At 40.5% G+C, this 114,097-nt stretch overlaps 3 protein-coding genes across 5 annotated transcripts; 2 read left to right on the top strand and 1 right to left on the bottom strand.

The window, feature by feature from the left end:
• Positions 1–4,090: 4,090 nt before the first annotated feature.
• LOC102003464 (collagen alpha-1(I) chain) lies at positions 4,091–19,345 on the top strand. The gene is made up of 2 exons (XM_005406288.2): positions 4,091–8,489; positions 14,803–19,345. The coding sequence occupies exon 1, from the start codon at positions 4,091–4,093 to the stop codon at positions 8,456–8,458; it is 4,368 nt and encodes a 1,455-aa protein (XP_005406345.1). The 3' UTR covers positions 8,459–8,489; positions 14,803–19,345.
• A 14,115-nt stretch (positions 19,346–33,460) lies between these two features.
• Positions 33,461–92,531, bottom strand: Mttp (microsomal triglyceride transfer protein). 2 transcript variants are annotated; one of them, XM_013505400.1, is made up of 19 exons: positions 92,423–92,531; positions 88,382–88,469; positions 73,884–74,071; positions 72,365–72,508; positions 67,509–67,616; positions 66,304–66,420; positions 65,846–65,985; positions 63,881–64,031; positions 61,534–61,691; positions 58,389–58,557; positions 56,904–57,011; positions 49,172–49,384; positions 47,167–47,378; positions 44,758–44,855; positions 44,547–44,668; positions 42,931–43,158; positions 38,066–38,190; positions 35,949–36,119; positions 33,461–34,667 (listed from the first exon to the last, which is right to left on the bottom strand). In XM_013505400.1, the coding sequence occupies exons 1-19, from the start codon at positions 92,516–92,518 to the stop codon at positions 34,496–34,498; spliced, it is 2,808 nt and encodes a 935-aa protein (XP_013360854.1). In that variant the 5' UTR covers positions 92,519–92,531; the 3' UTR covers positions 33,461–34,495. The 2 variants fall into 2 exon arrangements, with proteins under 2 accessions (XP_013360854.1, XP_013360855.1); XM_013505401.1 differs by lacking the exon at positions 92,423–92,531 and adding an exon at positions 79,636–79,807 and having other exon boundaries at positions 88,382–88,470.
• Trmt10a (tRNA methyltransferase 10 homolog A (S. cerevisiae)) lies at positions 91,885–107,700 on the top strand. 2 transcript variants are annotated; one of them, XM_005406269.2, is made up of 8 exons: positions 91,885–92,409; positions 96,707–96,914; positions 97,759–97,921; positions 98,486–98,557; positions 99,551–99,625; positions 101,952–102,101; positions 103,906–104,011; positions 105,484–107,700. In XM_005406269.2, exons 2-8 carry the CDS (start codon positions 96,727–96,729, stop codon positions 105,711–105,713), a joined length of 984 nt encoding a protein of 327 aa, XP_005406326.1. In that variant the 5' UTR covers positions 91,885–92,409; positions 96,707–96,726; the 3' UTR covers positions 105,714–107,700. The 2 variants fall into 2 exon arrangements, with proteins under 2 accessions (XP_005406326.1, XP_005406327.1); XM_005406270.2 differs by lacking the exon at positions 91,885–92,409 and adding an exon at positions 92,634–92,721.
• The last annotated feature ends 6,397 nt before the right edge of the window (positions 107,701–114,097 follow it).

Consider the following 114,097-nt stretch of genomic DNA (forward strand, 5'->3'; position numbering starts at 1 on the left):
GAGTGCTGGGATGACAGGTGTGTGCCACCATGACTGGCTTTCCCTTCCAAATTTTAAGGGCAGAACTAAGGGGTTGCACCTGTAGTGTGCATGTCCTGATTCTTCAGTGCTGTGCTCTTCTGTGCACAAGAAAACCGTACTGCTTGCTTGTCCTCAGGGCTCATGCCTGTTTTCTATTCATGAGATAGTTTTATACTAATCCCATCCCTGTTTACCCTGTTTCTTGGACTCTGTGGGCGTAGGCAGCTGGTTGAGCCTGTGAAGTGGCCTCAGTGGCATGCATGGACATGGCCCTATGACCTCCACGTCATAGACTGGCTGCTCAGTCTCTAACAGAGTGTAGGCTGGAGTCCCTCCAAGCTGGACTCCAGCCAGGGCTCCTGTGCTTATTGACCATGAAGAGTCAAAGGGGTACATATGATATCTTCACTCAGCCTCAAATATTCTATCCAAAAAATGGGGATAATAACTGCTCTTTCATAGTATGGTGAAAGGACTCATGACCACAAATATGCAGAGTGTTTACCCCAATAACCAAATAACTAAACCTTCTTTGGTAGCCTCAGCATGAGTGCCTTCCTGCAGTTGTAACTCCTATCCATGCCACCAGGCGAAGAGGCAAGCAGCTGGCCATACTCCAGGTTACAAAGTGGGCCATAGAAGCTTCCTGCACATCAAGTGGGCAAATAGCTGTACAAATGTTTATGGAAAGTTTTATACAGAACATAGGCAAGGCAAGAATACCTGTCTCCACTCACACACCAGAAACTTGCAGACACCTGTGCCTAGTGAGCTTCTGTCTGAATCCAAGTTTGAGTACAAGTTTAACTACCTCTTCATTGCTTACCTTCAATAAAATGATTTTTTTGAACAACATCTTTATTATATTATGCCACTTTCAGAGACCTTAAGTGTACCCATATGCTTTTACAACTAGTGATGGTCTGGCCTTCATTCTTTATGTCTTCAATCATGTTAAAGTTTTACATACTATGATGCATCCTATAAGGCTTCCAGGGAATGCTAAGAAACTTTCTCTACAGGCATAAAAATAAGGGTGCTGAGCCATTTCCTTTGTTGCTCTGTGAATTCCCATATGAAGTGGTTAACCAAATGTACCTTGCCTGGTCTAGCAAGGGTACCCGTTTACTACAGGTTAATGCTGGTGACATTAGTCACTGTCAGTTGCTCAAGAGCTGAGGTCAGGTAGGCAATCACTGAGTTCATCTGTGAAAAAAAAATAACTGGAGTCATAGGAAGGAATAAAAAGGCTCAATGGGGGGAAGTTACTTCAACAGATTTGACAGCATCAGTTTTGAGGACAACATAAATGGACCAGAATTCCGAGAATGCCAAGAGGCAAGCTGTTTGTAGTTCTTAATTGTTCTACTTCACCCTCCCTAAAGCTGGTCATTGTATTTCCAATTGTGAATTTTTTCCCCTTTTCACAGCTAGCCTGTCCTAATGCAAATTTTCAGCTTGTCTTATTTTTAAAAAGAATTTGTGTTTTCAATTAAAACCACTACTTTGGACATTTTTTTGGTTTTTTTGGTACCAGAAATTGAACTCAGGACCTTGCGCTTGCCAGGTAGGCACTTGTGCCACTAGGCTATATCCCTGGCCCCTTGGACAATTATTTGAAAAAATTCTTCCTTCAGACTTTTTCCTACAATGGCATTCCAATGGCATTCGTTTACTTAGAAAGCAGAAAAGGAGTCACATGGTGAATACCGGTTTTAGAATCACCCTCTCTGTTTGCTTCTCTGGCTAGTGCTGAGAGGCAAGACTCCAGAGGAAGATTTTCCTTCAAACTCTGGGTACTCAGTGATTAAGTTTTAACCTATTCCCTGGGCATCTGACCTTCTAGTTTTATGGTTTGCCAACTGCAGGGAGAACTCTGCTGAGATCTCTGTGTTTTCATGACAGACAGGAGCATATGGAAAGTGCTGGAACAACCCTTCCTTGGACTGTAATTGCCTGATGGGCAGAAACTCCGCCTCCCACTCAGCTATGGAGTGTGTGTGCCTCTCAGAGCTCAAGGCCCACATCAGGTTTACTGGTCAAGGCACCATCAGCCTCAAAGCAAAATTAACATGAGGAACTGAAAATACTCTGCTTTCCTGAAGGTGCCAACTATATTTTATTTCATTTCATTTATAGGATCATGTTCCTTAATCCGAGAGTGCATAATGTGTACACAGGCTGATTATATGAAAAATATCTCTAAGTTAGTTAATTTGTGGTCATGCAGTGGCTGAGCTGCTCCTTCTAACTGATGATCTGGGTGTCCTGTGAGTATGGGGATGCAGACATCAGCAAAACGGTGTAGCATCATGCTGGCTCTGGAGCCAGACTGCCTGGGTTTGAGTTCTGCTGCACAATTTCCTAGTGTTTCTGTGCCTCAGTGTCCCCATTTATAAAGTCAGTACAAGAGTCAAACCCAACTTATCAGGTTCTGGTGAAGATTAAATAAAATACACACATTAAAAGTGCTTCAGGTAGCTCCTGGCACACAGTGAGCACTACCTAAGTCATATATATGATTATTATCACCAGGAAACTAAGATTTGGTGCAGCTTCTTTTTCTTCTGATGCTGTCACCTCGAGCTCAGCTTTGCGCCCATCCCCTGACTCCTGCTGTCTCCATCTTTCCTTACACCATGTTTTCCAGGCACCATTGTGCGGAGACAGGCAGGTGTGCTCTCAGACTCCAGTGTGAGAAGGTGGATGCTTCGGTGCCAAGGGCCCCACGTCCTACCTGCCCACGCAGAGCACAGGAAGGAACATTTTTCTGTGTGGAGGAGGCATTCAAGTTGGAAAGGGATGGCTGATGGTGTTATTTTTGTTTCCCACAAATGTGGATGTTTAAAATAGTACTTTATTCAATCGGCATTAGTGACACATGGACTATGTATAGTGTCAGAAATGGGCCTGGCAGGTGACGAGGGCCACATCTCTCCAAAACCAGGCAGTGGATCTCCACCGACAGTGCCCAGGCACTGCTCAGAGGGTGGCCAATGTAGACCCCCTCCATGGGTGCCTGGCAGACCTGGGCACAACCATGGACTGCTCAGCACTGCTGTGGCCTGGGGCCCGTGAGCAGGGCTCCTGGCTCCGCTCCCACGGGCATGCTGGTGGCTCGTGTTTCCTCTCTGAACCTCCCTCCAAGCCGAACTGTACTCACGAAGGGTAAGCACAGTCCTTGTTCTTCCCTGTGGGCCTGGAATGCAGCCAGAGTAACCTAATCGTGGGCCTACAGCTCAGGCTATATTTAATTGGTAGTTTATTGTCTTGCCATGGTTTTAAAGTTTAAGGAACCGTTTTTGAGATGGATTAGACATTGCAGGAATTTGAAGTCATGTACGTGTGGCCCTAGGTGCTCTTTTAAAATTTATAATTATAATTTATGATTTAATATTTATTTAAAGGGTTAAGTTGTAGGTCTTTGAAAACTGTTTATACTGTGAGTGACTACACTAAGGGTTCTGGAGGAGATTCTTTCTATTTTGAAACAAATAGGTTCTGGCTCCCAGAGCATAACTTTTCTTGGGAAAAACAGATGAAATGTTTTTTTTCTATGAAAAGTTTTACTATTGGAACTCCTCTGATTTGGTCTCCAAAGAGAAACAAAATGCACAGATTTTGAGGCAAATATAAAGCTATCATATGTAAAATGGATATCTTTGAAATATTTCTGGAGTGTTCTTAATTAATTGGAACACAATACATTTGAATTTTGTTTCAGAACAAAGGAAAAAAATCAGAGGTTTTTAAGAGGCTTTGGAGAGCGAAGGCAAGGAGTAAGGAATGACTGCGTCCTTGCGGGACATCTCTGCCGTAGGTGACACAGACCGTTGGGTCGATTTGAGCTGAGACCCACAGACTTCGCCACCCCTAACCTTCTCTTCCCGTCTCTCAGAGCCTCCTTCCCTCTACCCTCAAGAGTGGTTTCGAAATGAGTAGGAAATGGACACTAAAAATATTTCAGGAATGACGTGACCCTCTCTCTCCTCATCCAGGAAAGGGATCAGGCTTTAGAAGCAGCTCATGCTTTCTTTTCATTTCTGGGAGTTCAGGGGTCGACCTACGGATGCTGCTGCTTCCGGGGCTGATGGCACTCGGGTCTCCGGCTGCGCACGGTGCCAGGTCAGCTGCTGGACTGGACAGCTCAGCTGCAGGGCGGTGGCCGCGGTCTCGGCCGGAGCCGCGGCCCTCAGGGCCTCAGTGCCCCTCTGCCACCTGGTCCCTCCAGCTGGCCTCGGCTAAGACATTGGGGTTGAAATCCTGGGAGGTGGCAGCAGAGACCGAGGTGCCCACAGCTCCCGCCCACGGGGCCCCACTGTCCCCCCTGGACAGCTCGGGCACTCCACACAGCCTCTCCTTGTCACTGGGAGCCAAGCAAGGACTCGGGATGGAAGACACTGGCCGGGCCGCCGCAGGAGACAGGGCCAGCGGCTCTGGGGACAGCGGGAGGCAGCCGCGGACAAATGCCCTGGAGACGGGCGGGCGACAGGGGAGCCCCCCGGCCACGGCCCTACAGGACAACCCTGCTCCCCCCGGGGCCAGCCCGGCTCCCCTGGACTCAGGGCACCGCTTCTCCTCCACCTCTCCCTCCACTTCCTCCTCCTCCTCCTCAACGGCAGACGCAGCAGAAGATCACGGCCTTCCCGGGGCTCGAGGCTCCCCAGCCTCGCCGGGAGTCCCGGCCACCTCCTCCTCGTCCCTCGGCTTTGAGAGTGACCGCGAGGCGGCCGGGGGAGGGGCGCGGGGGCGCGCGGGGGGGCCGGGCGGCGGGGGCGCGCGGGGCCCCCCCGGGGACGAGGACGCGCACTACATCACCACTCGCGGGATCCAGCCGAGCGAGGTGGAGCAGGACGCAGATTTCGACGTGGGGCTGGCCGCCCGCTGGGACTTCGAGGACAACAACGTGATCTACTCCTTCGTGGACTACGCCTCCTTCGGTGGCAGTGACGAGACCCCAGGGGAGGTCACCACGGCCACCGAGGAGGACGAGGACAACAGCTGCTACCTCAGCACCCCGCCCAGCCCCGCTGTCCCGCGCTCGCCCAGCCCGGCCAGCAGCGACCCCGGGCGCGCGCGGGCTATAAAGGAGCAAGTCCAGGGGCGCGCCCAGCAGAGCCCCGCGCGCGCCGCCGGGCGTGCGGGCGCCATGAGCCTCCGCGTCCCAGCGGCCGCCGCCCGCTTGCAGCCCCGCGCCGGGGCCTTGCGCTCCCGGGAACCTGCCGACCGCTCCAGCGGGGCCTCGAGCGCCGTGAGCGAGCTGGACGATGCGGACCAGGAGGTGCGTAGCCTCACAGCGCGCGCCTTCCGCAGCCTCGCCTACCCCTGCTTCGAGGCGCTGCGCATCAGCTCGCGCGAGTCCTCAGCTGCGCTCTCCGAGGCCGGCTTCGGGCGCTGGTCCACTTTCTTGGACCTGAAATGCGGCGGTGTCGGTGCGCGCGTGGAGCAGAGCCTGCTCCGGGGCAGTGCGGCGGGCGCGGCCGCGAGGCTGAGGCAGGATGGCGCCGAGCGGCCGCGGGCACAGGCCCGGAGGTCGCAGAGCAAGGCGCTGGAGTTCGTGGTCAGCAAGGTGGAGGGCGAGATCAAGCACGTGGAGACGCCGCTATGTTTCCAGGGCGGGCCACGCGTGGTTACCGTGCTGGAGCCTCTGGGCTTATGCAGTGAGAGCAAGACCACAGCCACCACCGGGGCCAGGGGCACCGCCACCCGGAACACCGCAGCGCCCCGCGCCGACGGCACGCACTCCAAGTCCACGTTCGCGTCCAGCCTGCTCAAGAATGTCATCTCCAAGAAGATGAGGCGCGAGCACGAGTTTCGCATGGAGCGCGGCGAGGTCGGTGACACGTCCTCGGAGCCCGAGGCCGGGCCGGGGCCCGATCGCCCGCGCGGCCTGCAGCGGCAGAGCTCACGCGTGTCCGAGGCGGGCTCCGAGGTCTCGGGCAGCGGGACGCGCTCCCCGGTGTTCCAGGCCCGCACTCCCCGAGAGGCCGGGAGGGTGCCGTCAGACAGCGGCTCCCAGGGTGCTCTTTTGCGCAGCCGGAACAGCGCGTTCCGCTCCTGGGGGGACCAGGACCCTGCCGCGCCGGAGGAGGATGTGAACGCTGGCGGGAGGCCCGGGCCACGCGCGGCAGGGGACTGGAGGGCGGACCTCGGGGAGATCTCTGCCGGCAAGGCCACCCTCATGTCTCGCCTCTTCGTGCCCGGCATCCAGCAGGCTCCCAGGGACAGGCCGCCGGGGAAGCAGGCTACCAAGCACGCAGCCGCCCAGGCGCCTCCCGCCGCGGCCCGGGCTCGGGCGCCGGAGATCAAGATCCGGCTGGGCAGTGTGCGGCAGCCCGGCGCCGACTTCAGCATCGCGCAGCTGCTCACACCGCGGCTGTCGGGCGGCGCCCCCAACCACTCCAGGGCAGGCGACGATGGAGGGAGAGCGCCGCCCAGGTCGTTCCGTGGGGACGGTCTGGACAAGGTGCCGCAGTTTCAGGTGCGTGACGTCAGGGACAAGTCCAAGGCGCAGGGCCCGCTCCATCAGGTGAGAGACGTGAGGAAGCTCATCAAAGGTTCTGGCGACAGCAGCGACAAAGGCAGCGTCACTCCAGAGCAGGGGCTGGCAGGGTCCCGGCCGCATAGGTCGCTGTCGCCCGTGGTTATCACATGCCAGGCCGTGGCCAACCTCAAGGACGATAGCACGGGCCGAGCGCCAGGGCAGGGTGCGGCGTGCGTCAGTGCGGCGGGAGCGACCTCCCCGGAAGGCACAGTCCTGGTGCACCGCGCGTCCGGCAGGCTGCCTGTGGCCACCATCGCGCCCAACAAGCCCGAGCAGGGTTCCTACCTGCCCGTGCTGAAGATCGTCACCAAGGCCTCAGCCCGGAGGACCCCCGAGCGGCTCCGCGACGAGGACGCGCGGGAGGAGCGCAGGGGCGCGGCTCCGGCGCGCGGTGCCTTGGAAAAGCTGACGGCCGCCGTGAGGTCTATGGAGGAACGCTACAGTCTTGGCGCGAGTACGTGGAAGCGCAGGAGTGACCCCTTGCCCGGGATGGCTGACAGCCATGTGCTACCTCTCGTCGCCAGTGAGGAGAGGGACGCGGCAGCGGCGCGGCGCGAAGGAGACTCTGGGAGACCAACGAGGCCCGGGGGAGAAGCGGAGGCTCGCGGCTCAGTAAATCGGACCCTGCGGCGCAGGAACTCCAATCCCGGCGCCGACAGCGTGTCCGCGCGCGCTGCCGCCTTCGAGAGCCTGGCGCGAGAGCGGCCGCGGTCCCTGTACGTCCCCGCGATAGGGGAGCGCGCGCAGCCTCTCGCGCCGCTGCCTAGCGGCCGACAGGTATCCACCGTGAGCGCCACTGGGGGCGTCGCTGGCAAGTTCCCGCAGGGGCCCTCCTCGGACAACATCAAGCCGCAGGGCACCCGGTCCCCCAAACCCTCTCCCGCCACCCAGGCGCCCCCCGACGAGGTGGCCACTCGGAAGGGCGGCCCCGGGCCTGAGAAGGGTACTGGAGACGGTGATAACTACCTGGCTGTGCCCCTGCGAACCGAGCCCCCCGGCTCCTCCGCGCCCTCTCTCTGCAGCCTGCCCCCGCTGAGCGCCCGCAGCCAGGCCCCCGGGAGCCCCAAGGGTGCCCTGGTCAGTGGGACCGGCCGCCCTGCCTGGCGCACCAAGCAGGAGCGCCCCCGGGAGGCCGCGGCAGCCCCCGCGGACCCGCGCAACCCCGAGCGCGCGCCGACGGCCGTGTATCCGCAGCCACCGCCCTTCCCACTGGGCGCGCAGCCGCAGGTGCTCTGCTTTTCCCCGCCCGGCCTGCCTGGCCCCGCAGGCCCTGCCAGTGTTCCCGCTGGGGTCCCTGCCGACCCTTTCCCGCAGCCGGCGGCCCCGCAGACACAGCGCAAGATGCTGTTGGACGTAAGCACTGGCCAATACTACCTGGTGGACACGCCGCTGCAGCCCGCCACGCGCCGGCTCTTCGACCCCGAGACCGGGCAGTATGTGGATGTGCCTATGACCTCACAGCACCAGGCCATGGCGCCCATGTCGCTGCCTGTGCCACCCCTGGCATTGAGTCCCGGGGCCTATGGGCCCACCTATATGATCTACCCCAGCTTCCTTCCCACTATGCTGCCCACGGGCGCTCTGCACCCCACCCCCATCGCGCACACGCCAGGGAGCAGCGAGCTCGCCGTAGCTGCTGAGCCCCCCAGCAAAGAGGCAGCAGCCGCGGTGGCCTTCTCTGAAGCCCCCTACTTCGTGGCCGCTGGCCAGTCCCCGGCTTCTCCATCCTCCTCGGCCCCTTCGGCCGCAGCGCAGCTCGTGGGGGCCAAGGGCTTCACCCAGCTGCACCCCAAGCCGGTCATTAGCATCACCTCGCAGCCCGTGGGGCCGCGGCTCGTCGCCCCACCCTCCTTTGACGGCACTACCATGAGCTTTGTGGTGGAGCACAGATGACCTGAGCACCGGAGCGGATGGGCAGCTGCTGGTGAGTGTTTTACCCTGAGGATCGGCCTTATGAGTAGGAGCAGTCCTGCTTCTGTGCTCGCAGCAAGACATTCACGGCTGGAAAGGCTGCCCCAAGAATCAGGCTGTTTATGGCATGTAACTCACCCACCTACAGTCTCAGGCCAGCCTTTCCCCTTGGACCTGTGCAGATTGTCTAAACTTTCTCCCAGAGAAGGTAGGAGGGAAGAGAACCTTCTGCCTGCCCTTGCAGCCTTAGGGAAAGGTTGGCAGAAGGAGAAGGAAGTCGGGTCTGTTTGTGGATGTAGCTTCAGGGCCTGGACCCCTCCGCTCACAGGGTACATCGCAGTCTGCTTGCTGCCCAAGGAGGAAAGGGAGGCACAGTGACGCGTCTTGTTTGGAAGTCTTTCCAAAAGCAGCAGAAATGCTTCTTCTTTCCCTCCCTTCTCCCACTGAAAATGCTTTATACAAAGGATTGTATCTTATTTTCTGATGATTTTCCTTAGGCAAGTCTGAGGTCTTAATGTATCTCACACGCATACACACACATGCACATGCACATATGTGCACACCCAAGCACACAGTTTGACCTCATTGAGGGATGATTGGGAGCACAGTTGCTCTAGGGTAGGGTGGCCCTTTGGTCTGGGGCTGCTGCAGGTGAATCCAAAGCGCTTCTGGCTCCTCCCACAAGGCCCTCATTTGTATATCTATGCTCTCTCTCTAGAAGAGAATTCCTGTAGTAATCCTTCTGCAAGAAAACCAGCAAAAAGAGCTTCCAGACGCTTAGGTTAACCTGCACTCTGACAGGAGTCCTTGCTGTAAACACAGTCCTGGAACCTGACCCCAGGGAGCTGGTCTAAGCCAGGACATCTCAGGTCAAATACAGAAGGGCAAAGACTTTCAGAAAGGAGCAAGAAGGTGTCAGAACTGTGAGAACAGATTTGCCCCTCACACTGCCATGCTCTTCAGAGTGGCAAGGGCTGAGACATAGATGCTTCCTGGACTCCTATTCCTCTGAAATCATGCTGAATGAAAAGGGAGGTACAGTCAAGAGAAATCTTATTTACATTTCTAAAATAGAGATAATTTTTTCTGCTCCCATATTCTGCTGAAAAGGAACAGAACATTATTGTTTCATACAATGAAATAGCCTTACATTAGGAATTAGGATTGCTGGAATTCCTGGCATGACAAGCTAGCATTCATGTGTCTCCAGATGTCTCTCCCTCACCTGTGTCTGTGTATTTCAAGTCAAGGGACACTTATTTTATTTATGCATCATTACATTTATTGAACTATAAGACAACTTTAGGAACTGTTCAGATATCCTTGGGACTTTTCTAAGAATTCAGGTGCAAATACAAATCTCATTTTAGTTTCGGTCTAGAAACTGATAATCGAATCGTTCCTCTCCCAGAGTCTACAGCAGGCACACACTGTATGATAATCATGAATAAAGGAGGGAGAGGTTAAGGATATGTCATGCATATTTGTCTGGTGTAGCAAATAAAAAATTCGGTGTGCATGGGGATGAGAACCAAAGACAAGGATTAGTTTTGCCAAAGGAAAAGAATAGACAGTATTTGAAAGGGTTCTAATCTCCTAGACAGGTGGTATGTGTACCTCGGGAATGGGAGGAGGGGACACTGGCCATGACACACTTGTGTGTTCAGCCTTCCTCCCGCCGCTGTACCTGGAGAGGATAGGGGTGCAAGTGTTTCATCAGAAGCAGGTATAAATCAGAGTTTTGTGGGACTGAGACTTCAGTAGTGATCTTTGAAGCTTCCCTTTTTGGAAGTGCAACTTTTTTTTAGTAAACAGCCCTAAGGATAAAAGGCACATACTGGCTTCTTGATTTACACAGTCTTGTCAGGAGCTAGAGGTTAGTTTTTCGTGTCCATGTAAAAAAACCTTGTTAGCCAAGCTCATATATAAATTAAAATTTGCCCTCCTGAAAGTTCACTTTCAAAAAAAGTCAGATAGTTTAGAAAAAAAACCATAAAATTCTTTTCTTTGTATGATAAATCTTTAAAGTATGGTTCAAGTATTTCAAAACACCAATAGGTGCTCCTGTGGATGGTCTTAGAAGTTTAAAAAGTGGCTTAAGTTCAGTGTTTCCTCTGAAATCAGCCTTGTTGCAGGGATTTTCCTAGCATACGGTTTTTGGTCTTGGTTTCACTGTAGAGTTACACAAATGTCTGGATTCAATCACAGTATTTCACAGAGAAATAAATTGGGACTTCGGAAGAAGCGGTTTTGCTGAGATCCCTGTGGAGCTGGCTTTCCCCCCAGCTACACCGCACTCCCTGCTGCCACCCTCGTCTCCTTGATGGGTATGAGGCAAAGGAGGCTGGCAGGGTGGATGCACTGTCAGGCTCCTGGATGTCTCTGTCTCCATTTGCCTTTCTGCATGTGGGTAAAATACATATTTGAGGGAAATGCACTCATTTCCTCACTTATTTGGGTAACATAATCCCATACCTGCCTTGGCTGTTGCAGGAGGAGGTTGAGCCCACATATTCACCAGGGTTTGAGGGCTGTTGTAACCTTTAAGGTTCCTTCCAGCCCAGAGAGCAACTATTTCCTTGCCTATTTTTAGCACCACATGGCAGCAGGGAGCTTTCCTTTTCTCTTCCCTTATATATTTGAGCGTAACTCCCTGCTGTTCCCTTTTTCGGATGGCTCTAGTATGAGTGCTCTTTTTTTCCTTCTATAAATGGGTTCTTCCTGCTTCTCTTCAGTCAGTATCCCAGTACTTACCCAGCCTTGCAGGCTGCAACCTGTCTGACTGATTTAATAAGTATTGTTCATCTTGTTAACTACAGCTGTTTATCCTCTTACTGCCCATTGTGGTAACTGCACACGGCTGGCCCCACCTGGCCAGATGGTCATAGAGGAGACCCTCTGTAGCACACCCCACACCAGCCACACCCCAACCCACTGCAAATGTCCCCACTTTATTTTGTTGAGACTTGGATGCCTTTTTGCTGAGACTCTTTATGTTTTTGTTTTCTGTCACTGCAGGCAGGCAGCTGTATTTTTCCTTCCCTGATGGATTGCCTCTCCTGCCCGCCTAATTTGATGCCATATTTTTGTTTTGAAATTTTGAGACTTGACGCTGAGGACCATTTGCAAGGCATAAAGATAATATGACCATGTGGTATTAACAAAATAAATAGTTGAGGCTCTACTTTTCAAAGATAAGGTACTGGGCTAGAGAACTGCAATTATTTAGCTCCTCTTGAATGCTCCTGCTTTGTCTTGTAGGGCTTCGTCTGTTCATTTCTGAGTATTCTTCAAGTGGCTCCTACATCTCTGTCTTTCCTCTTTTCTTCTCAGTTACTTCTGTTCCCTGAATTTGGATCCAGCTCATTCAGTGGGGAGAGAGAGCTGGATTCAGGGAGTCATTTGTTCTGGGGGTTTGCCCAGAGGACTTCTGAGGTCACGAGACCTTGCCCTTTTGCTTTACAATTGCCAGAGGGAGCGGGGGCTCAGAGAAGGCAGGGGACCCTTGTTTCTCTGTTTCGTGTAGCAGAGCTAAGAAGATCCCTGGATTTTCCACACCAGGACCTCTGTTGGCTGCTGTCTTTGCCTTTTTTTTTTTTTTTTTTCTCCTAAGAGTTGCTCTCCTGATGTCTGGTCTACCAGGCCCAGCTTCTCCCTTGTTATTTGCATTTCTTCCTCATTGTGGTTCCTCGTCTCCCAAGCACTTCAGCCTGACGGACTCTTTGCCCGGCCTCGAGTTCTCCTGTTTGCCCCTCATCGTTGTAGAGGGCCTTGTGCGCCTCCCTCTCTCCCTTCCTCCCACGCTGTCCGTTGTTTCTCTTCTCTTACTTGTCCTTTTTTTTGCCAGGCCTTTCTTGCTACCAAACTTTGAAAAATTTCAGCTTTGCACCTTGCCTGCTGATGAATCACCATGGCAAAGGATTATTTATGTGACACATTCTGTCCTTGGGGCTGCCCCACTGCTGATTTTCCTAACTGCTAGCTTCATTTGTAGGAAAATAGAAGTCCTACCCCAGAGGCAATAAAGCTGCTGGCCAGTTCACTGCTATGGAATGTGTGTGTGTGTGTGTGTGTGTGTGTGTGTGTGTGTGTGTGTGTGTTCGGGGTTTGAGAGAAAGGCCAAGAAAGACAGAGAAGGGATTCAGTTAAAACACTGACCCTGAATCTGACAATATCCAATATACACACAAAGCGTCTACCTGCATTTTTATGTTGGTTAAAGAATTAGCTGTCCTTATTCAGGACACTTTCTGTCCCAAGAGAAATCTGAGCCAGTCTGAGAATGCCAGGGCCTGTGGAGTGTTTCGGTGTGCAAAAAGTGGAGCAAGGGTGTGGGGTGAGCAGGAAGCAGGGACCCCCCTCGCGGCACAGGTGAAGCATTTAGCTGAGGGGCTGTACGACTCTGACTGAAGTGTGAGCACATTGCCCTGAGGCCAGGTATCCTGACACACACTCAAACACTTTGGGTCCTCATCTAGGCAAGTGTCTTGACCTCTTTGAGCCTTAGTATCCTGTTAGGCAGGGGGACGTTTTTCAGGAGAGCTGTACGAATGAAGTGTGACCTGGCACACAGCAAGTGTCCAGATCCCTCAGGACAGAGCTCCTCCCTGACCCTCTTCTTTCTTCATATGCCCAGTCATGATCCTCTGTGCTGGCATCTGTGGGCAGGCCCCCAGCTGTGTACTATGCTCCAGTGTCCTGTGTGTGGCCTTCAGAGGTTACACAACTCAGGGCCTCGCTTGCCAGCTGCCAGTAGGGATTTTCCTGTCCGTTTGGTGCAAGCCAGCCTGTCCCATCATCCTGCTGAGCTGTTACGTTGTCCTGGATCTTAAACCCTGCGATGTCATCCTGCCACCTCTCAGGGACAAGTGCAGCCACCCTTCGTCTCTACTCATGTCTTCCCGGTCAACTGTACCACAAGACATGCACATGACGTCTCTGACAGGTCTCTGGCAGTTCTTACTATGTAACCCTTACTAGGAATTGGAAAGACTAAAGATTTCCAACAAACTCCTCTTCAGTGGAAGCAGAGGTGATGGCCTGTGAATATCCTGAAGGGCAATATCATTATACACTGTCTATCTCTGAGTATAACCTTGGAGATCATAGGGACAGACTTTTCCTGCATTTCTCAGACTGCTATCACCATCTTATACTGCAGAGTCCCACCCTGCCGCCCCACTTCTCTTCCCTCTCTCTTCCTCCCCTGCCTCTTTGCCTTCTTGGTGTCTTTTCATTCTGTTCAGGTCTTTCAAACCTTGTGATGAGACGCAGCCGGTTATGGTAAAATATCTGACCCACTTTGAAATTCTTCTTAGACTCATAGTTTCTTCTCTTCTAATAGTTTCTTCTCCTTATCTTTTCTGTTGTTGTATGTGTCTTTGGGTAGAAAAGCAAGATTAGCAAATGAAAGGTCTTTAAACACACAATAGTTTTTTTTCATCCTGAAAGTCATTTCTCACCATAAAGTATGAAACAATAAAATAAATATAAAGTATATGTATGTGAGCTATAAAACCATAGTTGTTCCCATAGACATCTTTTTTCTTAAACACGCATTTAAACAGGTCTTTTTCTAGATGACAAGATTAAAATATCCCTTGCTTTGCTACTCGGATTGCATGCAATTGGTTGGATAGCTGTTATTTGATGCTCCTTGGAGGTTGTTTTTCACATGATAGAGTCTTCTTAATCCCTAACCTTGAGTCCACTCTGTATCTGTCTTCATAATATTATCTTCAAATATCAACTTCTTGCTGTTAAAAAATTCCTTTGGCAAAGTTCTAGTAGATATACGGAAACATACAGAGATAGATAGACTGTACCAGAGCTGACTTGGAATGGGTTTGACTAAGTTATAGCTTCTAATTAATTTATTTTATTTGAAACAAAATGCACTATGTGAGATAATTTAGTTAATGGTAATTTACTAAAGAAATCTTAGTATAGTTTGTTCACTTAGATTACTGACTCAAGACAAATTTCAAATGTTTCCATTTCATTTAAAAATCAGTTCTGCATGCTGATTTTAGAAATGTATGTATTTCTAAAGTATAAACTACTTTATCCTTGTTATGAGTAATTTCAATTGAGTTAAACATTTAACTCATACTATTTTGGAATAGCTGATTGACTTAGTTATGTCAGTGTAATGTGTAGTAGGCTAGAAATACATTTGCCAAGCACATTTTAAAACGTAAACTTCATTATTATTTATAATGATACTAAATCAGCAGTCAGAATATGTTTCAACATTTTTCTTGCTTCTTTAAAATTAAGATGTGCTTCTACACTAATAATATTTTCTTTGATTTTTCTTTTTGTAGGAGCAAGACAGAAATATGGACTATCCTCCTTTGATCTGAAAGTTGTGTCGTAATAAGAATTCATCTGAAAAAGTTCTTTCATGTGTATAATTCTTAATTTTTGCTTCTTATAAGCTGTGTGTAAGTTTATACATTTTCCTGAAGAAGTCTCCTAAGCCAGTTTTTGTTATTTCAGTTTTAGGAAGGTGATTGACTGTATCTTCCCTGTACAACCATTTCTTTTTATTCTTTAATGCAGGATCTAGCTTTCTGCTCCCTACCCTGTTCCTGCACTATTAGGCAGAGACTCCTTGAAGGTCTGCATGGTTCAGCCATGCAACCATACAACAGAATGAGATGAGTTCTGTTCAGACCAAGACAGCAAGTCGGGCATTTGGGTAACAAGTTGCCTTATAGGTTCTGGGACTTAGCCAAGCCTGGCTGGCAGAGTTGTCACAGACAGTAGGCTTTAAAGATGATAAGTCTGTACTTTGAGTCATGTACCAGCCAAATCTCCTTATTTTCTTGCTTGTGCTCTATCTGTCCTTTTCTCGGGTTTAGCATGATTTCAGGTGTAATTGTAAAAATTGATGGTTTTAACCTTTGTGCTCTGTTTCAATTTTTCCTATTTGTACAATGCCAGGACACTGTTTGTTACCCTGAAATAAGAGGACTTGAGATATTGGAGCAATAGTGGTTGCACTAAAAATTGCACTGTTAGTCTGAAACAGTTACAAGTATGTTTTTCTCTTCAGAATCCGGCCTTTGTTGTGAGTGTGTAGAGTTTTATCTTCTTCAGTGATTCCCTTTGATTGTGTGTTCCATCTCTCAGGTTCTCTGGGGTGCAAAGTGCGCCCCATCAGGACAGTAGCATGTGGGCTGATTCAGGGGCGGCCACCCTGGCCCACACCATCGCAGCAGCGACCTAGAGTGGCTCCCTGTGAGGCAGGCCTGCAAGATGTGAGGAGTCAGACCCTGAGTCTTTGTTGACACTGGGTAGTCCCTCAGTTGTAACCCTTCTGAGGGATGTCAGAGAGAGTGCTCCACACGCAACCTGGAGAATTGGTTGAACAAACACCTGTTAAGCGTGTCCTGATTAATAATTTTGTCACTACATACTCAGCCAACATTATCCAAATATTCTTCATTACTTTTTAAAGGAGTAGACCTTTAAAACTTAAACATTTTCCGAAGATTTGTTTGTGAAATCTCTTTCTTATTTGTTTAAGGCATCCAAATAATTTTTGAAAAGCATTGTTTTGATTTTAGTGATCATCCACACTTAGTTTCTATTTAAAATTTCTCCTTGAAACCACAGGATTTTATGTTACTCATACGACTGAATTTGGTATGGTTTATATACTTTTATTACTTTGAGGTGATGCTTTCCATCTAGGCTCTTTTAAAAAATGCTCAATTTCACTCTCAGGGCCTTCTCCACAGGGATTTCACTCTGTAAAACAAAGCAAGTCCTCCTGGGTAAAGAGAAAGATCTGAGTAGGAACAGTCAGCTCTGGCCATAGTCGCTCACTCACTGGGCTGTGACAGGAGTGAAGCTTTATCCTCTGTAAGATGTGAAACACAATGCTTTGTCTCTGTGGATGGAAAAGATGGCCTGGTGGTCGTGTTCAGAAATATGCTTTCCTTACCTAGAAGTCTTAGCTGGGCACATGGACTCCAGAATGTCCTTGATTTTTCACCACTAGTGAACAGATCTTCCAGCATTGGCCCATCCTCATTTCTGGGAGAGACTGGCTGGATATGAGGTTACTTCATATTGAAATAGGAAAGTAGAACTCATTTCAGAGATCCTAAGTCTATACCACTCAAACAGCACCATGAAATCTCAGGTATCTGAACATGACTCTTGAAACTTATTGGATGGGCAGCACTCAACTAGTACGCCTGATTTAAAACCCAGATCACTTTGGGAAACCCCAGTGGCGTTGCTGAGCCCCCTCCTTTCTTAGATAAATGTGGCTGAGGGTTTAGGGGCCCAGGAGCTGTTTATCAATATCTATCACCAGCAGATCCAAGCCTTAAACTCACACACTGAGAAAAACTGGGATAGAAACTGGGAAAGAAGGAACTTTTCATTTCTTGGTTTTATGTAAGAGGCTGAGCTATCTGGAAAGTTACCAAGTATATAGAAATTGTTCAAGTGGTACTTTAGAATAGTGTTCTATGTTCCGCGTCAGCTACTGATATTTTAGGGTTCTCTGTGCCATCACACCATGCAGAGCTGCTAGGCCCCTTACTACCTCAGTCCGCAGGAAAGAACACATTCATGGCCATGAGGTAAGTCTCAGTCTCACTTATCACCTCATTTCCTGAGGTTGCATGGAGATAACAAAGTAGTTATACAAAGTAAGCATAACAAAGTAGTTACACCCTTCCTTTTTCAGCCAGAGCAGAATCAAACAAGTTGATGAAACCCTCTGACACAAAACGATTACCTCAACAACATCCCTTTGACTACTGAACTACACTTTTATGATTTATGTACATAAAAGTCCTAAAGAAGCGTGTCCTCAGTGAGCCTGAGCTTGAATCTGATCAGATAGCAGAGTTTTTGTGATTTCCTCTCAGGGATACCCAGGCAGCTGAGTCTGCCTAAGAACCACAGGACACACTGTAGAAATCTTGACCTGTTTTCTCTTTTTCCCTAGTGGTAAAAGGTTTATGTTTAAATAGGCCCCTGTTGAATTTTTCTGGAAAACTGAACATATATGTAACCAGGGTGAGCATTAAATTCACTGGAATGTATTTTCTCAAAGACACTGAAATCGCCCTCAGGATTTAATGAAGCCCAGATATGCAGATAGTGACTGAGCATATAGGCTCTTTACATATTTGTCACTGAGTACATGAGCTGATGTAGATTACACTTGGACAACTTTATGATAAATCTCAAATACTAAACCTGCATTTCAAATCCATCATTATTTCATTAGGACATAGCTAGTGATACAGATTTCTTTTTCTTAATTTCAGATCTGACTTTGTCATACTTGCCTCTTAAAAAGGCCTACAGCATTTTTATTGTCTTCATCTATCACAGCAATGGATGTGTGTGTTTGCTCTAAGTAGAATGCTCATGCTACCTGAAATAATACTTTGGACTGCAGGACAGTACTGATGCCTAAGTAGGCTGACTACATTAATCTCATGATAAGTATGTATATGTGCATGGGGAAACACATTCAATAATAGTCTGTATTTAAAAGTACCATAGCATACATTTTCCTATGTGGTGCTTGAAGAGTTTCATTCTACAGTTTACAAGGTGTAGATTTGCACCCCAAATTCTCAGGGTATGTTATTTTACCCAAATACTTGAAAGAAAGAAAAAGGTGCCCTATATTTTATCAGTACTGTTGAGGGGAAACATTATGTGTAAGTTTGTTTGACAAAACTAGTTACAAAAATCAAAGCCATAAGCTATTAGGCTTTTACATAATTTCTGAAAAGATACATACATAGAGAAAATATATTTTCAAGAGAGTGCTCTTATTCTTTAACTTCTGGGTCCTAAGTAGACCTCACAGGTGCATAAACTCATTAATAAAGCATGTAGCATTTGCTAAATGGTGCCTTGAGCTTGAATCTAATCAGGACTGCAGACTCTGGTCCCTTAGAGAGAAACCATGTCTGTCTGTGACATGTGTGATGATGGGGTCCAGAGGAGGGTTCTGAAAATTGCTCTCCTTTGCATGTCCCATGTCTCAGAAGAGAACCAAATATTCACAGGCTCATTTGTAAGCTGTTGACATTCAGTGTTTCATGTCGTGACAAGAGTACATTATTAGACTTATTCCTGTTCAATTCATAATGGTGCAAAATAAACACACACACACACACACACACACACACACACACACACACACACACCTGGTTTGATTTTTTCTAAGTTTCTGAATTGTTTTTTTACAAGCTAGGGTTAATTGCAGAAAGCCCTCCTCAGGGCTCCTTGATATCCCTACTCTACCCATTTTCTAGGAAGTGGTCCTTTCTTTTTCTCATCCCTTTGGACATGTGGGTCCTTTCTTTCTCTCCTCCTTTTAAAGATTATATTATTGTATGGCAGAGTGGTGGCTGAGAAGAATGTGAAGACAGTGGAAGTTATGTATGAGTAGAAGAGAGTGTATTGTATGACAAATGAGGAAGGACAATGGATAATGTTGAATTCTATCTCTATGAACAAGGCTGGTGGAGTATGGAAAGAATGTGAAATTTTCAATAGCAATCAACATAAAACTTAGTGGAAAAGTCTTTACCTGGGTTTGACATGGTTCAGTGATAAACTGCAGTGAGCTTGACTAAGGGGACTTTGGATTCAGCTCACCAACTCTGGAATTGTGTTTTCAGGGTGTTGCATATGGAGAAACTACTTAGAAAAGGATTCTGTGAGACTAGCCTACTGAACTTTAATTGCCAACATTTGTAAATTGATTGTGCAATCTTGTGTACTGGTTTTTTATTTTGATTGTTTTGAATAAAAGTTTTGTTTTTTCCAATAAAAGTAACTGCAAAGAAAATATGCAGTTTGTGTTTATTTTAACTCAATAAATAAGCTTTTGACGTTTTCATTTTCTTCTGACGTCTACTTTGTCTTTTCTTTAACTAAAATATTCTGTTAATATTACATAACCAGGTACTATTCATTTTTCTATTGTCCACAAATTTAGTGGCTTAAGAAAACACAAATTTATCACCCTATAGCTCTGGAGATCAGAAGTCTGGTGTGAGTTCTGCATTGTACCAAGTGTCTTATCTGGCCCACATCTTCCTGGACCCAGGGTGCCTCATGAAATACACTGTGAAGAGCATAGTTATGGTTTGTATCTGGATGTTCTCTGCCTCATGTGCCCAGAAGTGGGGATTTCAGAAGTGATTGGATCATAGGGATGTCACACTCATAGTGGATTAGTCCATAGTGGATTTGTCCATGAGTTTATAGCCAAGTGTGATGTTGGGAGGTGAATCCTGGTTGGAGAAAGTGGGTCACTGGGGGTATGTGCTGGAAGGCGCTATCTCCTTCCTCATCCCTTGATCTGTCTCTGTTCCACACTGCTGTGCTATGAGCTATTCATGCCCCTCTGCCATACTGCCCTGTTTTGGAGCAGCCAACTCTGGACCAAAACTTCTACAAACTGTGAGCCAAAATAAATCTCTCCTCCCTTAAGTTGTGAAAGTCAGGTATTGTGTCTCAGCAATGAGAAAGTAACTAAGACAGTCACTTGAGAGCACATTTCAGTGACAGAATGGGTCATAGAACTTGCTTACTCCCATGACATATTCAACCTGCTCAGAGAACCCAGTCTCTCACTGCAAGGAAGAACAACTGTGTTCAAGGTGGCATATAACATGAATGCATTCAAAGCCATACTAAAATTATAGGGTGACCAATGAACATGAGATTTTTGATATGTTTCAAACAGCAGAGATTTTAGAAAAAGCCATGCCTTTCTCCCACCATGATCTTTTTTCTCAGATTTTGGAAGAGTTTGAACATTTTCCCCAACCCCAAAATACCTCAGAACTTGAAATAACGGATCCATGACCCATAAGCCAGATAAATCAAGGTCAACTTGAGGTCACAAGTTATAGTGGTCTTAAAAATATGTTTTAGACAATTTCAAATCTCCATATGTTCAGTATTAAAACTGAGGTAATGATATGAGGAGATTGTCACAAAAGCACTAAGAAGCCTGTCCCATTTCAGCATCCTGTCTGGGAAGCAGGGTTTTCTGCAATAACAATAACCAAAACAAATCATATAGTGGAGTGGAAAAATGATACAAATAAATGGACAGTAAACATAATGTGCTTGAAACATCCTGAAACTCCTAGACCAGTCCAAGATGTTGTCTTAGGATTTTCAGTCTCTTCCTACTCCCTGGGACTTAAGCAGGAGGGAGAGACCCCTAGCACCCTTGGGGAGTGGCTGAATAGGTACCAGACACTAACCACACACTGCACAGAGGACACTGAAGATGGGATGATGTGCATGGCTTTAGCTCTTGAAGCTTACTTCTTACTTAGGAAGATAAAATAAGAACATAAGAAAAATGAATACAAACTTAAGAAAGTACAACACACTGGCAAGGGACAGCAGAGAAGGGTGGTCCTGTGGTTGGCTACTTTCCAGGTGCCCACCTGGAAAGGTGATGTTAGTTCCCAGGTGCCTCACAGCATGAAAGTGCCTTCTCACACTGAACTCCTGCTCTGTGTTTACAGTTACTCTTCAGGTACACTGAGTGGGGAAGTATAAAATGTGTGGGGAGATATTTCAAAAGAGATGAGTTGACTCACTTTTACTAACAAAAGAAAGCAGGTAATTTAAACTTTACGCCTATTCTAGAGAGAGAATGCCTGCACTTTCACATATAATTCTAGAAGATTATGGCAAGCATCTTTCTAGTAAAAACAGAAGGGTGAAGACAGTGTAGTAGTAAACAGAAGCACCAAAATGTCACCCAGGATTTGGAAGTAGATTTATTTATGTTAATGGACTCTAATATAGATTTATTCCCAAAATATCAGGCCCCAAAGGTTCAGGGAAGGAGGTTTCATGGGATTGCAAAGGGAATGCAGAGGCAGTGGCTTGTCAATTGGGGATTGGTTAATACAGTGTGCATCATAGTGACCAGCCATACATCATAGTAACCAGTCATTTCTGGAAAACAGAAGTAACAGGAACTGGTACTAAATTAAACTGGTGGTTACCTGGGCAATTTTCTGCTATATTTCCCACCCCTTTTAGTTTCCTTGCAAATCTTTGCTGGGCATGTTACATATGCTCTTCTGAGACAAGGTCCAACTAGAAGAAGTGACATTAGGGCTGTCAGTGGTCCTAGGATAGGTCCTAGCCACGCTCCCCAAGACTGGAAGTTTTCCCACCAGGGCTTCGTGGGTTGTTTCCTTTATTATCCCCAATTTTTAGCATAGTAGCAGCATTCGTCTTTTAGGAAGAGAAGGGCAAGGGAGTGAGGGAGTGAATCTGATTTAGAAAAGTATCCAATATGCCCTGGGTGCTCATCAAATCTTGGTCAACTGTAGAATAAGGGGAAGGATCTTACTGATTGTTTTCTATTCTCTCAGGGCAATCATCCGTAGGGCTAAGGCAAAAGCCATAGACAGCAGGGGGACAGGATCAAAAGCCAAGTTGAACAATACAATATCAAATACTTACTCAAGCTGAAGTGAAAGCAAGGACTGGGGTAAGCAGCCTGAAAAGACACAAAACTCAAGGAGAGTAATGCATTTAGGTATGGAGCAATCCTGTGAATGGTGTCTCAAGCTTCAGTTGTGCATAGACTGGTCAGTATCCGGAGTAACTAGAGCAGGGCTTTGAGGGTATTGAGCTTCAGAGGAGCTGTCTGGTCCAGGTAAACTCTCCAGCAATCATCTGGATGGGCTCTTTTCCATCCGATATGGTGGTTCTAAGGCTGGATTTCTGAAACTTGTAGAGGTAGCTTTTGTAGGGTTATGTTTTAACTTTTTAACTTTTTTAGAGCTTTGTGACCTATATGTTATATGTCATTTTTTATTTACTCTTTAATAGCACTGCCCATTTTGAGCTATCTCAGCCACAAATGCAGGCCTGTTGTTGCTGCCAATGGTCCAGGGTAGGCCATATCTAGAGATGATTTCTCACAGTAAGAACCTACAAACTTTTGTTGCCTTCTCAGTTCAGGTAAGGAATGCCTTGAGTCAGCCTGAATAGGTGTTTATAAGCACCAATAGATACCTGTAGCCTTTGTAAGGTTTACTTCAATGTTCTTAAAGGGTGATGTTTCAGTCAGTCAGATCCATGGAAGGGGCTTAAGCCTCTGGACTGGCTTTTTTCTAGTACAGGTTTGGCATCATTGGCCGATAGTGGAGCAGATGCTGGTCAGGAATGGGATGTAATAGTAGGTCCAAGAGCTCTTTTATAGCTATTTCTCCTTCATCGGTTAGATTGTGGTATTTTAAGGCTTTGTGGGACAACAGTTTCTCCATCCAGGAGTGTCCACCAGGGGCTGGGTCCCTCAGTGGCTTGCTCTTGTTTTTGTTTATCTTTTTTTTTCTTAATTGCCAACATGGTGTGAAGAGGAATGTCCATTAGAAGTTCTAAGTTTACTCGTATGGTGTTTCTTTGTCCCAGGATGCTCTTTTAGCAACTGCTTTGTCACTTTGGTGGGTGTTCAGACAGCAGCAGGGAGCAGTAGAACTTTTTGCTTTCAGGTCAATTGAGGGCATGTATTAGGGCCCACAGTTCAGTTCATTGTGCAGATCATCCCTGCAGGAGAGCTTCAACCTAAATAACTTTGTTCAAGATGACCACACCATATCTGGCCTGTCAGATTCTATTCTTAACAGAACTACTTCCATCTGAAAACATGGTGTACTCAGCATCTGCTTCATTGCTGAGACAAAATACCTGACACCCAGAATTAAGGAAGGAAAGGTTTATTTAGTTTTCAGTTTATGGAGGTTTCAGTCCATACTCAGCTGGCTCCAAAGCAGGGTGGCATGGCACAGGGGTAACAGTTCAAGGCAGCAGAAGACAGCAAAAGCCACAAGAGGAAAAGTGGGGAGCAAACCTCTTTTCCTCCCTAATACTGTAGGATGTCTATTGGCCCACACCATCTCTCAATGTCTTCCTCTTGCACAGGCTTAGGGTGTTTACAAAGTGAGGAACCTGGCCCCCTGCTGAGTCATTCAGTTAACTTTCTAACCTTCTCAAGTTGACACAATGTATCAACCATTACAGCACCTGTCAGAGGATCTATCTTTAAGTCTGGTCAGCTCAAGAATAGTTTATCAGTCAGTGCCAGGCAGTCATGGTCTGGTGGGCCCAGCATGATGGGAAGGTATGTGTCAGGATTGAGTGGCTTTATTGTCATAAGTCAGGTGAAGATTTTTGCATACGAGTTCTTGGTACTGGGTGACCTGGCTGTTGAACGGTCAGGAGTGTCCTCAGTTATTCAGGAGGTCCAGTACAGCAAGTGGCACCTAGACAGTTAGGTCTCAGCCTAGGGTGAGCTTGTAAGTTTTCTTGATCAAAGGACAGTGGCTGTTAGAGTGTGGAGGGGGAGGTAACCCTTAGCAACTGGATCTAAGTTTTTGCACAGATAGACCACTGGGCACTCCCAGGGGTTGACAGTCTGAGTAAGCACCTTTGAGACCACATGTTGTCATTTACCAACAAACAAGTTGGATTCCAGTTACATCTGGAATTCCCAAGGTTGGGGCTGTGGAGAGGGCCTTTCTAATGTCATTAAAGGCTTTCCTTGATCTGGGTTCTAGTCAAAAAGTATCAGTCTTTTTTTCCAGGCAAGGCATCATATAGGGGCCTTGCTTTTTGTGAACTCAGAAATCCAGATTCTATAGAACCCAGCAACTCTAAGGAATTTGTAGTTTCTTTCTCATGTTTGGGACTGTAATGGAGCAGATGACCTCTTTTCTTTTTGGTTTAAGTACATGGTGTCTCTAATTGAAGTCAAATCCCAGATATCCGACTTTTTGTTTGTAGATTTGTGCCTTTTCCCAAGATACCTTGTAACCAGTTTCAGCCAAAATATTGCAGAACTTTTGTGCCTTCCCAGAAGGCAGCTTGGGTGTCATTAATCAGAAGGGCAGTGATATTGTGTTCCGGGAAACTAGTGAGGTCAGCTGTGAGGGCTTCCCAAGATAAACCTCTGGGAAGTTGAGTCCAAGTCAGTTGACTTTTAAATTCAGAGCTTGGGTCTTTCCATTTAAATGAAAAGAGGGGCTGGCTGACAGGAGCCAACTGAAGGCAGCAGAAGGCATTCTTTAGGTGCAGACAGGTGTACTAGCAGGCTGTGGGTGGCAGAAAACTGAGGAGAATATATGGGTTTGAACTACAAGATGGAAGGCAAACAAGGTGGTATTGACACCTTGGAGATGCTGATCTGGCTTTACAGGCAGGACAGGTATATTTAAGCAGTTTGGAGGTCTATAAACACATTATGGGTTTGAAGCTCTGGTCATATGGTTTATGTAGGGCAGGGTTGCCCTGGGATAGAGTCCCAAACTCAGGAAAAGAGAGTCATTATTTTTCTCATGGGACTGTGATAGCAAACAGGAAAATTATGAAGCTGGAAGTGACAGAGAAACAGGCTGTCCCAAAGAAAACATGCTGGTGGCTTGGCAAATCTGTTGCTAAAACTTCCTGGAAAATAGTGGGAGAATTCTTAAACCCTTGTGGCAATTGAGTCCAAATGAGCTGGCCCTTTCATTGTATCTTAGGACCTTCCTAGTAGAAGGCAAAAGGAGTTGGCTTGTGGAAGCAACCCACAAGTAGAGGAAGACATCTTTTAAATCTAGACATGTAAACCCCGTGACACCTTGAGGTAGCAAGAAGGGTATATGGGTTGGGACCCACTGAGTGCAAGGTGATGGCTGCATTGTTGATGGCATGAAGATCTTGCACTGGCTGGTAATCCCCATTGGGCCTTTCTTCTTTTATCAGGAAGAGGGAATTGTTCCAAGGTAAATGACAGCCTATCAGAATCCTGAACTGCTTTTGGCAGTTGATATGTGGCTGGATGCCTGTCTGTGTTTCTCGTCACATCTGACAGTAATAGGGGTTGCAGTGAGGCAGGATGGTTGATAGCCAGGTTCAGAGGTGAGATTTTGGCCCATATCTCTGGGAGGAGAGTTTTCAGGATTTCAGGATTGTGATTATCTGTCTCAGGCTGATGTAGGCATCATTCAAACAGTCAGTTAAGACCAACTCTGGAAGTGCAGGGTTAAATGAGAGGGAGGCTGACTTGATGTCTTCCTAGGCTGTAAATTTGTGCCTGGCAGAAGGGAGCAAGAGGCAAGAGTCCCAGCTGCCCTGTTGATAGTAACCTTTTTTTTTTTTTTGACAGAGGGGACTTTTGAAAAACTACAGAGCGTTCTGTTTCATTGTCTACCAGGAAAGTCATAAATTGGCCCCCAATATGGATGTGGACTGTGGCCTCCTGCTGATGTCACTAAAGAAAGGGACCAGTCTGGCCTAGTCTGAGCCTGTCAGATCAATGAAAGAAAGGGTTGTTAAGAGTCCTTATCTTTTAGTCTGAATGGGAATTTATTTTTCTAGTGTCCAGAGTCCGTATAATTTGCATATTGGTCTCTGGCCAGAGGGTATGGTCATCCACCAGACTGAATTTTCTTGAGGATATCAGGTGATTTTTGTGCAATGAAGGCTACATCTACCACTGTAGATTTTTGGGGGTTTCAGAGTCAAAAGGTATAGACCCTATAGGCTTTACAGAATCTTTCACAAAAGTCTAAAGGGCTTTTATCAGGCTGTGGGTAACAGTAGTAACTTTTGACATATTGTTGGGCTTTTTGACCCCCTCTTTGATGCTTTTGAGAAGCACTCCACTGGGTGCGTCTTTTTGCTGGGTTTTGTATTCCTAGGTGAGGCAACCTTTGGGAAAGGCCATGGCAACCCATGGCAACCCATTCATCAAGGCTGACAGTTCATGGTGGGACCTCGCTCGTAATCAGGTTTTTTTCCTTAGTCAAAATGTGGCAGCATTTCTGTGTTGAACGGAGTCAGAAGAAATTGACATCTCAGGTGGGTGTTAGATGATGCCATCTGACAAGGATAGGCATGTAAGTGTAGCTGTGAAACAGAAGGCTCAAAAAAGGGGGCCTCTGTGACTGAACACAGACAATGACTGATTGAACTAGAACTGGTTCAATTTTCTGGAAGTAGATGAGTTGGGAGCCGGAGTGAAACTAGGTATTGGAGGCAACTGCAGCAGCAATGAGGGGTGATTCATTTGCCAAGATGACATTCTCAAGAAGAATGGATCTTTTTTTTTCCAGATGCAGGGAACAGTAGTTTGGTTTTATTTTAACTCTATAATCACCAGAAAAACTCTTCTTAAAATTCTTGGGCCTATAGTCAGGAACCATGGCTTTGGACTAATTAGTTTCCATTTTTTACTTCCTATGTATGTGTGGCATACCCCTGAATGATGCTGCAACAGAGAAAGGATGATCAATGATGTCAGTATGGTTGATCTTCCTAGCCAACCCACCAAATGCGGCAGCAAACAGAAACACTGAAATGTCACCCAGGATTTGGAGGCAGATTAATTTATGTCAATAGGGTCTGATAGATATTTATTCCTAAAATATCAGGCCCAAAAGGGTCAAGGAGGGAGGTTTTTATGGGGTTGCAAAGGGAAGTACAGAGGCAGCATGGCTGTCCATTGGAGATTGGTTCTTATACTGTGCATCATTGTGACCAGCCATGCATCATAGTGACCAGCTGTTTCTGGGAAACAAAAGTAACAGGAACTGTAACAGGAGCTGGAAGAAGAAAACTGGAGGTTATCTGGGCAATGGGGGGGTCATTTTCTACTATAATAATTTATAGGTTTATATGGTATTCAAATCAGTTGTGAATAAATTAAACTTTTATTAATAGGGTGGTGCCAAAGGCTGCCATTCTAGACTAAGTATAATCACTAGAAGATAAATAATTAGCTAACATATTTCCAATGGTAAAACTTTTATGAATCTAAATATTTGTATTATTTTTTAATCTTATCAAATAGATTTTGCAGTTGCACCACAGGCTCTCTTAGAGTACAAATTGTTTATCTGTACATTCAGGCTAAAGATGGACAGCTGACCCTACCCTGAGGTTTTAGATGCCATTAGTATAAGGGAGTCTGACACCAGCAACTCCCAGAGGATGGTGTGGTACAGACAGTGTCTGGGTGAGGATGAAGAACTCATGGGGCCTCGTTCAGCATTCCCTTCACAATATGTGTTCTTGGTCTTTCCTGCCTGCATGCTCCCTTAGGATTTGGAACATACTCCTTTAAGGACATTGTGCCAAACTTCACTTCATTGTTGAGGTGAGGCAGCATTTCTTGATCTAACAAACCTTCCCTGTTGTGTGAGACAGATGCTTAAATATGTCAACACACTGCAGGGATGGCCCATCAGACCAGCTCAGACAGTGTCTCTTCTATCTTTCCCTCCAGACTACTCAACTCTCTCCCATTTGTGTTGCAGGGGAGGCAGATAGAGGGGCAAAGAAGTTGAAGCTGGGATATTCATCTCCTGGTGCTCTTGAATGGAGATAATGGTAGCAGCTGTGTCCCTAATGCAGGACCAGAGCTGCACACAGTCTGTGCTCTCTGGTTGCCAAAGGTCTATGGCTCTTGGGACCATCCAGGTTCCTTGATGACATGAACCTCAGGGAGCTATGATACCCCAAGAGCTTCCCTGTATCCTGCCTATTTCTTTATAAAGTTTATTGAGTTCTCCTCAAATTATCTGGCTTTGGTTCTAGGCAGTGACCTTATTTCCTATATGGACCTTGAAAAGAAAAAAAGAAGCTGACAATGAGGGAGATGGTGACCAGGAGGGGCAGAAACTTGTATACATCACAGCCATCTACTCGAGTTCCAAGAAAGGGCAGAAGAAGGGCTAGAGTGCAGCCTTCTCATATTTTCTTCTCTCTCAATAAGGCTACCATTTCCCTCTGTCCGAGAGTCCTCTGTCTGGGAATCATCTATTTTATGACTAGATTTTAGGATTGTTCATGTTTTCTCATGAAGATATTTCTTTCCTCTTGGTAATGTTGCTCATGAGTAAAAGTTTGGAAAATAGTTTCACCCTGCTTTATTCTCGAGTGCGATAGGGATGCATATTAAAAGTTGGTAGTTGTGGAGCTGAGGATTTAACTCAGTAGCAAAGCACCTGTCTGGCAAGTGCAAGGTCGTGAGTTCAATTCCTGGTACTGGAAGAAAAACAAACAAACAAAAACAAAAGTTGATAGTTGTGAGTACTTAGGAGGTGCTAGACACTTTGTTTTTACCTTATTTCATCTTCACAACAACCTATGCTTTTCAGCTTGTCATGGTTTACATTTAGAGTATCTCTCAAAAGCCTCATGTTTGGAGGTAGGGCTTTTAAAAGGTGATTGAATTATGAGGTGCTATATTCAAGTGTTCATTGACCCACTGAGCTAAATATGTGTTAGGAGGTGGGCCTGCTTGGAACAGATGTGGAGTCCCCTCCCCAACCCCTACTCCTCTCCTTTTCTCTGCTTCTTGGATGCCATGAGGTAGGCAGCTGTTCTACACCAGGCCAGTTTGCCGTGTCATTTCTACCCTGGAACCAGCCAACCACGGATTGAAGCCACTGAAACCATGAACCAAAATAATCCTCCCTCCTTTGAGTTCTGGGTGTCAGGAATTTTGTCCCAACAATGGGAAAGTGACAAATAAGCTGCACATTATACCAGTGCAGAAGCCAAGAGGTTTAACGGTTTACATAGCAGCAGTATGAGGAAGAGGTACAATTTCATTTTTTTTTTTTTTTTGTTTTTCTCCGGTACCAGGAACCGAACTCACGACCTTGCGCTTGCCAGGCAAGCGCTTTTGCCGCTGAGCTAAATCCCCAGCCCTAAGAGGTACAATTTCAGATAAGCAGGAGCAGTATGCTCCAAGCCCCCTTCATCTCTGTATGTTCCTCCTCTAATTGCTGGAAGCTGAAGTGAATTGTGTACATGCTGCACTGCACTAGCCCTGAGAATCAGAGAAGAGAACACCACTGTACCTATAGTTATTTGCAAGGAGGAAGGAGACATGAAGTGCAGACAAACCCCTTTGCCACCTGATAAGCGCACTGCTTACAATGTCTCCTCTGTAACAAACACCAGTGAAAGCTCCTGTGTGGGGATCTGCATCACACACCTCATCTCCACAAGTCCTGCAACAGTGGAGTGAAGATAATCATCACACAGGTCCAAGAGCATTTACTCCCTCAGCAGTGGACTGAAATTTGAGGTCAGATCTCTGTCTTCCTCCCCTCCCCTGCCACCATCTCCTAGGAGTCAGGGACACTGATAAGGAGCAGGAACGTGGGGCAGATTCTGAGTGCCAGGTCTATGCTCCCTCCTTGAGCCAGGAGCATTCATGTGTTCCTAAGTGAAGTTGGTAGCTGTGGAGCTGAGGATTTAGTTGGTAGTTGTGGAGCTGAGGAGCCCCCAACATACCGAGATGAAGGGGGCTTGGAGCATACTGCTCCAACTCATTCCTAAGTGAAAACTTAGGAGTTAACCTAACCAAGGAAGTGAAAGACCTCTATAAAGAAAACTATAGAACTCTGAAAAAGGACATTGAAGAGGACATCAGAAAATAGAATGTTATTGGTAGCTTGCTTCTAAACACGGCTCCTAAATGTGTTAAGCTTTCTAGTAGGTTCTCGCTTGTTTTTGAGTATGTTACTTAGTAAAAAGAGAGCTGCAAGGATGCCCATGTGATCTGGGCCTCCTTCCTGTTCTGTAGTCCCCAGGGCTCTGTTCACATTGCACTGGAGTCCATGCCGACATTTAGGCAATGGAATGAAACAAACACATCCAATTTCAGCGGTGTAGCATAACAGAAAATAAATACAAAATCAATAACATTCTTGTACACCAGTGATGAACTCGCTGAAAATGAAATTAAGAAAACAATGGCATTCACAACAGTTTTAAAAAAAATTACTTAGGAATTAACCTAACCAAGGAAGTGGAAGACCTCTATAAAGAAAACTATAGAACTCTGAAAAAGGACATTGAAGAGGACATCAGAAAATGGAATGTTATTGGTAGCTTGCTTCTAAACATGGCTCCTAATTAAATGTTACCAGGTTTGGAGTCGCTCTCTTATCCTTCCAGAGTTTGAGTCCAAGTTTTTCTTGTCTCAAACAAAGAATTGGATGAAACAAGGAAAAAGCAGTGCAAAGTTTATTTGAGAAAGTAAAAGTGAAAACTGAGAGAGCAAGGCAGCAGGGAAGAAAACTACAGGCCAACTCTGCAGAGTGAGCTTGGGCCAAGTAAAGAGAAAAAGAGGGTGTGAGTAAAGATAAAAGTACACACTGCTCTGGGAAACTCCAACAGCATTTGTTATGGGTCAATTTTTTTTTTTTATGATAGCCATGCTTTCTGGAGTGAGATGAAATCTCAGTGTTGTTTTAATTTGCATTTCTCAAAAGACCAGTGATGTTGAACACTTTTCAATATATTTATTTGCCATTTTTGTTTCTTCATCTGAGAAGTATGTATTCTTCTTAGATGCCTATTTTTGGATTGGGTCTTTGAGTTTGGGGGCTCTGTTTTTTTTAGTTCTTTGTATGTTCTAGCTACAAGTCCTTTGTCTGAGGGATAGTTAGATAAAACTTTTTTTTGCCAGTTTGTGTGTTTTCTTTTCACTCTGTTGGTGATTTCTTTTGCTGTGCCAAAGCTTTTTAATAAGATGAGATCCCAGTTGTTGATTCTTTCAAGTATTTCCTGTGCAGTTTGTTTTTTGTTCAAGAGCTCTCTGCCTGCCCCTATGTCTTCAAGATTTCTACCTACTTTATTTTCCACTAGATTTAGTGTTTCTGCTTTAATATTTAGATCTTCAATCCATTTTGACTGCAGTTTAGTGCATGGTGACAGACATAGGTCTAGTTTTAGTCTTCAACATGTGCAAAGCCAGTTTTTCCAGCACTATTTATTAAACAGGCTATCTTTCTTCCAGTGAACATGTTTGGTCCCTTTGTCAAAGATAAGGTGGCTGAGTGCATTTGTAGTTGTGTTTTTATCTTCTAATCTGTACCATTGACCCTCGGGTCTTTTTTTTTTTTTTCCAGTACAATGCTGATTTCATCACAGCTGCTTTGTAGCATAATTTCAAGTCAGGGATTGTGATGCCTCCTGCCTTGCATTTGTTGTCCAAGATTGCCTTTGCTATTCTAGGTCTCTTCTGATTCCAGATGAATTTTAGGAATGTTTTTTCTAGATAGGTGAGGTATGCTAATGGTATTTTGATTGGGATTGCATTAATTCTGTATAATAGTTTTGGGAGTATGGCCATTTTCACAATGATGGTTCTTCCTATCCATGAGCGAGGAATATCTTTCCATTTTCTGAAATCCTCTTTTATCTCTTTTTTCGGAGTATTGTAATTTTCATTGTATAGATTTTTTAACTTCCTTTGTTCGATTGATTCCTCAGTATTCCATTTTTGGGATGCTATTGTGAAAGGAGTACATACCCTATACAGTGCAGAAAATGTTGCCAGCTACTCAAGTGGGGCAGTCATGGTGGGAGGTGTGGTGGAGTAAAACTGCTTGGCTCCTGGCAGCCAGGAAGCAGAGCAAGGAACAATGCCTGAGAGACAGGGGCCAGGGACCAGATGTGACCCCAAGGCCAGGGTGCTGTGACCCCTAAACACACCTAGAGTATGCTCATCCTGTCCCTAGGGCAGATCTCAGAGCCAACCAAGTTGTCCCTCCACCCTAACTACCACACCCCCCACCCCGGGGCAACACTGGACTGAAAACTTGAGCCAAATTATACCTCTCCTCTCGTAAGCTGCAGGGTTTGGGCATTGTGCCCCATCCGTGAAAAGCTGACAGGTACATCTACCATCTGTATGTTTTAGCAGCAATCTTTGAAAACCAAAGAGATCTAGCAAACATACTGAGTTCAGAGTGCAGGTTCTGGGGGTGAGATCACTTATATCTGAATCCATACTCTACTATTTTCTATGTGAGAAAATGCCTTCTGTCAGGGAAGTTAAATGTTTTCTGTGCCTTAGTTTCTCCATCAGTGTGATATATTCTATATATTAGATGCTAGCTACATACCTGAAATTGGTTTGTCCAAATTGAGTTGTGCTGTGTACATTAAGGTATGTCACATTTGGAAGGCTTACTACTTCCCCCCAAAGTAAAATATTCCATTAATAACTTTATGTTAGTTACATGTTGATATGATAATACTTTGAATATACTGTTAAATATGACACATTATTAAAATTCATCTCTCTTGTTTACTTTTTAATGCAGCTATTGGAATTTAAAATTAGAAATCAAAATTTTTTTGAGACAAGGTCTTACTATGTAATCTAGGGTGTTCTCAAACTCATGGTAATCTTCCTGCCTCAGCCTCCAGAGTGCTAGCATTATAGGCGTGCCCCACCATGCCTGGCCTGCAGCTATTAGAAATTTAAAGTTATTTGGTTCACCTTATATATTTCTTTTGGAAATTGCTGATCTATAGTGTAGAAATAATACTGCCTATTAGATGTGATTGTTGTGAGGATTAAATTAGCCTGTGTAAAATGCTTAAAAATACCTGGCATATGATAACCTCTACATAAGTATGAGCTTAACAGTGGCTGGATTTGGAGAAGCAGGGAGCCACTTTTGCCCGGGCAGAACTGCAGCATGGGACAGGGAATGACAGCAAAGGTCAGGCTGGGTCTTTAGGGCCTGTAGCTGCTGTGCTTTTACCTTGTGCATTTGTCTTGTCCTAAACTCCTGATTTCCTGCTTTTCTGATGCCTGCTGGGGTGGCTAAATTCTGCAGTCTCGAGGATGGGCAGGCTTCTCTGCCCATGGGGGACATGGCAAAGTGCTGATGTGTAGGGCACCTGGTTGTCACTTTTATGGAACTTTTATCTCACACTTTACAAAGCCAGTGGTTTGCTCAGGACTGGGCTGAGGCCCTCAGTTTGTGTGGTGCCCTCCCCACACCCTCCAGGCAAACCCTGCTTCTGGCATGCCGCAGCCTCCCTGCGCTCCTCAGGGACACAGCAGTGACAGCCAGCCTGGGTCTACGGAGAGCCTGGGTGGCCTTGAATCTGCCATGACAGGAATGAAAGACGGACAGCATTCAGTAAAATTTTCACACATTTATTTTATCACCTGTCATTTCAGCGTGCAGGGATTCATGGTGGCTAAACTCCCACATCACGTGTGTGTCTAACGGGCAAAGGAGCACCTGTCATTTGTTTTGGGATTTATCACAGTGAACACATCCATTTCATTAATAAATATTTTAAAATATCCAAACACAACTTTTTAAATTCATACAAATAAAGAGACTCTTTGTTTGATTACATATTTTTAAAATCCAAATTCACCAGTTTGTAAAAGCACTGGCTATCATGCCATGAAGCACACATGGGTGTGCCCTATAAGGCCAGCGGCCACACTGGAGTCTAAAAGATTCAGCATAAGGAGGAGCAGACAGTGGTTCTGGAGCCAGCATTCTCACCCCATGTGCCAATACTAGTGTTCCTGGTGGGGCCCAAGGCTTCACTGCATGGCCTGTTCTGTGTGCCTCCTCCTTAGTGCTTGACAAAACCAATAACAGAAGCATAAATACTAATTCTTGAGGTTGGCTAATGAAATCCTTTTAAAAGGCTTATACCCACCCTCTCCCTGCACCCACTGCCCCCAAGAAAAAGAAGAAAAGAAAACATAGCCTTTTCTCCCCCTGATTAGGCAATGTTTTTTAGAAATTAAGCCATACTTAAGGTTCTGTCAAAGGCTTTCTATACACTGAAAGTTATTCAAACAAAATCAGACTCTTCTGCGTGGGCGGCTTTGTTTTTGGTTTGTTTGTCAGCGAGCACTGGTTTCTTCTTAGAGCAGCACTATTTTCACTGTGGTCAGGGGAGCTGAGAAAGCACGGGGAAACTAAGGCTGCCGTGTCACATGAAGGAAGTGTCATGAGATGACTCGAAGGGACACTGGCTGTGAGCCGAGCGGGCCCAGGTCTAATCAACTGAAGCTTTTCTTAGCTTTTTACAAAACTCTTAAATATGGGTAAACATGTAAACACCGTGCTCTCAGAGAGCAAGTACTTAGGCACATCACATCTCGTCCCTTTTGGGGGAAACTTCGAGTGAAATGTCACTGGTCAGCTTTTAAAACCATCCACTGGAGGTGCTCTCGGGCTGCGGGGCAAACACCATGTTGCACATGTCGGAGTTCTCCTGGTGCAGCGGCAACTCACAGCCAGCCAGGAGGCCTTCTCTTCGCTTCCGAGACACATAGCCTCTGCCCGTGGATAGTCTCTCGTACTTTGTCTCAAATTGCCTGCATGACCAAAACATCACACACGTTAAGTCACCCCACATGACAAGTGTTCTCAATGTGCTCCTGAAGCTCCGATTCCAAGAGGCTCTAGAAAGGGGTCCAGTGCCAAGGACCTTGGCACCAGGGAGGGTGGTCTTCCTCTTCCCCCTACTCCTATGCTAATACAGCACATGCCTAAAAGTGGATCTGACTTAGCATCCTGGGGATGAAGGCTGAATTTCTCTCATCTCTGTTTAACTCTGCAGGCCTGGCTGTGCCTTGCACCTCTCATTCCAGAAGCCTGGCTCAGACCTCTGCTGAGAATGTGGCCAGGAAAACAATCCTAGGGCTATGAATCAAGTAAGTGAGGCACAGTGTCCAGCCATTTTGACCGCTGAAAGGCTTTTTCTTTTCTTTTTTTCAAAAAATGCATTTATGGAACTTGGTTCTTGATGTGGTAATGTAAGTTAGTGACAACTGTAATCCACACATATTCTGTAAAAAAAAAATAACATATATGTACTTACATTATTGATGCCTTTCTTATACGCATCATAAAGTGTCAGCACATTTAAAGAGTACTCAGCTCTAGCCGGGCTATCACAGGAAATGACATAAGAAGTGGCTTCCTGTACCTTAGGATTAGAAAGTGTCAAGGAGACCTCAGCAGCCGCTATTGAAAAGGCAGTGCCACCTAGACTGAAAGCATCCTGTCTCCATGGGACAGCACTGCTACCCATGATGGTTACAAGAGCCAGAGGACACAGTGTAAACAGTAGAGATGAGGGCGAATTACATGGATAAAATAACAGATTTGGTTTTTAAGACCTTGAGTATTCTACTAACATGTGTCCACAATCCCAAACTCAACCTTGAGCCCAAACTTAAACCAGAAGTCAAGTCACTGTTGTACGTGATACATAAGGATGATAAATTCACTGGGTCCTTAGGCCATGGTAAATGGGTGGCCAGGTGCTTTGATTTGTGTGGAGATACCAGAGAGCAAATAGGCAATTTCTGTAGTCAATCAAGTCCCTTTGTTTCCTTGGAAAGTAATCTTGGGCTAAATATGATTTGATTTAGTATCGAATGAACTCGTTGGATTTGCTTGGTATCCTCGGAGATTTTGAGGATTTTACTTGATTTTTCTTAGTTTTATGGATTATTCTTCTATTCCTTTAAAGAAAAGTCATATTTTACTTGGTTTCTGTATTTTTTAATTTATTTTTTTATTCTAAAGCTGAATATAATTTCCTGCTGAGCTGGGTGCTGTCCTGGGCCATCCCCCGAATTCCATCTTACCTGAGCGGAGCGTCAGCCTTGTCCATTTGCATGCAGACCAAGAAGGGGTACTGGGAGAACTGCACTGTGGAGACGAACTCCAGGCCCGCCTCTGACTCTGCCCTGGCTTCCAGGCCAGCCTTCACGAAAGAGGAGTCCACCGTGACATCTCCAGTCACCACCACAGCCACCCTAAGATTGAGAAAAACACCTGTGGGTGTCACACTTCAGTGGGCTGGCCTAACTGATATAATTTCACAGAGCCTCGATCTATGACACTGACAGGTTAAAAGGAAACATTCAGAAATGTACAGCTGTGCTCAGGCCTGTTGCAATCAGACCTGTTTGGAGCCAGGGATGGGCCAGGCTAGGTATCCCTCCCCGGCTTCCAAGTCTACAGATGGGAACAAAGTGTCTACCAGGCACAACGCTGTCTGGCATGGCATCCAAAGGCCCGACAAGAAAGCATACTTGGAACTCATCTAAAAAACTGAGTCATCTTGAAAAGAAGTATAAACTCAGCAAGATGACAACTGTTGTTACTAACAAGTTTCATGTTAACTATTTCTTTAGCTTTGAGGTGGCTATTTCAATTCCACTTCATTACACTCCAGAGGTATAAGAGTGGTTACTGAGATATTGCCCATGGAGTCGGCGCATGCACAACTGGCTCCCCAGGAGGGACAGGAGGGAGTCGGCGCATGCACAACTGGCTCCCCAGGAGGGACAGGAAGGAGGTTCACCCCTGTCATGCAGAGAACTGGTTGGATGGGACTGGTGGGGAGTGAGAGGGGTTTGAATGACAACAAAGATGGAGAAGGCTCACCTTTAGGGCTGCTCTAAGTAATTCTTTATACCAAAGAAAAAACTTTTCATCAACAATGGGAAATTACTCCCGCAATTAGCGTTACATGTTCCTAATTTTTAAAAGAGGTACTGATTTTTGCTGTGCAAATTAAAAACACCTCTGCTGTTTTTGAAAGTATAAAAGTAGGTCAGAGTTTGTTTTAATCATTGAATCTCTTACAGTACATTCTAATGTCTTCTGGTCAGCAAAAGGTTGACATAGTTTTTTAAATGAATGAATGAATAATGAGATGGAAGATAGATTATTTGTAATATGGATACTGATAACTTCCTAAGGATATTGTGTTCTTTTAAAATGCCCAGATTTTTTTTTGTCACTGTTGTTGATATTGTCTCCAAACTGTACAGAGGAGTATATGATTTCATGATTATATTGAATCCTCAAAGTAATTTAGAAAACTTCCATCCAGAAAATATTTTGAAAAGAGAAAAGGATATAGTCACTGGAAAGCTTCAAATTTATTACTGACTCTGATGTCCAACGCCATTTCTCATTTTTTGGTTCCTTTTAGTCTTACTATGTGTAATCTTTCACATTAAATATGCCACCTTTTGAGTGTTGTGTAGGTTCACACATAGTTGAAAATGAATAAGATAAATTATATCACTGTTATCTCACTTCTGCCCATTAGGTTTTCAAATATCCAAGAGGTAAAAAAAAAAATACATTTTATTTCATTTTCTTCAATTTTATAACAAAAAAGAATAATTACATTGATTATCTCTAGTTCAGAGATGTTGTTTCTGTTCAAGCAAAACATTTTCATTGGGTTAGAAAAGAAAAAAAAAAAAAAAAAAAAAAAAAAAAAAACTTAACAGGCTCAGAAAAACGAATGCTAAGGAAAAAAACATAAGAACACTGAGAACTTAAGGCTTTGATTCTGTACAGATGATATTCTCAAGAGAACAAAAGAAGAAAGCTTTTAAACCAGAATAGGGGAAGTAGGCTAACAAACTGGCTTCAAAGTAAAATTTCCTGACAGCACTGTTGACCACTAACATGAGACACCAAGAGAAGATGAGCCCCTCACTCTTTGGCCTAAGGTCTATTTGTGTCTCTGAAAGCAGGAAGATTCTCAGTGGACTTGTACTAAATACCTGACCCACTCCTAAGAAGCTATGTCAGAATGGCTTCCCATGGTCACCTCCAAATCTATGATTTCATGATTACAAATAAAATCACATAGACTTTGAAAAATCCAAAGGTTAAGCAACTCCCAGAACATATCTCTGCAGTTCTACATATAGAGTATTGAATGTGATATGCTTACCGATTTTTTACTCGGGTTTTAGACTCACGATACCACAGACTAAACTCCATCGAGCCTGAAATGTCAATAGCTAGACCGCCCTGGACTTCTATGTTGGCCTTTAGTCCTGATTGCAACTGAAGGTCCTAAAGCCAAAAAAAAAAAAAAAGGGTAATAACAGTAAGTACAATGCAATTGGTATGGGTACTCCAATGACTTAGGTGGATGCAAGAGCCCTTCACTAGGTTTGGAAAATTGTCCTCATCTTAATCAGCAGATGCAGACTCTGCTAATTTGCTAAGTTAATGAAGACACTAGAGAAGTGAGTGCACAATTGTGAAGGGTCTTTTCCTTTAATTGCTGTGGGGCAAACAGTCCCGGATGTCTGGTCCTCTAAGGAGTAGCATCAGCATCCCCAGGAACCTTCAGAGGCTCCCACACCTACTAAGGGTTGGCCCAGCAATCTGTGCTATCATAAGTGCTCATGTGATCCAGATTCCTCTAAAATTGAGAACCATGGCACCAGAGAAAGTGAAGGCACCTCCACCAAAGATTCCTCTGAGATTTTATTTTGTGGATGTGGGTTGGACAAGGTGGTTCTTCAGCACCCCTCAAATACAGACCATTGCACCCTTCTGACAAGTACAAAGCAACAACACAATGACCTCTGGTGCCATGTACAAATTCCAGCAGCAGCCCAGAACAGAGCAGGAGAGGGAGGCAAGCATTTACTTTAGCCTTGCACCCTGCCCTCTTACATCTGAAATGATTGTGGCTTAATAACAGATCCAACACAAAGTCAACCACACTTTTCAGAAGCACAGGAATCATTAACAGACACAGTCCATCCTGAGCAATTTTAGAGTTGTTTGAAACTCATTGCTGTGTGCTGTTTGCCTCCACTTAGTCTTGATGTCTTACATTTTCTAGGTATGTTAGGTGGGATGATATTGGCCAAAACATTTTCAGCTGGATGGAAATCAGATTGCCTAGGGACTGTGTTAAGTGTGACAATAATTCTGGGGGAAAGCTCAGCATCTTTAGTTTGATATTCCCCCAAAGATCATAAGTTCCTGGTAACTTCCAGCATGACTAACTTTGTTACTCAACTGTCCTACTCAGAATGAGCCATACGCTTGCCACATAGAAATGACATGATTTCACTTTCCGGAAAGGATAGTGTTGGTCTCCTTGAATTCCAGACAGCATAGCAGGAAATCTCAGATGCACAGTTTGGACTAGGAGCAAGCGTACAAGCAGATGTGGCAGTGATGGCTCTACCTTCATTCTGAAGGACACTCAGGGTGAGGTGGAATCACAGAGACAGGGCCACACAGTGCAATGCTCAGGATCCATTAGGAGGCACTACGAAGGATCCTAAGAGTCACACGCAGTCTAGGAGAGAAATGTGGTTGCCACAGAGCACAGGGGCTGTGCTACGGATCACAGCTAATGTGAGGGAACACAACTCACAGCTAATGTGTTGGAAGTGACAAAACTATGGGAGGCATCCTCAGATGCTAACACATACCAATGAATTACAGGGCCAAGACAGTCAGATGCAGTACATGTGCACTGCAATGGGGACTGCATGCCCAGCCTCTCCTCACTTCCCAACCTGAAAATCATAATCTTGGCAGAATCACCAGGGACTTGCAATGTAGACCTTAACTTTCTCATTGATAAAACATTAAGTAGATGTCAAAATACTGTAAGTACCACAAAAAAGTGCACTTTACGGTGTCAGACAGTATATCTCTGTAAGAAGATATATTGCATCTCCACTGCAAGGTAATTTTGAGGAGCACTATGACTTTCTGGGAAGATTCCTTTTCTTTATACAAAGGGAGCATGGGAGAAGTCTTATACAAAGCTACAAAGGAATTTTCTTGTACCACCTTATGAAGATAGACCACTGACCCACTCTTTCTCTTAAAAAGAGAAGAAAGAGCAACTCTTTCTCTTATAAAAATAACTAAACCACATAGTACAGTGGTTTAATTTCTGAGATGCATAAATTAAATTTTTAAAGCATTTACTGTATGCCTAAAGCTCTGCATTGGGTAATTCACTTAATCCTTATACCAATCTTTCATGGTAGACAATATATTGGAAGACTGAAAAGAAAAATAAAGTTTAGAGAATACATATAAAATTGCAATAAGTAACCAGACAGTTTCCAAGTGATCTTTCTATAAGGTGTGATCAAAGTATATGGTGAAAATATACAATGAAAGTTTAATTTAAAAATATTTATTACAACAAAGATATGTTCCCATTAACCCCCCCTTAAAAATATTGCCTCTCCCTTTGAACATACTTATCTTATCACTTTTGCCACTTTCTGAAGGAATTCTAGAAATTCTCTTTTGTGAATCTTTATGAAGTGTGATAAAAAAATGCAGAGAGTGCTGAGTGCTGAGTGCCATCCAAAAGAAAGTCAGCTCATAAAAGCACAACAGTGTGTCCTCATCCACTTCATCCACTGGATCTGGGGCTGTGCAACCTCCAGCTCCTTGCCAAAGTCAAAATGCCCATGAAAGGGAAACATTTTGAATCGGTTTAGGACATCAAGGTAGATATGACAGTACAACTAAAGATACTCATGAAAATAGACTTCCAGAACTGCTTCAGGAAGTGGCAAGAATGATGGGATAAATGTGTTGGAAGTGAATGTCTTTTACTGTAACAAATACTACAATAAATTTTTAAAAATTTAAACATTCACTGTAGTTTTCTATACACCTCATACATGGCTAATACAAATTCCTAACTCTTCTGTCTCCCCATGTACAGGACTTAGCATCTGAGGCTCACATGACCCGTTTGATTTTTCCTTTTGGTCCCAAATGTGTTTCTCAAAGCTCAGACACTGACCTCTGACCACTCATCCCAGTGCATCCATTTAGGAAGGCAGGGTCTGCAGTAGCTAAAAGGGATCCCCTTATTAGGTTGACATCATCAGACATCCTTCTCTGAAGAGGAACCCCATGACAGGGACGGAGGGAGTGGGAGAGAGAAAGAGAGGGGAGTAATTCCATCTTCCTCAGGGCTGTGCCAGGGCAACCATGGCCAGCATTTCCTTCTACAGCAGCAGGAGACCTCGAGCTCATCTGCCTGAAGCCGGGGTAGCTACTGGAGCTTGTTTGTGTGGTGGCATCAGATCTGCCCAACACTCCACGTGACACACACAGACACTGGCCAATGTTTCTCCTAAACTATGCTTTGCCAGAGGTGCCCCACTTAATGAATAGAAAAACCATGTAAGAGCAACTGAATCTGGGGTTGGCAAGAGGCTGCCTGCACACGAGTCTGGCCCAAGCTGTTTTTGTGAGCAACATTTCCAAAGACTTGTAGGTTGCTCCCCCTACAGAAGCAGAGCTGAATGTTGCTCAGAAACCAGGTGGCCTGGAAGCCTAAGACATCTGCTTTCTACCCTTTAAAGAACCAATCTGGCAGCCCAGATTTAGGTTATGACTTATGTTTGCACCTAGTTTTGCACCAGATCCAACCACTGAGCACTGTTTCAGGGTAGCTGAGCACATACGGGTGGTGCTGTCCTGGTTTTAAAATGAGGACCGTTCATCAGTGCACTCAGTCTGTGTTTAGAGGTCTTTTCCATTATCAGCGGGATAGGATCGTGCAATGCAGATTTCTGATATAATTTGAGAACTGCTTGCCATGCATGACTTAAGGGTTAAAGGACTGAGAGCCACTGCTGCTTTGCATTGCTGTCTTGCTTTGCATGAACAGGAATGCACTGCATTTCCATTCACACTGTGTCTACACCTTTGGCAAAACTACATTCACCAGCTTCCTTTGCAGCTAGAAGCAGCAGTGTGACACAGTTTTTGTCAATAATGTTCCAGACAAGGCTTCTAAGAGTTCTTGAAAAGAGTTAGACTTTCCCTTCCCCTTCTTCCTCCCTGGGGTGAGGAGGCAATGTTGGAAGTGGAGTGGCCATCAGTGTCACAAGGTGACAATCTGGAGGTCTAAAGCCCTAGTAAGAGTCACTGAGTTGAAGGAAAAGAGCTTGGATTCTGATATTTTAGGATTTCCATATTGGCCCTGGGTTACCTACTTCTACATATTTATTACATGACACAAATCAAACTACTTGGTTAAGCCACTCCTAACGGTTTTTTGTTTTTGTTATCTATGTCTATCTGGAACTGATATGAAAAATAATAGGGAATTAATAATAATTATAGCTTGGATTTAGAAATCCAAAACCACTATCATTTTTGTATCTTGGTTGCTTGAAAAAGTGCACAAAAGATAGCATTGCCAGACTTTCGCGTGGTATAGTAAGGTTTGGAGTAAAGAAAACTGAAATCTATTCTGAAGTAGAGGTATAAGAGCAAGTACTGCTTTCTAAGAATGAACACACCTTTTAAGGTTCTACAAGGGTGAGAATTTGAGGCAGAGTTTCCATGAAACTCCTGGAGACTCACGGCTGATGTCACTACTTCCTTGTCCTTCACTAATCTGACAGGGTCAAAATAATGCACCCTATGGGTCTTTGTCATCACTGTCGAGTGTCACTAGGAACTTAAAGAAGTCATGTGATTTGGCTCCTGCCACCTGAGCCCTGTGTCCAGGGAAGCCAAGTAAGGCAGCTGTGTCACCTCTTTGCTTGGCACTCTCCCAACTCCTGTTCTATTCATTAGCATCTGCATTTACTTGCCTCCCAGTAAGGTGATCCTCTAATCAGCTAATAAATGCAGAAGGAAATGCTGCTTATCCATAGTGAAGAACTGGCAACAGTACCAAGAGTGTCAAACACTAGCAAGGTGAGCTCCATGACAGGCTAACTTTACCTTGTATCGTCCAGGCATGGAGCACATTTTAGGGACTAATAAATACATGCAGACAGAATGCAATACCTGAGAATGGTCTATTAGCAGAATAAGTCCTTTCACCACACTGACAGGATCACTAGATGCAGACAGCATTTTAGACATCAAATCACTGTATCCATTGAAGAACGTGACAGGTCTGAGCTGAATGTCAAAGAGGATGGCAGACAGGCCAGCATAGGAGTCCAGGTTCTCCTCACCCTCATCGGGAGTGGCTGCAATCAAGGCTTCCAGCCCTTGGGCTTCGATGACTACCTGAAGGGAAACAGATGAGAATTTGGGGATTATTCTGACAAATGGTCCTGCCTACCCTGAGTGATGCCAGGCTTCTGGGACTTTCCAAGGAGTCAAAACTTAAAATGTCTGCAGTAGCTAGGCAAAACAAACCAAATCCTTTATGCCTGAATAGAAGGCAAGTTGGTTTTCTCCAGGTCATCTTCACAACCATGCTTTAGGTACAGATGATTTCACCTATTTTGTAGATGAAAAATGCTCCAAGCTTGCTCAGCCAGTAAATGGCAGAGGAGGAGTCAAACTCCTGTATTATGTCTATGTAGAGTAGGAGGTTTCTGTCCCATGGTGCTGTCCTGAAGTCAGTCTCCCCAGGACACTCACACATAATGCATCTGCTATTTCAGGGTGTTCTGAGAGGAGGTGAAGAGGTCTGCACTGTTCTAAGACTGCTGCTATCAGTGGGTCCAGGATTCCCTGTACTTGTCCTGGTCAAACTCCTCTCTCTCAACAAAAGAGAAAGGATAACAAGCACCATGGTGGACACCATAAGAAGCTCACACCCTGACTTCTACCCCAAATAGGAATGTTGCACATTTCCTATCCACTGTACCCAGCCCTTAACCACAGGATGCTTGACATTTCAGAGCACGTATCAGAAAACAGATAGCAAGTTTTGGGGACAGAGGCACCCTGAGTGCAGCACTACCAAAGGGTGCAGTCACTTTACATTGATGAGAGCTCAAGTTTTTGTCGCACAGGGTGACTCTTTGAAGTTCAAAGACTTCAATTACACAGAAGGTTAGAATGTAATATTCACACACATCAAAAAAACATATATTTCATAATAAGGAGGCTTTTCAGATCATCACCTAACTTTGGGTAGAACTAATGGAACGAAAGTCAGCTTGCTATCAAGTGTCTCCCCTTTATTTTCTCTCCTTGCAGCACTGAAGCCATGTAGATCGGCTCTTTAGAGAGCTGTGTTCTTTTCCGCAGCTTCTCTTATGGGGAGCCAGTCTGTTTTGTGGAGACACTCCAAAAGGCAAATATATCACAGAATTAAATACCTGGGGGCCCTAAGAAATATCTCTGTGAATAAAATAAAATGTTATAAAGTGTTTAAGTGAGAAATACTGGTAATTCAATTTTGTGGATACGTGTACCTTTGAAAGGACAAATGTATACCCAGCAAGCTAGACAAATCAGATTATTTAGGCTTCCAATCTGAAGCCTTCCTGAAATCATAAACCACACAGCCTTTTGCAGTTGAAGGAATCATGGGCAACACATGACAGAAGCCACCATTAATTTACACCTACAGAGGTACCATCCATACACATGTGCATATATTACACCTTAGGCTTATTTCTTACAGCCTTTATTAAGCAAAATTCATAGGAAATGATTACCTGGCTACCATGGAGATCAGCCTTCCCCATGTACTGAAAGACGTTCAGGTTACTCCTCCTTAGAATGCCAGAACCAGAGTACAGGATGTCAAGGCTGTAAGTGGATGCCGAGTGGGGGCTACCTAATGACAAAACAGCCGTGTCACTCAACAGCGGTTCTACTGTGCCCACTGGGGAGAGGCAGAGGAGAACCCTTTCTCGGGTTACATACGGTCTATGTAGCCAGTAAAGGCAGAAGAGGATCCACTCTTGGAGAATCGGTCATAATTGTGAACGAGCATTTCCTTGAGAACTCGGCGAACCATTTTGCTGCAACAAGTAAAAAGAAAAAGCTGCACATTCATTGTAATGGTTGTTTTCCAAGTCAACTTTGGAAAGAAACCAAATTCTCAGTGAAAAACAGAGGGGGCCAAATTTTCCTCATAACACTGAGACAGGAGAAGGTCCAGCTGCACATCAGCATCATGGCAAGGGCTTTATTTTTCATTCCTTGGATATCTACTGGCAGCTTGGTATCAAAATGCCAAGGCAAGGATGCCAGCTATGACATACTTTAACTGAATGGGGGCTGCACCTCAGGAGCTGAAAGCACATGGGCTTTGAGGCATTGGAGTTCTGCTGAAGAGTCATCACCTTTGAGAAAAGCTGCACCAAACCAGGAGGTGGCATGGTGTCTCTTTAAACATTTTTCTATGCTGTCTAATGTCAACATTGGCTAAAGGCATATAACAGTCAAATCCCAGGATTTCTTCTATATTTGTGTAGTTTCAGTTATACAAACAGCTCAATAAAACCCAGAAAGCAGCCACTATGTCTTCTAAGTAGTCTTAAACTTTACCCTCTGTCTTGCCTTTGTATTTAATGTTGAGATCTTTCCATTTCTCATTATGTAATCCTAATTGTATCAGTAATCATAAAATGATAGTAACACAATAAAACAGAGATGTAATCCCCTAAAGTAAACTGAACCTAGATATAAGAAAGAAAAAATTTTAGAAGATTTCTTTCTTAGAAATTTTTTTTTTTTTTTTTTTTTCTCCGGTACCGGGAACCGAACTCATGACCTTGCACATGCCAGGCAGGCGCTTTTGCCGCTGAGCTAAATTCCCAGCCCCTTCTTTCTTAGAAAATTTTATAAGTCCCTCACCCACATCCTCTGCTATCATGAGGTGCTTGGACTGCAGCCTAGAAAACGGAAGATGAGGGGTTTTGGCAGCTGCCCCCAGCATCAACAGGACATTTATGTGAACAGGTAGTTAGATTTGTTTTGCTTGGTTCCAGAGATGGAGCCAACGCTAAGAGGAGAGTTCCATGACACAAAGATATAATTGCACAGGATTCCCGGAGGAGGTGAGCTTCCTGCCCCAGAGAGGGCAAGTAAAATTTGACACCTCCTGCCAGAGGCCAGACCTCCATACAGGGAAGGGACACTGACCAAGATAGCCTCCACATCTCTTCCAGCTCGGAGGGTTTAGTTCTGAGAATCTGCCTGTGACAGCTTCCTCTCATTTCCTAGGCTGCTCTCTGCTCCCTCACCCTCTCTCTGCTGTCCCTGAGTCGCCAAGTTCACAAGACAAAAGCAGCACAAACACCCAGGGCCCTGCTAGAGTCTAAGAACAGCAACAAAGACGAAGAAGAAAAATCAGATTTAGTCACCTAGAAATACGCTTTGACTGTGGACAGCGTTGACTTCTTGCCTCCCTCCCCAGTTTCCTGTTCTTTCTTTTTTCCTTTCTACCTGGGTCTTCTCTGGGTTCTACCGACTCCCCAGCTTTTGTTCCTTCAGGTTTCTTAGCTTTATTTCCCTCAGGTTCAAGCTTTCACTGTCCTGTTTCTACCCCTCCCCCAGTCTGTTCTCCTTTTCTATGGGGAACGCGCAAATTCGAACTAAGTGCACCTCAGAGGAAGTGTGGATTCCCTCTCTGGTCTCTGACTCTGGTGAGGAGGGGCTTTGGGGGCATCCCTGGATTTGGGGTCAAGGAATTGGGAACGGAGAGGGAGCTGTCAACAGTGACCTACCGTGTGACCTGCCCTCCCCTTGGGCCCCATTTGAGGCCTCACACTCAGAGGGCAGATGTATTGAAGCCATGATAAATGAGGTTTTGAAGATTCCTACAATTTGGAAAGTTAAAATGAAAGACACCTGATGTGCACTTACATCATTCCATGGTGCTATTTATAAACACAGTCCCATTGAAAATGCAATTCAATTTTAAATATTACTAACATTTAATAGTAGCTGTGCCTTGGTTCATGAACTTAATTCACTCCACGACTCTTAGAAAGATGGCTACGGTCATGCTCAGCACCAGATGCAGAGTTCACAAAGGGAAGCAAAATTTTGCCAAACATTTCTGTTCACAAACCAAATCATTTGCAAACAGAAGTGTTTATGAACCAAGGCTTACTTTATATAATTACCAGACTGAACAGGATCCCCAGAGTAAAGGTCATATCCAGAGTGCCAAGCTATAAGTAGCCAAAGTGAAACTGTTTTATCTGGCTTACTAAATGGCCCTTTTGTGGGAAATTTGTCCCTCTGGTTTTATGCAGCACAAACCAGCACAAGGACCATGCCATTGTTACATGACAAGCAGAGGGGACGCGTGATGTATCATACCTTGCAGGCATTTCAAAACGCAGGATGTCTTGAATCATGGCGAGCATGTATTTATTCATTTCTTTGGGAAGCTCCCCAATAGAAAGCAGGATGTTTTTTACCTCCATGTAGGATGGATTGTTCTTTAAAATGACAGCAGCTGCTGTAGTGCGCACAGTCTTTTCATGAACTTTATGGTTCTGATGATATATCCTGTTCAAGGTCTTCTTTACCTGTTTAGAAAATGTTCAAACTTAGTGCACATCTAGATTTTAAGAACTGATATTGTAGCAGGACTAGTGGAGTATTTATAATGACATGCATTTGTTACTATACTGTCCAGGGTCTGTGACCATTAGTTAGAGCCATGCGACTATACCATAAGCAGAATCTGCATGGATCGCTTCTAGGCGGAGACAGTTGAGAGCTGGAGTGCCTTCCCCATGTTCTTCCTGATGAGCTTGCAGCCACACACCTCTCACTTATATTAAACACAGCATGAAAAATAAATTGATGATCTGCTGAAATTTTGAGGTCCACTTGTCACTGCGGTAGAGCCTGGTCTAACCTACCTGAATGGGATTTTAAGGGCTCTACTGCCATGTGGAGATCTGGGGAGAGAAAGGTCTAACAGCAGAAGTACACTTGCAAGAAAGTACCTGAGAATTTTCCTACTCCTTTTTTAAATGAATACATCTTATTTTTAGAATGGCTTTAGGTTCACAGAGAAACTGAATGGACAACACAGCTTCCCCTGCTCCATGGTTGCTGGGGTGTGTATGTGGTGGATGTGCTCCTCAGAGGCTCCTGTGCCAGAAGACTCGTCTCTAGTGTTGGGAGAAACCTTGAGAGAGGAGACCTCATGGAAGGAAATGACATGCTGGGAGCATCACTCATGAAGGGTCAATTCCACAGGCTGGATTAGTGCTTCTAAAAGTGGGTTGCGGAGGGCAGCATAGCACCCCTGCATCTTTATTCCATAAGCACCACCAGCCACCCTTGCCTGCCTTTCCCACCATTTGATATCATTTTCACAACAGCACATCAGCATTGTGCTCTCTCTAACCTCTAGAACTCTAAGTAGACATCTTTAAAAAGTACTCAGCCCCAGTTGTTCTGTTGTTGCAAGAGAAAACAGACTGCAATAAACATCCGCAGTACCTCTGTCACATTTGATGTATCTAGTTAACACACCATTGTCATAGGGCCCATTAGAGTTTTGTTTTTTTTTTTCTAAATAAGACATGACACAAAAGAAAATAAACCTTAATAATTGTAATCTGTGGCCACAAGTAATTTTAGTGGTGACTAGCACTGCCTAACCATATTTAATGTGTGAAATTCTATAGTCAGCATTTATAAATATTTCTTTCAATTGTACTTCCCTCTGCCTTTTCCTGTCTCCTTCAAATCTCAGCCTTGTTCTCAGGCAGGTAGGAGTTAAGTATCTCACCCAAGAACAACAAAGAAAAGGCAGCCAGAATTTACTCCTAGGTCTGTGTTTTCAAAAACCTATGCCTCTGACCATCACCTATACCTCTAGCCAACTGTAACACAAAACTGTCACAGGGTGGGTGCTTAAAGTGAAAACGAAAAGAACAAAGCAAAACAAAAAACAAAACATTCTCAATGCTAAACACGCCTCACAGAAAGTTTATCTTGAGGTTTATAAACATTCTCTGCTCTATGAGAAATTTTAATTTAGTTTAAAAATTTAGTTTAAAAATGTTGTTAAATGAACAAACAAGATCATACTTAAATCAGTATACTTACTAAGTGTTGAAAAGTTTAGCAGCATCTTAAAACTTGCAATAGGAAATATATTTGCAAAAAGAATTTGTTTCTTAGAATAAGATAATATGCTTCAGGACATACGACACTATTCAAAGTCTGAGGCACTTTAGAATAGCCTTAGTATAATCTAAGAGCTTTCTCTAAGCAGGAGAGAGAAGTCACCAGGGAGAGTGCAGCATGGGAGGAGTTTGCTTTTGACTATTCCTGTTGCCAGTGTCCCTGGAGAGGCTACCTCATCGGTGATGAAGAGGACATCATATCTCTGGAGAGTGGTGGTGGCCAGGTGGCTGATGGGCCCTTCTCCAGCCTCTGCATACTTCAGCAGGAATGGGATGCCTTCTGGGAGTAGGGCGTTCTTCAAGGCCAGCAGATACATCTTAGTGTCTTCTTTCTTCACTGGCTTTTCAAGTCCTCCCAGGATTAATTTCTTGGCTTCAACTACTGCCTAAAATATCACATATTTAGACATATGTGACTATACACAAAATTAATACCAAAAAAATAACAAGAAAATAACAAAAGTTTCAAAAAACTTTTACAAAAGTTTTGCATTGGTCACCTGGCTGAAACAAATGCGTTTGAGCACGGCTTTATGTTCTTTTAAAAACTACATACAGTAACACCTTAAAAGCTCTGAATGTTATTCATAACAGGCATATTTCATTTTGAACACATTCTGAATGTATAAATCCATTTAAAAAATTTCTTTGTAACTATTTTAAAAACTTCCCACTCATTGAATTTCTGAACATCTCCACACAACTTTTAAGTAACTATTTCAGCAAAAGTCCTTAGATGCTGACACATAAAGCCCAGTTGTTTTAAAAGTCTTTTCATTTACCTATAAAAGCCTCAAGTTTATCTTTTTTATAGCTGAGTAATACTCCATTGTACAAAAATACCACATCTTTTTTTATCCATTCCTCGGTTGATGGGCATGTGGGTTGTTTCCAAGATTTAGCTCTGACAAATTGTGCTGCTATAAACATGGGTGCACATATATCGCCGTGGTATGATGTTTTCAGTTTTTCTGGGAAAGGGGAATAGCTGGGTTGAATGGGGTGTCTAATCCTAGGTTTTTGGGGGAATCTCCACACTGATTAATTTGAAGACAACAATATGAAATATGATAACAATTATTGAATTCCTATCATCTTTTAGTGAAATTCTATATTGTTTCTAATGTTTTTTTATTATTCTTATTATCTTCTACAAAAAGCGTTTTCATTTGACTGAAAATTTAATTGATACTACCACACAATTCAAAATAATTTTTTAATGCCTTCTATGTGGCAAGAGCTTTGCCGAGTACTTTCAAACATGTTCTGCAATTAGGAAAGGTCTTTTCCCTGACCCAAACAAAGAGAAAAAGAAAATAAAGACAAGTTAATAGTTTAATAGGAAAGCAAATTAGAAATAGAGACATCCGAGTTCTAGTCTTATTGTTGCCACTACATATGTCTTCTGAGTTTGTTTCATCTTTGAAATAAAAATTCTGGGCTGCAATTCAGCTACAAGATTTAAGAACTCTGAAATTGAGAGACAAGTACACACACACACACACACACACACACACACACACAGGGCTGATGTACTTCAGTGGAGCCATATAGTATAAATATACTCATGAAATAAAATTAAATTAGCTAGAATGTAAAATTACTAAAATTAATTTCAAACTTAAATTAATGGACACAAGTGTATATTAAATTGAGAATATAACTAAGCAGAAAAGAATAGAAAAGAATTAACTCCAGCAACTTTTGAGCATAGAACTCAGATTACAGGTGCTATCAATGGAAAGACAATAGAGAAAAGAGAGATGCAATGGAGTCTTGAACTTCACTTCATCTTTGGAATGATACTGGTGCCACCCTTCCAAAAAGTGCTCTGCATGTGTTTTAGATGGATCAAATGAATCAATATACTGACGTTCTTGAAAACAAGGGTTCTCACTGGGGAGAAAGAGGATACATGGATGAAGTGAAGGAAGGAGAGAAATAACCCAGTAGTGCTGGATTAGCACTAGAAGTAGTACCCTGCACACACACTTTCATGAACACGTGTACTTTGTCTGTTGTAAGTAAGCACCTTAGAAGCAATAGCACACAAGTAACAAGAAGTAGGAATATCTGGGAGTAACATGGTGCATGTCTGCAACTCACTCCCATGTGGTCCAACTGAAATAAAATAAAATAGAATGAAGCCATGCAGAAAGGTCAATAGCTATTGGTGAATCTAGATGCAGACTACACAAACGTCCTCAGCAGAAGTGCTCACTGCTCCCAGGCACATGGGGCTCACTTTTGATCTTCACAAATAACTTCTAGAATAACTTCACAAATAACTTCACAAAGTACTTCTAGAATATGCTTCATTCCATACTATAATCTCTTGACCTAAAAAGTTCTAAACTAAGGGCAAATATCACTATTTTGGCAAAACTTTTCCCAGCTCCCTCAAACAAAAAAGGCTGCTGGAGATTCTGCATTCTCATTTTGCTTATGTTTCAATGATGTAGTCACATTCACTGGAGATGCATTCTCTCCAAAATTCTCAACTCCACAGTTGATTAAATCTTGGATGGGGAAGCCATAGATACAGAGGGCCAACTGTGTATAGCTCTTGGTATTTGATAAACAGGCGAGGAATTCCTGGAGGGTGGTGGAATATTTTAAGCATCTTAATATTAAAAGATTAGTGCTAGCCTTTGGGTGTTTTTATATGTGAGTTCTGTCTTCAGCCAAGATATTTAACACACAAATTGCTGAAGTAAGTGCACTGTTCAATTAATTCTGAAAACTGAAAAATGTAAGAATTCATAAAAATTTGGAATCTGCCAGAACTAGAAATCAAATATCTTCAGTGCCCCCCTTTTTAGTATTTTTTTTCCTGCTCGGTGTGTATTATGCTTATGGGTTGCCATTCCCACAACTGCTTGGTTTCAAAAATGCTTTCAACACTGCGTTTAACAGGAGGCACTATGTAAGCAAAATAATGCAGTGATGTCTTTCAGTGGTGGAAGAAAACTAACAACTGGATGCTGGCTATAACTAAATATAGCCAGAAGAAAGATTATGTTTTTATATATTCACTGTGTTTAGTCTATTTGTATTATTGAAATATGGACTATTTGATTTTAATCAACTTGGATTTTGTACATTTAGTTATGTTTACCAAGTGGGCATTTTTGCTTAGTGAAAAAATGTGAACGTTAATAGTTCACTCAGGCAATGGCAAGCGCAAGGTCGTGAGTTCGGTTCCTGGTACCAGAGAAAAACCAAGAAAAAAGGAAAAAAAAAAAAACCAACAAAAAAAAAAATAGTTCACTCAGGCAAATAAAAAGCTTTCAGCAAATGAAATTAAAAATATAATACAAGTACTAGGGGATTAGAAACAACCAAAGTTTTACCATCAAAACTCAAAATTTCAAACCACATTTATTATAGACAAATTATACTCTAGGAAAATGTCATAGAGACTAATCTTTTCCTGCAAACAAGAATTATACCCACTCTTCCAACCCAAGGAAGAGGAGAAGTTACTGGATTGTGATAAAAGAAGCCAACTCATCAAAAGGTTCTAGCAAGAGGTTATATCAATTATATAATATCAATTATATCAATTCACCAAGAGGCTATATCAATTGTAAACATCAAGGAACCTAAATATATAAACCAAGCATTAAGTGAGATGAAGAGAAAATAGACTACAAAATTAAAAAATTTTAATACTCCATTTCAAAAATACACATATTCAGGCAGAAAATCAACAAGAAAACATTAGACATGAACTACACTTTAAACCAGACATATGCAGAACATTCTCTACAATACCCGTAGAATAATTATTCTCCTCAAGTATACACAAAACATTTTCCAGGCTGTATCACAGAACAAGTTTAAGTAAATTTAAGAAGATTAGAATCATATCAAATGTCTTTTCCAGGCATATTGGTATGAAACTAGAAGCAATAATAAGATGAATCAGGAAAATTAATAAATATTTATAAATTAAATAATATTATTTAATTTCTTAAAGCAGAAATTCAAAGAGAAAATTTTTAAATATATTGAGATAAATGAAAATGGAAACACAATATAACTTAATTTAAGGGTTGAAGCAAAAGCAGTTCTAAAAGGGACTTTTTTGTGGTATAGACCTATAATCCCAGCACTCAGGAGGCTGAGGCAAGACGAGGACTGCCATGAGTTGAAGGCCAGCCTGGGCTACTTAATGAGTTCAAGGCCAGCCTAAACTTTATAGTGAAACACTGTCTAAAAAAGAAGAAAAGAAGAAAAGAGATATTTTTAACACCAAATGACTATATCACAAAAGAAAAAAGATATCAAATAAATAGTCTAAGCTTATACCTCAGAGAACCAGAAAAGGAGAAAACAATGTCATTTATAATAGTATCAAAAATATAGTTGGGAGTAAATTTAACAGAGGAAGTGAAAGAAGATCTATAAATTGGAAACTAAGTCAAAATTTAGTAAAAGTAAGGAAGGATAAGGATTAGATAATAAATAAATGAAAGAGACTGAATTGTTTCAGTCTAAATTCAATGAGACTAGAATTGTTCAATGAGGTAGAACTGTTTCTAAGCAAAACTGGCAATCTTGTAGCTAGAATATTTGACCCTCTCATAGGTAAAATCTAAAATAAAACAAGAGACATTGCAACCAATAACACAAACATATACACAAATAAAGTGGACAACCTAAGAGAAATGGATAAATTCTTGAAACATGTAACTCACCATGATTGAATTATGAAGAAATCAGAAATCTGAACAAATCAATAATGAGCAAGGGAATTAATCAGTAACTAAAAGTCTCCCATCAAAGAAAAGTGCAGGAACAGATGGCTTTACAGCTGAATTTTTCCAGGCATTTAAGGAAGAACTAACATCAATCCTTTTCAAACTCTTCCAAAAAAATGAAGAGGAAGGAATATTTCCAAACTCATTTCACAAAGTCAGCATTACCTGATACTAGAGATAAAGATATTACCAGAAAAGAAAAGTAGAGATCCATATTCCCGATCAACATAGATTCAAAAATCCTCAACAAACCACTAGCAATAATACATTAAAAGAGCTATTCACTGTGATTAATTAGGGCTCATTCTTGGGTCTAAAGGTGGTTCAATACGTACAAACCAATAAATATGATTCACCACATTAACAGAATGGAGAAGAAAACAGAAAGATCATTTCAATAAAATAGAGAAGGCATTTGACAAAATTTAACATCTTTTATGATAAAAAGACAACAAATTACATATAGAAGGAATGTTCCTTAGCATAATAAAGGTCATATATGAAAAACTAATGGCTAACACACTCAACAGTGAAAGGGTGAGGCCCTCTCCTCTATGGCCAGAAGTAAGACAAGAATGTCCACTAGCACAACTTCTGTTCAATATCTTCCTGGAAATTCTATCCACAGCAACTAGTCAAGAAGACTAAAGAAATGGTGTCCATGTTGGAAAGGAAAGAAGTGAGATCATCTGTTTGCTGACCACATAATTTTATGTGTAGAACACCCAAAAAACCCTACCACAATACTATTAGAACAGTTAAAGGAATTCAGTAAAGTTACAGAATACAATGTCAACATAAAAAAGCATTAACATTTTTATATACTAATAAAGTACTATCTGAAAAAGAAATTTTTAAAATCTCCTCTACAATAGCATCAAAAGTAGTAGGAATAAATTTAGGGAAGGAAGTAATAAATGCTTATACTAAAAATTATAAAACATTGCTGAAAGAAACTGAAGATGATATAAATAAATGAAGTCATACCATGTCCATGGATTGGAAGAATATCATTAAATGTCCATACTGCCTAAAGTGATCTACAGATTCAATACAATCCCATTAGCATACCAGTGGCATTCTCTGCAGAACTTGAAAAACAATTCTAAACTTCATGTGGAATCACAAATGACATCGAATGGTGAAAGCAGTCTTGAGAATAATAAAGCTTTAGATATTACACTGCTGGATTTTAAAATATATTACAAAATCTTTGTCATAAAAACAGCACAGTACCTGCATAAAGACAGAAACATGGAATAGGATAGAGCTCATGATGACATGCACACACCTATATATGGTCACTGATTTTCCACAGAGGTCCTGAGACTATGTAATGCAGAAAGAACAGCCCTTAAGTAAATGGTGCTCGAAAACTGGAAATCCATATACAGAATGAAAATGGGCTCTTACCTCAAATTTTATATAATAATTAATTAAAATGGATTAAAATGACAATGTAAGGCCTTAAATCGTAAAACTATCAAAACAAAAAATAGGGGGAAACTCCATGACGTTGATGTGGGCAGAGACTGCAGTGAAAGCAAAAATGGACAAATGAGATTGCATCAAACTGCAAAGTTTCTGTGTTGCAAAGAAAGCAATAAAAGCAAAGAGACAACCAACAGAATGGGAGGAATACTCTCAAATCATACCTCGGACAAAACGGATAATATCTAAAATATACAAGAAACTCAGATGACTCAGTAAGAATAAACCTAGTAACAGTATTAAAAATGGGCAAAGGACCTGAATAGATGTTTCTCCAAAGAAAAATAAAATGCAAATGATCAACAGGTATATGAAAAATCTTCAACTCCCTGCCCCACCAGGTGCTGAGAACTGAACCCAGGGACTCGTTCCTATTAGGCAAGTGCGTACCCCAATCCATGCCCTGGTCCCAGCGTTCAAGATCTGTAATCAGAGACACAAATTAAAACCACAATGAGCTACCACTTCACACTTACTAAACTGGCTATTACTGAACAGTTGAAAGATGAGGAGTTTAACAAGGGTGTGCAGGAAGAGTAACACTTGCACACTACTGGTAGTGTTATGAATTAGTACAGTCACTTTAGGAAAAAGCATAGAAGTTCTTCAAAAATTAAAGGAATTATCATGTGACCCAGTAATTTCATTTCTAGGCATACACCAAAAGATACCAAAGACAGAATCAAATATGTTGAAGAGATACCTGCATTCCTGTTTTCATTATTCATAATACCCAAGAATTAACAGATTTTTTAAAAGTGGTATTTAAACACACTGCAGGATACTACTCAGCCTTTAAAAAGCAGGAAATTCTGTAATTCATCAAAATGTGGGTGGTCCTGGAGGACATTATGCTGAGTGAAATAAGCCAGATACAGATGGATAAATATTGCACAATTTCATGTATATGCGGAATCTATAAAAATCACTCAAGCATGAAGGAGCAGAATGGGAGTTACATGGGTCTGCGGTGAGGTAGAGGAGATTTGATCATTAAAGGGGAGATGGTGGATACAAAGGCTTAGTTAGACAGGGGAACAGGTTCTGGTGGTCACACAGCACTGTGACTATAGTTCACAAAGTCATACTGGGTATTTCAAACTACCTAGAGGAATGGATTATAAATGTTTCCACCACAAAGAAACAATACGGATTTGAGGGATGGATATGTTAACTAACCCAATTTGATCACCTTACAATGCATAAATATAAGACACTATCACATTTTGCCTCAAACTTTATCATTTATCAACTGAAAATAAAACAAAGACAAAAAACTCTGAGCATGTAGTGAGCACTCAGTGAATGTAAATTGGCAGGAAGATTAATGGACCATTCACTTTCTAGCAAGTGTTTATGGAGCTTACTTTATGTATTTATTTTTTATTTTAAAGAGAAAACAAAATAAAAAACAACCAAGACAAAAACAAAACAACATAATTGGTACTGGATGAAGCAAAGACCCGTTCCTGCATGAAGCATACAAACTAGTGCGAGACAGATGTAAACAATGAATCTAAAGAAACCTGGAACCAAAAGCTACATTAGATGGCAAAACTTGCCACATGAATGGGAAAATAGGGCAGGGTGGGAGGATCGGGGAGCTGGTTGGGAGCGCGGTGAGTACAGCAGGGTGGTCTGCACTTACTTTGAGTTTGCAGCCTTCATTCTGACACAACTTCCTGACAAGGGCGCCGATTATAATCATAACAGTCTCTCTGATGTCGTTGCTCCCGAAAGAACCTTTGAACTTCCCCTATAAGCCAAGCAGAGATAGCAAATGTTCATGAAGATATTTATCAGACCCGCATGTGTAAACATTATATTGTCTCCCTAGTATAAGAACTTCAAAGAGTAAATAAAACCTGAATGGTACAATAGATATTGTGAAAGGGAAAGAAATTGCTCAAAGGGAAGGAACAACTGGGATGAGGGAAAGGAGAAAAGAAAGAAAGAAGGAAGGGGAAAAATATATATTAATGTATAAGGATAGCTGGGATAATTGTTTTGCTGATGTCTATTGGTTTATTGAAAGAAGAATTAATGCTTAAAATTTTTTTGACCAATTTTGCATGCTTCTACCTAGTAAGCTGAACAACTAATTTGAAGACAACAATATGTAATATAACAACCATTGTTAAATTCCTACCATCTTGGGGGCTGGGGATTTAGCTCAGCGGCAAAAGCGCCTGCCTGGCAAGCGCAAGATCGTGAGTTCGGTTCCTGGTACCGGAGAAAAACCGAAAAAAAAAATAAGTAAATAAAAAAATTCCTACCATCTTGTTTAGTGAAGCTCTGTATCATTTCTAACGGGTTTTAAAAATTTTTTATTCTCTTTAATTGATAATTTTGCATTCTTACATCTGGTAATCTGAGCAACTTCACTGAAGATAACAAGATGTAATATAACAACCATTGCTAATTTCTTATCATCTTGTTTTGAAATTCTGCATCATTTTTATTGTTTCTGTGTTGTTTTTTGTCTTTTTGCTATTTTGTTATTGCTTTTTTCTCTTTAAAATTAAAAAAATGCTAGTCTAAAAAATACATTTAAATGCTTCTAAGGGGCACTTATAATGAAGGAATGAAGTAACCAATACTAGGGAAACGGTTTCCACGTTCATTACTGCTTATCAGATTCTCAGGTTTCTTTTCCAAAAGGAATATGAGCTATTCAATAGATCATAAATGAATGAGTATTTACAAAATCATGAACTCAAGAGAAATGTAGCTCTTGGTTCCAATATAACATTTAAATATTGGAACAACCATGTCCTTCAATGTATATATATAAATATCATGAAAATTTTAAAAATCAGAACAAATTTTTTAAAAACTGCTTACTGAAGCATAACCTATACTTTTCCTTCTGAAGTTTTGTTCCATGCCACATGATATGATGGGCGACAATTGTTAAGTTTCCACAAAGTCTGGTTTGCGCTTGTTGGTAGGACTGTAAAGACTCTAGGGAAGTAATTTACTGCATAGTAGTGGCAGATGGATAGACAGCAATCCAGTACACAGCATCAGTTCTGATCGAATGCCTTTTGTCTACTGCTTATATGCTTGAGAGGTGTTTCAATTCATCCTTAGCAGCTGAGGGTCTTTATTTTCCCGGGTCCCCTTGACTTACGGTGAGGGCTCTCAGGAGTTCCTCGTCAGGATGGGAGGCAAATCCGCAGGCATAGAGAAACCTCTCCTGAAGGATGATGCCGCTGTCACTTTTGAAGTCCAAAAAGTCCAAAATGGCTTCTAGTGAGGCTGGGGTCTGAGCAGAGGTGACGGCATCCACGAGCTGCGGGCTATAAGAACGGGACAGTCACCAACATCGAGCACAGCACCTGAGGGGAGGTTAAACACCTCACCACCCAGGCTCTCCCCTGGGTTCAGTTTCCTGGAGAAACAATTTTTAAAAAAAAATTGAACAACTACCACTGAAAAGAATGTCTGAAAAGAGTCCTGCCCTATTTTATGTAAACCTCTCTTTTAACTCTTCTTTCTCTGACTTAAACAATGTATAATCAGAATCTACAAATTAGTTTGACCGTATTAACCTAAGCCAAACACAACTGGATGTTTATAAATTAAAATTATTTAAATGAAATGATAGATTAGGCTTAAATTCTTTTCTATATGAGTAATACACAAAAAAGTATGGGCCCTAAAATTGATTTTTTTCTCTAATTAGCTTTGCAAATAGACATATTTCTCAAATGCATAACTTAACTAGAGCAGTATCACTTGATTAAAGAATTATTTTAACTTTATATGCAAAGGAGAAGATTTTGCTATTTTTTAAGTAAAAAACATCATGGTATAGTTCTATGTTTGATCACAATGAATATCGTGAGGAAAGGTAAAATTTTTGAAACTAGCTGTCATACTAATGAACATATGTATGTAAATTCTATATATTTCCTCCATGTAAACAGGTCAAACACATGCATAATACTTTATACTTTAAAAATTATATACTTGGGCTCTTCTACTTTGATCCCAACAAACCAAATGAATAAAGCAAAGATGGAGAGACAGTATTTAAGAAATGATCACCAGTTAAGTGCTGCAATAGAAGTTTTAGGTATGCAGCCTGTTTTGAATTTCTTCATCTTTTAAATGGAGTGAAAAATAGTATTTAGCTTAGGATTGTTAGGAGGATCAAATTACATAATCAAATGCAGAACTTAGAAGACTGTTTGATATAGCCCTAAGTGATTAATAAATATTAGCTGTTAACATTGTCACCCCATTAATTCATTGAATATCCTGGCAGTTTAATTCTAATTTTCCCTTACAAATGAGGACTCAGAATGAGGGATACCAGGTCACTTGTTCAAGGTCACACACACAAATGGTGTAGCTAGGGTCACAACCAGCCTTTTGTGACTTTGCAGCCCATGAATTCATCCTACAAATGCTTTAAAAAGGGGTAGGGGGGCTTCAAAGTCACATTAAGTCTAGAAAATATTAAAAGAGATTTATAAAGAACGTTATCAGATGAAAGATGCTGATGTATCTGCAATGAAAACTATGTACCTTGGCTTCAACCCATATTTTGCAGCCTAGTGACTTAGAATCTCTTGTTCTTGGTGTACCTGTCACTGTCTTGCCAATTATAGGACGGCCGACATAGGCAGCTCAGGAAAGGTCACCTTGCCCCTTCATATCTCTGAACGTCCTACTGTAAATAAAGGAATTATTATCCTGTTTTATACATGTTGAAAGTGAAGCTGAGAGAGATTAACAGGAAATGACTTGCTTAAAAAATACACAGTTACTGGAAGTCAGAAAATTTAAAATTTTGTTTTAAATTGTAGTTTTTTCTGGTCTACTTTCTATTACACCATGGTAGGTCATCCAATTGTAGTTTTTTCTGGTCTACTTTCTATTATACCATGCTACACATATGTTACATATGATACTGTACAGTACTGGGTAAATCTTCTATAGAAAATATGCCATGCAGCCATCCAAAGTATTGTCACCTGGCATTTTTAAGGTTAAGGGTTCATGCCATCCCTGATCTCAACTGATAGCTAAATCCTGCACTTCTTAGTATTTTTTCCTTGATAATAAGACAAGTCCCTCTACCAATTTACCTAACAATTCTATGATTACAACAGAATCTACTAATTCATGACTTTGCATTATCTTTCAACTTCTGCTTTAAATATTTATTTTTGAGGAAAGTAGCCAATTTGTGGATAATCATATGGAATTCTTACCAATCTTTTAGTATTCTAAAGGGAAGTGAATAACAAACACAGTCAAGGATAAACAAAATTTTCCGAAAAACAGTTAAATACTCTTGTTCTTCTGAAATAGAGTCTTTTGAATCTGGCACTGTAGCTGCTGGGTGTCTGTGCACATGTGTGTATATGCTGGCCAATTTCCACTTTCCCTTATGTTAGTGACTAATTTTCACTGTCTGTCAAATTAGGTGAGCCATAAATTATATGATTAATTAGAATAATTTCCATCTTGCAGCTAAGTTTGTACTCACAGATAAATCCTGTATTACATGCCAAAAATCTTCTCTATTTACAAAAAATAAATGAATTTTAAAATTGAGTCAACAATCTTTAGTACACATGAAAATGAATCACACTTTGACTAAATGTCAAATAACATAAGAATTTCTTTTCTCTAAATTTCTTTGACTGTTTAGATCAGTTTTCAGCTTTGTATATAACATGTGGCTTCAACTGAATCTCTAGTGAAATTGCTCTTTAGCGGAAAGTCATACCTTTTTTGTTTGTTTTAATCAATTCTGAAATAGTTTCCAGTGTGAATTAACAGTATAAGAACACAATTTTAAACACAGTGAGGCAGCCCTTCATCCAGGTGCCACAGGAAACCCTGGCCTAGCCTCTCTGTGTACTGATGGGGTATCATTTAAACTCACAAGCACAGAAATATGTATGTGAGTCACTGTTGAAAATGCTCAGCCGGGCGTGGTGGGCATGCCTGTAATCCCAGCACTTGGGAAGCTGAGGCAGGAGAATGGCTGGAAGTTCGAGGCCTGCTTGGGTTACAAAGTGAGTTCAAGGCCAGCCTGAACTGAATAACGAGACCCTGTCTCAAAAGACACAAGAACAACAACAAAAACGCTCCTGCATTTCCAGCCCAATGACCATTTGCAGCACAACTATGGATAAAAATTCAAGCAGCAGGACAACTGATTTGGAGACAGGGCAGTCATTATTAAAAGACTCCTGCTTTAATAAGAATAGCAACCCAAAGCGTTTCCTAACGCCAAGTACAACTGGGGGACTTACAGGACATCTTGACTCGCAGTTTTCAGGAGTTGCAGGATGTCTTCTCTCTTTGCAGTCCTCAGGTGCTGCACGAAGGCCAGGAAGCTCCTGACAGCCTCGGCCTTGGAGAGGTTGTCTGGCTGCAGGTGTTTCCTGATTGCCTGCCAGTGCTCCGAGAGCTGCAAAACAGGCCACAGATCCAGCTCTGCTCTGCTGAGCATCCTCACTTATTACATTTATTTCCCCACGAATAAAATTGTCCTCATATGTGACAAGAGGAGAAACTTCTGTGTTTTAGCTCAATGAGAGTCCTGTCTCCCCTGCCACCTGCCAGCCCTTCTGACTCCCAGGCACCATAGAAAGGTCTGCTGCCCCTGGGCCATCCTGGGAAGGAGGAGCACTTCTACTTGTTAGCTGGCAACCACTAAGGCACGCTTGGCCCCTGTAGATCAAGGGCCTTACACCTGAGGCCAGGCTTTCACTAACCTAGCGAAAGTTTGCAGAACATTAATTCACAGCAGGATATTTTGAAGGGGAAAAATCGAACTGCTGAAAAATTGCATCAAACTTCTAATTTACCTATATTTCCCTGAAAATCAATTTTATAACAGTTTGAGCTCCGTATGCTGTCTTTTTTTGCATTGTTAGTATAAAATTCAATGTTTTGCTATTACTGATACTTAAAATCATTTTCATATCTGCCTGGTAAAGTAGTAACTAGATAAAGATAATTCACACATACCAGCAATTATTCTACAATAGCAAGTAATTTAAAATTAGTAAGCAATTATAATTGATGACTTCTCTTGGCTTTGAAACAAACTAAAGATTTTACTTTTCGTACTTTACTACTTGTTGCCCATTGTACAGAGCATGTTAAATTCCACCAGGGACCTCCAACTGCCACATTGGAATAATCACCATGCCTGCAGGTTCTAAATTATTCATTCCTTCTAGTAAGGCATAGACACTTATATTTTGTCTTCTGTAAATCTCCCTTAGCTATCTAATCTTAAGAAGACATTCCAGTGCAAAATTCCAGCTGTATTTAGCTTGATACTTACTGAGTCATTTCTGAAAGCAAAAAGTTCATCAATGTGAATTCAGATCTTTTTATAGAGTTGCAAGAATGACACACTTAAATAGGAAAAGCAACCTCTCAGTGATATAGTTCTTCCTGCAATAGTCAAGAAATTATTTTCAAAAATCTTAGAGGGCTCATAATATTGAAAACTATGGGAAGAGGAATGAATAGTTCACAGCATGAGAAAAATATGTAGCTTCCTTAGTCACTTTCCTAAACTTCAGTCTCATTAGAAAAATTATGTTAGAATGTTAAGTGAGGGGCTGGGGATTTAGTTCAGCGGCACAGCAGCTGCCTGGCAAGTGCAAGGTCATGAGTTCGATTCCCGGTACCGGAAAAAAAAAAAAAAGAATGTTAAGTGACACTTAGAAGGAAAACCAAAAAAAGAAATAAAGTTTAAAAATGATCTTTTGCTTCCCTATAATGCAATTGGTAAAGTTTAGAAATTAATAAGCATTAACCAAAATGTGGTAACAGTTTCTGATGATTCCACCTTTCTAAACACCCATAATGCCTAAGGGAGGAGCACTTTCAAGTAAATTCCACAGAGCTTGAAGCCAAGGGTTTGCTCTCCTGACAAGCGGTAAGATGTTAGGAAATACTGGGCGCCAAAGTATTTTTGTGATCATATGTCACAACTGATTCATGCAATGCTTGTTGGATTGAAAATGTTACAAGATGATCTACACTTTGCCTGTGGGGTGGGATATCTCATTTCTAGCTGTCATGGTGGGGCACCCTGAAGTAGGGTAGGGAAGAGCACCCTCATTTAAGCAGAGAATTTGAAATACTCTTTTAGTCCTCAATAGCAAAACTCAAAACAGTAAGATCAGTAAAGCATTCTCCCTATGGACAAATCACTAGTACATTGTAAAGCTTTCAAGATTCAGCCCTTGTCCATGTTCTTGACATAAAAAACTTCCCCTTGTTTCATTAGGTCCTTTATCCTCCCTGAATTCTAGCTTTCAAAGGACTGCCCTTAAGTCAGCAAACTTTTTTTTTTGGTACCTGGAGTCAAACTCAGGACTTTGTACTTGCCAGGAAGGCACTTGTGCCACTGAGCTATATCCCTGGCCCTAGCATGCTTTTTACTAGAGATGAGTGAATGGTAATTTGTTTTATTATGCTTCATAAAGGGTACATGATTTTGGGCTATGATCATCCTAACTCTGGTGGCTGGCAATTCTTCAGAAACTCAGCACAGAATTAGTTGGTGTTTTCATTGGAGACCAAAAGAAAATAAAATTTTAAGCCACTGTTAGTCCCATATTCATTCACACTTACAGAAGGGCATTCTTTACATGTGCTCTGGAAGACCTGCCCCACAATGGGAATGGCTGTGTACTTCGGATCAACCGATTTAATTATGGTGGCAACCTGCTTGCCAGGGATCAGTCTGGGGCCTGCTTCAGTCGTCTTCAGCTCTAATTTCTGCCTGCATAACACCAAAAAGAAACAGCACTTCATAAGCTTTCCTTTGAGTGAACAAGGTACTAATTGCCATTTTGATGGCAATAATACTGCATAGTTATATATCCAAGTTGTGTAAGTTCAAGCTTCAGCATCTCCAGAGGTAACTAAAACCTAGACATAATTGTGAAGGCTTCCTGAACAACAATTTTATGCAAAGATTTGAAAATTTAAATCCTAGCTTTCAAAATATTATGACAAGAGATTATAAGAAAGAAAATTTGCCTGGGTTCTGAATAAGATAGAGGGTGTCAGCCCTTCTGAATTTAGCCTAGCTTTCTGGAAGTGATACTTCAAAACAAACACATGTCACTTATTAACCAAGATAATTAGGAGAGCTTAATTTCCAAAAATGGCTTCAATGTTATTATTTTCTGATATCTTCTTCCCAACTTTGTCTCTTTGCCTTTAAAAGGTAGTGTCTGCATCCCTCTCCTTGGAACTGGACAGGACTGTGTGATCGCCCCATGCAACAGGGGAGTGCAGGAGTTACTCTATGACATCGAAGCCATGTCATGCGAAGGAACTCAGTTTTCATGAGCACAAGTGTCTTTGAGTCTGGATTGCCAGATGAGAGGGCTGGCTGCCCACGGGGCCAAGGGGAGAGGCTGTGCAGGAGAAAAAAGATGCAGAGGAGCTACCTGCATTTGAGTTTCTTAGCTCAAGCACCACCTACATGAAGGGCAAACTTTGAATAATTCCACCCTGGGCAGTGACTGCAGCTGCTTAGCAGACATGGACCAAAGCCAAGTTGGGCCAAGCAAGAGCATAAATAAGAGAAGCAATAGTACAGTGATTGTATTTTACACCCCAGAATAGGGGTGGTTTGCAATATAGAGATGGAAACCTAATAACTTCATAAGTGATTACAAATTTATTTTGTATAAAAATATATGAAAACAATATGTATTATGAAGTACAGTGCAAAATTCTACTCCAGATGAGACTTCAATAAAATTTCAAGTTTTTATGGTTTGAGGAACTTCTCTCATAATTGTATACTCATTTGATTCTGACACTAGACCCACTGCACAGGAAATTTGGGGGAAGAAGTGGCATATGATATAGCACATCTAGGGATGAGAAGTGTTCTTCTAGAATTAAAATTTGAAAAGAAAAGAAACTTTTAAATTTAAAACTCCAGTTCTTAATCCTATAGAACTCTTCTGAACACAAAAATAGTCTCAAGTTGGCAGAACAAACTGGAATACTTAAATACTATAAATATCATCAAAAATTCTGTCACATCTCTACTATGGAACTTTTTACATTTCTCAACAATAATTTTAAAACCCTCCCAAGGAGAGGAAGTACATATGCCACCACATTTTCACCTTGATATTAAATACATTTGGCAGAGAAATTAGAAAATGAACTAGAATAAATGAAGCAGCTGTCTTCTTAAAATTTCAATTCAACAAATAATTGATTTTAATGAAATTTTGTTAAAATGGCATTTACCATGTGCATGTATTACCATAAGCAATTGAAGAATACAGATAAGCAGAATAGTACAGTGTACACCATAGTATTTCAAGGAACTCACACTTGAGAAAGCGCTGCACATGGACACACACACACACACACAGAATACAGATAAGCAGAATAGTACAGTGTACACCATAGTATTTCAAGGAACTCACACTTGAGAAAGCGCTGCACATGGACACACACACACACACACACACACACACATACACACACACACCTATTTACAAATCAAATATAATAACATATCAAGAAACAGCAAATAAGATAAATATTTCAGCAACATCTTACTTTGATACTATTCTTCCTTTTATGGAGTTTAGGAAATTCAGCCCAAAAAAGTGGATTTCTTCTGCAGCCACATCTAGCACGAAGCTGTCTTCTATCTTATAGGTAGTAACAGATGTAGCTTTCGAACTGACACCTAAAACCTAAATAAATAAATAAATAAATAAACAAAAAGCTGACTTTTAAACAAGTGGTCAACCAGATTTTTAGTCACTGGATGGAATCAAATCACAAACTATCCTTCAGTCTACAAGACAGTGTCCTGACACTTTTCCCCCACTGCCCAAACCTGTGACACATTTCAATGAGTGTATTCATTTGACATATGTGAAACTAGAACATAAGCTAAAAATTTAAAATCCTTCCCAATTATACCATTATTTTATTTTTCTACTATTTTAAATTAATCTCTATAAAATGTAATTATTCAAATGCCTCTAAGAGAATAATACCAATCATACCTGATTTTGGGTTGTAAATCCAGACCTCTCTATTTTGCATGAATCTAAGGACTTAACTTTGACCACTTTATCCTGCTGGGCCTGGTAGGTCACTTTACAATTACCAGAGACATCTACCTAAAAAGAAAAGCAAAAACATAATGGGATTGGGCATGGATTATTTTAATTCTATTAGGAAGTGGCTTTGAAATTGAAGTCCCTAATACACCCTTGGGGATTGCTTCTTTTTCTTCCCAGGGCCAAGCAGATAGGAAGAATGCTAAGGTTCTCAGTAGCATATGTTCTTTCTCATCTTCTTTGGTTTAGTCTTATGTAACTTTCACATTGTCTCATTTTTCTCTATGCACAATAAGAGCTGGAGGAACAGGCTGGCCATCACTGAAACCTCTGGCAAATGAGTAACCATGTGTCAAGGAGTGTTGATTCTTAAGGATGTATCTAGAGTATGTGTGCTATTTTAATGAGCTGAGTATGATTAGAAATTTTAGCAAAACCATGGGATTAATTAAACTCATTATTAGCCACATCAACAATTTGAGTTTAGGCTAATTATCCATGTAGACTCTGCTTAGCTTCCCTGAGATTTCCCCTGGGCTTCTGCCAGCATTGCCCCATCTTATTCCAGCAAGGTAACCAACATTAGCTTTCAGATCTTCTCATCCATTTATGGGCTGGCTGGAAAAGTTGGGGTCCAGCCTTGGCCCCAGGAGTGATAATGGGGGAACCACTCAACTTCTCTAACTTCAGTTCCTGCATTTGCAAAATGAGGGGCATTGATATAGATTAGTGGTTCTCCATATTGATAATGTATCCAAATTATCTAAGATAGTCAGAATACTTATCCTTGAATCCAGGAAACCTATATTTTTCATAAGCTCCCCCCAACTCCCCACCTAGTGGTGCTCAGTGATGTCCAGGAACCACTGGAATGATCCCTAAGGTTTTCTGCATATCTAACAATTATTCTAAGTCTCCTTAGTATATCTGATTCTAATTCCCTTTACCATGAATTCAAGTAACAAAACATTGGAGTAAATGGCAATTAACTCATATGTAAATGAGATTTGACCACCCAACTTAACTTTTCTGAGGAAACCATATGAGTAACTCATCTACTATAGTTTTACAAGTACAAGTTATTATAATAATTTTGCTAGTCCTACTGACCAGTACAATGCTGAAACCTTAGCAATGTTAACAAGTACCTCACTGGTGGTTCCAGAGCTTAACTGCATCTGAAACAGGCTGGCCAGGCCTCTCTTCAGATTTTCTATGGCCACTGGCTCATTTTGATATGAGTAGAACTCTTTGACCTAAGTGGGGGGAGAAAGAGAAACAAATGGAGTAAAAATGCTTCAGTCATTAGATTTGGTTAAACATGTGGCTGGAAGGGTCATATTCTTGCCCCATTAACTCTGGTTGAATTTGTTACTACAAAACTATGTCTTCTTTTTCAAGAAAAGAAACTAAATTTCTAAGAAGCTAGATCATCCGGACATGAAATTTAAGGGGGCTGATGATGAAGGTTTTGACCGTGATCAGCACTGATAGAAAAGGAAATAGCCCTGACAAAGGCTAGATTTCTATAAAAACGAGAATTATCCACAGAAGAAAAATTAGGCACATTCTCTTTGAACATGTCCCCTTGTTCTTCACCTGTTACCATATGTAAAAAAGACACCAACCGGGGTATAAAGTAAGAGAAAACAAGAGGGTTCTTAGTAGAAAATCACAACCCTGGAGACTCCTGAATGGCTCATACCCTGTAGACTCTGACAACAATCAGGCAGGCCATGTACCGAGGGGCAAAACCCCACAGGGGCAACGTTTTCCCCCAGCATCCACCTGGTTTTGGGTAAAAGGAGAGAGAGGCTGGAAGACTGGAGGTTGGGATTTCGACCTCAAGTATTGCTTTGAGATTCTGTTTAGAAGGTGTAAAAAGGTTGAAATGTTGAGGGGTGGCAATGGTTTGGCAGCTATAGTAAGCACCTTAGCTTTGCTTTACCCTTGACATTTCAAGCTCAGTGCCTTTTATCATTTTAATAGGCTAGCTCATGTATAGGAAATAGGATGAGGGCTGGGGATTTAGCTCAGTGGCACAGCACCTGCCTGGCAAGTGTGAGGTCCTGAGTGTGATTCCTGGTATCCAAAAAAAAAAAAAAAAAAAAAAAAAAATGGCATCCAAGAAATAGGATGAAAATACAGAGACTTTTCTGGAAAGCAGCCTGTTGGTTTTCACTCTGTATTAACTTTAAACACATCATACAGTTTGGAAATAGGAGATAGCTACATCTTCCCTGTAAAAGTTCCCAAGGTCTATGATAATTATAGCTGAGCATTTCTATCAAAATATCTTGAATATTTCTATTCCTATTTCTCTTCAAATACAACCTTGACTTTTCAAGTGAAATAGAAAGTTCAATAATTATGCAATGGATTCAATTAATATCAATATGAATAATCTGGCCTATATAAAAGTCTCTCATGCCTTGGAAGAAGAGAATATTTTGTCTGAATTATCCAAACAAGTGCCTCAAGTCTCTATTTTTACTTCCTTACAGATACTCTGCCTAGTGACAGATTTACCAGATACTTTATTTGGCAATCAATTTTAGCTATCACATTGGACAAACCTATAAATGTTGGAATAGTGCTGTTTGTCCTAGTTAAAAAGGAACTGGAATAATGATCTCAGTGTCTGAAAATCCTTGGGATCATATTCTCAAGCAGATCACTAGCAATTTCTCAGACCCAAGCTGAGTTCATGATGTTCTCTGCTTTAAACAGGGTCCACTTTCCTTTAGTAGTGTGTCACGTCGGGTGCAGACATCTGATGGTAGGCCCTGTCCAGATAGTATGCTTATCAGGGTTTATGACTGAGCTTCTTGAGTTAAGAAAGTCAGAACGGTTCTCCTTGGGATACGGAGGCAGTGCACATTTGCATTATGGCCGGTAATTTTTGGTCTGAGTTTTAGATACTTTAGAAAGCATTAGCTGTAATTTCCTTCCAGGCTACAGAATACGCCTACTTAAAGTTTTACCTAAAAGTCCAGGAAACCCAGTGCTTGGATTTAATCTGGACTGTGTAAGTACTCTCCTGTAAAGAGCTCATTTCTATGGTGAAGTTTTGATCCCTAGATCAAAACTTTGCTCTCTAGATCCCTAAGTGATGCTAGAACATTATTTTTTCCTGGCAGACTGAAAAATATAAACTATGAGACACAGAGGAAAAATTTTTAAAAATTCTTTATAATTTTTTTTGATTCCCTAGAACTAGGAAATGGACAAGACTTTTGTTGTTTTATATGACTGCTATCACTAGGGCCAGAATTCTGTTTCTTTAGAGCAGAACAGTGATATTCAAAGTGAAGACAGTTCTCGCGTGTATAGTAGCTGAGTCAAAGTTACATATTATAATAAATCTGAACTTTGCAGTTTAATCCACGTGGCCCTTGCAGCAGTAATCTTAAGTTCATCATTTCACAACAGGAACTGAGTAAGTTTTGTTATACTCAAGTCATAAAGCTGATTACTTCAGTGATGAATGAGTTCTGAACATTTGAGTGCACAGGGCTCTTATCTCAATTCACAGTCCCCAGCCACCACAGAGCAGCAGCCTGTAAGCTCTGAACACAAGGAAACCAAGTCTAGGGGTGTCAGCGGAGGCATGGTGCCTCTTCTGATCAATTTGGAACATGGAGGCCTCACTCATCTATGCCTCTGAGGAAGGAAATGTTTCTCTGTACACATTTCCTTCCTTGTGTATATTTTTTAATAAGAGGAGGCAAACTTACATGAAGTGACCAAACAGCAAAATAAATAAAAAAGATCCCAGCAAAGAATGGCAGTCATTTTATCTTTGATATGTACCCAAGACAGAGCATAGCTAGGAAATGTCATCTTTGGAACAAACAGTTAAAAAGATTCTAAAGCTTTCTAGGTGAGTTTGGAAGATGTAATTGTCCTCTTGAAAATTCAGTGTGTATAGAAGTCATGGTGGAGATTTAGAGAGCAAATCAATGCCTGGGCACAGCCCAAAACAAGAGGCCCATTCAGCAGCCACCTGATTAATTTAATCAGCACAGACAGCCAACCCAGAACTGGAAATCTGATAATTCTCTAGTTAATTGGATCTGCATTTCAGGCCTAAAGAGTTTATGCTATAATTGGAAGCACTTTTCGCTTGTTAGTCTTAATCAATTTAACCAAATAATTGTCACATTTCCAACTTAGTTTATGATTTGTAGACAAAACTAGAGTCCTGTGCAAACAAAAAGGAAAATGTGCAATCATAGGTACTTAAGTAATTTGATAGGTTTTCTTTCATAATATCAATGTGGGAGCTTTAAATTGGAGGGGAGGAAAAAAGACTTCTGGTGGTACAAACATACACATGGATGAGGATCCTTGAGATCACAGAAAGTTTAAGTGAAATTTAACTTCAGCTGAGGGTAAAATGCTCTCAAAGAAAATTGCCCATCAGCAGTTTACTCTGTCTTTGCATAATTTCTGTCACAGTGAGTGAAAATAACAGTTTAAGTGATATGTCTGACAAGGATGCAGCCAAAACTCTTACTTAGCTTCTCTGTCTCCAAGGTCAAGTTTTTCCAAGGACTTCTTCTACAGTTAAGAGATATGCTGATGTACTTTAGCCTGTGGCTACAGTAAGTCAGCCCACATCATAGTTCTTCCAGAACTGGCCCCTCCATGCCACTGACATAATGATCTGGCAGCTCTACCCCAGCCTTTGAACAGTGAGGGCACCAAGTCCTTTCATGTGTGTGTGTAACAAAAGACTTTGTACTCAGTTGCCAGTAGAGGAGCTATAAAATGATTTGCTGTCACTAAGATTATAAATACAATTAATATTTAATGGACTCAAATGTCTTGCCACATTACAAGCCCAGACCAAAAAAATGTTTCACATTGTTAGCAAAGTTGAGCCATATGCAAATCAAGTAAATGAATACAGATGATAAAGAATGAAATAAGGAACACACAAGTCAATCAAAGACAGCATTTTTCCAAGTACTTTCCATCCAGAACACAGCAGCATTTAGAAGGTTGAGCACAGACCCTATTTCAAATATCATTTTTTCTACTTGCCAGTTGTGTGACCCTAGACAAGTTTCTTAAAATCTCTTAACCTTGTTCCTCACCTAGTACAAGCACCTGCTTCCTAGGGTTATCCCTGGAATAAGAGAATAATACAGATAAAGTCTTCAGTCAGTGTCTGATACACAGTAAGTGCCCAACACATTTTAGCTATGATTAAGTAAACAGTAAGCAAACACTCTCTGGAATTCTGACTTAGTTTAGCCTCAGATAACCTTATCAGTTCATCCTTATTATCCCTTATTGGTTTTCAATTCCAAATATATTAAGATCATTTAAAATAAACCAGACTCAATCCAAAATAATGCACATTTACAAAATTTTCTGATAAGATTTCCAACGAAATTATAGTGTTCATTCATTATTTTGATATACTAAGTGCATTTTCAGGTCATAGTTCAAAGAATCTATAACTTTTTAAAAATGAACCTTCCCTTAGACATGCCATGCCTTTCTAAAGCTTGAACTATGCCAAACTTTAGGCAGATCTCAGTATCCTCATCAAAGTTTAAAATCACTTGTCTAAGTTATCATTGCATTGTAATTTGTCTGTATTCCTGGATTTATCTAATCATCCATTTGACTAGGATTTAATCCAATTTATCATCATACTGTGATGACTTGCTCTGTTATACTATCTTTGTAACCCTTCCTAATTTAATAAAGGATGCACTTTTTGACTTATGCCTCTCATCAATAAAGAAACACTTGATTTTACTCTACAGATTTTCACATAAATAGAAAACAAACTGGCTAGAAAATATAAAAGAATTTAGGGTATTGGTTTACTGTGGAAACATTTAAATTCCAACTTCTGCTTAATTCTTGAAATAATTACACTTACCATGAAATCAGTGAAAACACTATTACCTTAAAAATAATATGTGCATAGGAGGGAAGAAAAATAGGGAAGTGGAGAAAAGACAACCTCCCCCAGACCCTTTACCTTTCCACGGATTAGATGAAGGAGCATGGGTCTTTGCAGAGCCTCCAAGTTTTGCTTTCCAATGAGTTTAGGAGGAGTTTTTCCTTTGAAGATGCTCTTCTCTCCTCTCTGTTGATTCACATCTTCAACTTTTACATCCGTCATCTACAGTCATGGAGAGAAGCCTATTAGAAAAACGTCATGTGTCTGTCTCCATCAGAGTTTCTTAGAAAATAAAATGATAAAGAAATAGACCAACTGAGATTGTCACTTTTCTATCCATGATCATAGGACTTGGCCGTTCCCTTTAAAAGAATGGAGGCAGTATTTAAAAATTAGATTCTTTTCATTAGGCAAAAATACCATACCTAAATAACTCTGTGAGTTTGGGTTCATAATGACTGACTTGAAGGTGGCTCTTTTGCATCACTCTTGAACATGTGCTCTTTACCTGATTGCTTCCCCTTCTGTTCTACAGTATTTGCCTGAATGGACACCTATTCCATTCAACTGTCTATGTAACACTGAATCTAAACAGTCCAGTTACTGAGAAAAGCTGTATAAAGTGCTTTCTGCAGAGTAGTTTACTGTTCTGTTGAGAAAAGCCTCAGAGCAGTGGATGATGATGACTGGATCCAACTTGGGAAAAAATGTAGAGACGTCTAAGAAACAAAGATCACTTTTAAATGTTTTTCAATGAACTCAATATAAAGAACAGCAGCAAGCCTGGTGTGGTAGTGCATGCCTGTAATACCAGCACTTGGGGAAGCTGAGGCAGGAGGATTATCATGAGTTCTAGGCCAGCCTGGGATGTGTAGTGAGACCCTGTCTCAAAAAAAAAGAACAGCACAATTGTTCCAAGTTCTTGGTCTGGTGCAGCTATGTCATGCTAACATGAGGAAGAATAACTTACTTTGCTAAAGGAATCTACTGTTTCTAGGTTCTTGAGAAGCAAATATGGAATCACCATATATAAAAGTGGAAAATTCATGTAGATACTTTACTTTGGTCTCTATTCACATGAATCTAAACCATTATAGCTGACTGAACACTGCCATGAAGGGGAGCACTTGGTTCCTCCTCAGGAAAAACAAAGAATAGGTTCACTCCATCCTCGGTAACCCCTGTTCGATCAAGGAACTCCTGATTCAGCTCCCCTGCCAGTTACAGTAATATCATCTGTTTTCCACAGGACAGGAAGTGCAGATCCCTCTCTCTCAAAACATTCTGCGTGGATTTCAGTTTAATGTCCCTACCAACATTACACCTGGAATGGGACATCACACTGCAGCTACTTACCGCTGAATACCACCTACTTTCCTCCTTTAACAACTTGGAAAATTCAGATCACTTTTGATTAGCAAAAACTTCAAAACTGTGGATCCAATATTTAAAATCCTATGTCAAAATATAAACCAAATGATTCTATAAACAAGTGCACAGGAGTGCTGTCCAGTGTCACATTTCTCAGGGACTTAGCTGACATCCAACCCTGTGTGGGGGCTTTGCTGTCATTCTTGCTTTTGAAAGAAGACACCACCTTGATTTGAATCAGCTGGTCATCATCGCCATCAGGGTTCCTCCACAGCAAGACAGCATCCACGCTGGATGAAATCCGGTAGCCCACGCTTCCTTGGGGTTTTCCTTTGCCCTCATCAAGCAAAACTTCAGTGGAGTATGCGAGCTTATATATCCGGTCATTATTTAGTGAAAGGCCAGTTGTGTGACCTGCATAAGGACAGGGACACCATCACGATTTAACTGGAAAGCATCTGTCAGGCTAGAGAACACAGTTTTTTCACCTGTGCTTTCCTCTAACTTACCGGGCCTCAGCAGGAGCCGAGTGTATGCTGACCTCAAGATAGTGCTTCAGTAGTTTGAAAAACATAAACAAATGAACTAGCAAAAAAATAAGTTATCATTTCAGAGAAACTTTAGTGTGTCTGTCTAATGATTATTAGGTTATCCAATATTGCCCTGGATGAACAATAGGACATTTTGAAAAAGAAATGCCATTGCTTTACACTCCCCACCCTATCCCGCCTTGGTGGGGCAGGAAATTGAGCCCTAGGACATTCACACTGAGCTACAACACCAGTCCTTTCATAGACAGTTTTATTTTGAGGCAGGATCTCACTACACTGCCCAGGTTGGGCTTGAATTTGTAATCCTTCTGTCTCACCCTCCTGGAGTGCTGAGATTACAGGTGTGTGCTAACATGCCTGGCTGTATAGATTTTAATTATGTGAATAGGATGAGTTCAAGTAGAGGTCGTGCCAGGAATTATTTTATAAATTTAATAAGAAACATTTGTAATTCATCAGAATAATTTGTAACCAGCGTGCTTGTGATGCCAACAACTGGATGCCAATGTAGTTCTAGAGATTAGATGGACAGTTCTCTAATTTGATATTTAAGGAGTACACCCCAGTATAGTTTACTCTATTAATTTAAGCAAACTTTTAGTACAAAGGTACATTTCAGGGCTACTTGTTGGTAAGTTTAAATTAGCTGTGCCTGAATAAAATAATGTTTTACTACGTAAAATCTCAGCATAGGCTTAAATTTGTCCAGGCCAGTTTAGCACCACATAGGATACAAGTCAGTATTGTGAGCCAAGAAAATGGACATATTGCTATGTCCACCTAGCTCCAATTTCAGCTCAATTTATCCCAAGAAACTAAAGAGTAAGACTGAGGCTTTTCCCAGAACTGACTTGAAGTTTATGGTCATGTAAAATCTTTGCCTATACTGTCTACACTTGGCTCTCGGAGAGGATCAAGAAAGGCTCAGCACACACATTTTGCCTCTGGGTTAAGGAGGCTGCACGGCTGAGGTACCTGCACTGGTCAGCCGTCACGGACAGCCTAGCTCTTCTCCTTCAGGAACTGTGCATATGGAAAGAGGAGCAGGAAGGGGATTAGGGAGACTAACTCAAAGGTGAGGAAACTGAAAAAAAAGGGAGAAAAAGCACTTTGAAAACGAAACATCTGAAAAGTTGCTACTGTCTACACTGTGACAAACTCTTCCACAAGCTCTGCCAGCAGCTAAAGTATCCACTGTTCAGAGAGAAGTATGGTCAAACTATATCATGTCTAGGTTATTTGACTGACACTCAAAAATCCAGCGGGGCAGGAAGGATCTTTACTCATTTCATAAGGAAATGGAAGAGTGCAGCGATTATGCAATTTTCCAAGGTCTTGAGGTCATTAGTGGTGGAAACATGATTTGAGCCCAGGCCTAGAAATAACTTGCACTGTATACTTGCAAGGTTTTACATTGAATTATTTTCCATTCCTAGGGAATGAACTAGGAATTCATTCAGTCATCAACAAGATGTCCTGAGAAACTATTATACTTGGTGGTAGGCTGTTTTTTAGACTTAGGCTAAACCCAGTTGGCAAGAAGACAGAATTTATACCCTCATGAAGGTTACATTTAAATGAGGTAATGGTGGGCAATAAAAATATAAGCAAATTACACAGCATACTAGAATGCTAATGAAGAAAACAGAACCAGGAAGGACAGCAGGGCTCTGAGGGAACGACTCCCTAAGAAGGTGATAGTTTAGGCAGCTGCGTGGACCCCTGAGGGAAGAGCATCTCCTGCCCCTGCTCCAGACAGTGCAGAAGGAGAGAGTAAGAGCAAAGGTCTGAGAATCAGAAGGCGGAGCTAGGCCAAGCCTTGATGGACAGGAAGTCTGCGGTCTTCCTGCATCCTCTTCTGCACCCCTGTGTGTTCTGATTACAGCTCTACAGCAGGTTCAAACACTGGCTTTTTGTCTGGGAAAGATATTTCGGCTGGGGAGACCTTTATCATAACATCTCCCAAGTTCCCCATGGGGCATAAAGGGAAACGCATGTTGTATTAGCCAATCTTCATAGCAATTCTGAAAGAGGACCATGGAATCAGAGCAGATGTAAGCTGATTCCATGTCCAACACAACAGGGCAGATATAAAATTGAATTTGATATTTAAATTACTGAAATCCAAGTTGTGGACTACATGAAAGTGGTTTTTGATTACAATAACTATGAAAATTTTGCAGGAAGGTAGTCAAATTCCAAAGCTTTCAAAACTTTTTGTTAATTTTTTCTTAAAACAGTAAGAGTAACAACTTTATGGGTCAAAAGAATACGAAAAGAAACACACAAAAGATCAGTTCTTAACTAGAACTTAGAGGTGGTAAAACACGGGGTACACAGGGCCTTGTCCTCAGAAAGCTTTTTCCTTCCTTGTTCGAGGGACCTAACATGCACTCTTTTGCCTAATTCTCAAAAGCCTGAAGTGGTTCACAGAGGTAGTGTGTGAGTGTATTGTCCATGGTATCCATCCCCTTTGGTAAGTATTTCTCTGCTTGTGTTATTTAAGGAGCTCACAACACTGGGCACTGGGGACATGCTCCATTTCATTATAGACTTAGTTTCCTTTTAAGTGTACAGCTCTTCAGAGCACAGTATTTCCTTTTCTGCAGGGAGAGGGACTGGTGTTAGATGACACCAAAAAAAGAAATGAATTTTATTCAAAAAGGAGTTAGAGCCAGGTAATGGTGGCACACACCTGTAATCCCAGTACTTGGGAGGCTGAGGCAGGAGAATCGCTGAGAGTTTGAGGTCAGCCTGGGCAACACAATGAGCTCCAGGCCAGCCTGCACTACATAGTGAGATGCTCTCTCAAAAAGACATAAATAAAGAAATAAACAAATAAGTTATTACCTCTTCATTTTGTCCCTTCAAAGGTATTTAGAATTTTAAGTGACTGGAAAGCAATTAAGTCCTAGTTTTGAATGCTTTAAAGATGTGTAAAGATAGTGCACTGGTTTGTAAAACATAGTACAATAGCACTGCTGAGGGGCTTAAGCAAGAAGACACAGCAGAGGGCCCCTGGGGTGTGGTGTGGGGAAGCTCAAGGGTGATAAGGAGATCAATGGAGATTAAGAATCCAGGTTAGAAACACCTGCCTGGCAAGTGCAAGGTCCTGAGTTCAATTCTCAGTACAAAAAACAAAACGAAAGCTTGGAAGGCTGGTCATGTAAATGGGCTAAGAAGTAAGGAGATTCAGCGACTAAGACCGGAAGGGAAGGAACCATGGTCCCACTCAGGTTCAGAGGTGACAAAGCTGATAGAAACAAAGGCACTAGATCCAGAAAACCTGCCCACACCCCCAAGGAGTGATTCACTGTGACAACTAAGAAACAATAGGGTAGGGACCTGGGGATGTAGCTCAGCAGCACACCGCCTGCCTGACAAGTGCAAGGTCCTGAGTTCAATTCCCGGTACCAGAAAAAAAAACCAAAAAAAAAAAAAAAAAAAAATAGGAAAGAAACAATAGGGTAAACTTCTCTTCCTAACGTTCATACAAACCCTGCTCTATACTCATCTTGAGTCTAAGCCCTTCTCCGATGCCTTACCTTCTTACCTGCCCTCGACTCCCGCCCAAGTCTTAGGATTTCCTAGACAGCTGCATTGGTAATTTAGACACCTGGAAGATCAAAATTTAGAATGGCCCCATTTAAGGTAGACTTTCCACATGTAATTTTCTAGTTAAATGTCAAAATTATAAGGGCAGAGAATCTATTATCAAATCTTGCTGCTATGCTGATACCAAATGCTATTCCAGCCAGGTAGAGAGGATTGTCTTATACTTCTTATCCATAATATTTAGCACAAGGGACTTAAACTACGAAGCTTATGATGTTTACACTGTGGGGTCTTTCACTCTCCCAGAATATTTCTAAGACTTTGGAAGAGGACACTGCAGTGCATTCATACACCTCAACCTGCATCAGGAAACTTTGGAAATGGAAGATGTTTTTGTGGTCTTCTCTCAAAGACAGCCTCCAAATCATATGAGCTTCAGGTTCTAGAAATCTGGATTTGTCCAGAGCTTGTATATAAGTTTACCTGTCAGGGTCTGAACCACACTTTCCTTATGTCTTTGGGGTGTGTGTGTGTGTGTTTAAATGCTTTATAAGCATATTTGCAACTTTCTAGTCTACAGAATGAGGAAAAAGCCCATAGTAACTGCTACATCGCAGTTAATTTTCTAAAAATTATCATGGCATTATGTTATTGTGTTTATATCACTTATATTTCAAATACTCAACAGTTTGACAGATAATAAAGTAGTATGTTTTCTATATAACATCTTTAGATGTGATTTACAAATCTTTACTTTTTTCTTATTGTTTTTCTAACCATTTTATAAACTGATGAAACTATTATCTCTTTAAAGTATGATTTGCTTAGGTGAAACAATTTAAATTCAGCCCTCTATTGTTTCAATAATAAAATTTCCCTTTTCTCTTCATGTAGATATTTTCCACACAAAAAATCTTGAGACAAATTTCACTTTATGATCAAAAGCCACATTTATCCAAAACAGGGTTTTAAAGTTTAAAGTGCATTGTTTCATATCAGTTGCATAGAGTTTTAAAATCTGGACCCTATCATGTGAAATTGTTAGATCAATGGGTTTTAACAGTGTGTATTAAGAGACTAGAAAATGAAAATTTTATACAGGGCAATATTCAGAAATCTAATGACTTTATAATCTGGATGATTTAAGGTAAGATTCTATATCAGTATACTTCATACGGCCTTCTGAAATTACTCCTTGTAAAATATGAGGTTTTCTCCTGCCATTTTTCTGGTATCGATTCATATATTTTTAAAATCATTTCACCTTAAAATGTCAACTGTTACTAGCAATGCTATTTTTCAAAGATAATGTCTTATTCTTAAATCTATGCCATGTAGTTTTATTTTTTTTAATTCAACAGCTAGGGTTATTCTATTACTTTTGAGTGGTAATAGAATTCAACACATTTCATTCACAATTCTTTAGCAATTTAAATGCCTTTTCATTGGGTCTAATTCTTGATGTCACATTGCTAAGCAACGGAGAAAACATTTAAGAACTGGGATTTTTTTCAATCCTCTTTTACAATTCAAATGAAGGAGTTGCATTCAGCATGACCAACAGCAGCAGGTAACAACAGCTGGCATCTTTCTGCCCCCCTTTAAAAATAGACCATCAACTAGAAACTGAAGCAAGAAACACTGCCTTGAGGATCCGAAACGAAAAGAAACTTGTATTTTCATAAAATTGAGGTGGAAAGTTGAAATTAGTTTTCATTTCAACACAGCCATGCTTTCACAAACATTCCAAAGTTACATGAGGGTTTAGTGAGAAGTCACACACATACACACACACACACACACACACACACACACACACCACTTCCTCCCAAAGTTGACATTAAAGTTAAGCGAAAGGCAAGAAAAACTCACCTTTAACAGAAGCTGAGTATGAGGAGATGAAGCAGAGGAAGAGCACAGCCAGGAGGATCATGCTGAGCAGCTGCCCTCCCTGCGCCCAGAGCCTGGGGAGCCAGAGGGGCCTCTTCCACCACGCAGCCAGCAAGGAGTGAGCCTCTCCACCCTGTGACAATGATGTTTATCTCTGGGGAAAGGTCAGATTCCAAATTCCAAAATCAGGACCTGGGTTCACTGAAGGGCTCCTTATTAATGATTAAACACAGGTGGGCTTTAGCTTTCAGTCTCTCACTTTTTTTTTTTGCCGCTCAAGAAGGAAATCAAGAAAGTTTTCAGTTTTGAGAGCTAGGTAGTTTACCTACCTATACTTGCTGAAGTACTGGGGAATATTCCAAGTGAACCGGTAGTGACATTCTTTTGCTCACTGTCATCATCCTCATGCCTACACTACCTGCCACTCCTCGTGAGAGGGTGTCGAAGAGATTCTTACACTCAGCTAAACCTAATTGAATTTGTTTTTCTTTTGTCTTCTTGAAACAGGGTATCACTGTGCAGTTCAGGCTGGCCTTGAGCTCATTTTGTAGCCCAGGCTGGTCTCAAACTCTCAACAATCTTTCTGCCTCAGCCTCCCAAGTGCTGGGATTACAGGTATGCACCACCATGCCCAGCACCTAATTGAATTTTAATACGCCTTGTATGTTCCTTTTTGAATTTGGTGCACTATTTGTATGCATTACAAAAGAATCACTCTAAGTTTTAGACTTTAAATGGAAACTAAGTGGTGCCACCACCAATTACTTTAAAATAATGCTAAAGTGATTAGAACTTTTGTACATGACACTTCTCCGGTAGGAAACTGTGGGGGTGGGAGGAAATCAGCCCTGTCTGCCGGTCTGTGCTGCGGATCAACTGAGGAGCACCTCATCGATCTCCATGGGTCCTGGTGACGGCAGGCGCTTGTCTGAGTCCCACACCTGGCTGACTGGACTCCTAGGTTTTCTCAATTCCATTACCAGGAAGAGATTCAGAGAGCAAATTCTAGTTCTCTCCTATTTAGAAAGCTTCTCTAAAGCCACTACTCTAGCATGGCTAAGGCCATGAGCACTGAACCAACCCTTGTCCCTAGAGACCCTTGGAAAGAGACCTGATAGACACAGAACCTAGGTAATGCCCTGAGGAGGTGGGATGTGGGGCTGTTTCCAAAAGGAAGGGGAAAAGTTAATTGATTGTACTTGAAAATACTTACGGCCATGTTTCAGCATAAAATAGGCTTTAAATTTATCCTGGTTTCTCTCTAAACCTTTTTTAAGAGTCCTGACTTAGAAATTAAATTTTTTTTTACTTTAATGCTTGGGTAATAATCCAATACTGTTATTTATTTATTATTTCTTTTTATTGGCATAGGTTTATTATCCTGATACCTACATTCATCTTGGGGATTGGTACATACACATGTCCCATCTTGATCACTTTTTCTCTTCCTCCCCTCCCTGTCTTCCCATGTTTTTTCATTCCCGGGGCATACAATGAAATTTATAAGTAAAAGTGTCCAAAGGTAAACATATTTCCTCTTGAAATATATTTTCATAGAAAGAATTGAAGTAAAAATTATTTATCTTCTACTGAGACTATAATTTTGTTCGCTATCATCAGTTATATACAAATCATGAATAAAGTAACTAACAAAATTAGATTAGGAATGTCTCATTAAAGTGGTAATTGCTGCTGGGCATGGTGGTGCATGCCTGTAATCCTAGCACTCAAGAGGCTGAGGCAGGAGGATTGCTGCAAGTTTGAGACCAGCCTGGGCTACCTAAATGAGTTCAAATCCAGCCTGCACTACAAAGTGACATCTGTCTCAAGAAATCAGAACAAAAGAAGTCATAATTACTAAGCTTTTTTGAGGTTAAACAAAAAGGCCCTTCTTATAAAAACATAGCTTTGCTGAAAAAATAAAGATTTATGAATAAGGATTATAAATACAAGGCAATGTGAAAGTGCTCTTTGCTTTCCACTTAGACAAATTTCTAAATGTTCCCAGATTTAGGACTTACATTTAGTCCCCTATGTAATTGCATTCATAGGAATGAGAAACCATTACAACTAACTACTTAAACTTCACTTACCTATCCTTTCAAATTAAGCACTAGTTGTATCTTATTTAGTTCTATATTAACTGTCATCAGATGTTCATTGGAGACAGGTACTGAGACTCATTTTCTGTCACTGGGGGTTGACTGTAGGGCCTTTTCACAGTGAGCCACATCCCAAGCCCTTTGTCTTTATTTTTTTTTTTTCTGGCTTTTTTTTAAAAAAATTTTTGAGCAGGGTCTAAGTTGCTAAATTGCCCAGGATGGGCTACATTTGTGATTCTCTTGCCTCAGCCTCCCAGTGTCCTGGGATTACAGGTGTGCACCACCACATCCACATAGATACACAGGCTTGCACTTTGTGGTCAGACTGTGTGGTGCTTGATACGTGTCTCCTTGGGTAAAGTACTACTTGTTGTCAGGTATGTGCCATAGTTCAACTAATAAGGGCATATCCCTATTGCCTAGTACAATAGATGTTTTTTCATTGGAGCGTTCGATTTCCACTAGAAAGTCTCTGAGTCCCCATATAGTCATTTCAACATAATTATGTTTAAATCAGACTCTATCAGCTCTCATAGTGGCACTTTTTTATTTTGCTTATAAATTTTTCTTTTTTACGAAGACACCTGAGAAAAGACTTCTTAGATTGTTTCTCTGAGATGGAGTAAGAATGCCAAAGCCTTTCCCTATGCAGTGAGCTCTGTACCCAAGAAAAAGTGTTCTCTACCGCTCTGAGGACCAGTCTGCATGGGGACACCTCTGAAGACATGAGAGAGAGCTACTTCACGTGGCGTGGAAACACGGCAGAAGCACAATATAACACAGTGTAAAAATAATCTATGGAACAATTAGTATTAAAATATACTGTTTTAAATATTTTACATTTTCATAGTGTACTGTCCCAACAATCATCTTGCATAAAACTTAGGCTCAGATTAATTCATTAAAGTTATTTAAAGAACATAGAAAAACAAACCTAAAAACTTAGGTCTAAATGTTCTTCTTGGTTTAAAATCACTAAAGGTGGGAAGTGGGAGAATTAGCTTATACATGGCATAAAATTGTCATTAACTGGAACTGTCTTTTAGTAAATCCGTCACAATTTTATACGGAAACTCAGGGAACCCTTGATTGTTGTGGCTAGACGTCCTAGGCTGACAATACAGGGGGGAAATTGATTTGTGCTAGAGTGAAAATCAAATAATACATTTTAAAACAGTGCTATTGGCAAGAAATCTCTTTGGTGGCACATAACACTGAAATATTTACTGTTCTACCACTTTGCCTCGATAAATAGGGCACTATGAAACAAAGATAGATGCCAGTTCCAAAGTACAGTTGTGTTTCTGTTGAGTATCGTAAGTTGTTAACAGGTGTTAACTTATATTCCTAGGTTAAAAAGATAAATGAACTTTACCCCCACTCAAGATTGAAAGGAAATATATTACCTTACTAATACAGCCGTGACAAGTCAGGATGTACAACTAAATGAGGAGAAAAGGTCTATTTACATCATCAGAAAGCTTTGTTTCGTTCTTAGAAAGAGGCATGTCATGTTTAAAATAACATTTTGTTTTTGTTTTACGGACGACACTGTAAATGATTGCTAAAAGGTATAATAATTTGAAGTCTACTAGTATTTTCAGTTCAAAAAGGGACTAGCATTTCTAAGGAATCCTGTTAGTAAGTGAATATTTTTATAATGTGACAACCTCTTTCATACCAACATAAAACCGTAAAACACTACATGCACTATTTTAACAGGTATTCTAAAGGAATTCTCATTGAGAAAATAGACTCATTAAATCTTTCCTTAACAAAAGTAAATGGGAAAAACAAAAGGGAATGGTGGAGCACACTCGCAATCCCAGATACTTGGGAGGTTAAGGTAGGAGGCTCACAAGTTAAAGCTCAGGATCATAAGCTCACCTGGCCAACTTGGTGAGATCCTGCCTCAAAATTCAAATAAAATAGAAGGGGCTGGGAATGTAAATCAGTGGCAGAGCCCTGGATGCACAATCAGTCTCTCTCATTCTCCCTCCCTCCTTCCCTCTCTCTCTCTTTCTCTCTCTCTTTCTCTCTTTCTCTCTCTCTCTCTCTCTCTCTCTCTCTCTCTCACACATACACACACACACACACAGACACACACACACACAGACACACACACACATACACACACAGAGGAAACAGCTCTAAACAGTTACTTTTTTTTCAAAATAGATTTATTAAGCACACTTTATCCCCTCATACAAATATATGTATTTTTGATAACAATCAAAAAATCCTTTTGCGTCATGTTAGTCAACCTAGAAGGATTCTACTTTAATATTATCTTTGGCCACTCCAAACTGAGTTGCTAGTACTTAAAGGACAGAATTGATGGGAGCTTTTTCAGAACACTACTGTAAAAAGAATAAATTTTTAATTTTGATCAAAATAAGAGTTTTTTATAAAAGGAAACTTTAGAACCTAAAATAAAATATTAGCTACGAATACAGTTTTCTTTTAAAATTGTCTATATAACACAGATTAATGGCCTACTGATAAATATGTACCCTTGTTTCCCTGAAAATAAGACCTACTGGGAAAACAAGTTTTAACATGATTTTAGAGGCGACATCCCTCGAAAATAAGCACTGTTTGCATTTCCATGTTCTACTCTAAACTGTGCAATAGGGTTTATTTTCAGAGGATGTTTCTTCTAAAATCATGTTAGAGAAACTGTCAATGAGTCTTTGGTTGACCAGTATTGCATGTCTATATCTGTTTTCATGAGAAGCCACTTTGAAGATATCAATATGTAATACAACCACCATTGTTAATTCCCTACCACTTTGTTTGTAACTCTGTATTGTCTGTATTGTGCTTGTGATATGTTGTAAAATGTTGTATGTCTGTTAATGTTTCCCTCCTTTTATCCTTAAAATAAAAAAAAAAAAAATCAAAAAAATAAATAAAATCATGTTAGAACTTGTTTTCTGGGTAGGTCTTATTTTCGGGGAAATAGTATAGATACAAAAATGTGAGTTTATCTGAAGTAGAGACAGAAGCCAATTGCTTTTCAATAACCATGAAAATAGGAAGACAGTAAACATTAAGGAGAAGTTAAGAGATACAGAGCGTAGAGTACAGTGGGGTGACAGCAATATTTGAGGAAACAATGCTAAAAAATGCTGGTTTAGTTATCTGCAGCTGGTATAATAAATTACTACACAATTAGTGATCTACAACAATGAATTTATTCTCTTACTAGGCTGGAAGTCAGACTTCTAACAGTGGTCTCACTTGGCTGAAATGAAGGTGTTGGTAGGGTACATTCCTCTCTTCTCCTCTCTTCCCCTCCCCTCTCTTTTCCAGACACTTTAGGAGGAATCTTTCCTCCCATTTCTGGTTTCTGGCATTTAGCAGCTGCCTGCACTCCTTGGCCCATGGACCAATTCTCCTTCAAAACATGCAAGAGCGAGTTGAGTCCTTCTCACATCCTATTGCCCTGACCACCTCTTCTTTCATTTCCAGCTTATAAACATTTTAGGATATACAGGGTTCACCTGGATAACCCAGGATATTTTCTGTATCTTGAAGTGAGCTATTTAGCAACCTTAATTTCATCTACAGCCTTAACATAGATATTCACATGGTCTGGGGGTTAAGATATGGACTTTTTGGGGAACAATTTTTCTGGCCATTAAGGATACCAGTAGAGAGACTTATAGGCTCAGTAAACCTCAACTAGGATAATTAAAAGAAACGCACACATAACACATCATAATGAAAGTGCAGACATCAAAGAGAAAGAGAAAATACTTAAAGCCAGATAAGTAAAACAGATTCCCTTAAAGGAACAAGAGATATAGGTAACTGCTAGCTCATTAATAGCAACAACAGAAATTAAGGACTGTATAATGCAGTCTTCAGTGTGCCATGAGAAAGTGATTGTCAATTTGTAAGACATCTCCAAAAAACTTACTTCAAATCAGAAAAAAAAAAGTGGCCCTGGATAGATTCTAAGATTCAAGCGGAATGAAGACCACAGAAAAAAAATAAATATGTGAGGAAACACAGTGGGTCTATAACCTCAATAATAATAATGTCTGTGGAGTTAAGCCTAACCCTAAGTACACAAGAATAACCTGAAAGTGATGTCACCTCATTGTGTGGTATACTGAAAATTTAAATATTATAATATTTATCCAACATCAAAAATTAGTTCAATTATGGTATATCACTTCAGCTCAAAGCCACTTAAAATAATGGAAGTATGTGTACATACCTGTTTACCATATCTTGAGAGCAGACACAGGTATAGTGTGAGATAAATTTTTAACACAGATGTATATATATATGCATAGAATAGGCATCGAACACAGTAACTAGCTCTGAGAGATGGAAGTATGGTTTGTTTACACCTGCATTTTCCTTCTTTGACCTTATTTATACATCTTGCTTTAAAAATATTTTCCTTTTTTTTTTTTTTTTTTTTTTGAGACAAGGTCTCGCTATGCAGTTCAGGCTGGCCTTGTGCTCACTTTGTAGCCCAGGCTGGCCTCAAACTTACAGCAATGCTCCTGCCTCAGCCTCCTGAGTGCTGGGATTACAGGTGTGCACCACCCTGCCAGGCTTAAAATGCTCTTTTATGAGAATTTCTGGGATAGTTTTTCTGGTGCTTTGACTGGGATATGAATTATAAATCTGGAGGAGGGGAAACCACAGAGGTAAAACGTCACTCTCATTAGATCATCTCTGATGATGTGGGGCAGAATTATTAATATGACTTACCTGTTTACAGTGATCTAGTCACCTGTGAGCAGTGTTACTAGATTTCACCGTGTTAGGTTTTCTTGTTTCACCTTCCTTCCCATCCTGAACTCTGTGGAAGACCTGGGCTCCTCCTTGAGAGTGGAGTAGCTATAAAACTGGAATTCTGTGTGAAAAATATAACTTCTCTTCCTGATTTATTTGTTTATTTGTGCATTTTTATCAGTATGAACTCATGTATATTTATTTTATAGTTTGGGCTATAATCCACTACTACTTTATTTAATTTGTTGCTACAATTGCTGGTTTTTAGCATTGAGAGTTGTTTCAGTTTGGCGCCCGTGTACCTTTGGTGGTTACCATGTCAATAGGTCTGCTTTTGTTTTCTCTTTGATTTTGCTTTTATAGCATTCCTATGCTGCCAGTTCACTTTGTGTATGTTTACTGCAGTCAATTCTCCAGGCACTTCTGGCTCCTTTTATCGAAGAAGGGCACGAGACATCAAGGTCTGGACCCTAGGTGTGGTATAAGTGTAGCTCTGTGCTTTCTACAATAAATTTCTAATCTATGAATACATCAGATCCCTTCATTTATTTAGATCTCATTTTATTTCTTGCATCAGACTTTTTCAACTTTCTTTGTAGAGATCCTCTAGAAATACTTTTGGATTTATACCTATTTCTTTTTTTGGTGATTTTGTTTTCAATTTCAAGTTCTAATTATGCGTTAATGGTACATAGGAAAGCAACTGAGTTTTGTATATTAACTTTGAATCCTAAAACTTTGCTATAATTGCTCATTAGTTTAACAAAGATTTGGGGTGATTTTTAAAAACATAGCCACAGGTCATTTGGAAGCAGTTTTATTTCTTCTCTCCTTTCCTTTCACTTTGTTATTGCATTGGCTAGGACTTCCAGTATAATGTTGAATATGGATGGACCCTTTCATATTTTATACTGGTTTCTGGGTTCTGTTATGCCTTTTAAAATCTTTCCTTGAGTCATTTTATTTCAGTTTTTGTTTTATGCTATTCTTTCATGACATTTATCACTTAGAAATTTATTCAAATTTGTTTTGAAATGGTAGGTGCTGGTTTTCATCTGCTTTCCACTTCGGTTCATTGCCCCTTAAATGGAATTTAGCCATAATTCTTTTCCAAGATGTATTTTTAACTAAATCATTCTGTGCATTTAGGAAGAAGTGAGGATAGCTTCTCTAGCCTCACAGTTCTAGACCCCTTTTCTGGTACTTTCATAAAATGACAATTTTTTTTTCCTCTCTTTTTTCCCACTTTCACTTGGACCTGTTTTTTCTCCTCTGCCTCCCCATCCTATCCAATCTGAAGCCCACACCTAGCAGTTTCTTCTTAGTCCTGGGCTTTGTCTCGGAAAGGAGCTCCGGTTGGTTGGCTTTCAGAGTTTCTAAGTGATGCATCATTCCAGCAACTTTAGAACTTCCTACTCATCCCTTTATACTTACAGTTTCAGATCTTAGTCAGAGACTCCCTGAACATTTTGCTGACCTCATACTGATCTCCTTTGCCTTTCAGCACATATTTGATATATCTGGGGCTTCCCCTTCTTGGGGTCTTCCAATGTTCTGTTGCTTTCCCTTCATTTTCTCCCACACAAATGCTATTGTTAATTTCTCCCCACCTGCTAATATTGTAAAGTTTGTAGATACTGTTTTGTTTTGTTTTGAATCTAGTTACATTGTGACCATGAACTGGGACTGTTATTATTGTTTGGCCATCATAGAGGTTCAGTCTGTTTTTATCAGAGTGTTCTGGAGGTTCAGAGACTACATTGCCTCTCTGATCATTTTCTAGAGTCTTCAATACTTCCTAGAGTATTTATGTATTATTTGGAAGAATAATTTAAAATACATTTTAAGCCAGGCATGGTGGCAGATACCTGAAATCTCAGTCTTCCGGGATGCTGAGGCAGGAGGAGTGCAAAGTTGAGCCCAGTTTGGGGAGACTCCGAGTTTGAGTTTGAGACTCTGTTTCAAAATAAAATTAAAAAGGGTTGTGAATGTAGCTTAGTGCAAAGATCCTGGATTCAATCTTCAGTATCAAAAAAAATTAAAACACAGGTTAAACTTTACTTTTATTCAATGAAGCATGATCTTCATTGTTTTTAGGGTGGAATAATATTCCATTCCATGGGTTCAGGGCAGTTTCATTTGTTCTGTTGACAGACACTCAGGTTGCTTCTCCACCTTTCTACTATGAATAATGCTTTCATAAACACGGGAGTACAAACATCTGTGTGAGATGGTGGCCTCACTTTTTCTGTATGTATGTCCAGATGAGGGCTGCTGGGTCATGGTACTTTTATTCAATCAGAATGCATGTTGAAATGAATATAGATGAGAACCTGAATCTTCTTTTTAGAAACCTTTCAGGTCATGTTTAAAAACAGGCTCCTTTTTGGCTTTCTTAGTCTGAAATTAATATACCCACAAATGTCATGCTGTCCCCCACTTCCCTTCTCCCACTTGAAGAATATGCTCAGACTTAAAATCAGAATCCAATTTACAGTAATGGAATTTGTGATGATCGCCCAATATGACCAAACATAGGGAGAAGCACTGAGTTTAAATGGTATTTATACACCTGTTCATGTGTCCTGTAATTCTGATGTTATCTGTAGCCTCTTCTCACTCGACAGTCTGTGGCCAGCTTAACTGGCTGCCAATTGTCTGAACATGGTTACTACTAAGTTTTTTTGTCAGCTGCTTGGTATTTATTTTTTGTTGCTAACCCAGATACTTTATTTCTATTTTTTACCTAAATTTTATTTTGTTATATTTAAAGGCATACAACATGACGTTATGGGGCACATACAAACAAATTAACATATCCTCATCTCAGTTACCCATTTTTGATGGTTTTTGGTGGCAAGAGCAACTCAAATGTACTCATTCAGTATGAATGCCACCTACAGAACAACTTCATGACTGAAGTGTGCATCTGAGTTCTAGACTTGTTCACCCCACACATCTGCTACTCATATCCCCTGGCCTACCCCGGCCCCCAACTCCTGGTAACCATTGTTTTGCTATTTCTGTATATTTGGATTTTTTAAAACATTCCACTTATAAGTCAGGTCATACAATCTTTTTCGTTCTGTGTCTAACTTCCTTAGTACAATGTCCTCCATGCTCATCCATGTTGTGGCAGAGAACATGATCTTCACTGTTTAGGGTTAAATAATATTCCATTCCATGTGTTCAATGCAGTTCATCCATTCATGTGCTGACACTCAGTGTTGACACTCAGGTTGCTTCAGTATCTTTGCTACTGTGAATAATGCTCTCACAAACATGGGAGTACAGACATCTGTATGAGATGATGATCTTTTTTGTATGTCCAGATGAAGGTTGCTGGGTCATGGTAGTTTTATTTTTGATTTCTTTGGAAACTTCCATATGGTTAACTATAATGGCTATTTAAAAAAATAATTGCCAATACTTACAAACCAGATTTCACACACAAATTCAGAATTCTGGATGCTCTTAAAGAGAAATCTGATGTCATGAGGTTCACAGCCTCACTTAGCTTTCCCCTGGTTGAAGAGGAGGTACACTCTTGTGACACTTTCCTCCCAGAGCACTTCTCTCATGTACTTATCCTCCAGCCTCCAGAGACATCATAAGCTTGTTACCCATGGACACCCTCTTTCATTGGTTTAAACTGTAAATACATGCTGTTGATTTTTAAATATTGTTATTGAGATGTCCTGCATACTCCCCAGAATCCACACATTCAAAATCAAATTTAGCATTTTTTTTAAAACCTAATTTTCTTCTAGTATTCCCTAAACAACCCAGTTAACAGAATTACATCCCTACAGTTGTCCAAACTAGAAAAATTGTTAGGGTTATTCTTTCTTCCTTCTCATTTTACCTACAGCTTTTTGTCATTCATATGCAAAATTATGACACATTTAGGTCTTCGCTGTCATTGTGGCTAGGGTTTTAAACCTCTTTCCCTTCCTGACATCTGGAAAACTACTATTTACTTTCCAAGATGGATCAAAATTACTAAGTATCTGAACTATGTCCTCTGCCTCAACAAGCAGTTAGCTGTTGCTATTAGCAGGATTTCATGTACATTATATATTGGATAGCATTTATTTCTTTCTTTCTGGCTCCACTAGACTAAGGATTTCCTAAGGACAAGGATAATGATTTAGTCATCTCTGTATCACCAGAAGACAGACAAGCATGTAACTTATCAAATGTGTTAAATAAATGTGAATTTTACAGATAAAGGAGGATTTATGTATCATATGATTTCACCTTAAACATTTTATGTTTCATTCTTTGGTGAAACACATTTTTTGATACTATTTTGGTGCTGGCTTTGAATTGAGTCTAGAATCTTAAAATTTTGACCATATGACTATTAAATGGTTAAATCAAAAGTTAATTTATTGACTCATTAAAAAGTAAGGATTTTTTTGGTAAATTAACAATTGTCTTAAATACCTAAGGATATCAGGCATTACATCTGAAAAAATGTGTCAATATTTATAAAACAGATCCCACAGGAGCAACTGAACAGCTGTTGAAATCTGGCACATCACTGTGCCAAGCTGAATTTAATGACCTACATGTGAAGGGCTACAGATCCAATTACTAATCCTCTCTCAGCTACTCTCTGCCCTGATATGGAGGCAGCTGAAAAAAGATGCCCTACGAACAAATCAGAAAAGGATCCAGACCTCACCGCCAATGCACAGTTAACTGAGACCATTTAGATTTGAAATGAGTTAGAAACAGATGGGACCTACACGTTTTATAGCTCACAGTTTTTTAAATACAATTTGAGTTTAAAGCAAGTGACTTGTTTTTAGAGAAGTTTCAATTCTTTCAGAGACTCTCAAATTTTTAATTAAATTTTCTATTAACAGACTCCTCTAAACATGTTCAAATGTCAAGTATTAACAAAAATTGGGGGGAGGGGTGCATGCCTGTAAGCCCAGCACTCAGGAGGCTGAGGCAAGAGGATCGCTGAGTTCGGGGCCAGCCTGGGCTACATAGTGAGTTCAAGGCCAGCCTGAACTACATAGCAAGACCTTCTCAGAAAACAAACCAAAACCACAACAAAAACTGAAGTCTTTCCACACTGAATAGATTTCTATTCAAAGATTCAAACCTCATTTTTATCTTCAAATTCTACAACGACCTATTAAAAATATGTCCAAATAAGAAAACAGATAAAAAACAGTCTACAGGATTGTGTTTCATTTCTCTCACAGTTGACTCGGTCTATATATAGCAAAAGATTACATAAGGTCGGGGGTTGCAAACAATGAAACGTCGCTTGATCTTCCGCAAAACAGCACAGGAAACTGTTCAAGAGTGAATGGATATGACCTGTACAGCTTAAATATGTTATTTATTTTTAGTTTGACTCCTTTAATTTTCTGCTTATCTAAACTCATGGATACTAGTAATCTTCCTCTGTATAAGCGAGAAATAATGTAGGCAAGAAATACTTTTCTCATCTTCAACTGAAGAATTCAGAGCCTTTCGTGTCCGTCCTGTTTTTAACTTTTAAGAGCCAGAACATCTTAGCCCTCTCCTCCATTCCCACCAGAGTACACGAATGAATAAAGCCCCACAGGAGCACGTTCACCTCCCGAAAGGAAAAAAAACCGACGCCGCCACAGCCAAGACCCCAAAACCCAAGACACCGCCGCCATTCAGTCCCAAGCACCACCTTCAAGCCCCGCCCCCCACACCCCCAACAGAGTCCGGCGTCGGCGCAAGGCGATGACGTGAGTCGCACGCGCCCAAGCCTCGAAAGAGGAGCTTCCGCCTCTGCCTCTGGGAGTTGAAGTTTCCAAAGGAATACTCGCGAGCGAGATAAAGACCACTTCAGGAGGGCCTTCTGAGCCTGCTCCACATATCCCACCCACTCTTCGGACAGGTAAATCTAATACCTCTATCCGCTTTCCCCTTGGTATTCTTTGGGGCAAAAGGGGGAGCGTGCTTGCCGCCGTCCGCTGACAATAAGGGAAGTGGACCTGAGTGAACATCTGCAGCCATCTTTTTCCGGAGGGAAGGGACGTCATAGGGCGTACCCCTTTCCCCCTCTCCCCGCCTTCTTACCCACCTCTGATTGGCTTTCTGTGGTTTAACCCCGCCTCTGGGCCTCGCACGCATGCGAGCGGTGTGAAAGCGACGGCGTGCGCTACGGCGTGCGCGGCTCTGCCCCTGCGCAGTGGGCGACCATAAGAATGTAATTCCACAGAGTAGTTCGGGAGGGTGGCGGGAGAGTTCACTGTGGGGTCTCGCTGCGCGGAGTAGGAGTCGTTTAAGGAACATCGAAGAGATTCTTGCAGTTTACGAAATGCCTATGTTTAAAACTCAGGAATTCCTCCCAAACTTAGAATAGGGATCGCGTCTCCTGGCTTGCCCTGCCCGGCCCTCCTCGCCGCAGCTTCGGCGGCGCAGTAGCCGCGGTCCGACCCGGTCCCGCCTTGTAGCTGCCCTGCGGGAGTCTACGTCTTCCGGGAGGGAGGGAAGGCCGAGTACTAAGAGGCCGGGACGTGTATCGTAGGCCGCTTGGTAAAAGTTTTTGCAGGTTTTTTCCTGGCCTTTTCTGGTTTAGTATGTGTCTTCTCTCCTTGAGCTGTAATGAAAGGCACAAATACACCAGGGAATGTGAGAGGCTGTTCGTCTGTTCGTCTCGCTCAAAGTGACCTTAGTGTCTTCATTCGGTTCTTCGTTTCCTGAGTCCACCAGATAACCTGAATCTGAGAATGAGCCCACTAAGTGTTTAATTTTGTTAGAGCTAAATTTCACACGAACACTTATAGTAACTGTAAAATACGTTCTTTAATACTTGTTGAAGTTGACTTAAATGAAAATGTACTGTAACAAACGATATCAGAGAAAGACAAAACTGCATAGAGACTGAATTGCGATCAAAATTAAAACTTAGCATGCATACTTAGCAAAGTGCAATATTTTGCGTGACAGGTAATCCATATAAATTAGTGCGTCGTGAAGTGTTTGTAGCTTAGATGGTCCGAGTTGGTGCATAGTAATTTATATCAAGCTAGTATCATTTTTGCTACCTTCTACTTTGGTTTCAATGACTAGCTTATTTAAAGCTTAGAAAATTCACTTAGTGCAATTCATTTTCTTAAGAGAATAGCTTAAAAATTAACGTTGACTAGTTCCTGGTTTTTCCCTGTACTATTTCATAGGCCGCTAAAAACACTACCAACGCTGTAGTTGGTCAAGTTAAACTTAATTCGAGATTTCTTAGATTGGGAAGGCAAATGCTCCCCCTGGTGTACATGTGGTGTAAAATATTGCCTTATATTGCTTTTTAAATTCTAACATTATAGAGCTAATCAACACTTACAGTTTTTGAACAAAATAGAGAACTAGCCAAAAATGTTGCTACTAATAGTGTTGCTACTACTGCTTTCTTGAAATATTATTTTATAAAAAGAGCATTTTCCCCTAAGAATCTTAATTTTTTTTAATTTAATGGGATGTATGTTTTCTTCACCTGTATTGTTTTATATACATTGCTAAGTTTTATTTAATGTACCATATATGGAAGTAAAATAAAAGTGATTCTAGGCATCACAATATATATGTCTTAAAAATTTTTTCCTTCTGATCTTTTAAAGCTATTTCTCCTGTCTGCAATTTCTCAAATTGAATACTGATCTTATTTTCTAGTTTTAAAAAATTAACTCAGGGGCAGAGAGATAGAACTGGAGGTATTTTTTCTTAGGTTTCAGTGGCACGGATCTGAGCCCTTTTTCATCAAAATTGAAGCAGCACAGCTATTTGAGGCTTGTTTATGGTGTTGGGTTTTGTTTGTTTGTTTGAGACAAGGCCTCACTGTGCAGTTCAGGCTGGCCTTGAACTCACTTTGTAGCCCCAGGCTGGCCTGAAACTAACAACCATACCTCTTCTGTGAGTACAGTCATGTGCCACCCCGCCTGGCTAAGGCTCTTTTTTTTCTTATTCTTTCTTTTTTTTTTTTTTTGGTACTGGAATGGAACTCTCAAACTCGCGATCTCGCGCTTGCCAGACAGGTGCTATGCCGCTGAACTATCTGCTCAGCCCTTAAGGCTCTTTTTTTTAAGATAAGGGTTTCGTCCTGGGAGTTAGTACAGTTGGATCTGGGTTTGAATCCTAACTCTATTACTTCATTCATATGTTTTTTACCGAGTATTTTGAGTATGTGCTTTGTGCTAGGTTTGTTCCTTAGGTTTTATTCAGTAGTTTTGTAATGCTGGGGAGGTTATTTAGCCTCACTCCTTACTCTTTTTAGACTGAGCACAATGCTTTTCAACTTCACAGAGTTGTTTTAAAGAGAAGTAGATAGTGAATCCTTTACTAAGCCCAATAAGAATTAGCAAACATTTCATTACTTTAAAAAATATTTTGTACTGCCATGTTTACTCAATTGTTTGTTCTGCCAGTATATAATAAGGACCAAACAATACCAACCACCATGTTAGGGCTGACAAGCAACAACCATATAAGAAAACCACTGCTTAAGGGGCTGGGGATTTAGCTCAGCGGCAAAAGCGCCTGCCTGGCAAGCACAAGGTCGTGAGTTCGGTTCCCGCTACCTGAGAAAAAAAAACAAAAAAACAAAAAAAAAACACTGCTTAAATTGTAAATTGTATTTGGGAAATGTTTTGTTACTTAAATTTGGGTTTTTTTCTTTTATTAGTAGCATCTGTATATAGATTTATCAGCCAGTTCCACTCATTACTTAAATTTTGTTTTTTTATCTTTGTATAGATTCATCAGCCAATTCTTTAGGAAGGAAGAATCAAATAATTTTTCTTAAGGCCAGTAAACATTTAGTAGCATCATGCTTAGTCTTTTGTGAGAATAAATAACAAATTATATTTTTAAGCTTTGGTATAAATAATCTATTGAAGAGAAAAGAAATTTCAGTATTCTAACCTCTCCCTAATCTGAAGGCAAGTTTACTTCTAGGCAGGTTTGAAGATAAGTGTGGTTAGATTCCAGTGAAGATACATTTGAGATGACCCTAGGTATTTTACAAACCAGACAGATGACAGAGTCAATTTTCATGGTTCGTTTTTTCAGCCATGACTAAAGTGGAATATTCATGTATTTATAATCAAATGTACTGGAGGGAAAACTGAATTTGTTGTCTGTACTGTCCAAATCTATAAATCCCACAATATCTTTAGTTAAAGCCCATTGTTAGTGTACAACCAGATAATGAAATGTTCTTTCTTCCCTCATTCTGCAGCGTTAAAGATTACAGAAAAGTTGCTTTTCCGGCTCTCTCTTGTTTTGTCCCCCTGCCCCCCACTGGGTGTTGAGGCCATGGCCGCATGTATACTAGGCAAGTGCTCCAGCTGAGCTGCAGCATCAGTAGCCCTTTTCTTTTTTTTAGACAATCTTGTTAAATTGCCCAGACTAACCTTAAACTTGGCGACCCTTCTGGCTCAGTGTCCCGAGTAGCTGGGATACAAGTTTGTTCCAGCATGCCTAGCTTCCATCTCTTTTCTAAAATAATTGTTTTCTTTTATAAAAACAATATTTTTATTATATAAAACAAAATGTAGAAAACCATGAGTAAGAATTAAACATGTTTGTGTATACCTTTCAAATAATGTAGTAGATATATTATTTTTAAATAGTTGGAGTAATGAATATATTCAAAATATAACTATTTCTCTATCATTAGTTTTGGAAATATGATTTTTACAGACTGCTTAGTATTCTTCGTGCCTGTTATAGATGAACCATAACTTACTTATTCTTTTGTTGACATTTAAGTAGTTTCTAACTTTCCTCTGCTAAAAATAACATAACAGCATATATCCTCTGGTGCATTTTCCATGTGCATTTCTGATTCTTCATAGGAATTTATTCTACAAAAATAAATTATTTGGTCAGTGTTTTAAAGTTCTGTTTTAAAATGTTTGAAACAAAAAACTGTGCAGCCTTCTGAAAAAGTTGCATGATAACCACCACTAATATATGAAAACATTCTGTTTGCTCAGACCTTTACCATCGTTACCATTGAATGATATTTATTTGATATTAAATGGTATTAAAATGATCTTTGGCAACAAATGACATTTTAATTAACATTGATCTCTGTTCATGCTTTAGGTGACTATTAATCACATCTGTTGGTCATTTCAGTTTTTTTACATTATATGTTTGTAAATTACCTGTTTATGTCAAAAATTACTTTTCAGTTTTTCAGAGACACCATATAATGTCATCTGAAACCTCACCAGATTTTATTGAGACTTCTGTTGCTGAAAGAAAGCAAGACTTAAATGAAGATCAGCAAAAGGAGAGACAGAAACCAAGAGTGAATGAAGGGGTTGAGCCAGTATCTAAACGACGAATGAAGAAGCTCATGAAGCAGAAGCAATGGGAGGAACAACGAGAACTCCGCAAGTACGTGTTCCAGTGTGTGCAGGTGCCCTGTCCTGTTTGGGAATGTGGAATGTTGGACCTTGTGTAGCACTTTGACATATTAAAAGTATTGGATTCATGAAATTGAGGTTATCTGTATAATTAGCTAACACTGTCAGTTGGCTGGTAAAGCTGTCTATAGCTTAAATTACTACTTTTTTTAAAGCAGTGTTGAACTTACACTCAGTGTATGGTATTTACTCATCCAAGACATTGTGAGTGGCAGCACAATTTCTGAAGTAATTAACTTAGATAAGGGATATAGAGAGTATATCCTAGACATGGAATAAAAATAACCAATTCAGATCAGATTTTAGCCTAACATGGATTTTGCTAGAATGAGTTTTTATGGGAACATTTAGTCTTTAGCTTTGTATGATGCCAAAATTTATAAGAGAAACTAAACTCTAGGTGATATAGATAGGAAAAAATGAATTTAAAAATAACTATTTTTTATACCTAATGAGTGCTGCTTGAAAACCATGTGAAGAATGAGTGATGAAAGTAAAATCCATCATAGTCACATTTAGTATTATAAGGCTTTCATGGAGACACTGATGCCAGCAGTAAATGAAACTATTGAGGAGTATAGTTAGGATTCGGAAAGTTTTAAGATTATTTTGCAAAGTGTTTCCTGTATAAAGTTGCTAGATGAGCTAAAAAGAATTGCTAATACAGATACTTGACGATTTTTGACCCACAGAAGTAACAAATTTCAACTACTTTTAAAAAAGTTGTTCAACTTTTTAAAAAGTAATTTCTTTGTTTTACTTATGAATACCTAAATATAGAATTAACAAAAAGTTACTTCAATTACTAATTTTAGACAAAAGCGGAAGGAAAAACGCAAGAGAAAGAAGTTAGAACGACAGTGCCAAATGGAGTCAAACTCAGATGGAAATGACAGGAAACGTGCTCGAAGACAAGTTGTTCACAGCACGCTCCGCCTTATCATCGACTGTAGTTTCGATAATTTGATGGTCTTAAAGGTATCATGAATCATTGTCAGAAAAATCCAGTAGGTGAATGAGGCTAAATCATTCTTAATTTGTAATGCATGTATTAATTTGTAATGCATGTACATTTCTAGTCACATTTTTAAAAATCTGCCCCTTAAATTAGTTAATAAATTGCTTTGATATATGTGTACAGTTTATATGTATGTGTGTTTATATATGTATAGATGGATAGATCCGTTCCATAATTAGATGATAAAAGTCAGTAACTGCATATTAATTGTACGGATCTATGGGATTTTTCCAGTGCCATTGGTAAAGTGTGAAAACAGTAGTAGCGTGTTGCTTGTTGTCTCTTTAGATATTTTTCCTGAAGGAGCGTTTTAAATGATACCAAATATGAAATGATGGGACAGGAAAAGTATTAACTTACAGTGATCTTGTCAGTATGCAAGGAAGTCTATGAAAATTGTCAGAATAGTGGTTAAGAAGCAACATTCATCCTATGTATGCAGTGCTTTGCTTATTCTGTTTTTTTAATCTCATGGAATGGCCATAGATAATTTTATGTTTTACATATTAATGCTCTTTTTTTAGGATATTAAGAAACTCCATAAGCAGATTCAGAGATGTTATGCAGAAAACCGAAGAGCGCTGCATCCTGTGCAGGTATGGCCGAGGAGTTTAAAACAGTCCAGTTCCATTTATGTCCTTCGTGACAAAAGATGTAGACAGTTCCATTTGGCTTTGCAAGAGTCTTGTAGATCATCTTGTTTAATGAGTTTTTGAATGTTTTCTTTTTCTACAAAAATGCAAATATTTCAATGTGTTTTCTCCTGTATCACTCTTGAGAACATTTGTCGCAGTCATCGTCAGTCTTGCCAGAGTGCCCTCTCTACCACTGTGTTGTTGAACATCTTCACTGCAGGATATGCCTGTGTTTTCATCCACTTCTGGGCTCTCAGCTCCATCTAGTGCTGGGAGGTGGGAAAGGGCAACAGGAGCGCTAGGGCTCCCTTCTCCGATGTGTACACTAGCTCCTATTATGTAAGTTTTGTGTGCTTAAAGGACCATAGTTTCTTTTGGGGTCAGTCATAATTTGAAAAGTACTTTGTAAACTGGGGTGAAGAATACAGGCTCACTAATGTTAAGATCCTTTTTTTTAACCGTGATAGTAGTTATAATTTTTGTATTTTATAATGTTGTATTTCCATGATAGGTTTTGAATCCTCATTTTTATCCATAGCCCCTTATAACTTGGTTTAAAATAAGTATTGGGGTTTGAAATTAAATTTTAAATACTTTGGACTAGTAAGAAAAGTAATAGTGGTGCCAAAAAAGGATGAAGTCATTGACAGCTTGACATGGAGGCAGTAAGTTTGTAGAGACCTGATGACTGTGGAGATCAGATCACAGCTACTTCAAAGTGGGACTAAATGTAGAGGAATCCTGATGTTAATGGATCATGAGAGGCACCCACAGAATGTCACATCTACCTCAGATTTCTTGTATACTCAAAGTATGTCACAAATTATTTTTTTCCCAGGTCAGTGAGAGTATATTTTGTGTCTCATTGCTGATCAGATGAGTGTACAAGGGAAATAAAACATTGGGCTTAAGTGATGATTTTCTCTTTTTCTATGCATGCCAATCTCTTACCAGTTTTACTTGACAAGCCATGGAGGCCAGTTGAAAAAGAACATGGATGACAATGACAAAGGATGGGTCAACTGGAAGGTAATGAAAACAGTCCAGCTCTCACATTGTCTTGGTTACTTTTTTCTCGTTGCTGGGACAAAATACCTGACTCGCAAAATTAAGGAAGGAAAGGTTTATTTCGCTTACAGTTTGTGGAGGTTTCAGTCCATATTTGGCAGATTATAAGGCAGAGTGGCACATGGCAGAGAGCTACAGCTCAGGGCAGCAGAACACAGCAAAGCAACAAAACAAAAGCCAGGAATGGGGGAGGAATGTCCTCAAGCAGCTTCTTCCTCTCCCTTACATATGCAAACTATCCACCCCAGGGTGGGTGTAGCTCTCACACCCATCAAACTCTAAAAGTCTGCCCCATGGCCGCTTGAGGCTTTGGGGGGACACACAGACATAAACCATAACACACATAATCCCAAGTATCTCCACACTTGGAAAGCCCTACATTTGTACATACATTCTAAATAATATCACTGTACCTAAATGTCAGTGTACCTAAGTCTAAAGATATATATTGAAAAAGCTAAAGAATGAAGTATCTGTTAATTCATACCTGCACTCTTTAAGTCTTACTTGCTGCCTTGTTGCCAACTTTAAAACACACTTTAAAAAGGAAAAATTTTTAAAGTTTGCTTTTCCCCCTAGTAGACTAGCTTTGTGGTACATATGGGTAAGTGTAAAGTTGAAAATGTGTCTGGATTCGAGCTGTCCAATATGTGCCCCTAGGCACATGAAGCTGTTGAGCTTTTGAAATGAGGTAATAGTTTGAAATGTGAATTGCCATGTGCTATAAATGTGAAATACTGGATTTCAGAGGAGGGGAGGGAGAGACAAAGAAATAGAGCTTTTATCTAACTTAAAACATTTATTATATGCTTACGTGATAGTATGAGCATATTGTGTTAATAAAATATATTATTAAAATTATTTTTGCTGTTTTTTTTCCTCCTCACTTTTTAAATGTAGCTACTAGAAAATTTAAATTATAAATGTTGCTTATAGTTTTTCTCTTGCCCTGACTGTTCTCAGTCATTTGCACAAATGTAAATAGAGTGACTTAGTACTAACTCCTGCAGGACTCTTCTCACCGGGGAAGTACCAGGTTCTTCTCACACGAATCCCATAATGGCTATGTTATTTTATTAATAACTTCTAATATGAACAATTTCAAAGGCTTTTTAAGTTTATAGATACAATGTATTCACCAAATCTTCTATGCTCATGCCTTTTTCTAAGAAATAAGAGTGGTACCTTGTTCATGAACTTAATTTGTTCCATAATTCTGGGGAAAATGGCCATGTTTGTGTTCATGCAAAAAAGAAAAAGATGGCTGCAGTTGTGTTCATCACCTGATGTAGAGTTTGCAAATAAAATTTTGTCAAATGCTTCTGTTTGCAAACTACTCTGCTTTCAAATAAAAGTGTTTATGAACTGAGACACCACAGTAATGTAAGAATAGACATACTTAGAGTTATTTTATGTCTTGTTCAGTTTATGATTTGCATCATCAGTTTTCCAGAGAAATAGGAGATTCACTGGTCTCTTGTTACACCAGTCCCTGTTGAGGCCCTTATCAAGTGTAGGGGTCAGATTTATAGTATACTGTCTTCCAGAAAGTGGCTTTTATGAATAAGTAAATGATGCATTATAGGTGCCTGCTTCTTTCTTGATTTCTTTAAAAGTTATTGGGGAAGAGTCACCAGAGCCTGGCCATACTTCTGAGCAGTTAATGTGGTTTGCGAAATCATGGCTGCCAACTGTTGTTCAATCTTATCCCTTCAACCTGATCATTTTGGTAGAGAAGTTTTCAAATGTGTATCTGTGTACAATCCAACATATTTACATTTAAATCTATAAGCAGTTTCCTTTTGATGATTCAAGCAGATGGGGAGGAAGTAATTAATTAACTGAAGAAAATTTCTTGGCTAGAAGCCAGTATGAGTAAATAGATAATAAAAATGCATTTGTTTTGTTGGGACGCATAAAGTTGGAAAGTGCCTTATTCAGGAAAGAACTATTTAAATTAAAGAGTTTGAATTTTATCTGTGAGGAATAAGGACATTGAAAGTAGTAGTTTTAGAAATTAGTTAACTGTCAGCATGTAGAAGTAGATTGGAAAGGTTTAAGACCAGAGACAGAAGAATAAAACTAGAAGGCTGTTTAAGTAATTGAGGTGTAAAATGATAAGCATTAAAGGAGACTATTTTAAATAATGGTACTATAATGATATTCTTTTAAACATCCTTTCAGATGTTTTTGATTGAGTTTGTTTTGGGAAAAGAAAATAATCATTTTTGGCCAACTTTCACAAAATCCTATCAGTTAATAGCATTTTCCCCCTTGTTCTTTAAAGGATATCCACATCAAACCAGAGCACTATAGTGAACTCATAAAAAAAGAAGACCTGGTCTATCTTACATCAGATTCCCCTAACATCCTGCACGAATTAGATGAGTCAAAGGCCTATGTGATTGGAGGTTTGGTAGATCACAACCATCACAAGGTACTATTAAGTGTTCTTATTTTGTTTATACATACATAAAGTTTGTATTTCAGCATTTCTTGATATTTATTGAGCACCTACTATTTTAATCACCCTTCAAGCTAAGCAAGGATTTAGGTGTGTTAACTGCCTATCCTCAGTACAACTCAGTGAGGTCAACATGGTTTCTATCTTCATTTCACAGGTGAGGACTCCAAGGCCCAAAGAAATTAAGCTTAAAATTTACAGTGATAGGTGGCAAATCACACTGTTTGAAACAAGGCAGATTACTCCTAAGTCCTTATATTTAAGGACTCTGCTGTATGGATGTAAGATGCTGTGGCTAATGTACTGCTAACCCACTGAAATTTAGGACAAGTTTTTTTTTTTTTGAGCCACGGTCTTGCTGGCCTTGAAATCACTCTGTAGCCCTGGCTGGCCTCATACCCGCAGTAATTCTCCTGCTTCGGTCTCCCAAGTGCTGGTATTACATGTGTGTGTGCCACCATATCTGGCTTATACCAGTTTCTAAGTATAAGATTTCAAGAGATTTTTTTCTATTCCCTTACACAGTAATTTGTACTTTTCTCTCTTCCTGTCCCACACATTTATTTAAATGAAGCTAAGGAAATGCACTTTCTGAAGGGAAACATCATCTTGTACTTCGTAGCCTGCTGAGTTCAACTCAGCTAAGGAAAAAGCCTGTTTTATCACGAGAGTAGGAAGAAACAGTTCCTTACTCCTGTGCAGATAGAGCTTCCTGCCGTGTTGCCGATGTTTGCCCTTGCCTGTGCATGAGGGAGCTGTGAGGCTTGAGAGCATGAGATGTGCACAACCAGACTGAGAAACTGAGTTTAAAGATGACAATCAGTTTAAATTTAAGTCTTAAGAAGTGACTTCCAAGTGGGATATGTGCAGAACCAGACTTTTTCTTACATTGTGTGTTTTTCTGAACTAACATAATTTTGTTTATAACAGTATCTAAGCCAGTAGTTGAGAAATACAGCTCTCTCTTTCCTTTATGCTATGTTGGCCATGTCAGTCCTAGTTAGACATAGGCATCAAGATTTTATTTTTGAGAAGAGATGAAATTCCTATTCAACAGATTTTTAATTGAAAGAAAGGGAAAAATAAAATCTATAGACAGGTTTTTAAACCTTTTCATTCAGGTTTTCATGAATCTATTTTTGTCACTTGTGCCTCTTACTGTTAAGGAATTGAAATTTATTTTCTTTATATTTTTTATATTCATAGAAGGAGTGATAGTGCTTTTCTTGGAATTCAGTTTCAGTTATTTGTTTATATATTGTGCTACTGGGGATTGAACCTATGACCTTCACACTGAGCTACTCCCACAGCACCCTTTTAAAACTTTCAAATTACAATTTTTATTTTGAGACAAGGTCTCACTAAGTTGCCAGGGCTGGGCTCCAGCCTGCGATTCTCTTGCCTCAGTCCCTCAGGGTCCAGGGATTCTAGGTCTGCCATGCCATCATGCCTAGCTAAGTATTTTAAACAGAGAAATGCAGTAGATAGTAGTGAAAACATATTTTGTCAAAAGGCAAGTGAGCTGGATTTTTCTTAGTTTTTTCACTGAGGATCTATATAACTGGCTGGGAATAGAATTGATTTGGCCTCAGTATTTGTGAATTGAAAAAGTTAAAACAAATACTCTAAACATTGTAATTATTAAGAGAATGTTTCCAACTTAGCAGTTACATACATACACACACCTCACCCTTTTCAGACATTAGCCTCTGAACTAGAGACTTTGATTTTGCAATAATGTAATGTTCTAGTCTAAGCCCCAGGATCCTTTTTTTAGGGTTGCACGTATAAACAAGCATCAGATTATGGGATTGATCATGCCCAGCTTCCCCTCGGAAATTTTGTGAAGATGAATAGTCGGAAAGTTCTGGCGGTTAATCATGGTAAGCTGTAACAGACACAACTGTGAGAGATTTGGACAAATAGAAAATTCTGTACCTTCCCAGAGAAACAAACTTTTGGAGAGCATTTTTAATTTATTCAAATAATGGAGATGATAATGCATATTTTGGAAAATTTTGAAAATGTACAGAAGTGTACAAATAAGTAGATATAATTTCATTATTCAGAGATAGTTAGTATTTACTTTTTGATGGATTTCCTTTAGTTCTTTCCCCATGCTTATCCAATTTGTATAATTGGATTCCTACTCTATTGCATATAATATTTCTAAATGGGTATTTTACCCTGTTTACCATTACGTTTTTTCATGTCACTGAATCATCATTAGTGGTTTATGTAACTTCCATCATGTAAATACAGACATTCCTTATTTAATGACTGAGTTCCAGTACTGCAACTAGATGAACTGAATTAATTGCTAAATGAGTTCTATATAGTGTGTGTTACAATATAGAACAAAGAAATGGTCAAAGGAAGCTCCAGCTTGATGACTTCGCTTTTATTTGCATAACTTATATGCAGTACTATAATACATAACAACATAAAACTGCAGTACTGTACTATATAGTACCATCAGCAAAAATTACAGTACTGTGTAAACAAGGGGTATTGCACAAAAAAAGACATTGAGGCTGTAAAAACAAGATGCACAGAACTGTACAAAAACAAAAGATGGGCTGCAAGTCTGAACAATGCACTTCTGTCATAAGTTTAAACAGTCATTAAACAGGTAGGTTATTATATGAGAAATATCTTTAATAACCATTTTCCTTTCATTGAAAATTGTTTTTGCTGTCATGAACAACATTGTAATGAACTTTCTTGGACCTGATTCTTGGACTGGAGTTTTGCTTTCTCATACTCTTTAAGGAAATGTTTTGGTCAATACACAACCACCTAATGAACCTTAAATACTTTCTTTACAGTAGGCTTTAGGGAATTAAAGAAATTACTGAAGAGATGAACAACTTCTAAACCTTTTATGTATAGTAGAAGTGATTTTTCCACAAAATAATCCAAAATAGCCCTTTGGCACTGTGTTGAAAAAAGAGTGTATTAGAGACATATTGATAGTATTTACTCCTTAGTGTTAAGCAAACAAAACAGAAGATGAGAAGCCACACAGAGCGGGTGGCTCATTATAGGAAAGCTAGAAGAAAATTAGATGAATACTAACCATGTGTCTTCTAGCTATATGTTAGTACATAGAGGATAAACAAAAGGAATTAAAACAGGAAATATGCACTGACCACAGTTGACGAGCAGTTGTGGTGTCTGTAGCTTGAGAGCTGCCTCAGGAAGCTCACGAGCCTTGGGGCAGGTAGACCCTGACAGCCAGCAGGAAGAGGTAAGAGTGAAGTAGTCATTACACCAAAATGTGTACGTTAGAAGACAGAATGCAATGTTGGGATGGACTTGACCAAGGAATGTATGGAGTGTGTCTTTATTGCAGTATTTGAGATTATTCTGGAATACCTACAAACAAGAGATTGGCAAGAAGCATTTTTTACTATCTTACCCCAGCGGAAAGGAGCTGTTCCCACAGACCAAGCCTGTGGCAGTTCTCCCCAGGGCCAGCAGGCTACCAGAGCTGAAGGTGGATCGGACAGTGAGGGGGAATACAGCAGGAAGGAACCGGATTCACCACATTCAGAGGAAACGCAGGATGAGGAGACCCACTGAGTCTGCAGTGACTGCCACACCAACACCACTGGTTCCCTTTGCTCTTGTGATGCATTAGGAAGTGACAAGCGAGGCACATCACAGAACAGTCACCTTGGAACAGAATGTTATTTTCTCTTATTTATGTTGTGAATTTAAAACTTTTTTTGAAATAAATAACAAAAAGGCCTTTATACTTTTAATAATTTTTTAAGAATTAAGATTTAAACACATATATGTTTTTTGTTAAGATTTGAAAAAGAGTTTTAGAAAATTTTGCTTTATTACTTTCATGCAGTAGTGTACCTTCATTTTCTTTCATTTAGTGGAATATATTCTCCAGAATGTGCCTTCTGACCTTCAGTTTTATTATTTTATGTTCAGATCAACACCTGATCCATGGCCTGTTTATTTGTGAGGGCAGATACTCATAAACATACTGGAAGTGTATTAGAATGTTGTATAGGGGAGTTACCCTCTATTTGCAGCTCTCATTTTCAGCTTAGGTACTGCAAAGAAATACCATAACTCTGGGAAGAAATGCAGTTTTCTAGACACAACTTCATCTCCTCGGAGCTGTGGAGCCCTACCTGTGCCTACTTTGTACTGTCTCTCATGGAAATAACCACACAGAGTTGAGAATCTCTTTAATACATTCTCTTAATTTCTATAATGCTAATAAATTACTTCAGTTATACAGCTGAGTGTTGGCTAGATTATAAGGCTGCTACTTTTGAAGGATCAATTTCATCTTTACTGAATTTAAAATAAAACAGATCTTAGCTATCCTTTCCTTCTATTTTTTTTTTAATAAAATATTTGTTGGCTTTTAAGGTGAATATTGTGCAGCTGCTTCATCATATAGTAATACTCAAACTAATGTTTCCGTTTCTGTAACAGACATGTGAAAGTGGACACATAATTGTACTTACATATTTGTCCCTTTCATGCATGGTTCTCAGTTACTAGGTGTGATACCTACCAGGACTTACTTGCATTTGTGTGAATGGTTGTGTCAAACACTAAGAATAGTTTGAATCTTATGAAGTGCAAACATCTACCACTGAACATTTGTTTGGAGTTATTGGCAGGGGAGGATGTGTGGGAGACCAGTAAAGGGGAATTGCGGCCTAATTGGCCTCCTCAGTGAGCACACATGAGAAACATGCAGAAATAACAGCAGGTTCTAGGGAAAAGTCAATACAGCTGAGATAAATTCTTTACCAGAGCATGTGCTAATGAATATTGGAAAGTCCCTGAATCTTGTGTTACTTTAATTGCTTGTACCTGTGTCTGAGTAAATAGATGCTCAAGGCTAGTCTGCCCACTAGAGGCTCCCTGGCTGGCCACATGTTAAACTAACCATGTCTGTTTCTCTTTCATCATTGTTTGCCCCCAGGTCAGGGGTGACAAACTAGCCAGACTGGGTCCCTACAGTGGTGCCTGGGTGGGGAAAGAACGGAGCTGGTTCCCCATGGGTGGCTCATGGGTAGGGAGCTGGGACCAGTGTAGACCAGTGCTGCTAAAAGGAAACTGTTTTAGTTTGAAATCAATAAGAGGAGAATTATGTTTAACATAAAGTGTCATTAGCCACAGCTGAAATAAAATTTCAGGAGCCTTCACTGAGTTTTGTCAAAATAAGTTTCTATTCTTTTCTATTTTCTTTAAAAAATACTTAAAAGTTATATTTAAACAGATGAGTTTTAGTACATACATGTTATATACAACTTACATATATACATTTATTGGGTTTAGTATTGGTGTTTACTGGCTCTTAATTTTTGTTGCTTTTTTCTCAGTACCTATTATAGTTACCCATTTAAAAGTAAGGTCTGAAAGCCAGGTAGCCCTGCACTTCTTAAAGAAGAAAGTTTGTTGCAAGTTTTATTTTTCAAAGGTTCAGACTTTTGTAAGTATGGTTTACTAACATGGAATAATGTCTTTTTTAATTTAAATTATTTTATGTACAGTAGGGCAGTGTATAATTATTAAAGGTGAAGGAAATCATTACAGGTATCACGTGGTTTGATTTTCATTAACTATGAAAAGTACTGTATTTCCTCGGGTTGCCATGAGAAATCACCAAAAGCTGGGTGCCTTAAAAACAAGAGAAATTTATTCTCTCAATACTTCCAGAGACTAAAAGCCCAGAATCCGGCGTCGCAGGGCCATGCTCCTTCAGATGCCCTAGAAGAGCCCCCTTCCTGCCTGCTGGCTTTCGGTGGTTGCCATTGATGCCTGCTGTGCCTGCCTTGCAGGTCCATCTGCTTTCTGCTCTGTCATCATACAATCTGGCCTCTGTCTCCCATGTTAGGGCCCAGATTTCCTCCTTCACCAACGCCTAGTGTGACCTCATCTGTGAACCCCTATTTCTAGACAAGGCACATTCATAGTTACGAGATGTCAGGACTTGATTTATCTTTGGGGGATATCACCTCACACTCTACAAGCCCATACCTTGTCATGGTATTGATTGACCAGAAGGCAGTGATTACCATCTCTTTTAAAAGAATTAATTTCTGAAGGATTTTAAAATTGCTTTAAAATAATATTTAAGCTTTCTCTTAATCAGTTTACTATATCCTTTTTTTTTCAACTGTTTTGGTTTTATTTAAATGCATTATTAGCTAAAACCTAAAGATTAAAATCACTTGTATTGAAACATGATAAAGAACTCATAATACATAAAATCATCACTGGGATATATATCTGCTGAATAAAAGGATTTCCCCTCACATTTTTTTTTAATAACTACACTCTTCGTAAAGCAATCTTGTTTGTTTTGGTTGGGGATGGCACTGTGCCACTGAGCTACGTCTTCGCCTCTGTGCTCTCCCTCTTTTTGCAGTGGCTCAATAAATTGCCCTGGGGGACTTGAGCTTGCCATTCTTCTGCCTCAGCCTCACCCAGTGCTGGGAGTATGTGTGTGTATGCCACTGTGCCCACCTAAGCTAGTTCATTCTTAAGGAAAAGAGCCCCCTTTAGTCATTCTCCAGAGATCCATGTTTAGACTTCTTGTAGCATTTGAAAAATGCTGAAAATGGAAAATCCAGTTCTACTCATGTCTTTTAGGAGGTGCATAAACAATAATGGAACCCAGTTGCTGGCATTGAAGAAGTGGTATTTCACTTTGTAGACAGAAAGGTCCTTGAGATGATGTCCATGAAAGACAAGAATTATCTATAAAACACTGAGAGTGTGTACAGATGGCAGGTGAAAGGTGCAATAAGAAAGGGAATGAATGTTAGGGGTTATCAGGATCAAGGCAGCAGTTAACAGCCTATAGCAGTTAACTTTGATTTCAATTAGCGTAGAGATATTTATCTGTTCTCCAGCTCATGACCAGACACATAGGCTTTTATTGCATGTGTGAGAGACCAGGACAACATTGAGGAAGGAAGAGGGAGAAGAGAAGGGGAGAGGGAGGAGGAGAGGGAGGGGGAGAAGGAGGAGTTGATGGGACCCTGCTATTTGTTAGTCATAAGACTTCAGGCAAGTAAATCCATGCTTAGAGTCTCATTCTGTCCTTATCTGTAAAGTAAGGTGCTAACCCATTTACTGTGTCTTTTATTAGTGTTTGTGCAAAACAGTTGTGTTTGAAGATAAGCAGTAGCTAACTTGGTAATGCTTATATTGGCTTTCACTCATTTCTGGCTTCATTCCCTTTGTTTCTTACTCTTCCTGGCGGTTGCCCACTCAAAGTGGTAATATTTTTAGGCTCTACTTTGAGGAATCCAGACTTGGGCAAATGCAGACTCCCTACAGTACCAAATGAATACAAGTTACAGATCTCTTAGTGAAGCGTTCATAAAACAATAAGCAATAAAAACAGTGCTAACAAAATACAGTAACCAAACAAGACTGTAGTTTATCAAAATATAAAGGGTCTAAAATCACTGAAATTGGATAAAATTAATATATATAGCATTTAAAGAAAGTTTGTAATGTTGAAAACTAAGAAAGTTCCAGTGGTCCAGTAGTTGGCTTTTGATTTCCTCTATCTCATTGTATAAAGAAGAAAAAAATCAGCCCCCCCATTCAAAGACCCAATCCAAAAATGGGCATTTGAGATGAATACGCACTTCTCAGATGAAGAAATTCAAGTGGCAAATAAGTATGTGAAAAAATTTCAACATCATTGGTCATTCAAGAGATGCAAATTAAAACAACACTGAGATTTCATCTCACCCCAGAAAGCATGGCTATCATCAAGAAATCAACCAGTAACAGTAATGCTGGAGAGGCTGTGGGGAAGAGGGAAAAGTTCTTCCCTGTGGATGGGCATGTAGACTGATGGAACCACTCTGGAAATCAATGTGGAGAATCCTTAAAAAACTAGATTAGAGGTCCCATTCAACCCAGCTATTCCCCTGCTGGGTATATTCCCAGAAGAATTAAAACCATCATACCAAAGTGATATATGTGCACCCATGTTTATAGCAGCACAATTTGTAATTGCTAAATATTGGAAATAATGCCCATCAACTGAGGAATGGATAAAAAACATGTGGTCTTTTCATACAATGGAATACTACACAGCCACAAAGAAGGATAAACTTGAGACTTTCATAAGTAAATGGCTAACAATTTGAGATCACACTTCTAAGTGAAATAAATCAGACTCACATGTGTAAACATTGTATTGTCTCCCTAGTGTAACTGAGAGTAAGTAAGGTCCAAAATGTACAATAGATATTGTAAAATGGGAAAAAATTGTTCAAAAGGAACTAGGCTGGATGAAAGGTAAAAGGTAAAAAAAGATAGTTATACTATTAGTTTCTCTTAGTTCATTGAAATGAAAGGTTTGTACTAATATCAGTTGGAGAATTTTTATGCCCATATCTTGTACTCTGAGTAACTACTTTAAAGATAACAATACTCAATGTGTTAACTATTGCTATTTTCCTATTATTTTGTTGTGCACTTTTGTTTTTTTCCATAAAAAAAATTAAAGCTCTTTGGAGGGATGACATATTTGCTACCATTGGTAACAGGAGGATTTGCCTTGTGTTTTTGGATGTCAGCTATCCAGATCTAAGTAAAAACTTCACTTTAAAAAAAATTAAATAGGAAAAAGGCATACCAGGTTAACAAAAGGCAGACAGAAATCATAGATGTAACATTGGATAATGTTCAGCACATTACTAATAAACAAGAGAAAGAAGGGATGTCATTACAGTCAAGAGTATGACCCTTGGTAAAGATCTACACTTACAAATATATGTGTGCCGGGGAGCAAACTATTCAAAATCATTGAGAAAAACTTTGATAATTAGATGAAATAGTAAACACATTGGTATAAAGAAATTAATTCATGTTTCCTGGCCCATAGGATAAATGTTTGGAAAACATAAATGCTGAAATTAATAATAGATATAACTGATAATATATCACATTTTCTATAGGTTTAAAACAAAATATGCCTTATTTTCCATTGTCAAGGGAATAGTTCTAAGAGTAACCATGTTAGATGATCAGTACAAAGGAAACTGCCAATAAACCTCCAATAAACTTACAATAAACCTGCCATACGTAGGGAACTTCTCTGTTAACAATTTGTAAAACTAGAAATAAATGTGGGATACGATAAAGGCCTGGCCACCTAGTACTTTTAAATTTTTTCTCAAGCAATTCTTTGATGAAAGAGGAAGTCAAATCCAACATTACAGAATATTTTGGAAATTGAAATAAAAATAAAAATGCATATTAGATCTATAGATTTAACTAAAGGTGTGATGAGTCATCATCTTAAAAGATGCCAATAACTGAAAATGAAAATAATTTAAAACATTGAAGACAACAGAGTAATGCACCTAAATAAAAAGAAAGTTAAGAAATAAAAATAGGAAAATTGAACCTATGATTAAGGCTGATTTTTTAAAAATGATAGTAAAATGTACAAAGCTAATGGAATCAAGAAAAAAGTATAAATACGTTAAATGAGATTTCAAAATAAACAGGAATTAGAATTATGAGACAAATTTGTCTCAATTCTATGAAAATAAATATGGAAACTTGGATGAAATGGTCAGTTTTTTAGGAAAATGCAGACCTCCAAAATACAAAAAATATAAGCTGACATTAGCATGGTGGAAATAATATTGTCAGAGGGCTACCACTGCCAACACAAAACCTTTGCACATATTAGCAGCATCTAGTGCCAGCTGCACTTTGACCTAGTCACTAATGCTTTTAGCTGTCCATCCAAATCCAGTTTTTCACTCCACCCCTTTTGCTTTTGTTGCTTTTTCTGTTTTCTGCCATCATGAACTACTGCCCTTTGCCATGTGCCACTCTGTCTTGGAGCCAGCTGAGTATGGACTGAAACCTCTACAAACTAATAAAAAAAGAAAGAAAGAAATTAGGAAAACAATATTCAGAATACCATAAACAAAAATTAAATACTTAGAAATTAACCTAATGAAGAAAGTGAAAGACCTCTATGATGAAAACTGCAGAACTCTGAAAGAGGAAATGAAAGAGGAAATCAGAAAATATAAAGATATGCCCTGTTCATAGATAGGCAAAACCAATATTGTCAAAATGGTCACACTTCTAAAACTGTTACACAAATTTAATGAAATCTCAATCAAAATACCAAAAACAACATGGTACTGGCACAAAAACAGACATGTGGATCAATGGAACAGAATAGACAATGCAGAAATAACAGCTGGCACATTCAGCTATTTGATCTTTGACAAAGGGGCCAAAATCATTCACTGAAAGAAGGATAGCCTCTTTAACAAATAGTCTTGGGAAAACTGCCAATCCCCATGTGGAAGATTGGAGCTAGACTCATATCTCTCACTATGAACTAAACTACACTCAACATGGATCAAAGATCGAAGTGTTAAAACAGAAACACTTAATCTTCTGGAAGATAAAAAAGGTAAAACTCTAAATCTTCTGTACAGCAAAGTAAAAAACAGAGTGAAGAGACAACCTGTGGAATGGCAAAAAAATTTTGCCAGTTGTTTCTCAAGGACTATACCTAGAATATATAAAGAATCCCCCAAAAATTAGACCCCCAAAATACAAAACCCAATCAAAAAATGGACAACTGGAATGAATAAAAACTTTTCAGAAGTACAAATGGTCAATAAATACTTAAAAAAATGTTCATCATTCTGTTATCATCAAGAAATAGCTATTATCAAGAAGCCAAGTAATAATAAATGCTGGCAAGGCTGTAGGGGGTTAGGGGAGGAACTTCTTTTAAACTGTCAGTGGGAATATAAACTAATACAACCACCATGGGAAAAAAAAATTCAGTTTTTCTTTCCATAGAATATAGGTTAATATGGTTCCTACACAGAGTTTTTATCGGCTTCCCTTGCAGCTAGAACAGCTCTCAGCTGTGGAATATGACTAGGAGTGATATTTATTTCCAGGCTGACTTTAATCAGGTACTCTCCTTATGGAAGGCAGAGTAATGTTCCCCAAAGGTCCAAACCACTGGGACCAGTGTGCATGTTACATGACCTGGTAAGCTGGAATTTAAAGTTGCAGATAGAATTGAATTGCTAATCTGCTGAGGAGAAAATATTGGATTACTATGGATAACTGGCTGGCCCAGTGTAATCAGTAGTGTCCTTCAAGTGGGAAGAGGCATAAGAGTCAGCATGAGAGTAACTAACAACTCAACTCCCCTTTGCTGCCACTGGAGACAGAAGAAATCCACAAACTAAGGAGTGTGGGATACCTTTAGAGGACAGGAAGGTGAGGAAATAGATTTGCCTGCAAAAGGAGTGCTTCCCCACCACTCCTTCACACTAGCTCAGTGTGGCTCCTTTCAGACCCTACCAGAACTGGAAGAGAATGAATGTGTTGCAGTATGTGGTAATTAGTTGCAGTAACAATAGTATTTAAGAGTCTCTGAGCAGCCACCGAAGGGGAAGGAACTGCAGGTGTGTGCGTGTGTGCGTGTGAGTGCATGTGCGGGTGTGTGGACAAGGAGGTGGGAGCAGACGAGTTAGAGTCCCAACTCCTTGGACTCCATTTGCTATTCTTTTCTTTCTCTCCCACACCTATCTGGTGGTAGTGGACATTTATATTTGCGATTCTTTTCATTCATTTCCCAGTTTTCAAAAATTTTAGGGTTGTGGGTAGTGGGAACAGCAGGGAAGGAGAAAGGAGAGTAGTGGCAGAAGAGCAGGAGGAGGATATGAATATGAAGATTAACCTGTAGTTAAGGAACAGAGCCCTGGAGAAGGTGATAGAATTGGTTCTTGATAATTGCCTGTGTGGCAACGGGGAAACTGAGGGCCTGAATGACACTTTTAAAGAACTAGAATGTCTGAGTATGGCTAATGTGGCACTGCCTTCCCTGGCCCCGCTTCCCAGCCTAAATAAACTTCGGAAGTTGGAACTTGCTGACCATGCAATTTCTGGAGGCTTGGAAG

Source organism: Chinchilla lanigera, unplaced genomic scaffold, assembly GCF_000276665.1.
Source record: "Chinchilla lanigera isolate Chin_1 unplaced genomic scaffold, ChiLan1.0 scaffold00095, whole genome shotgun sequence".
Taxonomy (NCBI): domain Eukaryota; kingdom Metazoa; phylum Chordata; class Mammalia; order Rodentia; family Chinchillidae; genus Chinchilla; species Chinchilla lanigera.

Coding starts and splice junctions, on each gene's coding strand:
- LOC102003464 (XM_005406288.2), top strand. CDS start 4,091: ATGCTGCTGCTTCCGGGGCTGATGGCACTCGGGTCTCCGGCTGCGCAC.
- Mttp (XM_013505400.1), bottom strand. CDS start 92,518: ATGTTCACTCAGGTCCACTTCCCTTATTGTCAGCGGACGGCGGCAAGC. Junction 49,385..56,903: donor ATGAAGGCTGCAAACTCAAA/GTAAGTGCAGAC, acceptor GTGATATTTTAG/GCAGTAGTTGAAGCCAAGAA. Junction 36,120..38,065: donor AAAACCCGAGTAAAAAATCG/GTAAGCATATCA, acceptor TCTCAATCTTAG/GGTGGCTGTGGTGGTGACTG.
- Trmt10a (XM_005406269.2), top strand. CDS start 96,727: ATGTCATCTGAAACCTCACCAGATTTTATTGAGACTTCTGTTGCTGAA. Junction 98,558..99,550: donor GAGCGCTGCATCCTGTGCAG/GTATGGCCGAGG, acceptor ATCTCTTACCAG/TTTTACTTGACAAGCCATGG. Junction 99,626..101,951: donor AAGGATGGGTCAACTGGAAG/GTAATGAAAACA, acceptor TGTTCTTTAAAG/GATATCCACATCAAACCAGA.